Here is a 144,179-nt window from a genome sequence, read left to right on the forward strand (position 1 = left end):
GCACCAGAGGATTGAGGTCCCGGCTCAGCAGGGACACAAGGGCACCTCTACTGCAGAGGTGGCTCTCAGTCACGTCCAAGAGCCATGGTGTCTCAGGGCCATGGTGTGGGCTGTCAAGGGGTCTCCCTTCTTTGCCTTAGACCAGAATGGCATGGTGATTAGAAGCACAGAGTGAGTGAGAATCCAGGTCACCTCCTGCCCAGCTGTGAGTGACCTCAGACTAGTCTCCCTTCTCTCTGAGCCTCAATTTTCTCATCAGCAAAATGGGGCTATGACACCTACCTTGCAAGGTTTTAGTGAGAAATGAGGTGAAGTATGTAGAACACCTAGTAGGAGCTGAATACGTTTCATTACCTTCCCCTTGACCTTGCCCTTCCAGCTCTCACTGCTCAGTGCAGCGGACAGATCCACACCTTTCAGTCAGCCACAGGCATTCCTCCACTTATCTCCTCTTTCCAGGAGCTCGGAGAATTATGGAGAAGATAGAGGTCCAAACTGATAATAATTGTCTAGCAGGAAGTGGTGGGAAGGAGGGGACACAGGGCGCTCTGGGAGCTGGGAGGAAGAAGCGGCAGTGCAGGCTGCCCAGAGGGGGCGATGCTGGGGCTGCCTTGCAGGATGGTGCTACAGGGCCACATTACAATGGAGAGCAGCAGGCCTCCTGGTGCCCCTCATAATCATTTCCTCGACCACCCCCACCGTTGCTGCTTAGTTAGCACCTATATGTGCTATGCACTTCACGTACGTATCCCTGTTCAATGAATCAATGCTCGCAACAATACAGCCCAGAAGCTGTTATTACCTCATCTTCCAGAAAAGGAAACCAAGAGAAGGGATGGGACCTTCTCAAGGTCACAGAGATCTGGGCCAAGCCTGACTCCAAACCCTGAGCTCTTCCTCTACGTTCCGCTCTCAGCTGCTGTCGCAAAGGGACCCCCGTGACCTGACTGTCTTCCTCCCCAAGTTCACGGGAAGCCACAAGGCATCCTCCCGACCTGACATCTCTTCAAACACTCAGTGCGTATGGAAGGATGGCCATGGGGTCGGTGCCCCCTCGTTCCCCAGCCCTGCTCCTCTGGCCCCTCTTGGCCCTCGGCCTCAGTGGCCCTGCTTGCCCACCTGCGATTGCCAGATAGCTCTGCAGTTGCCCCAGCGTGGCTCTGGCCTTCTGCGGATTGAGGCAGCCTTTCCGAGCCCGGGCATCTGCTAGCGCTGCCTCTCTTAGACTCTCTCACTGTACGTCTGACTTGTGACAACCATTTCACAGAGGAGGAAACTGAGGAAAGTAAGACCAGAGGCCCCAGAAATGAGGGCCAGAGGCCATGGGGAAACAGTGGGTCTGAAGGTCTAATGACCCTTCTCCTTATTGCATTCAGGGAATCAGGAGTCATAGCTCCAAACAGCAAACAGCCCACAGGCTGAGCTATGACTGAACCGGGCTTCCCAGAGAATGGGCTGCTGAGAGAGGCGAGCTGCCAGCCCAGCAGGGTCAGCCAGCCAGCGACCGGGGAGGTCAATGCGCTGGGCAGATAACATCACTGTCTGGCAGGCAGTCTCTGAGTCAGTCGGGCAGGGGCAGTTGGTCAGACGACAACAAGCCAGCCCTGGCTCACACCCTCCTCCAAGTCTCCATCTCTGCCTTTCCTGGGGGCTTTGGGAGGAGGCGCCAAGCTCAGATGTACATATCTCGATGACAGCCTGACCTTCCTCGGCTCCTGATGGGGCCCTAGGGTATCAGCCCGCTAAGCCCTGAGCTGTGAACAGTGGCCCCCAGGAGCACACACTGTGTTCTCTCTCTCTGTCCTGCCCCCCCCCCCACACACACACGTGCTTACTGTGTAATGTCACACGCATGCACTGATAGAGTCATGCCCACCTACACAAGCACACACCCAGGCACACACATGCGAGCACGCACACACAGGCATGTACACACACATCCTCACCACAGCACACATGCCACCTCCTACCTGTTCATATTTTTGTAATGAAGGCACTCAGGTTTCCCTGCCTAAATCTGTCACCTAAAGAACTGAAGAAGCCTTTTAGGAGAAGAAGGAGGTCACTCCTCACCAGCAAGGGGTTAATGAGAGATCAAGAGAGCAAGACAGGGGTGGCTGCCTCTGCAGGGCCCAGCAATAACCCTTCAAAATTATAGGGGGCCTCTGGGCAAACCAGCCATGAGAGGGTTTGCAGGAGACACAGAGCAACAGAGGGCTCCACCCCGCCCTCTTTCCCTGAGATCTCTGTTCACTGCTCCTCACACAAGCGCTCGGTCAGTTTTACTGCGACCTCCCCTGCGGTCGTCTTGCTTGGTGTGGCACAGTCAGCATCGCTCTTGACCTCGGTTTCCTTGTCTCTAGGCCAAGGTTAATGAGCCTTGTTAAAAGGAAGTGTGGGTTTACATGCAGTGCTATCTTGGGAGAGTTTTGCGAGTTTTGGGAGACTGAAAGCGCTGTCCAAATGGCAGTTATTAGTGGCCAGCTGGAGGTCGGGGGCGGGGCAAGGGGCAACGACGTAGCCAATGGGTGTGTCACAATTTTAAATCTTAGTGGGAAGGCGGCAGTGGGGGTGGGGAAGGAGCACCAATAGAAATGGGGGTGCCCGAGATAAATAACAAGGTCCAAGCACAGGCAACTATATTTGAATATCTTGTAATAAACCATAATGGAAAAGAGTATGAAAAAGAATATGTATATATAGAGACTTCCCTGGTGGCGCAGTGGTTAAGAATCCGCCTGGCAATGCAGGGCACATGGGTTCGAGCCCTGGTCCGGGAAGATCCCACTTGCCGTGGAGCAACTAAGCCCGTGCGCCACAACTACTGAGTCTGCGCTCTAGAGCCCACGAGCCGCAACTACTGAGCCCACGTGCCACAACTACTGAAGCCTGCGTGCCTAGAGCCCGTGCTCTGCAACAAGAGAAGCCACTGCAATGAGAAGCCCGTGCACCACGCCGCTACTAGAGAAAGCCCACGTGCAGTGACAGAGACCCAACACAGCCAAAGATAAAAATTAATTAATTAATTAATTTTTAGAAAAGGAATATGTATGTATAACTCAATTACTTTATTGTACACCAGAAACTAACACAACATTGTAAATATACTTCAATTTAGAAAAAAGAGAATAGTGAATTAATAATAACCAAACAAAAAATTCCTGTAATTTTTTTTTTAAAAGTCAGATTATACGGGTACTCAGATAATCCTGGGTCATATAAAAAATGATTTCTTATTCTGAATTTTCTTTAACATGAAATAAAATATCTGCTGTTCAAAAAAAAAAAGAAAGAAATGGGGTGCTCAGAAAGGCAAGAAGCTTCTGTTTTCTTCGTCAGGAAAGTGAGTGTCCATCTCACAGAATTGGTCATTTATTCATTCAACAAACCTTTATTGAGCTGCTGCTATGTACTAGGCACTGGGGTTACGGAGGCCACCAGAGCCAGACAAAGACCTGCCCCAATGGGCTTCTGTCTACTGGAAGAAGACTGTCCACAAGCATGCAGATGAAGGTCCCATTTGACAATAAGTGCTTCTTAAAAAATAAAATAGACAAATTATCACCCATGACTAGGAGGGTAGCTTGTTTGGTAGGAAAAATCAGACAGTCTCTGAGGGGGTGGCCTGAAATTGTCTTGCCAGCTGAATGAGAAGCCACCAGCCATGTGACGAAAAAGGAGAACAGCCCAAGCAGAGAGAACAGCAAATGCAAAGGCCCTGAGGCAGGAATGAACCTGTCATACTTGGAGAGATGGAATGATGCCCCATGAGGCTGAAATAAAGTGAATGAATATAAAAGGGGGAGTAGAAAAGTGCATTTACGGAGGACAGAAGGGACCATCATGTAGGACATTGAGGATGACCAAATGGGGTGTTTGTCAGCTGCAGGTGCTAAGGAGATGAATCTGTGTTTGGGGGCTGGATTATACCCTAAACATTGTTTCAATGCAGGAGCCCCTGGGGAAAGATCGAAGAGACTGGCACAGACACAGAGACAAGGTTTGGTGAGCTTCCAGACACCCCTCTGCCTAGAACATCCCCTAAAATGATCAGTTCTTAGAGAGGGAAACCCCAGGCGAACCTGACCTGTGACTCCCGGAGGCCTTGCCAGCGCCCATGACTGGGTGTGGCTGCGGATTCCACGGCCAGTGGCTCACTCTCCTGAACGTTTTCTCATTTTAACTTGTTGACCACCCTATGCAAGAGGCAATAGCAGATCCCTTTTCTGGACCATAAATCTTAAGAGGCCAAACATTTCTCAACACCTTCACTGTCTGTCTCTCCCAGGGAAGAGCAACAGCCTTCTAACCCACCTCCTCGCTTTCAGGTCCCTACCCTGAACTGTTCTCCACACAGCAGCCAGAGAATTCTCCTTAAAAGGCAATCAAACCTGTCCCTCCCCTGCGTATAACCCTACAGGGATCCACTACTCTCACACTAAAATCCATAGTCCTCTCTGGGACCCTTCTGGCCTTGCATGGCCAGGCCCTTGCTGGCTTCTCATGGCTTGTTTGCCCGACTCTCCCCCTGCTCCCCCAGCTCCAGCCACACTGGCCTTCTGTCTACTGCTCCAAAGCACCAAGCTCATTCCTGCCCCAGGGCCTTTGCACCTGCCTTTTCCTCCCCTTGGCAGATTATCCCATCGTGCAAATGTCACCTCCTCAAGGAGGGCTGATCTCTCTAGAATAACCCTTCTCACGGCCCCTCCCCACACCCTTGTGTTAACTTTCTTCAGAGCGTATATCACTGTCTGAAATAACCTTGACTTTTGTGTATTTAGGCATTGTCTGTTGCCCCTGCTAGACTGAGAGCCTCCTAAGGGCGAGGCTCTCATTGGTAGGGCCTGACACACTGCCTGGCACAGAATGAGAGCTCAGGAAATATTTGTGGGATGAATGGATAGACGTATGTCCAAGGTCACATGGTTGTATGACCATGTGACCATACATGGTTGTCAAGTGACAGAGGCATGACTTGCACCGACAGAGGGGTGACTTTGACCCTCTGAGGCCAGAGATCTTCTCAGGGCCCCAGGACAGGGAGGGAACTCGGGATGGGTGGTCCTAGTCGCAGGTTAAGGGAGCCACTTGAGACGTCATCCTCTTCAGTCTGAGTGATACAATGGCCCGTCTCCTCGCCCACCCCTCCCCCTCCTAAAATCACTGGGACCAGACCTTAATCATGGACAGCTATCCTCCTGCCACGTGGTTCCCGTGGCTCCCTCCTCCCTTTGCTTTGAGGCTTGCCTTGCAGCTACTCACTGCTGACCACGCCCCACGCACACCTCAGCCTGGTGCCAGGCCAGTCCTCCCCAGGGGTGGGTACAGGGCCCAGCACCGGCCATTGTGTGCCCCCAGAATCCCAGTCTGCGACTCTACAGGACAAGCAGGACACACCAATTCTCCACCCCTTGGGTTCCCAGGGGCTCAAGGGAGCATCGGTCAGCCCTGCGATGGTGTAACCAGGCCACAGGGTTGAGAGAGGAGCCCGAGGACCCAAGCTCCAGGCTTCTCTGCCCCCCTCTAACTGTGTGACCTTGGGCAGGGCATTCCCTCCTCCGAAGCTCAACTCCCTCATCTGCAAAAGGAAAACAGGGTGGATTTAATGATCTCTGAGGGATCTTCCAGCTCCCAAGAGATAGAAAGGGCAAAGCAAACCAGTCCACCTCTCTGAGCCCCATCTTCCTTGTATACAACATGGGAGGGTACTTCTTATCTTGGGGGACATTGAGGTGAATCTAGGAGGCAGTGATGCCAAGGACACAAAAGGAGACTCCAGACAGGACCCTGAGTACAGAAACAGAGAGACGCGGGGCTGGAGGGGGCTTTGGGTACCAGCGGAGGAGATGGGCTCATCCCAGGCAATGTGGGACCACCGCAGGAAGCTTCTGAGCAGGGGAGTGATATGATGTGAGTATTTTAGGAAGATTCTTCTGGCAACACAGCACAGGTTGGATTGGAAGAGCTGTGTGGAGGAGGGTGAGTCGCATTTGTGCCTGGAAAACGCATATAAATGAGGCCCCCCTCTCTCGCAGTCCTCCAGCATCCGAGGCAGTTCGAGAAGCACGGCTAGGGCAGGGGGCTTCCTCTTCCCTCACCCAGATTGCATGTAAGGCCCCAGGGCCGAGGGTATGCTCCAGGGAAGCTCCAACTGGCTCCACTTCTGAGCTGCATTAGCCCCTTGGCAATGATAAAGCACTTTCTTGCACATCACCTTTGGCCATGTCGGTCCAGCTCAGCGCTGCCGTTGAAGCTGGAGAGCTGGGATTTGGACGCAGGGCTATAGGACACCGAGTCCAGTGCCCCTCCACGCAGAGTCACAGAGACTCCGGGGGAAAACGGGCTAGTCCCTGGAAACCTGTCTGAGCCTCAGATAGGCATTCCTCACCTCAGTCCAGGGCAGGATTAGACAGAGTGGGAAGCCTTCCTCACCCTGAGGCCCTCCACCCCAGGAGGGGCACAAGCCAGCAGATACAACAGTTGCCCAGACCCAGACGGGCCCCATTACTTGGTACCAACCATGACGGAGTTAGCCCTGGCTTCCCCAGGTCCCACTCATCATCAGGGGAAAGAGAAGGGCACAGGCAACCACCGTGGAGGAGAGGGTGCTGCTGGCCCTGCCTGGGACCCCCCCATCCCCGTGGATGGCGGTGCCCTGTGAGGCTGAGGTCTTCTTGCTGTCAGTGAGTTTTCTGGCCAGGGGTGCTGGCAGCTGCCTCACAGGGCCGATGATCTAATGATCACTGCTGATTCATTCAACAAACTGTCTTCAGTGCTTGCTTTAGTGCCAGGTCCTGGGTACGGTCCTGGAGACCAAGGGACATTTAGACAGATCCCTGCCCTCAAACCACCCATAGGCTGGTGGTGGATGTTGGAAGTTGCAGGATAGTAAGTGTGCAATTGGAGGCACACAGCTGGCTGCAAGAGACAGGGGTGCCTCATCCAGCCGGCGAACTCAGGAAGGCTCCCCAGAGCCCACCCAGCCTGCTCGGACAGCTGGGGGCCACGGGAGCCAGGTACAGAGATGGGCAAGGAAGAGGGAGGAGTGTCAGGGCCCAAAGACAGAATGGACAGATTGCCGTTGATGGGCTCATATGCCCGTCGGTCAGGAAGTGTGCCCCGATGAAGCGGCGCTGAGCTGAGTCGGCCAGGGATATAAGAGCCAGGTGACAAACAAAGGCGTCCCAGGCAAAGGGAGAGGCAGGTGCCCAGACACAGAGACAAGAACGAATGGGGTGTTTTCAGGAAATTGTAGTAGTTCAGTGTAACTAAAGGAGAGGTGGTGGGGTGTGGAGTAAGATCCTAGAGGGTCACAGGGACTAGACGGCAGAGATCCTTGTTCACCGTGTGGAAGAGGTAGGATTTTATGTGGAAAGTAGGGAGGAGCTCCTGCGAGCTTCTGTGCAGTGGGGTGCCACTGATCAGATCTGGGGCTGGGGGTGAGGGTACTAGAGGGACCAAAGTCCAGCTAGGCAGCTGGGACAACAGTCCAGTCTGGTGCAGAGGGTCTGGTCACTTAGTAGTGGTCTGGTGACAAGGTGGACGGTGGGTAAAAGAGGCTGTGACTCAAGGGGGCCTCAGGCAGCAGGGTAAGGACACAGGCTTCAAACTCCCCAGACCACCAGCTTCTACCTCATGCTGTCCAGGCCCCTCAGCTAATGGGACCCGTGACCCCTACCCAGGGCTACCTGGGTGCTTTGTGTACAGGTTACTTAACCTCCTCATGCCTCAGTTTCCTCATCTGTAAAGTGGGGATGTCATGTGCCAGTAAATGGCAGGGCTGGGATTTGCACCCTGGCTGTCAGCCCCAGCGTCCACATTCTAAACCGCCCTCCTGTCTCCTGATTGTCCTCGTGTCGCCAGTGGGTGACACAGGCGGCAGGACACAGCAGCGAACAGAACAGATGAGGTTCCTGCCCTCGTGGAGATTTTATTCTAGCTGGAGAGGCAAGCAATAACCACATAAACAAATGTACTTAAACAAATAAAGATAAAATCATTTCAGACAGTGGCAGATGCCATGAAGACCATTTAACAGAGATAGGAAGTGGCATTTGAATAGAATTTAGATAGAGTAAAAGAGGGGCGGTCTCTTTAAGGAGGGGATGTTTGAGACAAATCTGAATACCTAGGAGGAGGCAGCCAGGTAAGATTGTGGGGGAAAGGTGTCCTAGGCAGAAGGAACAGCAAGTGCAAAAGTCCTGGGGCAGCAACAAGCTTGGCAGCCCAAGGAAGACAAAGAGTGTGTATGACTGCAGTGGAGCTAGCAAGGGGAGAGTGGTGGGCTAGAAGGCAGGGGGAAGAGGGCCCACTCACGTTGGGCCTTGGGGAGCCAGGAGACGACTTCGAATTTCATTCTAAGTGTGGTGGTTTTGTTCCAAGCTAATGGAGGGTTTTAAACAGAGGCAGGCAGTGATCTAATTTGCATTTTCTCAGGATTCCTCCGCATACCAGGAAGACTGTGTTGGTGTGTTTTAACGCCAACCAGCGTTGCTGTGCATGCGGCAACCACATCCACGTTTCAGCAGGTACCAACAGAGAATACCAGTTAGCCAGTCTGCTCCTTTGGGTAGGGCTCACCTGTCCGATGTCACTAGCCACCTCCAGTTGGCTGTACGCAGCTCGAGGTGACGTTCTTAGTCATCGGGCAGGCCAGCCACCATTGAGCCAGAGGAGAGGGATGGACTTGCTGATTCCACAGGAACGCATGATGGTGAGTTTCAGAGCACTGGACCTCAGCCTACATCTTCCTAGGACTATTCCCACAAAAGCCCAGAATCTTCCTTAGGCCTGGACATATCTATCCCTCACCTCATGCACACGACCTCATGCAATGCAGACTAACCCCATTCTAGAGGTTGGAGGTGCAAAGACAAATAAGACTTGAACTTGAGGGGCTCCCCGCCCGGTGTGGGAGATAACACATGAGCAGAGGCTCTGGCTGAGTGAGGGGAGCCTGGTCCGTGAGATGAGGGAAGGCTCCTGGAGGAGGAGTCCTGTGACGTGGGTCCTGATTGGAGACCTTATAGGAGAAGCCGGGCTTTGGTGCTGCCCTGGGCCAGTTCACGTCTCTTTCCGACTGTGTACCTCCTGCAGGTCCCTCAACCGCTCCACGGCTCCGCTCCTCCTGGGAGCTCCCTCCTGGCACCATTCTGGTCATGAGGTGACGTGACATGTGTAAAGCACCAACTACAGTGCCCTGTAGTGCCCTCTCAGTAAACGTGAGCCCCTCCTGGACTCTTAATAAAATCATCCCTTTAGGGGGAATGGACCTGTGACTCTCAGCATCAGAAGCGTGGTTTTGCACGCCTTCCGTTTGCCACATGAACCAGGGGTTCCCAGTGCCCCACATACACGCATGCTACCCTTGGGGGCTGTGCTGTCTACGCAGCGGCCACAACCACTGCAGCAAGATACGTCAGATACGCGTCGTGAGAGAACTGCACTGATGCTGAAGAAAAAACTCAAGTTTACATATTTTTTTAAGCAAAAATTAGAGGAGATCCAAAGATTTCCCTATAATAACGTCACACCCAGAAGGATAAGGGCAGAAAGATTTGCTGCCACGGGGCCAGAGGTGGGCGAGAGGTCTCCCGTGCTGCACCGCTCGGGAAGACTCCGGCAGGGCTGACATTTGGGCTGGGCCTTGAAGCAAAGGCGGGTCTGGATGGATGGAAAGAGTGAGCCGGCAGGTGCATGAGTGGGTGGCAGACAGAGGCAAGAAAGCCACAGCAGGCACAGGGAGCATCTGGACGTTCTCTTCGGCTGGGATTTTCTGGATGTTAGTGGACGAGGCCAGAGCAGAGGTTAGAAAGGTAGGCTTGGGCTGTGCTGCGGAAGGACCCTGACCACCAAGGCAGAGCACTTAGGCTCCAGCCAACACAGCCGCATTTCCCAAAGCACGTGCCGCAAAACCCCCCTTGCCTTGATGTTCCACACGGAGAAGGTCCGTGACCAAATAAGCTCTAGAAATGTCACACACTAGGCCACCTCTGTGAGGATCATAATCCAAATAGCACCTCAGAGGCCCCGAAACTCCCTGCAGGGAAATATCTGTTTGACTTCATTTAGCCCAGCGGTCCCCACCCACTTGCCCAAGGGCTGCCTTACTCACAGAACCCCTGTTCACACCTGCACAATCCACTTGAAAAATGCCAGTGGAGAAAGGAGTGAGCTGCCCACTGTTTCGAGCAGGGTCAGCGCTGCGTGGTCAGAGCTGAGCTCACAGAGGAGCTATGAGTCAGCCTCACGAAAGGGATGTGAACGAAAGTGATGCTGAGGGAGCCAGGCAGAGGTGGGGAAACACGTTAGGAGGCTGGGCCGTGGTGCAGGGGGAGCTAATAAGTCCTGAGGAATCCACAGGGAAGGATGGAGGGAGGGAGGGAAGGAGGGGGAGAGGGAGGGAGGAAGGGAGGGAGGCAAGAGATGGCATGGGGTGAGTAGTCCGGACTCGGACCTGGACGTTCACGCTGACCAAGGCTTTGGACTTGAGGAACCAGGGAGATGGCAGGGCTGCCACCTATGACAGTTCTGATGGGAGATGAAGGAGTCCAGTTTGAGGCACCTTGCGTGGGAAGAGCCTGTGGGCTGGTGGCTGTACCACTCTAAAGCCATGAGCCTGTTTTCTTGTCTCCCTGAAGCTACCCTCAGGTTAGGGAGTCGGAAGGAGGTCCTACATCCTCTCTTCCATAACTGAGCACTCAGTCAACTCCCTGTGGTTTAAGTGGGGAGCCCCTGGATGAAACACTCCAATGCCATTCATTCCCTCAGTAAACATTTGTCAGGCCCATCCTGGGCAGGCCAGGCTCAGCCCAGTTCCGCAGAGGTGACTCTGCCCTCTCTGAGATGAGTGGCTGTGCAGAGTCACCAGACAGGCAAATAAGAGCTACCTGGCAGCCTGCACAAAGTCCCGATGGGGCAGGGACCAACTCTGCCCAGAGAAGGAGGCATGTGTCCTGGGTCGTGAACAATCATGAGAGGAGGAAGGGCACCCTTGGCAGAGACAACGGCAGTTCAAGGTGCAGAGGAAGGCTTGGAGAAGGGGAAACACAGAGCTGCAGTGAGATCTCATCCCAAGAAGACGCTTCATGGCCTAGACCTCAGGTTTCCCACCTGTGAAATGGGTGTAACAACCCCCATTTTAGCTTCCTCTGCGAGGTCCACAGAGGAAAGCCTGTTGACACTCCTTCATCCACTTCCCAGGCCCTGTACAAGCCACGGGGGTCACTGAGATGAATAAACCTCGAGACCCAGGTGGGTTCCTTCACGCCACTGACAGATATCTATTTTTTACCTCTGGTGCTGCGGAGGTGGTTATTGTTGGGAACAAAGCAAGGCCTGTCCTCAGCTCCCAGGGGCCCGGTTCCAGATGTGCCCATCTGGCAGCCGCGCTTGGGTCCTGGCAGAAGTCTGAGGATCCATGGGCCGCTCGGGAAGAGGCAGATGTATTTTGACAAGACTGCCGCAGCTTCTACCGTATCCTGAGTCAAAATAAGCCCTTCTCATGGGCAGCCCCTGGGACGGGCTATTTCTGCACCACATTCCTTTTTCCCACATGGGGGGATGTGGGTGGGGACTCAGCAGCAGCGGTTCCAGCTAAAAACAGGAGCTGCCTCAGCTGGAGCTCATGACATTCCCCTCAACAGAGGCATCAGCTCGCTGCCTGTCCTGAGCTCAGGAAGTCTTTTGTGTGGGATCAGACTCAGATAATTCCCCCCGAGGGTATGGGCAGTCTAACCTCAGGAACACTCCAGCAACCCTCCCATCCCAGGGGGGTCCCAAATCACAAAAATAAGTCTTTCCACGTGTACAGAACTTTGCCAGTGACAGTGTTCTCTTGCCCATACAGCAACTTGGTGAGGTGGCTGCTCTTGTTCCCATTTTAAAGATGAGCAAACTGAGGCTCAGAGAGGTGACCTGACCCTGGAGGGGATGAAGGAGAGAAGATCTGAGTCCAAGGCTGTCAGAGTCTCTGGTGAAAAGAAAGAGCCTGGGAGAGAGGACATGGAATTGAGGCAAAGGTGGCTGCAGAGTTTCTAAATTTCACTGGATCAGGATCAAAGGGCAGGAAGGCATGTCACCTGAGTCCCTGTTCACTGTGATGGGTACCATGCAAAGTCACTCCAACAGAGAGCAGCTCATTTTAATCACCCAAACAGTCCTGGAAATAGGATTTGTTATCCCCATTTTCTGGATGGGGAAACTGAAGATCAGAGAGACAAAGTGCCTTCCTGCTTGGCTATAAGGAAAGCGGTTTCAACCTGGGGTCTTGCATCCGGCAACCAGGCTGCAAGGTCTTTGCTTCCTTGGTGCTGCAGGAGCTGAGGCCAAGGAGGGCTCAGGATGGAGGGGAAGTGAGGGTGTTTCAGAGGAAGCAGGGTGGGTGGTTAAGGTGTCTGCCGGCGTTTTCCGTGGCACAGAAGCCTGGGTCCCTCAGTGACTGCAGGTACTTCGGTAGGTACCAGTTTAAAGAGCAAGTCCTTCACTGAGCTTATTTCTCCTTTGCAGTTCTCTTTCAATGTTTCCATTAAGCCTGTGAGACAGTCTCGGGCTGAGTCCTTACAACTCTCCAATATCAGCCCCTCCCTTTCATTGACCTGAGACTCAGGCAGCTCCAGGCCCCCAGAGCACAGACCTGGACAGCTGGATGCCCACACGTGGTTCCTTTTCATTGCGTGTATGTGTACTATTACCCCTCTGCAAGTGGCACTGGTTTTCCGGTGTGAAGAGGCAAGATGAGGTTTCCTTTTTAAATAAATGTAATGAAGGGTTTTATTTTTGCAAGTGAGTGGAATTAGAGAGTGATGTTAAGTAAATAGCAGAGGTGGTATGTAGATGTGACTAACCCGTGAAGGTTCTACTCCAGGGAGAGAGGCTGGCACAGGCAGGCTCCTCACCTCTGGGCCGGGCCTGGCACCAGCTCCACGTGGCGTCGCCAGAACTCACTGGTGGGACCCCTGAGAAACCGGCTCCAGCACCCCTCCTCCCGCTGAGCATGAGGTCTTCTTGGTCCTGGGCCCCAGCGCCAGCACAGGCCAGCGCAGCTTTGCTGACAGATGTCTGTCTGCTGCCCCCTGAGATGCACTGGGGAGAAGGGAAATTGGCCCTCAAGGGAAGAACCATGAAAAGAGAAACTTGGAACCTCAAAGAGGCAAAAGTACAGAGCAAGCAACTGTCCACCTGACCCTTTCTCCCACCAAGATCCAAGTTCAACCTTCTTGAAGAGAGCAGAGTGGTAAAGGGAGGTTCTGGAAACACACAGCCCGAGCTCAGGTCCAGCTGCCTCGCCTGTGCTGGGTGACCCTGAGCAAGTGGCTGCACTGCCAGCCAAGCCCCTCCTCTGCAGACTGGGATCGTCACAGGGCCCACTTCCTAGGGTTCTTGGGAGGGCCACCTGAATTCAGCCAGGTGAAGAATTTATAGAAGCCCTGGCACATGGCTTGCACCCCATACGTGGTGCCTGTTATTCTGTGTTAGGCACTGGCTAGGCAATTTCCAGATGTTATGTCAAGGCTGGCATCAGCCCTGCAATGTGGGCTCAGAGAGGTGCAGTGTCTTGCCCCAGGTCACACAGCCAGGAAGTGCTGGGGCCAGGGGAGGAATCCAGGTTCTCCAGCTTAGCCTGGTGCCCTTACTACGGCACACCTGAGCTTTCCCCCAACCCTCACTTCCCTGCCCTCAGAGTCCCCCCCCCCCCATCACCTTACTGCTCATCCCTCCCTTGACCTTCACAGTTAAGATGCTTTTCCTTTCAAGAGGGCACAACCAGGCCTCCATCTGCTGGGTCGACCTTTTAGTTCCACTTCAGCCTTTCTGCTACTCCTGCTGCTTTCCAACCCCGCCCGCATTCCCCCATTAAAGTCACTAGGAGAGCAAGTGCTCTTTTCATTGCATGAGACCGAACCTCAACTCAAACTAGGGAAGCAAAAGAGGCCATATAACTTCTCTGAGCCTTAGTTTGCCCTTAAGTATAGCGGGGTCATAATAGTATACATATACAGTTGATGTAAGGATTAAATGAGACAACGCATGTTAAAGCCTCAGAGCTGTGCCTAGTAGATAGTAAGTGCTCATTATTAGTATTATTCCTTGTATTGTTGTTGTTATTATCATTACTACTCCTCGAGGGATGATGGTCAGAGACACTGCCCCAGTTTTCACAGAACGCACTGTCTAGTATGGACACAAAGATAAGGAAGCATCCCAAATCACAGGTACCCTATAATAGAGCAGAGTGAGGGAATTTTGCAGTGTCAGAATGATACATCACTGCGGTCAAACAAGTGCACAATGGTCCGCGGCCACAGCGGGAGTAAAAAAAACTGCACAATTCATTTATTCAGCAAACATTTACCAGGCGCCCACCACGGGCCAGGCACTGTGCCAGGCATCGGCGCGGCAGCAGTGGCCAAACAGACATCATCTCTGCCCCCGTGAGACCCCCACCCAGTAGGAGAGATAAACCTGGAACAAATCATTACTGAAGTTCAGTGGAGCTAAGAGGAAAAAGTACATTGTGCCATAAACATTTCTACCAGGAAACAGAGCTTAGTCTGAGGGTGTAGATGGGGAAGGCTTCTTTCCCAGAGGAAGTGGGGATTAAAGGGGATCAGAGGAGAAGTGGGGAGGGCAGTTGGATGAGATCTGGAGAGTAGAGATTACAAGAGATATTCAGGGGGTAAAACCAGCCTTCTACCATAAGGCAAAGTGATCAGGGTGCAGTTTAGAGTCGAAATGCCTGGGGCCTAATCCCAGGTCTGCTGTGACACCTAAGCCAATATAAGAAATCTCTCTGAGCCTCAGTTCCTTCATCTGCATAATGGGCACCAGGCCAACTACATCGTTGGGTTAAATGTAATAATATACATGGCGTAGTTAGCACAATGCCAATCGGTCCAATTTTAGAGATAGAAAATGATAGAAAAGTTAAAGTTGTGTAAGGGCAAAAAAGGACTGTATTAGTTTGTGTAACTGAACAATTCAAGGGCAGTTTTCAGATTTCAGGAAGGGCTTGATCCAGGAGTCATGCAATATCATGAGAGCCCTCTCTCTCTCTCTCTCTCTTGATCAGTTCTGTTTCTCTCTGGTTTGGCTTCCCCCTTAGGCAGGCTCTTTCCTCACCATAATCCTGAAGCTCCAGGCTTATATTTTCTCAGCTCAGTAACTCCAACAGAGGAGAATTTTTCTAATATTTCCAAAACAAGCTTCAGGACTGAGTGTCCCTGGACCATCTTAAGTCACATATCCATCCCTAAATCCTATGCTTGGGTTATGTACCAATCCCTAGAGCTTGAGGGAAAGAGGACTTGAGGACTCCATTCAAACCACATGGCCAGAGAACAAGAGAAGGGTGGATCCTCAAAGGAATACTAAGAGGCTGAATGGACTCAAAGCTACAGGACAAGCTAAGATAGCCCATGTCTACCGTAGCAAATACACAGAGACACAGGGTGGCCATGCTGCAGCAGTCGGTGACACACTGACAGTGCTCAATAACCACTCAGTGTCTCCTCAGCCTGAACCAGCCATAGAATGAGCCCCATCTCCCAGGCGGACATCCCGATCCCAGAAGAGCAGAGGGGAGTGCAGACTCCAGGACCAGATAGGTTGGATGCAGATCCCGAATGGCACCTTCCATCTGCATGACCTTGTTTCGTGTCCTCTCTCTGCCTCTTTCCTCATCTATGAAATGGGCATAACAGTAATACCTCGTGAGGTTGTTGTGCAGCGTAAACAAGGTAGTATGTATAAAGCACGTGGAACGGCAGCTACAGCACACCGCAGCTCGGTCAGGTGAGCTCCTATTATTACCATCATTCCACAGGGGCTCAACCTCAGGGGTCTTGTTGACTTATACCTCTCCACAGGTAAAAGCCCTTCTCACCTCTTCCGGAACATCCACCAAAAGACAGTGCAAGGCCACATTCAACTTCTCCCTTCCACTTGGTGAAATTAGATGGAAATACGAAACTTTGGGGCAGCAGGAAATCTGAGTAGATCCTGCAATCTGGTGGGGTCTGCGGCCAGCCCTGAGTTAGAGGGAGCTCTTAGGAGGAGGCATCAGAGACCCCTGGACCACCCATGTCCTCCCAGTGACCAGCCTCCCCCCAGGTTACAATCTCTGTGGAGGTCTGCTCAGGAAGCCAGCTTCTTCCCAGCCCATTTCCAAGGCGTTTAGCAGCATCCTCCGTCTGTCACCTGCTTGACCCTGCAGGTGACCCAGTGTAAGGACCCTGCCATCCCCTCCCTGAAACATCTAGGAGGAAAAACTGATGAGAGTAGGAATAAAAGAGGAAACTCACTTTCACGAAGCACGCTGAGTATGTCCCACACTCAGCTGGACCCTTGTTTACAGGTCCTAAATTAACCTTCATCACGACATTAGTTACCATCCCCCGCCCCAAGCTTCAGGTGAGGAAACTGAGGCTCAGAGAGGTGAAGTGACCTGGCCAAGGTCACACAGCTAGTGAAGGAAGAACCCGGGGGCCCCGCTCCAGGCCTTTAGATGCAACGTCGCAGCTCCCGCCAAGCTCAGCACTGAACCGTGCCGGGAATCTAACAACCGGCAGCCCAAATCCAAAGAGAGAGCAGGTTTCCAAGGAGAAGGAGGAGAGGTGTTGGGAACATGCAGTTATTTACAGGATGCAGTGTGGGTTGCTGCAGGAGAGAGGGAGGTTGACTGAGGTTGACTTGCCCAAAGTCCACAGTCGGGATAGGAACCCAGTTCTTTCCATGCTGCCCTGCCCTGGGAGAGACGATGTGGAAGGCAGTACACCCTAAGAGGTGTGGGAACTCACTTACCAGGATCCCAGAATGCTCCATGCCAAGGCCTGGGAGCTGTGTGCCTGAGGCGGAGGTGGCCAGAGCACACCCGCACCCTGCTTACCTCTCTCCCCGAGCAGAGGTAGCACCACACTTCCCAGTTCCCTGAAGTCAGTGAGTCCAAGGTACTAGGTTCGGCCAACCAGTGGTGAGCAGAAGTGTCGATATCAGTGAGAACACTGGCCAGAAACATGGAACACTTCACGTGGGCCATTTGAGCAGAGCTTCATGAAGGTGCAGGCAGGACAGGAAGGTCCCACAGGGACAGTGCGACTCCCCGGGGCCAGCTTTGGTGGGGAGCCATCGCCACCTCTAAGCCTGAAGGGCAAGGAGGGAGTCGTTGCCAAGCCTGGAGAGGGTACATATGTGGAAAGGACCGCTTAACAGAAGCAGTGGCCTTCAGCCAAGGGACACTCTCATTTTGCTCTTTTCTCGCCTCTAATCCCTGCCAGTAACTCCCATTGATAAAACCCAACCAGAAGCCCAAGGGCAAAGGGAGCCTGTTGATGGGTCCATAGCAATGAGCCTCCTGGACCCAGAGCTGGGTGGGGAGGGGAAGAATGGATCTGAAGGAGCAACCAGGAGCCAGCCTGGGGCAACCACTTCCCCGCTGGGGCTGTGGGGACCTCTGTGATACTCCAGCTCTCCCCTCCTGCCACAGTGGCCCTGGAAGCCGCACATTGAGTTGGTGGCATCATCAGATGGTAGAGCCCTCCATGCGCCTCATCCACCTTGCACAGAATCTTCCTCTTCCAGCCACAGCCCAGTGTGGTCTGACCATTACAGTCAAAAACAAAACAAAATAAAACAACAAGCTAAAGAGAGATGTCCTAGAGGCATTGCAAGGAAAAAGGCATCTTTTGGAAAACCTTTAAAAACCGATGACTTAGAATCAGGAAGCTTACCCAGGTCAGTGAGGCCTTGAAACGATGCATTCCAAAGACACCCCAAAAGTCACCTTGAGAAGGACTGTGGGAACAAGAATCAGAGGTCTTTCAAATCCATCAAATGGAAAGAGGTCAGATAAAAGACCGACAAGATGCTCAATGATCACAGTTCTGGGAGAGAGCTCAGAGATGAAAAGGAGAAATCCGGAACATCTGAGAGAGCCTCGGCCTCAGCCTTGACTAGGGAGAACCTCAGGGAAATTCTTGCTCCCAAATTGCTTTTTGGAAGTAGAGGTGCCAAAGGCACGGCTCTGTCGGACAAATGTTCCAACCCCAGTTGACAAACGAGACGCAGACAAATCACCACAAAGGGATGGCAGCCGTCCAAGAATGCCGATGCCACTCAAGGGTGAAATTGCAGAGCTCTTGGCCAAAAATATGTGCATTTTTGAGGGGATGTGGATATATGAACTGGGATCTGTGGATCTGAAGTTTGAGCTTTGGCAAAGCTTTGAGCAAGGACCCACATGTGAGTTCCTTCTCTCACTTAAGTCAACATTACCGTGGGGACCTTGTTGCACAGGTGAGGAGGTGTCATAGAGACAGAAAACTGGGACCAGGATGATCAGCTCCTTCTTGGGATGTGAGAACATTAAACAGAGGGTCCTTTCAGGGTCAGAGCCTGCTTGATTAGAAGTTTTCTTTTTTTTTTTTTTTAACATCTTTATTGGGGTATAATTGCTTTACAATGGTGTGTTAGTTTCTGCTTTATAACAAAGTGAATCAGTCATACATTAGAAGTTTTCTGAAGGAGGGGGCATACAGCTCCAACGTTACAGATTCCAGCAGGTGACAAAGGTAGAAACCTCATTCAAAGCAACTTAAGTAGAAAGATGGTATTTACTGGTCACATAATGGAAAAGTACATGAGCAGATGATGCATAAAGGCACACTGGGATCTGGACACTTAAACACTGTCATCAGGAATTTGTCTCCTTCCCTTCTCTTGGCTCTGTTCTACTCTGTGTTGGCATCACCCTCAGGCAGCCTCTCTCTGGGTGGTGACAAAAAGGTCCAGCTGCTCAGGCCCACTTTCTGCCAGCCTTACAAACCCCATAGAAATAGAAAGCCTATGTCTCATTGGTTTTCAGCTAAAGTCCTAGGGCTGACTCTCATTGGCTTAACTTGTGTCATGTGCCAACCCTGAGCCAATCACAGTGTCCAGGGCTAATAGTCATCCAATTGGCCAGCTGTGGGTCTAATGCTCGCTCACCCGTGGGAGTGGGATGTGGAGTCAGCCCCACCCAGACCACAAAGCCTAAAAGCGGAGGAGAAAGAGATGCCGAAGAGATACTAAACAGGCCAAAATGTGTGTCGGCACAGCAGACAACACCAAAAACATCCCAATGCCAAAATACCATAGTGATGGGGCCAAAGCATGGAAGGAAATCTTGGGGTTATGTGTATGGACAAAGAAATGCAAAAAAAAGGGGACGCAAGTACAAGATTTAAAGGAGGAGGCCAGCACTATAATTGGGGTCTGCGGCCCAGCAAGGAGCCTAGGTCTCCAAGTTCCCCGACCTGAGATGGGGACCTTAAGGCCCACAACCATTTCAACCCCCAGAAGGTAGGGCTATGCAATGCACAAGTTTTGCCTCTGGAAATAGTCATCGAGCATTCACAGTGAGGAAGTTCACTGTCTGATGTTGGAGATTCAGGGATGAGCAAGACACAGTCCTCGCCCTCAAGCAGCTTACACTCCAGTAGGCGGAGACAACCAAGGATGTACAAATTAATAGAGGAACAAAATGAACATCAGAGGCGTGGAGTGCACAGAACAGGGAGCGATCTGTAGGAGAGGAATCATGGTAAACAGGCTGGCAGAGGAGGTAGAAGGCAGGCCAAGGGAGGCCCCCACGGGTCTGGACTTGCTGTAGGCAATAGTGAGTCATTGAAGGTTTCTGAGAACAGGAGTGACACAGCAGGAAGAAGTTTCATCATCTTAATGGAGCCAGACAAAGCCCAGAGGAGAGTCACAGAGATGATCAAAGGGCTGGGGACAGGCCTGTGGAGGGAGACGACAGAGTGAGGACTGGAAAGATGAAGGCCAAGCAGAGCCTTGATCTAAGTCAGGCAGAGGAGCACACCGCTTCCTGACGCTAGACCAAGACACGGATGGAGCCGCACCATGAAGTCACTGAGAATGTTGCTTTGTTTAACTCCCATTGAGAAAGTGAGTGTCACACATACAAAAAATGTCATTTATATAACTGTGATCCCCACCCCCCGGAGGGGGTGTAGGCTGGAAATGGGGAATAAATCACTAATAAAGAGGTTCTGGTAGAGTTCTGAGCGGTCATCGTAAAGGAAGACTGAGGGGCACCAGGGCGTCTCGGGATGTTCCGTATGCATTCACGAGAAGACCACTTCCTGAGGGCCGGCTTTGAGCCTGGCCCTCCTCTAGGCTCTGAGGCCAGAGACAGGAGCAGGCTTCCCCTTGTCTTATTACATCGTAGCCCTACCACCTTGTGAAACAAGCCAGCTCCCTGCGTGTTTACTGGGGCAGCATCTGCTTCCCCCATCACACAAGACAGAAATTTGCAGGGTTTTTTCTCTCCATTGTATCCCCAGGACCTAGAGGAGTCCCTGACCTGTAGTGGAAGCTTAGAACATATTTGCTGAGTGAATGAATTCCTCACGTTCGGTGAGTCCCCGTCCTCAAAGGGTTCAAACTCTAGGGAAAAAGCCAGACAACAAAGCCAACGTCAAGTGTAAAATTTCATTTCAATGGTGCTACAATGAGAGGCCCATGTGGGAGCATATAGGACACCCCTGACTCAGCCCTGCTTCCCAGAAGGGATTCCTTTATACTTTAGCTGAGCCATGATGGTCAAAGTAAAACAGAGCAGGTAAAGCTCTTCTGGGAGCAACCAGTATGGGCAAAGGTGCAGAAACACCAGGTGGCAGCAGGTACAGGAGTGATGGAGCATAGGTGGCTCTTAATGGAATTGGAGAGAGCGGTTCTGATCCTGGAGGGCCTTAAGGGCCAATTTAAAGGATTTGCACTTTCTTTTTGTGCCAGTTAAGATCCTTTTGCTTGTGAGAAAAGATAAAACTAAAGCCACTTAAAGCAGCTTTAAGGACAACAAAATGGAAGGGGTGGTTATCGGCTCATAAAAATGACAAGACCTAGGAGAGCTGTGGGCACAGCTTGATCCAAGGTGGAGACAATGTCACCAGGCTAGGGTTTCTCCCTCTCCTTTTCTCGGCTTTACTTGCTCTCCGCATTCTGAGGCTCCATATGGTAGCTCCTGGGAAGCCCAATTCATAGCCCAGTGAAGCTGAAATGAGAGTCCATTTCCCTCAGCTCAAGCAGAAGTCCCGGAATGGAGTCTCTCTGGCCCTGACTGGTCTGATTTGGGTCATGTGACCACCCCTGAAATGATCTGGGGAGCCATGGAGACCTAAGTGCTGATTGGCTTAGCCCAGGTCATGTGATCCATCCGCGGCTCCAAACGAAATACGCCGGTTGGCTCCTCCCGAGCTGATGCCACACGAGGGAGTGGGTGCTAGGTGGCAAAAGAAGCTGTGACCACCATGTGTTTCAAGGAGGAGAGTGATGCAACTGGACCCGTGTTTTAGAAAGCTATGATTCTCCTACGGATTTAGAAACCAGTTAGAAAGTCAGTCTGAAGACAAGAGCAGAGGCAGGAGCCATGGTTAGATGGCTGGTGTTAAGAGTCAGGTTGACGCGAACTGAGCGGAAGGGAGCAAAGGACTGTGACAGAGAGGGCTTTTTTTTTCATTTAAATCCTTAGGACAGAGTTCCAGGGCCCTGACCTACAGCCACCATCACTTTTGATCACCTCAGACTTGGAACGCCCAGCCCCATTAAGGACCAGCTTGTGGCAAGGTCCCCATATAGGTGCCCTAGCAGGGTCACCTACACTCTGGGACCAGTTGCCCCAAAGCTGCAGATCCCGGTTTGGCTGCCGGCAACCCACCTAATCCCCCTCTAAATATGTGACCACCTGTAGAGACGTACCGAGCTCCAATACTGCTAATGCTGCCACTTCTCAGCTGTGTTACCCTGAACGAGGCCCTTAACCTCTCTGAGCGTGAATATCACTATCTGAATATAAAGTGGAGATGATGACATTTAGGGTAAGGGACGCGTTGGTGTAGGGATTAAATCAGTTAAAGATATGAATCACCTACCACAGTGAGAGGCTCAGTAGATGAAAATTCCTTCCTCTTCAAACCTTTCAGCTTTTCCCTGGTTTCATCTTCCCGACACCTCTCCAACCCCCTGTTTGTTTGCCACATAAAAGGTGGTTTTGTTTTATTTTGTTTTTTCTGGCAGAAAGAAACAACTGGAGGTTGAGTGGCATAGACCAGCCATTTTTAGATTTGTGGGTAGAAAAAAGTCCTCTTGTTCTCAGGCCGGAATCTAAGCTCCTCTGGACTTCCTTCAGGCGATTCCCATTTGGGGACATGATACTCCACTCCCTTGTGTGGTGAGAGGAAGGAAGGAAGCCCAAAGAGGGGGTAAAGAAGTAGAAGAGGGCTTCCCTGGTGGCGCAGTGGTTGAGAGGCCGCCTGCCGATACAGGGGACATGGGTTCGTGCCCCGTTCCGGGAAGATCCCACATGCCGCGGAGCGGCTGGGCCCGTGAGCCGTGGCCGCTGAGCCTGCGCGTCTGGAGCCTGCGCTCCGCAACGGGAGAGGCCACAGCAGTGAGAGGCCCGCGTACCACAAAAAAATTTAAAAAATAAAAATAAATTAAAAGAAGTAGAAGAAACATCGCCCACCCCTAGTTTCCTCTAAACTTCAAATTCTTCTTTCTCACTCCAACTTAAATGAACTCAGGGGACTCAGGAGGCAGAGTTCTCTGGCAAAGAAGATCATAAAAGTAGGCTTTGTCTAATGATTGCACAGCCCCAAACTCCAGAATCCCCGCCTTGCTCAGGTGTTGGAGGGAAAGAGGATTAACACTTGCTGAGATTGTGCTGCGATTCCCTAAACATTGTTTTATCTGAGCCTCACAATCACCCTGGTAGGTTGGGATCATTGACCCATTTCACTGAGGAGGAAGCTGAGTCTCAGAGAAAAACCACACTATCTGGAAGGGGCAGAGAGCTGCTGAGATTTCACCCATGTCTCTATATGAGCAGAGCTCATTGCTGTCTCCTCCACAGTGCCTCTGAGATGACTCCGGCATCCCCAGAGCCAACCTCCCTGTCCCTTCCCTGCTTTGGACTTCCAATCCCATCTGGCTTACAAGCTGTGTGTTTTTGATTCTCCTCCTCAGAGCTGCCTCTTCACTAGGATAGCACTTAGTGTGTTGTATTATCATTGACTGTTGGTGGGCATCTCTCCCCGCTCACTCCTGAGTGCTTCAAATCACAGGCTCTGATCTGAAAGGATCTTGAGCGTGTGAATTGGTCCATGTGTTATCTCTCTGTGGCGTATTCGCCTCTCTTACTGTGGAATAAAGAGGGGGAAGAGAAACTCCGAAAGTTCTTATACATCTTTGTCTGCCTAGGACAGTGCCTGGTGTGTCATAGGCCCGCCACACAGGTTTGATAAATGAAGATTTGAGTGAAAGGAGACCTACCACATAGGGTTGTCATGAGCTGAAAGGGCTGAGATCTATAGCATCCTTGGAACAGTGCTTGGCATACTGGATGTGTTTTAAGAATGTAATGCTGAGTTACAACTGGGAAGGAATACTTACCCAGGAATTAGGAGTTTCATTAACTTGCTGTGCGGCATTGAGAAAGTCCCTTCCCATTTCTGGGCTTCTGTTTGTTCATCTGTAAGTTGAAGACACCGGATTAGATGACCAGAAATATACCTTTTCAGTGCTGACTTCTTATGCATGTTTCATCTCCTCCCTTCACTTCAACTCCTCCCAAAACATACACACACACACACACACGCACGCACGCACGCACGCACGCACCCCACGTGCATGCCTGTCAATCTGAAGACAGAATTCTGCTGCCTCTCTGCCCTTTCTGTCTTTCATTTCCTTTGACCAGAAGCTCCATGAGCTTATTAAACTTTGTTGTCCATGTTCCTCAGCTATGCCTGCTTTAGTAAAACAGCAATAATGTCCCCTGAGATTCATCTTATTAAAGAGCAAAATCTGCTCTGTGGGCCAGAGTGTGCTGGTCCTAAATGGAAAGTAGAAGTCATTTCCAGCTCTCTTGCTCCATAAATGCAGGGGTTCTGCTAGCTGCCTTTGCACTGAGATGGAAAGAACATTTATCTTCACAAATGTAGGCAACACCATGGAGGCAGCCCTGCAAGGGACAAGGGAAAAAGCCTTCCATTCCAAAAGGTGCAGCGAGACCAAAAAAGGAAAGTTCTTCCTAGAATAGGAACAAGATTACACGGCAGGTTCTCTTCTAACTCCACAATTCTAGACATTAAGATTCACAGGATTTAAGATTCTAAAGTTGTGAGGGAATGTGTGGAATTAGTTGCATCTAAGCTTCTATTAGTCCTAAAATATTATATGATTCCATGATTAAGTATTTTTTCCTACAAGACCAGGGTCCTATGTTTCTCAGATTCTATTGACCCAAGACAAGGGTTTTTCAACTAGTGGGTGTATCCAAAACACCTGGGGTCTTGGTAACCAATGCAAATTTCTGGGCTCCCATCTCCAAGATTTTGGTCTATCCACGCGGGATGAGCCCCAAGAGTCTGCAATGTTTTTAACATGTCCCCCCAAACCGCAGTGGATCTGAGTAGGAGGGGGCCATTCTTGAACATACAGTGTTTAGAGAGCCTGTCATTCTAGATTCTGTGATTCTAAATGTGATTCTAAAATGGCCTTTTGCTTATGAGTCTAGCATTCTGGGACTCTTATTCTGTTTCCACATGCCTAAGGACAAGATTCCAAGGTGTAGAGACTATCTTTCTGAGCAAGGGTTTCACATGGGGGAGGGGAAAAGAGACCAAGTGTCATGAGGTTGGAGGGACATTCTAGAAGGGGGACTTCCTGAAGGCACAGAGCAAACGTTGATGCTGCACCGATTTGCCTGAGCAAGTCCAGTGCTAGGACTCAAATGAAGAGGCTTGGTGAGGTGCATTGGCTGGCTCTGGGGTGACATGAGCATCTGGGGTCATCAGGAGGAATTCCGGATGGACAGGGAGATCCAACCATGTCCTGGAGAGTTGGAAGGGCTGAGGTTGGAGGAGGGGAGGCAGAAATCACAGCAGAGAGCTCAAAAAAGAACCAGTGGCAAGGGAGGAAGGAGTTATCCCCAAAACATCCTCCCCGTGCCTGTGTTGGATGGTAGGGGAAATGCAGACTGGTTTGGCAGACATGAAAATATAAGGTTTCAGGAAAACTCAGGCTGAGAGGGAGTTAACTGTGTGGGGATGTCCCTGGGTACAGTGTGTGGGCTGAAAGAAGACTGCCTTGACATGCTAATGAGTGCTTGGATGTTGGAGGGTAGGGATGAGATGAAGGGTAGCAGAGGACCTCTAAGGAGCTTGTAGGCAGATGCTGGGCTGGGGAGGGGCTCTGAGTTGGGGACAGGGTCTGGAATAGAGAGGGTTTCCTCAGGAGGTTCCCACACCCACTCCATGTACCACCAATGAGTCAGGATTCAGATGAGGAACGTGGGACCCTCTTTCTGAAAACAAAAGTGGAGAATGGAGAATCCAAAGTTCTCCAGCTTCCCAGATGGGGCAGGTTGGGTTACCAAGCAGTTCTCTGGCGGTGGGAGCGGGGGGAGAATGGAAAAGAAAGGATCAGTAACTCTTGGCGATACATTTAGCCTGTATGTCTGCACAGTGGTGATGACACATTCCTGGCTGCACATACAAACCCCTTCTGCCCCACACAATGACAGTGACACATGTGCCAGCCCATTGTGGTACATTTACACCTGCACCCTTACCACCAATGATGGCAGCATTTCAAATTGATGCTAACACACTATGCGTCATCTCTCATGGACAGCAACACTTAGGACATGCACCATTGCACAGAAATGGTGATATGTCCCCAGAACTTTTGCATCTGACACAGTCTAAGTAAATGGCACCCTCTGTGGCTGTACAACCTGCAGAGCTGCGTCTAGTACCCATGCCTTACACCCCAACCAGCACGCAATGCCATTAACATATTCCACTGTAACTGCAACCTACTTAGCTCTACACCCAATAACACTCTCACACCAGAGTCACTTCATATCGGGAGGGATACACCACCGCACACTGAGAGTCACATGGTGTCAAACCCACGCTTGCCCTACTAGAACCTGTATCCCTCCACATGGATGCTGCCCGCTCCCACCTGCACGGCCCCCAGAGGTGGGCACACACACACAAAGTCACCTTTGCACACCAGTGGTTTGCCTTCACGCCGTGTCACCGCATGTTGAAGGAGACAGACTGGGACCCTGACCTCACAACCTGACAGTGATGGTACCATAGCCTTGTTAGTGACAAGAGGGGAGGCACTCGTCAGATGAGCAAGGTGACCTAGAGCCCTTCCCTCTGCACCACCCCCATAGTTCTCTTTCTGCCTCTGGCACACGGCCACCCCCACAAACCAAGACCAGCTCTGCCCCTGCAGGCTCAAGCTAGAATGACAGGATGTGGAGTCAGCATCTGGAGCATTCAGATGTCTCTATGCACTGACCGGCTCAACTCCTAGTTGAGGTCAGGGCCAGCCAGCGAGCTCTTCCTCATCTCCCACATGGCAGCCAGCGTGCCCTTTGGACGGAGGCGGCTGCGGGGAAGAAATGGGTTGACCTTTGGACAAGAGCCATGCTCACTGATCACATTTATAGTCTGTGACAGCTGTCATTCCTCACACACCCTTCCTCAATCCTCACACAAAGTACTGACATTAGCTCTCTTGATTGGCTTGTTAGTGAACCTTCAAGGCATGTGTGTATCATTTTAAAAATCTGGCCCCCGGCCCCAGCCCACAGGGCTCATCAATAAAGGTGGAAATTCAGCGCCAGCCAGGGTAAGACACCGTAAGCAGAGCCGCATTCAGATCTTACCAGGTGTCTCTTAGAAGCTGTCTACAAAGCAGGGTCTGCAAGGGCCAGGGCTCAGCGTGGAGTGTGGCGACTTGCAGCAGGCTGGATTAGAGATGCAGGAGACGAAGGAAATACTGACAACCCACATGACATGAAGACCCCAATCTGAGTGTGAATTCATGGCAGGTTTTTTTTTAAGTGAGAAACTAGAGAACAGGGAAGATGATAAATGTCAATGTAAAAAAAAAAATATCGGCAGAGCAAAAATTACATTTCCATAGGCTGTGGGATGTGTCAGAAGAGAAGCAGCCCAGCCTGGTGGAAGGACCCCAGAGCTCAGTGTCATGCAGGCATGGGCTGGAATCTTGGATCTGCCAAAGACTCACTGTATCTCCCTGGGCCTTGTCTTCCCCATCTTGAAAACAGGGGTTTATGTGAACTAAAGGAGAGAATGTAATTTATGCAAAGCACCAAAGTGAGCACCTGAGACACAATGGGGGCCTGAGAGTTGTATGATTCGTCATATTATAATCAGTAAGAAATGTTTATAATATTTAGCAACATTTCTGTAGTTATAAAACAGTATTTGGGAACCATGTCCAGGCTGGTAACACTGAACAGGAACAAGTATTTATCTTTTCACTACCTTTTTTTGACAGGAAGCATCAGTGGCTCATGTCATCCCCTAATTGTTCAAAGGATAAAGCCACCAAAACATGACTGAGCTGTCCTTTTGTTCACCAGGAAGATTTTCTGCAGCTAGACATGACTCATGTCAGCTCATGCAGTTCTTAATAGGCTCATAGAAACTGGGGTTCAAAGGGTGCTTTAGCTGTCACTTACTGCCCAACTGCCATCTTCCAGGGGTAGGGAACTCAGCACCTCACATGAGGCAGTCCGTGCTATGGTTGGACAGCTCCAGCCGGTAGAAGGTTCTTCCTCTCAGAGCTTCTGTCTGCCTTCCTTTACCTTTCTTCCATTGCCCCAATTCTGTCTTCAACACTAGTAAAAACAGTAGTCCTTTTCTTTCCTGGCAATGGTCATTTATTCATTCCACAAGCATTCTTTAGCTCCTGCTTTATCAGGCACCAGGCTAAGTGCTGGAATTACAAACTGAACAAGACTTGTCAGTCCTTCAAGGGCTAATCCCCCTTCAGCATTCTCTACTCCAGGTAAAACAGCCTTAAATCCTTCCACCATCCCTCATTGAACCTGATTTCCAGACACCCACCACCCAACCACTTCCTTCTTTTCTAACCGTACTTGAGCCTACTAAAGTCCATCTTACAGTGTTGTGTCCAGAACTGAGCTTAGTATTTTTCTGAAGGCTAAGTTGGATTTTTAGCCCAGCTTAGTCAACATCCATGTCAAAGGCAATGCCCATTGTGGAAAAACCCCAATTGTAACTAGAGTGCTGCCAGCCAGGTCCCACTCACTGAGCTTCTGTTCTAGGAGAACAGGGAAGAGGAGGGAGGAGGAAAGAGGCGGACTATGGCTCTTGAAATGACGGGATGTCAGATCTCCCTTCCCAGAACTCCCCTCAGGCATTAGTGGCAATTCTAAGTCACTCTAATCAAACAGCCTCCCCTCTGCCCCTTCCATTAGTGTCTGCCTCTGGAAAGGGAAGAAAAATTAAAAATGAGCTGACAGGCCAACACAACACAGAAGAGAAAACTCAGCCATAAAGGGAGGGACTCCCCTACACCCAGCCCCACAGCCTGTAAGGGGAAAACAGAGATGAGCTTCAGAAGGTGACTCTCTAGATGAGGAAGGTCGGTCCACCAATGACTTCTGATTTGTGGGGAGTCCCCCATTTTGAGGCCTCTGCTGTGAAAATGTATAAAGGAATAGTCCCCCCTTGTTGGAATAAAATCATGCCTCCTTCCTTTCCCAGATCCTGTCCTTCTGCAGCTCTTGCCGCTCCCTTCTTGGAAGGAAGCCATTGCCTTACAGAAGCAGGAGTCATCTCCACTCTGACATAACCCCTGATTGATGCATAAACTCCTGCAAATCTTTCAAAGGCCTGGTGCAAGGCTCCTCCTCTCTGAAGCCATTTTCCTACACATTGGGCTGGATTAAAGGAAGCATTTTAGAGCCAAGAAGATGGCAATCAGAATGGAAAGGCTCATTAGGAGAGAGTCATAAAATGAAAAATGAGTGTAAACAGAGGAGGAAAGGCCGGGGTGAGGGACAGATGTTGCCCTGCCTCTTGGTGGTCCCCTTTCTTCCCAGGGCAAAGGAGAGAAAAAATGGCCTTCTAGAATAGGTTTTGCCAAAGAATTCCTTATTCTTCACAGGATATCAGATCTAGAAGGGCCTAGCAAGTGACTTGCCCAAGGTCTACAGCAATTTTGCAGCAGTCTCCTCCCTCTGGGTCCACGTGGAATGTTCCTGAACCCCTATGGAGGCCTTGCCCACATGACGCATCAATGTTTTCTGAGTGCTCATGCGGAAGGACAGGATACTGAGGGGCTGCAAAGATGATCTGACGGTGGTCTTGTCATCCTGTAGGAGCTCACAGGCAAGACGCATGCAAACAGAGGAAAAGGGGACCCTGAAACAGGGGTGTGCCTGGGGGTGGCAGGACCTCTGAGGATAGTGTGACCAGTTCTGCCTGGAGGAATCAAAGTGGGCTTTCCTGAGCAGGCTATCTTGTATTTCTGCTTTAAAAAAAAAAAAAAACCTTCCCTCCATCCCCTGACCCGCACTGCCCCTCAGAACATTGAAGCAGCAAGCTTGTGGTCCTAAGAGCTGTGGCCAGGATACGCAGCTGCAGGGGGGATTGCTGTGGATGTCTGGAGGAGAAGATACAAGAAAAGGTGGAGGAGGAAAGGGAGTGGAGATTTTTTTTTTTTTTAAGAGAGGGGAAAGGAGAGAGAAAGGGAAAGGGAAACGGAGGGGGGAGGCGGAAGAGGGAGAGAGGGAAACAGGGAGGGAGGGAGAGACGGAGAAAGGGAGGGGGGAGGGAGGAGAGAGAGGGGGAGAAAGGAGGAGGAAGAGGAGAGGGGGGAGGGAGGGGGAGGGAGGGAGAGACAGAGAGAGAGAGAGACAGAGAGAGAGAGAGAGAGATTTGAATTTCCCATCTGGAAAGGGAGAGGTAGCACGTCAGGGTCTGGCTGACGGGCGCGATTGGAGGGCGCCTCCGGCAGCCGCCCGAAGCAATAGCCGCGGCCCCAGCTCACCGGGCGGAGTTGCACGAGGCGGCAGCGGGAGCTGGAATAGCAGAAGGAACCGCCTCGTTGAGTTCGGCCGGAGCCCTGCAGTGGCTCAGACGGTTGCGAGGACCTCCAGGTCGGTGCTGGCCACGGGCCGGGAGGGCGGAGCCGGGCTGTGGGCAACAGGGTCTGGGCTCTCGCCTCCAGGCCGCAGCGCAGCCCGGGAAGCTGCAGGGTATGGTTTTCGGGGGCACAGCTCCCCAAGACTGCCCGGGCGCGAGAAAGGGAGGCTGCGCGGCGGCAGCAGGGACGCTCCAGGGCGCGCTCGCCGTGGTGCTGAAAGGACAGCTCCCCGCAAGGGGGAAGCGAGCAGGCGGAGGGAAGGGAGTGAAGCGGGAGCCAACTGGGAAGGAGGGGTGGGGCCCCGAGATGGAGACCCTCGGGCAGAAGCCCGAAGCTGCCCGGCTCCCGGGGAGCCAGGACCGCCCCGAGGGCGGCGGGAGACTCAAGTCTGAACCTAGAGAACAACTTCGAGCTCTTGGGGTAGGGATGGGGGGACGTCGATCTAAGCTACTTCAGGTTGTGGTTAATCTGGAGCCCGCCAGGGCCCTCTTCGCCTAGGGAGAGGAAGCCGCCCCTGAGGGGTACAGTTCGGGTACCGGAGTGAGTCAGAGGGCGGCGGGAGTGGGGCGGACAAACCGAAGGTGCAGGGGAGGAGAACCTAAACGTTGACTGCGGGTGGGGGACGAAGAGGACTCTATTTGTCATGGAAGGAGGAGGAGCGGAGGTTTGGGCTGCACCTGTCAGCTGCCTGGGGTCATTAGGAACGATCAGTTCTTCGCCCTCGCCGGCCCCACTCTGCCCCCTCCCTCAGCAAAGTTTGAGACCAGGCCAGGTCTTGAGGTTGGAGCTCTAAGTGTTGGGGGGGAGGGGTGCTCTCAGTGGCCAAACGTGAGCTCGAGGCAGAACTGCCGGCTACGTTGATCTCGGTGGGGGACCGATAGAGGGACACCAGGATTCCTGTCCCCCTCTTCTGCCGGGAGAATACGAACCCCCCGCCGCTTCCGCTTTTCTGCAGGAGCCAGTCCCTTACCCACTCCCATCCTCCACTGCTCCTTTCCCTCCCCAAGTGCTTCTCCCTTCTAGAGGCATGGGGCGGGGGAGTAGAGGGACATCCCCTGTCACTGCACCGCCATTAGCGTAGGGTCCCCCTCAAAAGGCAAATGAGTGTTGAACTGACTTGCAGTGAATATGGCCTGGACATGAGCTATTTAAAAAAAAGACAACAGATAAACAGCCACAAGGACAAACCCTGCAGGTGCCCGAGTCTGCTTGTCAGATGGTGGAGTCCAGTCCTGAAAACCTCCTGGGGCTCTGATGGCCAAGCCTGAGGAGGTGCCTCAGCTGCCTTCGGGTTAGGATGGGTTAGGAGGGAGCCTGAGAGGGGAAGCTGGAGGAGCATCCCGGGCACGCTGAAGGCAAGGAAACCTGGTGCTGCAGCAGCATCCCTCCCCCACCCCTCCGTGTGTCCCCTCCCCCAGCCTAACGTCCCCACTACCACCACCACCACCACCACCCTTCCCGTGCTGGGATAGACCAAGTCTTCCCGCAGACCCGCTGAGGAGCGCCTCCTGGCGGTCCGGCCAAAATCCTCAACTGCACGCAACCTGCTGGATCTCAGCACTCCTACAGGCATATGGCAAAATATCTACACACACGCCTGCACACACGCTTACGCAGAATCACAACGTTGCCTAAGTTCAGAGTTAGACACGCAGGAGCATACCTTGAACGCGTACACTCTCACATACTCGCTGACACACGTTAAATTCAACCCAGCAAATACGTCCTGAGGCTCTACCATGAGCTAAGAAATGTAGATGCTGGGACAGGAGAAAAGCACACGATACAAGCCCTGCCCTGGGAAGAGTTCAGAGTGACTGGGAAGGGAAAGACACAGAGCTGGACAGAGTGCATGAGCTGGAGGCAGGCAGGGCTGTCCTAGAAAGCGCCATGGGTCTCAGAAGAGGAAGACTCCATCACATCTCACCGAGGAGAGCTTTCATGGGAGGAGTGATGTATGAAGTGGACCTTTGAAAACTAATGCTGCTGCTGCCGCTGATGATGACGGTGGTGATGACGATGACAGCGAATATGTACTGAGCACCTACTATGTGCCAAATGCTGGGCTGATCACATTTGCATTATTTCATTTAATGCTTACAACATGCATTGGGTATAGACGTTATTGTCTCCATCTTGCAGATGAGAAAAGATTAAGTCATTTGCTCAAGGTCACTTAGGAAGTAGTGGGGCCAGGAACTGAACTGGCAGAGATGAGGTTAAGAGGTTCCAAGGATGTAGAAATAGCAGATGAACAGATGCCCAGGAGTTTTTGGAAGGAATATGTGTGGAGGTATAGCTGATAAAGAGCCACATACAAAGGATAGGAAATGAATGGTGAGGCAGGCAGATGTTAGACTCTGCAGGACTTGAAGGTCAGCACAAGGACTCTAGCTGGTTTAACCAGGCCATGGGGAGCCACTGCAGGATGTGTTTGCATGAGCAGATCTGCCCTTTAGGAAGATTAATCGGACAGCCTTGCGGAGGATAGATGTAAGGTAGGGGAGGGACAGAGTTAGAGATTATGCAAAAATTCAGAACCTCAAGGCCCTGACCAAGGCATTAGCAGCCATAGGAGAGGGGATGTGTGGATGCAGGAAACACTGTGGAGCTATAATCTCTGGACCTTCTTCCTCAGCACCCCGTCCCAATTATAACTTGCCAATTCCGTGTGTGGTTTTTGCCCAGCGTCTACCTCCCCAACTGACTGAATGCTGTGAGAACAAATGCTATGACCCCCTTGTTCCCTGCCACAGCCCCAGCACTCAGAACAATGCCTGGCAGAGAGTAGATGCCCAAAGCATATTTGTAGTGTGAGTGAATGAATGAATGAAGAATTCCCTGACTGTGGAGTTTTCCACTGAGGCAATTGGAAGAAGGAATGCTGGAGGAAAAGGTGGCTGGCGGGGAGGGGAGACAAGGATGAGGTTGATCTTTGGATAGAATGAATTTAAGAATATCCAGCAAAGAGTTAAATGTGCAGGTTTGGGGAGAGGGAGAGGGAGAGGTCTGTGACTGAAGAAGTGCATAAACCAATAAGGGTAGGTGAGATTTCCCAGGTAGACAGTGGGAGAGGGAGGGGCAGTGGGAGGGGGAATCAGCAAAAAAGAAGACCATTGGAGAAGTAAGATGATGACCACAAGAGTGCTGTGTCATATGGCATTCAGGAAATTCAAGAAGAAGGCTGAAAAAAGGCAGGGTGGGTGAGAGGGAGGTAAGGGGTCTTCATCGGCATCTGATACTACAGAGGGATGGAGAAGGAGAAGGAGGGCTGTGAAAACATTCCTGGGTCTGGTGATTAGGAGGACTCTGGCAACTCTGAGTAAGGCAGCTTCAGCAGCAGTGCAGGGGCTGCAACTCTCCGATCTCACAGAGCCAGAGGGTTTGACTGGGAGGTGAGGAAGTGATGACACCAAGTGGAAACTACTGGATCATGAAGCTAGAGGGCAGAGATTAAGAGAAAGATAGAGTTCGGAGCAGGAGCTGGAGAAGGAAGGGGATAAAAGAGGCGTATGGAGAAGAGATTGAAGGTGTGAGGAAGAGGGAGTAAAAAATGGATCAAGGAGAAGGTGTAAAGAGGGAAAATCTGGAGCTCAGGCAGATGGATTGGCTTCAGGGGGAAGGAGGGAGACTTCTTCCTTGGGAGTTAGGAGGGGAGTTAATTGTTTTGGTAATGATAACAAGAACCATTTACTGAGCCCGCATCATATGCAAAATACATTTCATAGATTAATTCTAAGCCTTCAAAATGGTATTATAATCCTCGCTCTATAAAGAAGAATGAGACTCAGAGAGGTTAAGTCAATTACTCACTATCACACAGCTAAAAAGCAGCAGATTCAGGATCTGAGTCAGGTGTGCCTGACACCAGAGCTCACAAGCCTTCCGCTGTACCACACTACATAAAGTGACACGGAAATCACCTGCTGAGAGGGATGGGGTAGGAGTAGGTTGGGCCTTAAGAAATTGGTTAGTGGAATCTCTCGACGGGGTGAAGAAATTGCTTAACAGCTAAAAGGCCCGTGCTGGGAGTCAGCAGCAGGACCTTGAGGTGGACCCAAGAAGTTTGGCTAAGTAATCCCAGGAGGCTGGGAGTAAGAGGCACCTGGAGTGACAGGATGTAAACATGGAGAAGACTCATCCCTTGAGTAGATTACTTTGCATGCGGGGGCTTGGGGTTGGTAATCAAAGTTTTCTGAATGAATACAGGAAGGAGAGGAGTCTGGAGAAGGAGGTGGTTTGGTGACAGAGAGGTGGCATGTTGAGTTTTTTTTTTTTTAACATCTTTATTGGAGTATAACTGCTTTACAGTGGGGTGTAGTTTCTGCTTTATAACAAAGTGAATCAGTTATACATATACATATGTTCCCATATCTCTTCCCTCTTGCGCCTCCCTCCCTCCCACCCTCCCTATCCCACCCCTCTAGGTGGTCACAAAGCACCGAGCTGATCTCCCTATGTCATGCGGCTGCTTCCCACTAGCAATCTATTTTATTGCAGCTCTATTTACAATAGCCAGGAGATGGAAGCAACCTAAGCGTCCATCATTGGATGAATGGATAAAGAAGATGTGGCACATATATACAATGGAATATTACTCAGCTGTAAAAAGAAACGAAGTTGAGTTATTTGTAGTGAGGTGGATGGACCTAGAGTCTGTCATACAGAGTTAAGTCAGTCAGAAAGGGAAAAACAGATACCGTGTGTTAACACGTATATATGGAATCTAAGAAAAAAAAAGGTCATGAAGAACCTAGGGGTAAGATGGGAATAAAGACACATACCTACTAGAGAATGGAGATGAGGATATGGGGAGGGGGAAGGGTAAGCTGTGACAAAGTGAGAGAGTGTCATGGACATATATACACTACCAAACGTAAAATAGATTTCTAGCGGCATGTTGAGTTTGAGTGGTGCTGTGGGACATCCAGGGCAAGGCAGGCAAGAGGGAGGCAAGTGTATTTCTTGACTTATTTATTGCCTGTTTCACACACACACACTCACAGTACACACACTCCCAGAATGTAATCTGCACGAGCACAGGACTTTGTCTGTCATGTTCACTGTTATATCCCCACTGTCACTGCCTGACACATGACAGGTGCTCAACTAATACTTACTGGATGAATGAATATAGGGGTCTGGTGCTCAGATAAGACATCTAGCTGTCATCAGTGTTAGCAGTCATAAAGCCCCTGGAAAGGGTGGTTCTCCCAGGGAAATATTAGAGATGAAAAGGAGATAAGGACTGAGGTCAGAGTCCTGGAGAACACACTTCTGAAGAGGCAAGAGGAAGAAAAGCAGCAGCAAAGGAAGGGAGGGGAGAAGGAGCAGTAGGAGAGGAGGGAGAGGAAAGAACTGAGTCGCAGAAGCAAGAAAGGAGAGAGGTTGGAGGATACAGTGGGGTGGCTAGCAGTTCAAATGCTGCAGAACTGCTTCAGAAGAAGAGCTGGGAAAAGGGCCCAGAAGATCATCTGGTTCAGGAGAGATGCTTGCCAGAGCAGCAAGTTAGGTGCCCTGTGGACCAATTTGAAACATCTCAAATTAGAGTCCTGCGTCCTCCACAACCACCTGGCAATTCCTTGAGCTAAATGTAAACACAGAGGGGGAACCCAAGAGTTCCTGAAATCATTTGGTTATTATTCTTTTCCTGTTCTTAGAAATGCCGTCTCTTTACAATGTTTTTAGTCAAATGAAAATATCTTGATTGACTGAGCTGAGCCACCTTCAAACTCAGAATTCTAGATCAGGGTGGGTCCTTCTGCATTTCCTGGAAATCCTGTTCCTTTCTGGCATGTCCTCATAAACATGCAATCAGCAATAGCTGACATTAACTAGCACCTGCTACACACCAGGCACCTGACCAGTGTCTTCTCTTCCCCTTCATACATCAGCACAGGGTAGACTTAATACTCCCTCATTTTGCAGGGAGCAAACTGAAGCTTTCCCAGGGAGCCACAGACAGTGAGGGTTGGGGGCCAAGATTTCAAACCAGGTGTGACTGATACCAAAGTCCCTGTGGATGGTTTTCTACTCCATCATGACTTTCCTGAAAACAACCTATCAGGTGATCTGATCACGTGGAAGTTCTCAAACTCTCAGGCCCCATGGTATGAAAAGATCTCAGTCTGCCAATATGTTTTCTCATTTTGAAAGAAATGAGGAAAATCCATCATCAATAAACAGCCAGTGACCTTGAACTCAACTTGGTTGCAATATCCAGCCTGACTCCTCTGCCACCATTTCCCAGGACCCCTTTATCCTCCTAGCAAATCAAAAAGGCCCCAAGTCTATGTAGAATGAAAGTCCTGGGGGAGTAGGCCTGGCCCAATTTGACCATCAAGGTACATGACACTTTGGCTGTTAGATCCCCATCCCCATGGATATCCCCCTCCATGCTTGAAAAAGGATTTGCGGTAGTTTTGCCTATGAAAGCACCAGTGAAACTGAATGGTTAAAATAAAAAGGAAGTCTCTAAGAGTTAGAGCATCTGGGTTCAAATTCTCAGGGATGCTAGAAGAACGGAGTAAGAAAGAGGCCAAGTATAGAGGGAGGCTCCAGGCCCGCTACCCTTCCCCTCCCACTATGGTTGGAACAGTTCCATTTTTATGTATTTTGCATATTGAGATTCCCATTAAGATTTTATTTGGAGAAAATCTTCTGAGGCAAAAAAATAATAATAAAAACTGAAAGTCGGTGATTTAGGGAGAGGGAAATGAGGACAAACATAAGCTGAGTGGTTATGAGGCCCAGTGCTTGGTAATTTAAAGGCCCTTAGCCCCAAGAAGATTATTGTGTCTCCAACCCCCTCTGTGTAATTCAAAATAAAAATCAATATTAAGCTATAAAACTTACATGTTTTATGCAATGAAAATAACTTATTTCTCCATTTGTCTAATTTCAGAAGTCTGGATATGTTCATGTAAGCTGGCTGTTCTCAATTTTTCACCTACCTCTTATTTGCTGGGGCCCCGAGCGCAAGCTCACTCCTTCTAGGGCTTGATGCAGTGGTCCAGGCTGGAATTCTCTCCAGTCTCCACAGTATCCCTGAGAAAGGAGGCACAGCCATCTCTATCTCATAGAGGAGGAAATGGGGGCTCAAGGAGATTGGATAACTTGCGTGGAATTCCCATGGCAAATAAGGAGTTAGGGTGGCATTAGAACCCAGCTCTGCCTCTGTCCAAATTCTGGACTTTTTCCAACATGCCTGGCTTCGATCAAATTAAAGCAACATGGTCAAGATGAAAATTTTAAAATAGGGATCAGAAGCCATTTGGCAGCACACATGTGCCTGGCACATAGCAAGTGCTCAGGAAACAGCCCTTTTCCATCCCTTTCCATGCGATACCAGGCACTGGGTCTTGGCCTCTGGCTGATGGTACCTGATGCCTGAACCAGGGTGACCGGTCGTTTGTCCAACTCCACTGCCCTGCCTGTGCAGAAGCTTCTCCCGTCTAACCCCCAACTCTTCTTTTGACAGGTTGCCACATCTCCCCAAGCCAGGCCTGCCTGAAGTGCTGCATGCAAATTTGGCTGCTGGCTAGGGCACATTAAACAGAGTTGTAGGCATGGACTTCGTCATGAAGCAGGCCCTTGGAGGTGAGGCCCTAGCCCTGCACCCCATGCCCGCTACCCAATCCAGACCCAGGCGGGAGGGGCCTCAGCACACCAGGCCCCCCCCATGCCCAGGCTTGCCTCTATGACCCTGTCCTCTCCCTCCCCAACCCATCCCCCACAGGGGCCACCAAGGACATGGGGAAGATGCTGGGCGGAGAGGAGGAGAAGGACCCTGATGCACAGAAGAAGGAGGAGGAGCGGCAGGAGGCACTTCGGCAGCAAGAAGAGGAGCGCAAGGCCAAGCACGCACGCATGGAGGCCGAGCGTGAGAAGGTCCGGCAGCAGATACGAGACAAGGTCAGCACCACCCTCTTGCCCATCCTGGAATGCAAGGGGTTAAAAGGGTCTCCCAAAACCTCGGGCTCCCTTGAATCCCAGCTCTCACCTTAGACCTAGTTCTCTCTGAGTCTCACTCTTTTCATCAGAAAAATGCGTGTCAAGGAACACCTCCCTCAAGAACCGTTCTGGGGATTAAAAAAGGTAGTGGATATAGTAAGTGCTCCCTAACGTTTGCTGCTACAGGTCCACAACCTTGTACCCAAAATCCTGGAGACCAAAAAAGTTTGGAGCCCAGAATTTGGGGATTTTGGGAAAGTACTATAGCGCCCTGAGCACTGTTATGTGTCACTCCCAGTGAGTTTGCAGCTGCCACCCTATGCCAAACAGCTCAATACTTGTCTGCTCATACTGCGATAAATCCAGGGTATGAGTAGGCTTCCATCAATTCCAGTCAAGTTTTGTCACCAAAATTGGGCCCAAAGCCTGTGGGAGAACATTCAGTTTTCAGATCTTGGAGGATTTCAAAAGAGCAAAGAAATTATGTGGGCAGGTATTAATTTTAAAGGAAACCCCAGGCACCATCTCTCTTTTATTAAATACCAACTGAAGGCAAGCACAATCCCACAAGGAATGTGCCCTTATCCCCATTTTATAGATGAGAGGACCCATGGGCTCACAGGGAGTTCTCATGAGCTGCCTCAGCCACATGTGCATGACCTTGAGATCCAGCTCTCTCCTTGCCCTGTTCATGCTCCTCTCCACCCTTCCCCTCCCCAGTATGGGCTGAAGAAGAAGGAGGAGAAGGAGGCTGAGGAGAAGGCAGCCCTGGAGCAGCCCTGCGAAGGGAGCCTGACCCGGCCCAAGAAGGCCATCCCGGCAGGCTGCGGGGACGAGGAGGAGGAGGAGGAGGAGAGCATCCTGGACACGGTGCTCAAATACCTGCCCGGGCCACTGCAGGACATGTTCAAGAAGTAACCGGCCCTCCCACCACATCCCCACTCCACTTGTTACTTTTTTTTTTTTTTGGTTCTTTCTTTTCTTTTTATTCATTTAAGTCTCAGTTCTGAAGGGGAAAACCTCAGTTGGCCTCTGTCCCCCTTCGCTGGCCAGGGGCTCCTCCCCCTCAGCACTCTTCACACTCCCTTCATCCCAGGGTATCCAGCCTCCACCTCACTCCCAAGTTGCTTGACAAGAAGAAGACAGCTTTTCTCCAGCAGTGGGTATTGAACCCAGTACAGGAAGCACTGGGGGGCCCCCTCCAGAAGCCTAAGGTCTGTGCTGGTGTGGTAATCCCCATACATTCCTTCATGCACCCCACTGCCAGGAGGACCACTGTCCCCAGCCAGCCAAAGTAATGACACATTCCAGCCCTGCCCAGCATGCTGACCTTTGGCCTCTAAACCCCAGTGGGCCTCCAGGTCAGGGCAGGGGCATTGAGTGGCCTGGCTCTGAGGAAGGGAGTCAGGGTAAGTCTGTCCTGTTAGGGCCTAGCCTGAGGCTGGCCTGTTCTGTTCTGGCCAGGCCTGGGTCTGGGCAGGAGGCTGGGGCTCTCCTTCTTTCCTCCCTCTGATGACACCCAGTCTAGGAGCATTCCTCTCCCAACCCCCACCTGAAGAGGCCTAGCCCCTGCCAAGCCAGTCCCTCCAAATGGATCCTCTGTGGACTTTAACTCATCTATGGAGGGGCCCCAGGGTAAGGCAGCCCCGTGTTTCTTCCCCCCACTCCACTTAGGTCCTGGAGCCCCACTGCCAGGCTGGGCCCGGCTTGCCCAGCCAAGGGGCTGCCCAGGCCCCCCAGAAAATACTTGGAGCCATTGGGCAGCGATGGCCCATGCCATGGGACTCCCCCATTGGTGCAGCCAGGCTGCCCCCCTTCTTATCCACCCCTCTTCCTCACCTCATCCTGTTCATGTGCTTCCAGGGCCCCACGGTCCACAGGAGGACCCTTCCTGGCCAAAGCCCCAAACTTTTTGGGAAAAGCCAGTCCCCAGTTGACAGAGGGCATCTGTTCTTTCATCTTATTGGCCAAGAACAAACTCTCCTCTGGGATGTGTGAGACTGGCATTTGTTCCCCCCACCCCGAATTGTCAAGGCCTCCTTCTCAGTAAGCTGTGTGAGAACTGGGAAGCCATGGAGCAAATGAGAGAGGGAAGTGTTTGTCCAGGCATGCGTGAATGTACATGGCAGAGACTGCATCAGCAATTGTATGCCCAGAGATTATACATATAAGCCTATGATTAGAGTGTCTTGAGATTGTGTGTGTGTGTGTTAGTCAACATCCCTGTGTGATGTATGTTAGGCAGCCTTGTGTATGTATGCTTGTTTGAGGTGGTATGTGTGAGTTGAGATTGTGTCATATGTGTGTACTAACCATCTCATATGTGTGTTAGAGCTTGCATGTGTTAGCTAGTATCTGCATTTGTTTTCAAAACTAGCGTGTATGTCAGGAGTGATGAGAATGTGTTAGATGTTGTAGAAGTATGTGTTTGAGAGAGTTGCCAGATATGCTGAGACTGTTGTGTGCATGTGTTTGGCTCTGAAAAGGCAGTTGTGTGCAGGACGTGTGCCTGGGGAGAAGGAACATAGGTAAGATGACCCCTCTTGGCCCCCAAACCACTAGTCACAGATGGCCACATCCAAGAGGAGACCTTGTCCTTGGCCTAGAGTCCTCCTGCCCTTGGAGGGTTCCTGCCTGAAGTCCTCAGAAGTCCACTGGGACAGACCCAGGCAGTGCCCCAAGAAGCCATGCTGGGCCCCCACCAGGGCCTACCCCAAAAGCAGGGGATAGGGAGGGGGCGACTTGCCTGTCCCGAAGCCCCTGCCCCATTGGCCCCAGTTTGCATTCTGCAGGTTTTCCATTTTAGTGAATTTATGCTTTTATTTCAGAGAGAGACATGGGTCTTCTCTGTCTGTTTCCAATAGTTAAAGCCATATCAGTTAGACTGCAATACTTTAAAGATGAGACAAAACAATCCATATGTTTAGGGAACTAGAAAAGTCCCCTGGTCTGTCCCTTCTCTGGGGAGCAGGGCCTCAGCAGCTCCAGCTCCCTGGACTTGCCCTTCTCCCCCGCCCACACCCCCTCCCCTGTGCCCCTGTGTCCCGTCCCCCCAGGGGGCCTGTGTCTGTGTCTGTACCTGTTTCTGTGATGGGGAGCCACCTTGCACCCCTGTTGTCTGCTTGTCTGTTTGTATCTGTTATCCCGGGCAGGATGGTCATTCTCAGGAGCCCCGGGGTCCTGGGACAGAAACAGGCAGAGCCCAGTCCTGGGCCCCAGGCCTCCCCAGACCCTGTGTGTAGGTCCTACCTGGACACAGGGGTGAATCCCAAGTGTTCAGAAAGCTCTCCCTCTTGACAGGGGCCCGCAGACCTCAAAGGTGGTACCAGGGCACAGAGAGTGCCAGATGGACAGTGAAGACCGAGGCCCAGGGAGCTTCAGATGAGCAGGCCCGAGGAACCCCAGATCCCCAAGAGACATCCCTCACAGTCTTCACAGCCCCTCTGCACCCCCAGAGCAGGCTCAGGGCTTTTCCCATATGAGAGTGCCTTCCAGGCTGGCTGGCTTAGTCTGGTGCACATCCTGAACTCCTTTAGACTCCTCCAGCCTGCTTCTGAGCAGGACGACTGGAGGTTTTCCTGGAGGCAGGGACAGGGGGAGAATTTCTGCCTGGGGCATTCCACCATAACTCTTGGGTCCAGGGGAACACGATGACCATCATTCCTGACACAGACCTTACTGTGGAGAGAGGCTAATATGTGGCCCAGAGAGGATGTCATGTGCAAACACACTTGTGGGAGCACAAAATATTTGTGAGGTGTTTGAGCAGGGAAGGGATGGTCACATGAAGTACCTGGGGTGGGAGGTGTATAACGTGGGAGGGGGAAGAATGTGTCACACACAAATGGGGCAGTGTGCATGTGACACACTTAGGAGATGGGGCAGGGAGGGAGTGGCCCCAGAATTCAGCATGCGCACACACAACATACAAGGGAGACATCCCCCAGCTAGGAGAACAGGAAGAAGCAATCATTGCATGTGGGTGAAGACAGAACAAAATGCCCGCTTGCCAGGGACGGCCACTGCTGTGCTGTGTGCCTGGGAGCGGACCAGCAGAGAGAAGGGAAGTGCTTCTCTGGATCTCCTGTGCTGGGCACTGGCAATGTCCAGAATTTCCACACAGGTACATCCTCTGCTCCAGGTCCAGAAAGTGTCCTTAACTACAAAGGTGTCTCCTCCAAAGGCAAGCAGGAGGTCCAGAGACCCTCCCAGCTGTGAGAGAGGGAGAGAGCCAGAGAGAGAGAAAGGGAAATAGAAACAGAAGTTCTTCAGCCCAGGTCCCTCTCAGGTGGGACAGCTGGTGGACAAAGCAACCTCCCCGAAGGCTCAGAGCTAGAGTAAAATGGGGTGAGCCAACAGCCCCGGGAGCCCCTGGTACCCAGCCAGCAGGGTTGCCCATCACCACCACTGAACTGCTCCATCCTTCTAGGTTCCTCAAACCCTTGACTGCACAGGGGGCTGGGGGTCAGACTGGCTCAGATGACGGGACATCTCTCAGGCCTGAGGACATGACTCCCCCCACATGTCCCCTGCTCTCCTCCCCACTCCTGTGCCCCACCCTCTTCACTGGAAAGAGAATGAGAGGTGCTCCTGCTGGCCCTCGGGTGGGGATGGGGGTCCTACTGAGACCCAGGTGAGGACGACCATCCTGCTTGCGTGGGGGAATCCATTTCCCACTGTGCTGTGTCCTTGTTGCTCTGCTTCCTTTAAATGTGTCAGTGCCTGGGGGGAGGGGAGGGGCAACCCCCATGCCCCCCTGAACCTGACCAAAAGCCATGGCTGTTGCTCCCCCTTTGTACGACGCAGATGCTAAGATGTACCAAACAACCATGACAACAAACAAAAGACCTTGTACAGCAGCTCTCGGTCTGTCTGTCCTCTTCTGTCCGCCGGCACTGCCAGAGCTCCATGGGATGCCAGCTGAGAGGAGGGGGGCCAACCCACAGAGCTCAAGAGGTCCCAGAAAACCTTCAGTTTTACCCTTGCTTCTGGCCAGGACACTCTGGCAATGACCCCAGAAACCAGCCAAGGCTAGAGTTAGGACTGGCCCCAGAGATTCAGGGCCACTCACATCCTGCCCTTCAAAACCAACTGACAATCCCAGGAACTGGTAGTCCAACTAACACCCCACACCCTGTCTCTGGCCACCCTTCCCCCCAAGCCCCGTGAGTGTGGCATCCTGACACGGAATCAAGTCACACGGGTAGGCAAAGGTCTGTCATTGGTTGTCCCTCCAACATTGATGGAGTTCCTACCTCTGCTAGTCTGTGTACAGGAGGCTGGGGACACAGAGAGAGGATGCATTGCTCCTGGACACAGACACATCCCAGACCTTGTTGAGGAGTCAAGAATAGACCACACTCGGCTGCCCCCCACCATCACCGTGCCTTAAGCTAGGCCTCTTCTCTCTGCTTGCATAGGCACCTCTCATTCCCCACACACTGCTCTCCTAGCCTGTATCTCTTCCCTTCCACCCATCCTCTCCCCACCACCCCACCCCACCTAAAAGACTTATCTAAAATTCAGACGTAACCATGTCACTTCCCTGCCCAACACCCTTCAATGGCTTATAGGACAACGTCAAAATTGTCAAAATGGGCCTGTGTGATGTGACCCCAGCTGGCTAGTTCCAAGCCCACCTAACTGCTCCAAGCTCCCCCAGTCCCCACACATACCATGTTGTTTTGTGTTTGCCTATTCTGTCCTCTCTGCCTGAAATGAAAGGTACCCTTCCCCTTTCTGGTGTATTCCCAACTTCTCAAGATCCAGCTCCAATGTCACCTGCTGTGTGAAGCCCACCCTGACATAGCCCTGTCCCCCCGTCCACAGCAGAGTTTGTTGCTGTGTTCGCACAACACAGAGCATCGTGGCTGAATGCTCAGACAGTGCTGGGTTTGCTGGTGGGTTCTGTCACCTAGAAGAGTGATCTTGAAGAAGCCACTTAACCCCTGTGAGTGTTTTCTTGTAAGTGAGATGGGATAAGAATTGCTCTGACCTCCACTGTGGTTGTGAGGCATGAATGGGGTGCTGCCCGCATCCTCTTAGCACCATGTGCCAAGCATTCAATGGATGGAGGCACTGTGCAAATGATGCTCTAACTGGGGTCCCTGCACATCTCTCTCACCAACTTGAGAACTCTATAAGGGCAGAGCTGGCTGGCACCCCAATGCCTCCCAGCATCTACCACAGAATCTAGCCTACACTGGGTGCTCAGGAACCCCAGTGCTGACTCAGCCACATGATCAAGCCCCATCTCCTTTACTTGGTGGCCACAGCCACTTTTCCCTTAGCTCTCTGCACTTACTGGATAGTGCAAGAGAGGAAAACCGGACCCCTCCCTCTTCTATGCGCGGACATCACCTCTCCTGCCTGTTCTACCAGATCTTCCCAGGAGCCTGGGCTGGTCCACTATGGGTAGCACGTCCCCTGGACTCTTGGAGTGTGCAATGGGAGGCTGTATTAGTTATCTACTGCTGCATAACAAATGACCACAAACTTAATGGCTTAAAACAACACATGTTTATTACCTCACAGTTTCTGTGGACCAGGTGTCCAGGAACAGTTGGGCTGGGTCCTCTGCTTCAAGAGATCTCACCAGGCTGCAGTCAAGGTACAGGCCAGGGCTGAGGTCTCATCTGAAGGTTCAGCTGAGCAAGAACCACTTCCAAGCTCACGTGTTTGCTGGTGAGATTTAGTTCCTGTTGGATTGAGGGCCTCATCTCCTGGCTGGCTGTTTTCCAGAGGCTGTCCTCCATTCCTTGTCATGTGTGCCCCTCCATTAGGGCAGCTCACAACATGGCACCTTGTTTCCTCGAAGCGTGTAAACCAAAAAGGCAATAGAGAGCATTGGCTAGTAAGATAGAAGTGTTATATAACCTGATCCTGGAAGTGAAAGACCATCACCGTTGCCATATTCTACTGGTTAAAAGTCACAGGCCCCAACTACAGTTACAGGGAGAGGATTACAGAAGGGTGCAAATACTGGGACAGGGATCGCTGGGGCCGTCTTAGAGTCGGCCCTCAGAGAGGCTGAGGCAACTCCTTCCCTACAAAGGAATAGGAGTTGAGCAGGGCCTCAGTGGAGCCAGACCTCAAACGTCTTCAGGCCCAGATGGTGGCGGAAGTGTCTCTGAGCTGGGCAGGGGCCAATGGCAGGCTCCCCTAGGGCTTCTGCAAGACTGGGGCCATTCCCAGAGCTGGAGGTTGGGCTCCAAGGGCCTTCCTAGGCTGGGAATTGGAGAAAAAGGGCTGATGAGGGCTTCAGGCTTCCCTGGGGGTCCATCTGTGTGCTCCACCAGCATGCCAACCACTGTCTCCCCAAGGTCCAGGTCCCTCCTCAGTAAACAACCGAGCCCCAGGCACTCAGATGATTCCTTGCTGCCCCCGTCTCCCCTCATTTACACTCAGTAGCACCCCGAAGTGCCCTGGTGGGAAATGCCAGCATCCTCTCACTTTGGGTCCTGAATGTCTTCTCCTAAAAGTCAGTTAAATCGAACTTACTGAGTTCCTACCACTTGCTAGGCACTGTACTAGGCACCAAGAACACCACTCAACAGCCCCTTCCATCCAGGAATCTACCCAGGCAAGTAAACAGACCAGTTACCCATCTCACCATGTGCAGTGATACAGGCAAACTCGGGGCACTTGAGGAAGGCTCCCTGGAGGAGGTGGCATCTGAGATGAGTCTTAAATGAAGAGGAGTCAACCTGGTGGAGAAGGGGGGCACTCAAGGCAGAGAGTCTGGCATAGTCTGACATGGGTGGTGGGAGTAGGGGAGGAAGAGGTGGGGGATGCCTGCAGGAACTTGAGTTCTTGGTGAAAAGCTGAGAGCCTGGGGATGTCCATAGGGGCGGGGGGGGGGGGGGGACATCACATAGTGGAGCTTGGGCTCTTCCTGCAGGTCTTGGAGCAAAGTGTGACATGATCAGATGTGCAGGTCGAGGAAGGTCATTAGGGCTGTGAGGAGGATGAACTGGGAGCCCAGGGAGGAGTTGGTGCCATGTCAAGGTCAGAGATGGTGAGGACTGACCTCAGGCAGTGGCAAAGGATGGGGGAGAAGTGGGCAGATCAGAAGGCCATATAGGAGGGCAAATTATCAGGACTTGAGGATTGAATGGGAGGGTTATGGAGGAAGGAGGGGTGTAAGCCAATGCCTGTGTCTCCATATTGTGTGGTTCCATTCTCCAAGATCTAGAACATTGGTAGGAGATAGATTTGGAGGAAGATAATGACTCTGGTTTAGGGCTTCTGGGTTTGAGGCGCCTATGGAGAGTCCAGTAGGGAGTCTGGAGGGCAGGAGAAGCAGACCATGTGCTCAGTGGGATAGCCCTCAAATGGGGCGACATCTTGACCATTTACTTCACCACAGGGATCAAAGCTACACGAAATCAAGAAACCTGGAATGGGAAGAGGATTTAAAGTCAAATCCATCCTCCCATGGAACTCAGGAGTCCCTCCTGTGCCATCTGTGGTAGAGGGCACTCTACTTGCATTCCCGGTAGTGTGGGAGAGCTCCTTACAGAGGGACAGGTCCCTTCTTTCTCCAAAACTGAGAGCTGCCAGGAGGCAGGGAGTTAATGAAACCCCCTCGGCATCCCATTAATTGACTGCAAAACCCTGCTTCTAGACCACTCACTTAGCACTTGTAATTAATTGGGGCTTCTTGCCTGATCTGAGAGGTGATTCGATACCCCCCTAGGGCAATGTTTTCTTAGCTGGTATCCTCCAGCTGGAGCTGTCTCTACACATTGGCCTCTCCATAGTGCCCTGGCTATGAATGCAGACTCCTGCCCTTCCTTCCTCTCTGTGTGAGCTCGGGCACAGCTGGAGCTGAGTAGTACAGGCACATGGTACTCCACTCCACTCCACTCCACTCCAAGCACAGAGCTGAGTAGTACAGGCACATGGTACAGGCTGAGTGGCTGGGGCTAGGGCTAACATTACCACCTCCTTGGACACCAGGTCCAGGGGATCCATCCTGTCCTGGGACAGGCCCAGTGGTCTCCAGCCACATTAACTCCCCGCTGCTCTCATAGTAAGAGGCATTTGGCATGACCTTGTCTACAGGAGGGTCAAGGCAGCCTACCTTAAAGTACGAGGGGGCGTGGGGAGGGAGCTTCCACTTACTAGGCCCCTGCTACATGCCATCCACAGGGCTGATTGCTTTAAAGGCACCACCTCTGCTCATCCTGACAGGAATCTCTGAGGTCAGGATTATGCCCATTTTACTCATGAGAACTCTGAGGCTCAGAAGTAGAGGCTTATAATGGGAATAGGCATAGGCTTTGGTTTTCAGACAAACATGGCTTTGAATCCTGATTCTTTCTGTCTGGTCTTGGGCAGATGGCTCAATTTGTCTGAACTTCGGTTTCCTTATCTTTAAAAATATATATATATATTGAGTATAATAATGCTTAACCCCACTACCACAACCAGGTGGTAATTCTGAGGGAATTAAATAAAATAATGTCTGTAGGTCCCCTGGCACAGTGCCTGGCATGTAGCAGGTACCTAAAAAGTGACAGCCATTACTACAAAATGCTACTACTACTATGGGCAGACTGATGAAGACAAATAAGAAGAGGAGGAGAGGAAAGGAGGGAGAAGACACGGAAAGGAGAAGGAGAAGAATTAATTCCATAAAAATCCTCAAGTCATCCAAAGAGTAAATTGGGAAGCCTGGATTTAAAACCGAATCTGTCTCATGTCTTTTCACTGTAACACAAGACAATCTAAGAGGCAAGGGTCACAAGTGAGGAGGGAGGCAGAAGGGAGTAACTGCCTTTTCCAGGAAGCTCTCTTCAGCTCAAAAGACACTTAGCAACATGGGTAATTTGCATAACAAATTACCCCAAACTTAATGGCTGAAAGCAATGAACATTTCTTTTCTCTCACAGTTTCTGTGGGTCAGTAATTCTGGAGTGGCTTGACTGGGTAGTTCTGGATTGAGGGCTCCAGTGAGACTGCAGCCAAGATGTCAGCTGGGGCTGCAGTCTCATTTGAAGTCTTGACTGGGGCTGGAAGGGCCACCTCCAAGACGGCTCAGTCACATTGCTGGCAAGCTGGTGCTGGCTGCTGGCAGGAGGCTCCCTTTCCAGGCGGACCTCTCCTGAGGGCTTCTTGAGTGTCTTCACCATATGGCAGCTAGCCTCCCCCAGAGTGAGTAATCCACGAGAGCAAGGTGGAAGCTGCGACATCTTTCATGACCTAGCCTCAGAAGTCACCCACCGTCACTTCTTCAACATTCTGTTGGTCACACAAACTAGCTCTGATTCAATGTGGGAGGACACTACACAGGACATGGGTACCAGGAGGAAAGATCATTGGAGGTTGGGGTTGGGGGGGGGTCGGTGTGTGCATCTTGAAGGGTGCCTACTTCACAATGCACACCTCAGCCCACCTTCAGCCGCCAGTCAACTAACACTCCTTCATTTACCCATCCACTCAGCAAACTCTTCCCAAGGGCCTCCCCATGGTCAAACACTGGGCTAGGCACTGCTTTTCCAACCTGAATCTGTCATGGTCACTGGAGCTCAGAGTCCAGACACACACCAACACACAGCAAAGCCCTGTGAACAAACATTTGGATTTTCCCCTTCAGTCCTGGTTTCAAGCCTGGCTTGTAATGTTGAAGTCATTTGACCTTGAGCACCTTATTTTACCCCTCAGGGCTTCCATACAAAAAGATAATAATATCTGCACTGCCCAGCAATTGCAACAAATGTATTAAAATACCCAGCACATAACAAATTCTCAATAAATGATGACTCATACTTCCAATATTATTACTTTAAATAAATGGAGATTGCACTCCCAGATCTGGACAGCAGCCCCATCTAGGCTTCCCCTGCCCTCCCCCCACAAGAGAAGACTGGGCTCTTGGATCCCAAGGCTGCCCCCTGAGTCCCGCCTGTCACCTCCTCCCAAAGGCCTAGCTGAGACCTGCTGTGGCTCTGACAGCCAGAGGCTCCCTGGTGCCAGCCCTAATCAGAGGCTCCAGCCGAGACCTCAAATTGATTTGCCATCATTTAGCTGGGAAGCGAGAGCTCTTCTTGACTCGCAGCCAAAATCCATTCTGTGATAGCAAAGTAATCACCCACATGGCGGTGTCGGGAGACTGTGATAGAGATCTAGGACAAAAAGTCTCCATCCTACCCCCCAGAACTCGAGCCTCACTGCAGCTCGTCTCCGGTCCCCCTCCCTCCTCCTGCCTGTGTGCGGGCTGCTGTGTGTGTCCTCACAAGGAGGCATGTGCCCCCCGCCCCACCCCCTCACACACACACACCCGCGCTGCATGTGGTCTAATGCAAATTTTGCAGAAAGTGCAACTACCTGGGGATCCTTAAAAAAATGCCGGTGCCTGGCTCAGTCCTCCAGACATTCTGATCCAATCGGTAAGGGGTGCACCCTGGGCACTGGGGTCCTTATAAGTTCTCCTGGTGGTTCTAATGGACAGCAGAGTTGGGGGAACTGCTAGTCTCATGCACACAGCAGTGGCTTCACCTAGATGCACGTCCCTCCACATTCATTCCGTCACTCGCCAGTTGTTTATTGAGCACCTACAATGTGCCAGGCACGGTTCTAGCAGCTGGAGACACCACGAGGGACAAAGTTACGGCCCTCATGGAGTTGACATTCTGGTCAAAGAGGCAGATAAGAAACAAAAGAATAAGGAAAATACATAATATGCTAGATGAGAATAAAAATGCTTGAAAGGTGACATGTGGCCAACGTCACCTTTGTATGACACCTGGGTCACCCACACACAAGCTTATAGCAGCTACCCTGTCTACTGCTGACCAGCTTCTCACCCTCAGCCAAACCCAGACTGAGTCTCCACCTCAGCTATAAATGACCCCAACGCTCACAACGACCCCAACCCTGGCCACACACTAAGCCCTGACACCAGACACAGGGTGAGGTTTAACCCCAGTGGCAGACAAGCCCTAAATCTTAGTAGTCCCTGGCCATTTGCTCAGGCTCCAAATTCTCCCATGAACCCAGTACTTCATGTGGAAAATTAAGCCTCTCTAGCCCAAACTTAGCCCTACTCTCCGAAACTTTCCCTACGCCCCACCGGGTTTTCTAAGGATTCTTACTACTAGAATCTAGAGGCACAAGAAAACAGATGGACTAAACAGATGGGAAAGGCCCCTGAGTGGTAAGCTTGTTGATGCTGGAAGGTCCCTTAGAGAGCATCCCACCTCACCCCCTCATTTTACAGTCAGGCCCAGAGAAGTTAATAAGTAACTCGCTCAAGGTCACACAGTGAGTCCACAGCAGAACCAGAATGGGAACCCAGGCCTCCTCTCAATCCAGTGCTCTCTCTGTCCTCCCTCCCTCAGAGAGAGTAGGGAGCATCACTCATCTGGTAAAACAGCTCCCAGAATTTCCTTTGGGAACCCACTTTTCCCCTGTTCTCTACCCAGGGTTTTGGTCAAATCCAACCCACGCAGTACCAAGTATTCCCATGGCCCTGTGGTCAGTTGTGGGCTAGACTCAGGAGCCAGACGAGGCAAGGCTGAGACCCGGCAGCTTCTCTGGTACACTTGAACCTGGGGACTATGGGGCGGGAGTGGCTGCTGCCATGTGGTCATCTCACGTGGGCTGAGGACTAAGCCAACCTGGGACGGAGAGGAGATTTGACAGATGAAGAGAAATGGAGCTGCAGGGACATCCTCTGACCCCCTACCAAGCCATACCTAGAGGAATTCCTACCTATGCTTCTTTTTTAGCTTCATGAGTCAATAAATCCCCCTTGTGCTTAAAAGCAGTTTGGGTCGGGGTTCTGTTACTTGCAAGCCTGACCACTACAGACAGGAATCCCTTTCTGGCTCTCCCAGCAACTCTCTTACCTGCATCAAAGCACCTGCTTTCTGACCCCACCTGCCCTTTGCTCTTGGTGTCCCCAACTCTTAGAGCTTCACAGAGCATGGTCCCTAAATGCACATGGTACTGCTTCTCCCTTCCTCCATATTGTGAGGGGCAGAACAGTGTCCCCCCAACAAAGATGTCCACATCCTAATCTCTGGAACCTGTGAATATGTTGTTACTTTAGACAGCAAAGAGGAATTAATCCTGCAGATGAAATTAAGCTTGCTAATCACCTGACTTGAAAATGGGAGATAATCCTGGATTATCCAGTTGGGCTCAATGTAATCACCAGGGTCCTTAAAGAAGAGGGAGGCAGAAGGGAGAACCAGAGACATAGCAGCATGAGAAAGACAGCCTAACATTACTGGCTTTGAAGGTGAAGAAAGCGACCACAAGCCAACGAAAGCGGAGAAGGTCCCAGATGCTGGGAAAGGTGAAGAAATGGATTCTCCCCTAGGGCCACCAGAAGGAGCCTAGCCCTGTCCACATTTTGATGTTGGCCCAGCAAGACTGAGCCCCATTGGATTTCTGATCTCCAGAATTGTAGGAGAATAAATGTGTGTTGGTCAAGCCGCTAAGTTTGGGGTGATAGGAAACTAATACACACATCAAAGGACCCTGATGTTGCATTAGAGAGATTGGTCAACATTCCATGTCTTCCTGTAGTCCTGGTTGAGCATTTACCATATGCCTGACTCTAAGCTGGATGCTGGGAACAGCAAGACCAACCAGACACTTGACCCCAGCCTTCCAGGCCCCCGCAGCCAGCATGGGGACGGGGGACAGATCTGTAGTCAACTCTGATGGGCAGTGCTAAATGCCATGATGAAGAAGTGTGTGGGATGCTACGAGACCCCACAGTAGAGGCACCTAAACCTGCCGAAGATGGAGAGAAGGGACATGCTCAGGGAGTGTTTCCTGGAGGAGTCAAAAGCTTAGCAGGAAAAGGCATTCCTGGCAGAGGGAACAGCAGAATCAAAGGCTCAGAGTGTGAGGAAACATGGCACATTGTGGGACCTGGAGCATTTAAAGGGTTGGAGGGGTATGGAAGCAGAGGCTGCACTAGGGGCTGGGCAATATAGAGCCCAGAATGCCAGGATGAATATAGACTTCATCCACAAGTGTGGGGAGCCACTGAGAATTTTAAGCAGGAGAGAGATATGGACAGGTGGCATGGAGGGTCAACCAGAGAGGCTCAGAGACCAACATGGACACTCCAGGAAAGAAGGAAGGGTGTGTGAACTAGGGCATGGCCATGGGGAAGGGAGCAGAGAAGGAGACACTGGAGAGCTAATGAAGAATGGAACAGGCCATGTGTGGCTTGCTGATGGCAGGTCCAGGAAGGAATGGAGTTGAGAATGACTCTGCATTTCCTTTTCTGCTCTAGTGGGAGCCCTTCTCCAAGATGGGGTGCCACAGAGGCAGAGCAGACTTGAAAGGGTTGATGAGAAGAGGTAGAGTCAGTGGAACCTGGAAGTAGCCCCAGGAGATGTCCAGGAGGCAGCTGCTCAGCAGAGTCTGAGGTGGCAGGGGGAGGGGGGGAGGGGGACATTTGGGTCCGCACAGATGAACTTCAAGGCCCTACAAGCCAACAGCCCAAGGGCGCGGTGGGAAGGGAGAAGAGCAGAGGCCTGGGCAACTCAGTCACTTAACAGATTTCTCTACAATACGGGAGCAGGAAGACGTCTCAAGACTACAAAGAGAATTGGCAGGATACTCAGAGACAGGTGGGACAGGGACTGAGAGTGCAGAGGACACTACAGCCCCCAGCCCAGCCATCATGGCAGCCCAGGAGCCCCCAGGATGGCAGTGCACCTTGGAGGGTCCTAGGGTCCAGATCTGGGGTCAATCCACCTCCCGGCCCACATCCAAAGATGCTTAGGACACCATCCCTGCTGCCAAGGAAGTGCTGGTACCATGGTGACAGGTTTAGAGCCTGGAGAACCCCCAACCTCAGCCTTCCCCTCATATAATGAGCAGAAGGGGTTCCCTGGTCTGGACAGAGGCAGAGGCAACCTCATCCCACCTCCCGCATCTCCCATGGATGCTTTCTTCCCGCCTCCGCCGAGCTTGCCATCTTAGCCAGCATTTGATAACAGGCTGCCAAGTCCCCTGGGGACAGACTAATGACGCTGCTTCCTGCCTCCTCCCTGGCCTGAGGCTCTGAGGCCCAGCCTACTCCCACCCCTCCTGTCAAACCTCCCACTTCCCCATTGAAGCACTCAGGCCTAGGGGTCTCCATCTGGCCCCCAAATTGCCAGGCCTTTGATGACAAAGGGAGCTCCAGGCTCCGGGAGAGGCCTCAAAATGAGGAAACTGTCTGGGGCAGGGGATCCTGGAGCCAGAAACTCCCTGCCTCATGCTTGAGTGTCCTCAGAATATTTGCTGCGTGGCTGCAGGAAACAGGCAGCAGAACCCACCTGCCACGTTTCTGGGGGCATTGGGCTATAAATGGGTCTTTGGCCCCCAGCACCTAAGGAGTCCCAGCCTGGAAGAGCCAGGGCTTGGACATTAAATGGATGTCTCTGCCTCCCAGTGTGTGACCTTGGGAGATGCTTCCTAACTTCTTGGAGCCTTGGATCTCTCGTACGTAACATGGGGACAATGATACCCCTCTACGCAGGACGGATGGAAGGAGGTCATATATGTAAAATACTTGACACAGGGCCTGGGGCACAGAATGTTTGCAATAAATTAGATGCCAGAATGTTTCAAATTGCACTCTGTATCAAGGACAGGTGTCCAATCAGGATGTGGCTGTTGCCCTGGAAACATAGGTTTCTCTGTACAAAGGGTCAGTGGAGGCTGCGGGACTGGACTCCCCTCTCTGGCTCTCCCTAGGCTGGTTCCCCTCCCTCTAGAGGTTGGTACTAATTCGGAAAACCCTTTTCCTCCTCTTGCTTAATCACTGCAAATCCCTGGAGGGCTTCATCAGGCGGAGTCGATGGTTGAGTCCATAGGTCATAGAAGCTCAGATCCTTCCATTCAGCCTCCTTACTCCAAACTATAATCCGGACAGTGTGGGGAGGAAATAGAATGCTACCCACCCCATCCACGGGGCTGACTGTGACCTTGCCATTACACTAGCAAGGAATATGGTACCCCCAGGTGTGCTGCCGCGACCCTGATTACCTTCCCTAAAGGACTTCAAGGGCTTTCCTGACCACCCAACTTCCCTCAGTCTGGGTCATATGAGACCCATGGACAGGTCTGTCTCCACAAACCAGTCTGTGAGCTCCCCTGGGGTTCTGTGAGGAATTCCCACTAAGTTTGCCTGCAAGTCATCTCCCCTTCCTCTGGGTGCAGGACCCCAGTGTTACTTTGGAGAACCACTCCTCCTGCTCTCTCAGCTCCCGTAGTTCTGGATGCCCAGGTCTGATCTGCGAGAGGGCCACACCCTCTGGCCATTTGATTGGTTCAGCGGTGGTCCTGTGATCCGGGTCTGACCAGTGAAAGGACCCCATTCCCCTAGGCACAGGGATGGACTTGGCAATGGCCTGTGACCCAGGTCTGACCAGTGAGAACCCTACCTGGGGCTTTACCTGGAACCACCAGGAAAGAGGCTCCATCTCTGCCGTGCTGTGGCTGAGCTGGCCCAGTAAGAGCCTTGAGCTGCCAGCAGCCACTTACCACCTATTGAGGAAAACCCACCTGGGAGGGCAGCTCACAGAGGAGCTCAGAGCTGAGCTATGGTGAGAGACACTGGTTCGAGCCCTTAAGGCAGTCTCCTTTCCTTCAGAGAGCAAGGCCGCCCCACATCCCACAGCAACCAAACTTATAAACTCTGAGCTGCAACGTGAATGAGTCTTGGGAGTGACAGCACTCACATTTTGAAATGAGCATTGACCATCAGGCTCAGAGTCAGACAGAACTGGGTGTGGGACCCAGCTCTGCATTCCTGCGTGCTTAACCTCGGGTAGGCCACATCTTCTGTATGAGAGGCAGTTGTATTCTTTTTGAAATGGAGTTAATACCTGAAGGCAAGCCAGGAGACCCCATACTATTTCTTTGGTTAGAATGTACTATGTCCACCTTGTGAACTCCTACTTAGCCTTCAAAACCCCACTTATTGTCACCTCCAAGCAATCTTATCATTCCCTCCACTCTGCCCGCACAGAGATAATACGTATTGAGTGCTTACTATATGCCATGCATTGTGCTGTTGCATGTAACCTGCACGATAATCCTAAAAGATGGGGACTAAAATATCCCTATTTTGCAAATAAGACATCAGAAACTCAGAGTTTAATTAACTTACCCATGATCATACCCTCCATTCTGGTTGTAGCATTGTCCAGTTTGCTTCATTCTATTCTCCTCTCCCCACCCCCAACAAGACTCTGAACTCCTGGACCTTGTACATCCCTGCATCCCTATCCACTCACCCCAGAGCCTCTACACCAGACGGAAACATCCATGCCCATGCTGACCACCAAGAAAAACTCCTATTTATCTAGCCATTTTTCTCCCAACCTGCTTGGCCCTGACATTCACTGAGTGTTCCCAGGACAGACTGAGGAGAGTGAACTCTAATGTCCCAGGGGCCCACTGGGTATGTAAAGAAGAAAGCTGGTGGCAGGGAGACTTCAGTTAGTGGAGAACCGGCCCCTCTGGTGGCCAGCGTCTCTCTACAGATTTGGAAATATCTGCTGGATACATCATTAAGTGATCTAAAGCAAAGGCAGGACCTATTATAAATGAGAGTCGAAAGAATATCTGATTCTTATTGTATGTATTCCTTTAACAAAACTGGAAGGATACCCGAGAATCTAATACGAGGGTTTATTTGTCGTGAGGGGTTGAGAACAGAGTGGGTGGTGACAGGTGTGGGAGTTTAGACTTTTCATTCTATTCTGTTTTGTACTGTTTTGATTTCGGAACTCTAAGAATGTATTGTCTATTTAAAATAAACAAATAAAAAATGTTAAATATCAAAAGAGGATAGCCCCACTCATCTCCAGCTGACTGTTGCCACGCAAAGATGTAGGCCCTGCATTACTGGAGTTTGCAATTATTCAGAAGAAAACAGAATACAGGAGTTTAATGTGAAATAGCCCCATTTTTAAATGTTGGTGATTACTGTATTTCATCAATACAGCACATATTTTCACGTGGTAAAATCGCTGAAGTTGGGGTTCATCTTGCAATTGCTGGTGTGTCAGCGTTCTTGAGCTTTTCGTCCTTAATGGCACATAAAACAGAAGCACACCTTGCAATCAGTATTATAGTACGTTGGATGAAATAATACAGTAATGGTAACGTAAATACATGTTTTAAAATATTTACCAGCCAAAGAGAGCATACCCGAGGGCCAGATAGGCTCGGGGCTACTGGACCTGACGCCCCTCAGCCATCCAGTTCTGTGCTACCTTGTCCCGCGAACACAGTGGGGCTGGCTCCTCGGCCGCCCCTGGCCTCTCACTGGAGAGGGGCCATCAGCCACCCCCACCGGGGCTCAGCACTGGGGCTAGGAAAAGCAGATGCTAAAAAATGTGTCCTGAATAGGATGCCAGAGTGTCAGAAAGAAGGATTTAGAGACAAATTGGAGTTGGAGGTGGGCTCTCAATCCACCCGCATTCAACCTCGGTCCCTGGATCCAGCCTGACATTTCCCAGAATCGTGGCGGGTGGGCCAGGCAGCCACACACGTTTCCCATGTGAGACACATTCTTGGACTCAGCACATGTCCCCACATAAGCAAGACCAGTCTGATGCCCTTCATCCTCTAGATAGAATGAAAAAGATCTTCCCAGGTGGAGAGGGCATGGATACCTGTTTGTGTTTGTGTTTTTGTTTTTAACTAGCATCTCCCTTTTATTTTGCTCACAGTTTCTCAGTTTTCCTTTGGGAAACCTCCTCTCCCCAACTTCCCACTGAGAGGGGCTGGCCTCATCCCCCTAGCTCTAGGGATGGGCACATGACCCAGGCCTGGCCAATGAGTGTCAGCTCTGGGATTTACCCTAGAACTATTCATCAGTGGGTGGGATGGGGGTGTGTGTTTGACTGCCAATGTTGCTGAACTGGCAGGATGTGGGCCTGGAGCTGTTGGGGGCCATCTGTAGCTCCACACAAGGCCAGACTGCCTCAGACTGAAGCCAATGCAGAGGAAATCAGGACTTTGAGATGGAGAGACAGGTATGTGAGTGTGGAGAGAGAGATTAAGACCCAGCCTGATAACATCCTTTGAGCTCCTGGATCCATCCATTCCTGAAGTCTATGCCATCTCCCTAATTATGTGAACAGTGCATTTCTTTTATTACTTAAACTATTCTGAGTTGAAGTTTTATCATTTGTAGATATCCTCAAATATCCACCTGTAAGGTATGGGATATTTTACGGAGTCCTTATCAATTAGCCAAACACCAGCTAAGGACTTTTTCATCTTTATTTTACAAATAAGTGAACTCCTTGGGGTGGATACTGTCATACACCACTCAGGTAGCCCTTTAAGAATAAAGGACCTATTACCCCAGCTGCAGAAAGTGCTGCCATCAGATAACCTTCAGCTATCAGCACCTTCAGGGATTGCCTCAGGAGAAGAGGATCTTCTCACCTAAGGTGGCACCCTGTTCCCAGGGCTTCCCACATCCAGTGACTGACCAACATGGGGATGTAAAAGCCAGGCCGTTTTGCCCCAACTCAAGACAGCTCTAAAGGTCTTCAGCACATACCACCTACAGAACTCACCCCAGGCTCAGCTGAGGCCTCGATTGGCAGAGTAGGGGAACCCGACTTCCCTCTCTGCCCAATCCTGCTTCTGTCCCTTCCCTTCCGCAGGTGTTGATTCTAAGAATAATTCTAATTAAATATCCTACATACTGAATTCTGTCACAGAATCTGCTTTTGGAGAGCCCAACTTGTTACACACAGTTGGTACCAGAAGTGGGTCAGGAAAGCAGACACTGGGATGAGAGTTCAGAGCTGAATCACCTGCTACCCAGCTGGCAGTGCCAACCCGCCTCACAGATAGCCCCCGGCCTGGGTGATAAATTAAGATGGCAGCCTGGGAAAGAGAACTCATTAACTGGTGTGATACATTTGAGAAATATGGTGGAAACAGTAATTATCAGGACAATTGAAATGGGTGGCTGTTAAACCCAATTGATCTGGAAAAAGATAACAAAGAGCAGAGTGTGGTTAATCAGCAATTAAAAGCTAAATGGGAGTGTATATATGTCCATGCCACTCTCTCACTTTGTCACAGCTTACCCTTCCCCCTCCCCATATCCTCAAGTCCATTCTCTAGTAGGTCTGTGTCTTTATTCCCGTCTTACCCCTAGGTTCTTCATCTTTTTTTTTTTCTTAGATTCCATATATACACTACCAAATGTAAAATAGATAGCTAGTGAGAAGCAGCCGCATAGCACAGGGAGATCAGCTTGGTGCTTTGTGACCACCTAGAGGGGTGGGATAGGGAGGGTGGGAGGGAGGGAGATGGAAGAGGGAGGGGATATGGGGATATATGTATACGTATAGCTGATGCACTTTGTTATAAAGCAGAAACTAACACACCATTGTAAAGCAATTATACTCCAATAAAGACGTTAAAAAAAAAAAAAAGCTAAATGGGAAAGCCAGAGGCCCTTCCACTGGCATTTAGAAAGACTGTCATCTTCCTCCACAACAGAACAGAGAAAGTGATAACTTATTCCAGGTTCCGAAGAATGTTTGACTTCAGCCAAGGTAGGTCTGCTATGCCAAGGTCAGAGCCCCAGTTAGGAAAGAGTGGAGCCGTGACACATGGGATGGGGACATCTGAACTGATTCTTCAGATTCCCCTGAACCCTCTAAGCCTGCAGAGGGCTTGCCCCTCCCACCCATTCCCATCCAGCACCCCACTGGGGGCTAGCACTTCCTCCTTGCTCAAAGACTGCAGAGGCCACGTCCGCACTCAGGATCCGCCCCACTTCTCCTGCTGCCATTGGGCCAGTAATTAAGGTTAAGTCGCAACAGAAACTAGCCCTGGGCATGTTGGGCCTGAGATGGAAAGATGGGCATTATACCCCAAAGGGGGAGCAGCATGGGACTGGATTTGGACAGAGGGTGTTTGATCAAGAGGGTCAGATCATAAGGTTGGATAAAGGGAGTGTTTATCAATTTGAGAGCCCTCTGCCAGGATGCAGGATTTAATACCCTCACAAGTACCCCAGGAGATGATACACACTCACTACTGCGTTGGCTCCTAGAAGTAGTGGCCCACATGAAATGAGAAGTACCACGGCAGATGGGGGAAGAAGGCATTGAAAGGCTCAGAGAAGTGGGCACGCCAGAGGAGATGTACTATGTAAGACTGGAAACCCTGCCCCACCTCCAGAGGCTGGTGTTACACGGGGCACCCAGAGGACACACTGCTCAGCCGGGCTGAGGAGCGTGCTGGTGAGAGGCCCCCGGCATCCCTTGGAAGTTCAATGATGGCTCTTCCGTGTAGGCTGGGGCTGGTGATAGGAGATGCTGTTACATGACTGGGCTTGCTCACAGTGATGGGGATGCTAGGAACCTGCAGAAACAGAAGCTATCCAAAAGCAGGAAGAGGCAGTTTTGTGAGGAGTGGTACGGTAGAGAGGCAGACAGGGGAGCCTGGCCTGCAGAGAGTCATGGCGTCCCTAGAACACGGCATCCCTAGGGCAACACAGATGGGCAGCCAGCAAGGGTACATCTGCAACTTCAACAATATCAGGGCTGGGTGGTCAGGAGGCTGACAAGAGTCACCCCAATAAAAAATAATAATCCATTCCCCAGTTTCACACCTGAGCAGATTTTTGGACCTGGAACTCATTAGCTGAAAGAAAGCCCATGTCCCCAGGAGGAAGGACCCCAGTCCTTCCCCAAAGTTACTCAGATAACTGAATGCTGGGGGAAAGGTTTACCCAAGCATTTCTAGGACAGTTGGACACAGAACTGAAATTCACACTGATACCTGGGAAACTAAGCATCATCGTGCTCCCTACTAAGGTGGCCAGGTGATAAACGAGTTCTAGCCCAGGACCAGCTCACAGCGGTTCCAACGGCATCCCCCCACTGTGGTCTCCAAATGCAAAATTAGAACAGACATATTTAGTAATCGGCACACACCCCCTTCTTACCCTATGAGGTAAGAGCTGTCATGATGGGAAGGATGAGTGGGGGCTCTGAAACTGCCCCTTCTGGCTAAAATAGTAAATCAAAAATAGCATCTCATCCCCAGGGGATGACAAAGATTAGTGCCATTCAAAAAGATCTAAAGGATGCAGGGTGGTAATTCTTATCTTCATTCCACGTAACTCACCAGTCTGGCCCCCATGGAAACTGTAGAGTACCAGAAATGCAAGAAGTGGCGTTCCCAATTGCAGGTGCCTTGCCAGGTGTGACGCGGCTGCTAGAGCAGATTCATATGAACTCGGGTACGTGTTATGAAGCCATTCATTTGCTAAATGCATTCTCTCTACCCCAGTCAAGAAAAAGAGTCAGAAAGAGTACACGTTTACAAGGAACAGATGACAATATACATTCACTACTTTCACCAGGGCTCTGTCCTGGTGGTCCAAGGAGGTCAGGACCATTCAGCCACGCTGCAGAATGTCACATTGATCCATTACTCAGACCGCATCACGCAGATCGGGCTGATGGACAAGAAGTGCCGGCATACTGGAGGCCAGAGGGTGAGAACGAAAACTAATACAGGTCCAGGGGCCCACCACATCAGTAAAATTTCTGGGAATCTAGGGACCTGGTAAATACTGGGGTATACCTCCACGATAAAGACAAATGATTTCACCTTTCGTCTCCCATCATAAAGAAGAAAATACAACACCTGATGGATGGGTCTGGAGGCAACAGCATATTCCATTAGCTGGGACTACTGCTGCCATCCTATATGCCAGTGACATGGCCCACTGTGAGAAAGTACTTCACAAAAGGTTCCAGCTGCTGGTATCCTCAGCCTTATTGCTTGGGCTATCCAACTTAGCATATAGGAAAGGCTGTCCCACGAAGTATGGCAACCTCCAAGGAGAGAACCACAGTGGAGACCCTGGGGACTTTTAAGCAAGTGTATAATTTACAGCAAAGAATTATACACCTTTTGAAAAAAAAGGTCATGGTATGCTCCCGAAAAACAGGGCACCCAATCACGAGACACCAAGCGATCATGTGGCCAGAGCTGCCCCTCATGAGCTGGGTCTGTCAGACCCACCAACTCAGAAAGTGGGCACATAATGAACTGAACGTGAGCAGGATTTGAGTTCACAGCACGCTACACAGCAGGTGGAAAGACCCCTGTCGCCCACCACGATTGCACCAGCACCCTCCGCTCGTATAAACCGCCACATCAGGGATCTTGTGCCACCAGCTGAAGAGGAGGACAGAACCCGAGATTGGTTTAGGTCAGTATGTGGCAAATGACTACATTGGGCCCCTCCACCATGGAAAGACCAGGAATAGAGATACGTTTCAGGCATAGACTTGTCTTTCCCGCCCACGGCTCTCTACCCAAGGGCTTATGAAATATTTGATCCAGTGGCACGTGAACCCACGTAACATTACATCAGACCAAACAACCCACCTGAAGAGCGATGACCTGGGAGTTGTGGGAGTGGGCCGGCCCACGACCGCGGGATCCACAGATAACATCACACACACCACCACCCACGAGCTGCGGCCAGATGGAGCGGTGTAACAGGGTGGAGCTGAGAAGCAGTGGAAAAGCCAACTCAGAGACAATACTTCATGAGGCTTTGGCACCATCCTCCGAGATGCAGTGATCACTTTAAATCAAATCCCTTGTATAATACTGCGTCCCCTGTGGGTAGGACACATGGGTCTAAGAACCAAGGGGTGGAGGCCAAAGAGGCCCTGCTTCCCATCACTCCCAGTGACCCACTTAGGGAATCTGTGCTCTCCATCCCTTAGCTCTGGATTCTGTGGGTTTAGACACCCTCCTTTCCAAAGGGAGGACACTTCTGCCAGTGGACACAGCGAGAGTCCCTTAAACTGTAAGCTACAGCTGCTTCTTTGGCGCTTCAGGCTCCTTGTGTCAGGGGACCAGCAAGCAGGAAGAGGAGTCTCCAACCTGGCCAGAGCGACTGACCTTGGTCATCAGAAGGCCGTCACATTTGGGGACAAGGAAGAATATGTTGACACCTAGGTGGTCCCCTTGGTGCTTCCTTGTTCATTTGGACAGTAGATTGACAGGTGCAGCCACCCCAGCCTGCAAAGAGCAGGGTGACCAGGGTCTCAGTCCCTGCAGAGATGAGACCTGACAGTGAGGGTTAGTGCGGGGGGGGGGGGGCTGCTGAGGAGTGTCGGTTGCAGCCCTGAGACCACAAAAGCTTCAACGAGGGAGCTGTAGTTCATCTACTAGCCTCTCCCTTCAAATTCCCCCCCCCGAGGAGCATCTCCCAGAAGTGGTCCAGGACTGGCCTGCAGCGGGCTCTTTCAGGTACCTCCGAGGTCTCCCCGCAGGGACAGAGGACTTATCACCCGGCAGCGGGCGGCCACTGGCAGATGGTTGTCAGCCCTTCCCACTTCATTCCCGGGGTGGGGGGGACCTACACGCAATGACCGATCGACACACAGGTGCAAAGGCCCAGCACTTTTGCCTCAACTCAGGACCCCTGAAATCCTGTCCTCAGAACTCCCTGCATGGCCCTCTGAGCTTCCATTGAGATGGTATCATAGGTCGGCATCCCCTTTTGCCCACTCCTGTGTCTGTCCTCCCTTCCAAAGACATTGATCTCAAGAGCGTTGCCTAACAACCCCCCTGCGTGCTGCATCACAGAGACCAACCCAAGGTCATTCCCTGAGCTCGAGCGGCAGAGACACACGGCAGGACTGCTGTCCTGGCCCAAAGCCGGTGCCCCTTCCTCTAGAGCATCGGGTCTCTTTTACCCAGAGACCCAAAAAGTCCACATGTGCAGCAGCCAGAAGGGGAGACACCGAGCAGGCCTCTTCATGGAATTCACAGCATCCAGATTTGGGCTAGGAATGTCAGTCTGATTACCTAAGCTGCTGCATGGTGACTGGTGGTATTGCTGAGCCCCACTCAGGGGGTGGGGGCGGGCAGACGTTCAGGCTCAGTTTCCTCAACTCCAGTAAGGATACACCATCAATATTGTGGAGCTTCCAGGTTTGCATGGCTCCTGAGGAACTAATTAGCCTTGCTGCTGATGCAACAGGAATTCATAGCGGGCAACTGGCCTGCGGAGGGGAGGAGAGGCTAGAACATCTCGTTTTGACAAATGGCTTTTGTTTACCCAGGACTGGCAAACAAACGCTTCAAGACGTGGTTAATCACCTAAAAATAACAGTACACATGTTCCCTCTGAGGAGTGTGCCTTGCTAACAAGCACAGGGGCCATGGGGTGCTGGGGAGGGGGGAGGTTCTGTGCTCCCCTTCCTGCCCCCCACAGCCCTGTGAGAGCACCCCAAGGCTCTGGACACACATCTTCCTACGCCCCACGTCCAGCCTGCCACCCCGCCCCTTCAGTCCCAACAAGCCAGCCCTCCCTTCTGCAGCCCCGGCCCTGGCCCCCAGCTGCTCTCCTGGGTCAGGCCTCACCACTTCTTGCCAGGACTGGCACCCCAGTCTCCTCACTGCCCTCGGCCCCACTCTGTCCAGCTCTGTCCTGCCCCGAAGGGGCCCCCCGCTGTAACACACAGGTCTGACCACAGTGATCTCCTGATTAGAACCCTCCCTGGCTTCCGGTCCTCGAGACCATGCCAACCTCATTTTCCCCAGCTTGGCCCAGCCATCAGTGCTCAACCCCTCCCGGTGCCCCGAGCACACCCCAGACTCTCAAGCCTCCAGGCCTTTGCAGATGCCTGTTGTAGGGTCGCTTCTGTCTACAGTACGCCTCAGTGATTTCAGTCAAGGGCATGGCCTTGAATGACACCTATGCTGGTGACAAATGAATGGCATCTTCTCCTGCATGCCACGCCCATGAGTCCAACCTCTTAACTCCATGTCTCATCTTGGTTGTCAAGTAGGCATCTCAACAATGTGTCCAAACATGCTCACACACACACTCACACATATGCACACAAGTGCACACTCATGCATGCACACACATGCACACACATGCACCCACCTTCCTCCTGCTATTATCTCAATGTTTCCAGTTGCTCAGGCCAAGAGCCCTGGGGTCCCCCTTGACTCCTCTCCTCCTCTCCCATCCCCCAACCAACCCATCAGCAAATGGGCCAGCTCCATCTTCCAAACCCATCCGGACTCACCCTCAGCAGCTCCACACTGCCGTCCCATCTCACCTTCGACAGGTCCCCTGGCTTCTACACCTGTCCACCTCAGTCTGGTCACAACATAACCCCCAGGATATCCTTTTAAAACTGGCCACGTCCTGTCTCTCCTCTGTTCTAAACGTTCCCGCAGGTTCCATCTCAGAGTCAAGCTAAAGTCTTACAGTGGCCCACAGTAAGGGTGGCCAAACTTAGCAAAAAAAACATACAGGGGCTTCCCTGGTGGTGCAGTGGTTGAGAGTCCGCCTGCTGACGCAGGGGACACGGGTTCGTGCCCCGGTCCGGGAAGATCCCACATGCCGCAGAGCAGCTGGGAACATGAGCCATGGCCGCTGAGCCTGCGCGTCCGGAGCCTGTGCTCCGCAACGGGAGAGGCCACAGCAGTGAGAGGCCCGTGTACCGCAAAAAAAAAAAACATACAGGACACGCAGTTAAATATGAATTTCAGAGAAAGGCAAAATTTTCCTGGGACATACTTACATTAAAAAAATTATTGGGACTGCCCTGGTGGTGCAGTTGATAAGAATCTGCCTGCCAATGCAGGGGACACAGGTTCGATCCCTAGTTCTGGAAGATCCCACATGCCGCGGAGCAACTAAGCCCACGTGCCACAGCTACTGAGCCTGCGCTCTAGAGCCCGTGCTCCGCAACAAGAGAAGCCACCACAATGAGAGGCCCACGCACCGCAATAAAGAGTAGCCCCCGCTTGCTGCAACTAGAGAAAGCCCACACGCAGCAACAAAGACCCAAGGCAGCCAAAAAAAACTTTTGTAATTATTTATTGTTTATCTGAAATTCAAATTTAACTGGGTGTCCTGTATTTTTCCAGCAGCCAGACATAAAGGCCCGGGATGATCTGAGCCCACCTCCACGCCCCTCTGCCACCCTCCCCCTTCCCCCCCTGCATCACCCCCACCCTCCCCTGCAGCTCTGGCTGGCTTTCCCCAGGGCCCCTCATGCATTTCTTCTGCCTCAGGGACGGTACCCTCCGCCTACAGGGTTTTCCCCTAAATCATCTTTTGGCCCGCCTCCCTGCCTCCTCTGGTCTCTGCTCAGATGGAACCTGTCACCAAGGCCTGCCCTGACCACCCGATACCAAATAGTGAGCACCATCGGTGCTCTGTCCTATCTTCCTCCACAGCCCATGTCCCCTCCCACCAGAAAGCCATCTCCTCAAACGCAAAGATTTGTCTGTTTTGTTCACGACTATATCCCCACACTTAGCACTGTGCCTGGTACATCGTAGGTCCTCAGTAACTATTTTTGGAATGAATGATGTCCTTGCTGTCCCGCCCCCAGGCGGCCTGGCGACTCCTCCTCAAACTGCAGGGACACCTGCTGGGCCTCTCCTCTGCCAGGCTCTCCTGACCACACGTGGAGGCTCCAGGCAGGGAGCGTCACCCCTCGCCTGCGCTCCCAGCGGCCGGGGCTGCCCGTTGTCACAGCACAATCCAGCCCGTCCTGGTTGATACATTCCCACAGCTCCAAAGAACGGCAGGTATGTTGGCCACATTTCCTAAATTAAAAAAAAATGTGCCAAGGATGAGCCACATGGTAATGAGGACCATGAGACAGTAGATTTGAAATATCTGGAGAAAATCCAGGCTGCAGAGTCCCTGAAATCAACAGCTCTCCTTACCCTATATTAGAGCCATTATCTCTCCCCTTATAGGCATCCCCACTAGTCGAGGGAACCCACCAAGGTGAGAATCGTGTCCCATCCCCCTTTTTATCCCCAGTGCCTGGTCGATGCGAGCACATGGGAGGTGCTCAGTAAATGTGAATGAATAAATGAAGTGCATATGTGAGTGAGTAAAGGATTAAATAGCTGGGCTTCCCTGGTGGCCCAGTGGTTGACAGTCCGCCTGCCGATGCAGGGGACACGGGTTCGTGCCCCGGTCCGGGAAGATCCCACATGCCGCGGAGCGGCTGGGCCCGTGAGCCATGGCCGCTGAGCCTGCGTGTCTGGAGCCTGTGCTCCGCAATGGGAGAGGCCACAACAGTGAGAGGCCCACGTACCACAAAAAAAAAAAAAAAAAAAAAAAAAAGAATTAAATAGCTTAGGAAACAAAGAGAATTCTAGTCTAAGGCTCTCTGTAGGGGCTGGTTTGAGCCCTATCCTCCCTAAAGGTAAAGCGTCCTGCTGTTTAGCGCTGCTGAGGAAAGAAGGAGGCAGGGGGAAGAGGTGAATATGCCGTTCCTCTCTCTGGTTCACATCCCACAAAGCACATCCATGGCGCCATCCTCTCAGCAGCCCTGAGAGGCAGGTATTATGACCTCCTGGTCCAGATGGGGAGACTGAGCCCCAAAGAGATGGATCCGTTTGCAGAAGGTCACACCGTGAGGGGTGAGAGGAGACGGGGCTGGGGTGCACGGCGCTGCCTCGCCAACTGGCCCCAGGTTACGATGACCATTGGGGAAGGGGCGTTCTGTTCCCTGGATGCTTTTTTTGCACGATCCACGGAGGCCCCCTGAGCAGGAAGGGAGGACAAGTCAGAGTGCACGAGAGAACAGACCCTGTGGCTTTTCTCCGGTCTTCCCGCCGAGCGTCCAGGGCACCTGGCCTGGCTTTCCACATCTACATTGTTCCCTTCTGCTTCTTACCATGGTTCCTTGGGCCGCACCAGCTTCAGAGCCAGGCCAACGCAGGCGCCTGCCCTGAATCACCACATTTGTCTCAACATTCTTTTGATATTAATATCATTCTATGCTAATGAATCCGGCCCACTTTGTCCCAGCAGGAGCCTCGGATGTCTGCTGATTAATTTGTGCAGAGCTCTTGGAGGGAGGGGAGGGGAGGGGAGGGGGAAAGGGAAGAAAGGAGAGGGGAATGGAGAGAAGTGTGGTTTCCAGAGTAGAAACAGATTTCCTCTGCTCACCAGAGACAGGTTCTTAAGCCTGCAGCCAGTTATGGGGCATAAACTAGAAGGCTACGCCCTCCCTGGGTGCTTAACGTCCCCAGTTCAGGAGGAATGAGACGTGCGGGCCCTGCCCCAGGATGCAAAGGAGCCCACGGAAGGGACCGGAAGACTGGGCTTCTGCCTCATTCCAGCCCTGGCCGGTGTTGCCTGGGGGCAAGCGTTGGCCTCCCTGAGTCTCATTTTCCTCGTCTGCGAAATGGGAGCAAAGATCCCAGGAGAGCACAGTTCGTTTAAAGCTCTCAGGTTTGACAACTTGGCTTCCAATTCCAATTCCCCCATGTAGGGGCCAGGTGGCCTCGGGCGAGCCACTTAACCTCTGCATAATGGGAGAGTTAACAGCAGCTACCTGAGTTGCAAGGAGTGAATGAGCTCCTGAAGGTGCAGTGCTCAGCCTGGCACCCAGCAGGACCCAGTGCTCAATGACCTGCAGCTACTGTCCCCACGCACAGCAGTAGTCAACTGATGAGGCAAAGCCCTGTGACTCCACTCTGGAATATTACACGGCTACCAGAAAGGATGCACAGAAGACAGCGTGGCCCACGGAATGCCCATGTTCAAATGCCTCTGCACTATACCTATTTGAGGTAATCTTGTCTCCCTTTCACAGAAGGGGTAGCCAAGCCTCAAAGAAGGGACTTGATTCGTCCCAGGTCACAGAGTTAAGTACACAGCCGAGCTGGGAATCAAAGGCAAGGAAGACGAGCCTCGAAATGAAGACTCTTTCCTCTTTGCCACGATTCCTGCACATCAAATTTTAAAAATTGATTTATCTAAGTCATGAGCCTGCGGGCATTTCACTCTGGTTTCTGTCCATGTGATTGTGATATTTTTGTGCCGTAGATAATCATTTTTTGAGGCAGATAATAATCCCTGCCCAGTACTCCCCACCTGGCTGATGTGCAGATCAAAGGAGCTAATGGCTAACGGCTGCGTGAGGGCTTTGGAAACAGGAAACGGCTAGGTGCAGGGAAGCAACGGTCAGCATCATTACAGGACCTGGGTGGCCTGGCTTAATATTACACATTCATTCATTCATTCATTCATTCAACAAGCATTCGTAATGCCTAAAGGTACATGTTCTAGTCTTAGAAGATACAGGAGTGAACAAAAGAGATGACACTCCTGCCTTCTTGGAGCTGACATCCTTGTGGAGGAGACAGACAATAGATAAACAGATATAAGTGTTACAGAGGAGAACAAAGCAGGATAAGGGCAGTGGGGAGTGAGACTCTTTTGTCTATAGTGTCACAGAATGCTTCTCTGGTAAGGTGACTTGGAGGCTGACTTTTAAACAAAGTATGAACGTAAATCATGATATCGAAAGGAAATGCATTCCAGACCTAGGAAACAGTAAGTGCAAAGGCCCTGGCCAGCAATATATGTTTGGTGTTCAAGAAATAGCAAGGCCAGTGTGGCTAGAGTGAGTGAGGGGAGAATGATAAGAAAGGGGGTACAGTGGGGATGCAGAGGATATAGGGCCTTGTTGGCCATCATAAGAGCTTCAGAATTAATACTGCTCAACTTGAAAAATACAGTTTATCATTTCCTCATTTGTTGTATTATTTACATTGCCTTTTCCTTCCAACAATTTCCCATTTCTCACTAGATAAAATGCGTTGGCATGGCATTCAAGGCCTTTCAGAGTCCCCCAGGTAACTTTCCAGCCTCCAGTCTCTTTGCTCCCCATGCCCCCCTTGCAACCCTTCCATCCCACCTCTATGCCTTTGCCCGTGCAGTTCTCTCTGCCTGGCTTCACTCAGGCTCACACTTAACAAATATTTGCTGAGCACCTACTAGGTGTCAGACCCAATGGAAGGTGCTGGGGAAATGGGAACATTTCTCCCCACCCCTGTTCTTCTGGCATCTAGCAGAGACGACAAACATTAACCAGGAATGTGTGGGAAATGAGTATGTGATTTCCACGAGCTGCGGGGCCATGGCAACGGCTAACATAACCACTACTAACAGGGCCACCACTCCGGGGTGGGAGGTGGCCAGGAAGACCCAAGAATGAGCAGGAGTCAGCCGGGGGCAGAGGTGAGTGAGAAGGACCCACCCCTAGAGAACAGCCAGAGGGGAGGGGAGAGGAAGAGTCCAGCCTCATACAACCCGGGGGACCAGTTCAGGAGTCAGGCTTTTATACTGAGGCCCGTGCAGGGCTCGGTGGCCAGAAGGCTCCCCTAACTCCCTGCCTGGCACATCCTCTGCTGCCCAGCTTCCTCCCGGGCACCTGAACCGGGCCAGGAAGGGAGCTCAGCAAACAGGCAGTGCCCGCCCGGCTTAGCGCTGGGTAAACAGGACTCTGCCCCACACCTGCCGCCTCGGCCCAGCCTGCAGCTGCACAGGGATAAATATTTGCCTACAGCCCCATCTCTCCTAATGAGTATTTGGGCATCTTCCAGGCAGACCTGGCCCCAAGGGAGCTGGCAGGAAAGGGGCCAGCATCAGGCGACCCCAGTGTCTCACTATCTGGGGTGCTGGGGTGCAGGACTCAGACCCGGAAGACCCACAACTAGGGCATCCCTGAAGGACTTCGCCTGTGCTTCAGTGGGGTCTCAGGAAGCCTGATGCCTGGAAGCCGAGGACAGAGACTGCAGGAAGGGCAGCCCACTGCTACGTCTGGCCATAGAGTAGCAGCCAATGCCCTCCACCCTCCTCACTCATTTCCACTCCCTCTCCTCCTTCTGAATACAGTGCTAGGGATACATTAATTCTACATCAGGTAGGGGAGAGGGAAACCAGAAAATTGTACCCCTCCTCTTTGTGCCTTTTGAATGCTTCTACCTCATGCATTATTAGGTATGCAAATGAGTAAACTGTAAGGAAATATATGTTCATTTTTTTGGGTTATTTATTTATTTGTTTGTTTATTTTACACTAGGTCCTTGTTGTTTACCTTTTTTTTTTTTTTTTTTTTTTTTTTTTTTTTTATCGCGGTGCACGGGCCTCTTACTGTCGCAGCCTCTCCCGTTGCGGAGCACAGGCTCCGGACGCGCGGGCTCAGCAGCCATGGCTCACGGGCCCAGCCGCTCCGCGGCATGTGGGAATCTTCCCGGACCGGGGCACGAACCCGTGTCCCCCGCATCGGCAGGCAGACTCTCAACCACTGCACCACCAGGGAAGCCCCTGTTTACCTATTTTAAATATAGCAGTGTATATATGTCAATCCCAAACTCCCAATCTATCCATAAATTCATTTTCTGAGTCTGTTTCTGTTATGTAAATAAGTTCATTTGTATCATTTTTTTAGATGATCATAATTTTTAAAAAACCAAATTGTAAAGAAGAGTGAATCCGTTGAAAATAAAAGTCCCCCGACCCTCCGATCCTGCTTTCCAACTGAACCTCATCTTAACTTGGGTAAGATTTCATTTTTGTTTCGGCGTAAATAGCATCGTGTGGCACATCCTGCTCACCTCTACCTACATGTATGCCCAGGACACCTTTCCACACCCACACACCCAGGGCCACCTTGTGCTTCTCAGCTGCTGAAATTTATTCTGTAGTTTGGATATACTGTGATTCATTACACAGTCCCCTTTGGATGGGTATTTGTTTCCAGTTTGTTGCTATTACAAATAATACTGTACTGAATGTCCTTTTACCTGCATCTTTGCATACTTGCTGGAGTTGATTTGTAGAATAAATTTCAAGCAGGAGACCAAGTGGCTGGTGCATGCTCACATTTAACAGAATTGCTAAATTACCCTCCAAAAAGGCTGTGCTGTCCTACCCAACCGCCACCATCACCAGCTCAGGAAAGCACCTATTCCCCCATCCCCAGGTATGAACCTTTAGCTCTTTGACAAACTCATGGGTGAAATAGTGGTACCTCATTATTATTTCTATTTCTTAATTATTAGTGAGGTTAGACATCTTTCAGGCGTGTGCTTGTCATTTGTGTTTTTTCTGTGAACCGCCTCTTCATACACTTTGTAGACGTTTTTGGTGGGGGGTGTTCTCTCTTTGTTTCAGTTCAACAGTGTTTTGACACCTACTCTGTGGTGGATATTGTGTTCAACAACCTCTTGTGAAGCAGGATAAAGTATATCCATGCCCAGGCAGGGGCTGGAAGCAGCAGAGTGCCTGTGTGTGGCATTCCCAAGACAAAAGGGAGCAAACAAGCTTTGAATCTTATGAGACGTGAAGCACCTGATTACAAATGGACTGGGTCTCCATTTTCATATCAGTAAAATAGAAAAATACAGTGTAATTCCTGTTCGTTAGTGAAGAAAGCACAAAACAGTTTGTATAAGTCATAGTAATTTCAGGAGCAATTGACAGAAAATCAATCAAAACTGGCATAAACACAAAAAGGAAATTTATTGGTTCATGAATAAAAGCTTGGGCTTCAGACATGGCTGGATTCAGGTGCTCAAACAACATCATCAAACCTCATCTCTCTCTCTTCATTTTTCAGTTCTGCTTTCCCCTGTGTTACCTTCATTCTCAACCTAGATGTACTAAGATGGCCCTCAGCAGCTCAAGACATACCCTGTTGGTTCCACAACCCATAAAGAGTGCCTATTTTCCAGCAGCTCCAGCAAAAATCCAGGAATTGGTTTTGATTGGTCCAGACTGGGTCATATGTCCATCATCAAGTTAATCATTGGGGCCTGAGTGATAGATTACATAAGATGAGGGATGGGATGAGTCCTGTATGAAGCATATGGCCAGAGTATGAGAGTGGGAAAATTTGACTGCCATTACTAAAAGAAAGGGCAGGCTAAAATTACAGATGTCACTACACTGGATTCTAGCCTTGCCTCGTCTGTGTAACCCTGGACAAGTCACTGCTTCTCTCTGTCCCTTTAGTTCCTCACCTGTAAAATTTAGGTATTAAACTCAATCACTGATTTGGATCTTTTATAGATCAAAAATCTGCCTCTTGGCATATTTCCATATCCCTGAGCCAGTGACTCACATCCCTCCCCACCACCATCTTACAATTCCACCATGCTAAAGCCCTGGCCTCTGTGGAAGGGGAAGAAAGAGTGTATACCACTTCCGCCCACATCCCGGTGGTCCTCAGCGTCCAGTCACCTGCCTCAATTCAGATGCAAGGAACTCTGGGAAATGCAATCTTCCTTTACCAAGAAAAGGAAAATGATAAAACGTTTGGTACCTCTGCCACAAACTGTAACATTTACTTATTATAATGTCAATCGCTGAGAACAATGACGTTGTTTTAATGGATCAAAAAGGATAGGAAATTAGATATTTGATATGGATGATAGATGCAGTCATGTTTCGCCCTCAGCACTGACTTTTTAAAGTCCTATCCTTTTTTAAAATTGTAAATATCAAGACAATCCCAGGTTGCAAGGAATACGAGGTGGAAATGCTAGTGACATTTAAAAGTTTGCTTTGCAATTCCAGTATTCTCTGTAATTACACAAACAGAGACAGAAGGAGAAATTTCAGTGTCAAGCTTGCACATGACCCAAGTAACTGAGAGCATAAGAAACTATGCTGGTTGTCTCTGAAATATTAATATTTAGCATGCAACATATCTGAGGAGTTTTGTTGCGTTGATTACAATGTTTAAATAATTAAACATATTTAAAATGTGAAGTTCAAGTATTATATTTGTGGAGGCCTCTGCTTTGGAGAGCACAGTGCCAGGTGACCTGTGAGCTTTATAATGCATGCACCTAAGTGGAGCCCTGCTGGGTGTCCTCTGGCAAGATGCTTCACTTCATTAGGCTTTGGTTTTCTCATCCATCATGGGATGCCTTGGCTAATCAAGGCACTTGGCCAGAGAAATAAAAATTTAAAAAAAAAAAGTGAAAAGACAGACCAAGATGTGTCACTGTACCATGAAGACATCTGTGACTCAGTTGTCTATAATTTAACAACCTGAAAAGAGCATTAAGTTGAAACATATGAAACTCCTGTTTTAACAGATCAAAAATAGCCGAATGAAATCAATTTTGCATGCAATACAGTTGACCCTTGAACAACATGGGTTTGAACTGCAGAGGTCCACTTACACGTAGGCTTTTTTTAGTAGTAAATACTATAGTACTACACGATCCACACTGGGTGAATCCACGGATGGGAAACTGCAGATACAGAGGAACTGTAGAAACATAGGGTTGACTCTAAGTTATAAGCTGATTTTCAACTGTGCAGAGCGTCCCAATATATGAAAACTGGAAGTCTGTGGTCCTTTCCTAGCCCATAGACATATTTTATTATTTTTTTTTTAAATAAATGTATTCATTTTATGTATTTATTTTTGGCTGCATTGGGTCTTCGCGCGCAGGCCCTTTCCAGTCGCGGTGAGCGGGGGCCACTCCTCGCCGCAGTGAGTGGGCCTCTCACCACAGTGGCCTCTCCCATTGCGGAGCACAGGCTCCAGGAACGCAGGCCTCAGCAGTTGCGGCACATGGGCTCAGTAGTTGTGGCTCATTGGCTCCAGAGTGCAGGCTCAGCAGCTGTGGCTCACGCGCCCAGCTGCTCCATGGCATGTGGGATCCTCCCAGACCAGGGCCCGAACCCGTGTCCCCTGCATTGGCAGGCAGACTCCCAACCACTGCCCCACCAGGGAAGCCCAACATATTTTATTTTAAAAACACTTACAAATTGAGATATTTCATACAAAAAACAGATTTCTAGTCTCTCTTTAGAAGAAAAAATTCCTACAAGAAAACATATGAGAAAATCTTTGTGATCATGGGTTGGGCAAAGATGTCTTAGCTACAACACTAAAAGATTGACCAATACAAGAAAAAGTTGATAAACTGGACACCATCAAAATTAAGAATTTCTGCTCTTCAAAGATACTGTTAAGAGAATTAAAAGACTGCATACTTGAGAGAACATGTTTGCAAATCAAATATTTGACTTAGAACAATTTGTATCTTGACCATGTAAAGAACCCTGAAATCTTTAAGGCCACAGATTATATGATTCCATTTATATGGAATGTCCAGAACAGGCAAATCCACACAGATAGAAAGTAGGTTAGGGATTGCTTAGGGCAGGGAGGGAGAATTGGTGATGGGAGGTAGGGAGTGATAGATAAAGATATGAGGTTTCTTTTTGAGGTGATGAAAATGTCTTAAAGTTGACTGTGTCGATGGTTACACAGTTCTTTGAATATACTAAAAATCATTGAATTGTATACTTTAAATGAGTGAATTTATGTTGTGCAAATTATATTTCACAATAAAACAGTTATTCAAAGAAGCAACTCTTAAAACAGAGCAATGAGAAAAAATTTTTAATGGACAAAATATTTGAGTAGACACTTCACCAAAGAAGATATACAGATGGTTAATAAGCACCTGAAAAGATGCTGAACATAATTAGTCATTACAAAATGCAAATTAAAACCACAGTGAGGGCTTCCCTGGTGGCGCAGTGGTTGAGAGTCCGCCTGATGCGGGGGACACGGGTTCGTACCCTGGTCCGGGAGGATCCCACATGCCACGGAGCGGCTGGGCCTGTGGGCCATGGCCGCTGAGCCTGCGTGTCCGGAGCCTGTGCTCCGTGGCGGGAGGGGCCGCAACAGTGAGAGGCCCGCGTACCGCAAAAAAAAAAAACACAGTGAAATACCACTACACACCTATTCGAATGTTTTTTGTTTTTTGTTTTTTTAATACTGACAATATCAGGTGCTGACAAAGATACCAAGTAACTGGAAGACTCAGGCATTGCTGGTGGTGGGAATGCAAAATGAGACAAACAGCCACTTTGGAAAACAATTTGGAAGTTTCTTATATTAAACATACACTTATCATGTAAACCAGCAATCTCACTTCTACATATTTACCCAAGTGAAATGAAAACCCATATTCAAACGTAAAAACTTGCACACAAATATTTATAGTGCCTTTTTTGTAATGACCAAAAACTGGAAAATAGTCCTAATGTCCCTCAACTTGGGAATGGATAAACAAACTGTGGTACATCCATTCAATGAGATACTACTCAGAAATAAAAGAAATGAGTAATACACAGAGAGAGAATTTTTTGGGTTACATAACACTTTATATATAAAAATACACATGCATAATCATTGTTTACCCTAGTACAGCAAGGCAAAACAGATTTTTCCTTTAATCCACAGCTATTAGCCATAGGCTAAATTCATGAATCTCTTTGCTACTGCAATAATTAAAATATTTTTACATTAGTTTTTAGCCGAGATAGTCTTATTTGCTCACTAAATGGACTCAGTTTTTTTTAGACATTAGCATTTATTTTAGCTTTTAGAAATAATGATTTATCAACTTTTTATTGCAGTATAGTTGATTTAAAATATTTTACTAGTTTCAGGTGTACAACATAGTGATTCAATATTTTTATAGATTATATTCCATTTAAAGTTATAAAATATTGGCTGTATTCCCTAACCTGAACAATATATCCTTGTATATTATTTATTTCATATATAGTAGTTTGTACCTCTTAATCCCCAACCCCTATCTTACCCCTATCCCCAACCCTCTCCCCACTGGCAACCACTAGTTTGCTCTCTATATGTGTGAGTCTGTTTCCATTTTCTTACAGTTGTTCATTTGTTTTATTTTTTAGATTCCAGATGTAAGTGTTAACACACAGTATTTATCTTTCTCTGTCTAACTTATTTCACTAAGCATAATACCCTCCAGGTTCATCCACATTGTTTAAATGGCAAAATTTATTATTTTTTATGACTGAGTAATATTCCGTTGTGTATGTATACCACATCTCCTTTATCCATTCATCTGTTGATGGAAGCTTAGTTTATTTCCATATCTTGCCTATTGTAAATAATGCTGCTATGAACATTGGGGTGCAGATATCTTTCCAAATTAGTTTTTTTATTTTCTTTGGATATATATCCAGGTGTGGAATTGCTGGATCATATGGTAGTTCTATTTTTAGTTTTTTGAGTAACCTCCATACTGTTTTCCATAGTGGCTGCATCAATTTACATTCCCACCAACAGTGTCCTGTAAGGGTTCCCTTCTCCCCACATTCTCTCTAACATTTGTTATTTGTGGTCTTTTTGACCACAGCCCACAGATCGCTCTGACAGGTGTGAGGTAATAGCTCATTGTAATTTTGATTTGAATTTCCCTCATGACTAGCAATGTTGAGCATCTTTTCGTGTGCCCGTTAGCTATCTGTATGTCACCTTCTTTGGAAAAATGTCTATTCAGATCTTCTGCCCATTCTTAATTAGGTTGGTTTTTTTTTTGATATTGAGTTATATAAGTGGTTTATATATTTTGGATATTAACTCCTTATCAGTCATATAATTTGCAAATATTTTCTCCTTCAGTAGGTTGTCTTTTTGTTTTGTTGATGGTTTCCTTTGCTATGTAAAAGATTTTAAGTTTAATAAAGTCCCATTTGTTTATTTTGCTTTTGTATTCTTTGCCTGAGTAGACAGATCCAAAAAATATTGCTACAATTTATGTCAAAGAGTGTTCTGCCTACATTTTCTTCTAAGAGTTTTATGGTTTAGGTCTTCAATTCATTTGGGTCTTTAATCCATTTGGAGTTTCATTTTGTATATGGTGTGAGAAAATGCTCTAATTTCATTCTTTTACATGTAGCTGCCCAGTTTTCCCAGCATCACGTATTGAAGAGATTGTCTTTTCCCCATTGTATATTTTTGCTTTTATCATAGATTAATTGATCATACTTGTGTGGGTTTATTTCTGGGCTCTCTATTCTGTTCCACTGACCTATGTGTCTGTGTTGTGCCAGTACCATGCTGTTTTGATTACTGTAGCTTTTTAGTATAGTCTAAAGTCTGCTGATACCTCCAGCTTTGTTCTTTTTTCTCAATATTGCTTTGGCTGTTCAGAGTCTTTTATGGTTCCATATAAATTTTCGAATTATTTGTTCTAGTTATGTGAAAAATGTCATGTGTATTTTGATAGGGATTGCATTAAAACTGCAGACTCCTTTGGGTAGTATAGACATTTAAACAATATTAATTCTTCCAATCCATGAACACATGATATGTTTCTATTTCTTTGTATCATCTTCAATTTCCTTCATCAGTTTTTTAATATTTTTTCAGAGTATATGTCTTTCACCTCCTTGGTTAAGTTTATTTCTAGGTACTTTATTCTTTTTGATGTAAATTTAAATGGGATTTTTTTCTTGCTTTCTCTTTCTGATAGTTCATTATTAGTGTAGAGAAAAGCAACATATTTTTGCTTAATCTTATTTCCTGAAATTTACTGAATTTATTTATTAGTTCCAATAGTTCTTTGGTGGAGACTCTAAGGTTTTCTACATATATATTATCATCTGCAAATAGTGACAGTTTTACTTCCTCCTTCCAATTTGGATGCCTCTATTTCTTTTTCTTACCTGATTGTTGTGGATAGAGCTTCGAGTACTATGCTAAATAGAAATGGTGAGAGTGGACATCCTTGTCTCATTCCTGATTTTAAAGAGAATGCTTTCAGCATTTCACCATTGAGTATGATGTTAGCTGTGGGTTTGTCATAAATGGCCTTTACTATGTTGAGATATGCTCCCTCTATACCAAATTTGATGAAAGTTTTTATCATGAATGATGTTGAATTTTGTCAAATGCTTTTTCTGCATCTATTGAGATGATCATGTGATTTTTATCCTTCATTTTATTAATGTGGTGTTTCACATTGATTGATTTGTGGATATTGAACCATCCTTGCATCCCTGGAATAAATCCCACTTGATCATGGTGCATTGGTGTAGGATGCTTTTTATATATTGTTGAGTTCGATTTGCTAATATTTTGTTCAGGATGTTTGCATCTATAGTCATCAGAAATATTGGCCTATAATTTTCTTTTTCTTGTGGTGTCTTTGTCTGGTTTTGGTATCAGGGTAATAGTGGCCTCCTAGAAAGAATTTGGGAGTGCTCCTTCCTCTTCAATTTTTTGGAATAGTTTGAGAAGGATAGGTATTAACTCTTCTTTATATGTTTGGTAGAATTCCACTGTGAAGCCATCTGTTCCTGCATTTTTATTTGCTGAGAGTATTTTTGGTTACTGATTCAATTTCACTACTAGTGTTCAGTCTGTTCAGATAATCTATTTCTTCCTGATTCAGTGTTGGAAGATTGTATGTTTCTAGGAATTTCTCCATTTCTTCTACATTGTCCAATTTTTTGGTATATAACTGTTCATAGTATTCTCTTATGGTTGTTCGTATCTCTGTGATATCAGTTGTAATTTCTCCTCTTTCATTTCTCATTTTATTTATTTGAGTCCTCTCTCTTTTTTCCTTAATGAGTCTGGCTAAAGACATCAATTTTGTTTATCTCTCTAAAAGAAATAGTTCTTGGTTTCACTGATCTTTTCTATTTTTTGGTCTCTATTTTATTTTTTTCCACACTGATAATTATTATTTCCTTCCTCCTGCTGACTTTGAGCTTTTTTGTTCTTGTTCTAATTCCTTTAGATGAAAGGTTTGTCATTTGAGATTTTTCTGGTTTCTTGAGGTAGGCCTATATCACTATAAACCACCCTCTTAGAACTTCTTTTGCTGTGTTCCATAGATTTTGGATCATTGTGTTTTTGCTTTCTTTTGTCTCCAGATATTTTTGGATTTCCTCTTTGAATTCTTCATTGACCTGTTGGTTTTTCAGTAGCATGTTGTTTAGTCTCCACATGTTTGTGTTTTTCCCATTTTTCTTCCTGTAATTAATTTCTAGTTTCATTGATATGATTTTTATCCTCTTAACTTTGTTCAAACTTGCTTTGTGGCCTAGCATGTGACCTCTCCTGGAGAATATACCATGTGCACTTGGAAAGAATGTGTATTCTGCTGTTTTGGAATGGAAAGTTCTGTAGATATCTATTAAGTTCAACTGATCTAACGTGTCATTTAAGGCCACTGTTCCCTTGTTTATTTTCTGTCTGGATATCTGTCCATTGATGTAAGTGGGGTGTTAAAGTTCCCTACTATTGTATTATTGTCAATTTCTCTCTTTATGTCTGTTAGTATCTGCTTTATATATTGAGGTGCTCCTATATTAGATGCATATATGTTAATAAATGTTATATCCTCTTCTTGGAATGATCTATCTATCATTATACAATGCCCTTCTTAGTCTTTTGTTATAGACTTTGTTTTAAAGTCTACTTTGTCTGATATGAGTATTGCTACACCTGCTTTCTTGTCATTATCATTTGCATGGAATATCTTTTTCCATTCCCTCCCTTTCAGTCTCTCTGTGTCTTTAGCTCTGAAGAAAGTCTCTTGTAAGCATCATATAGATGAATCTTGTTTTTTTATCTAATCAACCACCCTATGTCTTTTAATTGGAACATTATTCCACTGACATTTAAAGTGATTATTGATTGGTATATATCTATTGCCATTTTATTACTTGTTTTTTGATTGTCTTTGTAGTTCTTCTCTGTTCTTTTCTTCCTTTAGTCTCCTCCCTTGTGGTTTGATGATTTCTTTAGTGTTATGCTTGTGTTCCTTTCTCTCTAGGTTTTGTGTATCTATTTCAGGTTTTGATTTGTGATTACCATGGGGTTCATGTATGTTGACCTATAACTATATCTACTTATTTTAAACTGGTAGTCATTTAAGTTCAAATGCATTCTAAAAGGTCTACATTTTTTACTCCCCTCACCTATATTTTGTGTTTTTGATGTCATATTTTACATCTTCATGGCTATCCCTAAACTGTTTATTGTAGTTATAGTTGATTTTACAATTCTTGTCTTTTAATCTTTGTACTAGCTTATTTAAGTGGTTGATCCATAGCCTTTACTATATATTTTCCTTGACTAGTGGAATTTTCCTTTCCTATAAATTCTTACTTCTTGTTGTACCTTTTCTTTTCCACTTAAAGAATACCCTTTAATAATTCTTGTAAGGTCAGTTTAGTATTGATGAACTCTTTTAGTTTTTGCTTCTCTGAGAAGTTCTCTTATCTCTTCTTTAATTCTAAATGATAACTTTGCTGGGTACAGTATCCTAGGTTGTAGGCTTTTCCCTTTCACACTTTCAATATATCATGCCACTCCCTTCTGGTCTGCAAAGTTCCTGAAGAAAAATCAACTGGTAGCCTTATGGGGGGGGGGTTCCCTTGTATATGACTCTTCATTTTTCTCTTGCTGTCCTTAAAATTCACTCTTTAACTTTTGCCATTTTAATTATGATATGTCTTGGTGCAAGTCTCTCTGGGTTCATCTTGTCTGGGACTCTGATTCCTCTACCTGGAAATCTGTTTCTTTCTCCAACTTCAGGAAGTTTTCAGCCATAATTTCATCAAATACTTTTTCTATCACTTTCTCTCTCTCCTCTCCTTCTGGGACCCATATAATGCTGTTAGCATGCTTGATGTTGTCTCAGAGGTACTTTAAACTATCCTCATTTTTTAAAATTTGTTTTTCTTTTTCCTGTTCTGATTGAATGATTTCCATTATTCTATCTTCTAGGTCACTTATGTGTTCTTCTGTATCACCTAGTCTACTGTTAATTCCTTCTTGTGTATTTTTCATCTCAGTTATTGTATGATTCAGCTTTGGTTCTTCTTTATATTTTCTAGTTCCTTGTTAAAATTCTCACTGTGTTCATCTATTCTTTCCCCAAGTTCAGTTAGCTTTCTTATTACTATTGCTTTGAACTCTTTATTTACTAAGTTATTTATCTCTGTTTCATTAGGGATTTTTTTCAGGGTTTTTTTTATTGATCTTTCATTTGAAAATATATTCCTCTGTTTGCTCATTTGACTTTCTCCCTGCTCTATGAAATTAGGGTGAAACAATTACCTATCCTTGTCTTGGGGTGTCTTTGTGTGGGAGCATCCCTATGCAGTCTGTGTGTGCCCAGTGGCTTTGGTGGGAGAGCTGTATCTGAAGTAAGCATGGGTCACATCTTCTCCTGGAATATGCTGGAGAGTATGCTGCAGGTGTAAGTATGATACACCTTAGTGGGAGGGGCTAGAACCATAGCCAAGTGTGAGCCAGAGCTTCTCCTTTGCTCAATGGCAGTCACCTCCCTATCAGAGGGGGGTTCAGGGCCCAAGGCTTTGGAGCAGAAGTCCTGTGGGTCAGGTCTGAGCTGCTTCTGTTTCCTCTAAGTGTGCACACTCTCTTTGGCAATGGTAGCCTCCACCACAGTGGAGATCAGTGCCAGAGCAAGAGGGACTGGAATGAGTGCCTGATGCAGGCTGATGTATGCACTGGGACAGTCCCAGCAAGCCAGTCAGAGCCCCAGGCAGTTCTCAATCTGTTGTTTCCATGAACATGCTGGTAATGGCTGCCTTTGCCCTGTTCAGAAGCTGGGTCAGGTCCCAGGTGGCTCCATTCTCTTTATTTATTTTTTTATTTTTATTGGAGTATAGTTGCTTCACAATGTTGAGTTAGTTTCTGTTGTAAAAGTGAATCAGCTATACATATACATATATCCCCTCTTTTTTATATGTCCTTCCCATTTAGGTCACCACAGAGCATTGAGTAGAGTCCCCTGTGCAATACAGTAGGTTCTCATTAGTTATCTATTTATACATAGTAGTGTATATATGTCAATCCCAATCTCCCAATTCATCCCCCCTCCCCGGTATTCATACATCCGTTCTCTATGTCTGTGTCTCTATTTCTGCTTTGCACATAAGTTCATCTGTATCATTTTTCTAGATTCCACATATAAGTGATATTATATGATATTTGTTTTTCTCTTTCTGACTTACTTCATTACGTGTGACAGTCTCTAGGTCCATCTACATCTCTGCAAGTTGCACAATTTTATTCCTTTTTATGGCTGAGTAATAGTCCATTGTATATATGTACCACATCTTCTTTATCCATTCCTCTGTTGATGGACATTTAGGTTGCTTCCATGACTTGGCTATTGTGAATAGTGCTGCAATGAACATTGGGATGCATGTACCTTTTGGAAGTATGGTTTTCTCTGGGTATATGCCCAGGAGTGCGATTGCTGGGTCACATGGTATTTTTATTTTTAATTTTTAAAGGAACCTCCATACTGTTCTCTATAGTGGCTGTATCAATTTACATTCCCACCAACAATGCGTGAGGGTTCCCTTTGCTCCACACCCTCTCCAGCATTTATTGTTTGTAGATATTTTTTGATGGTGGCCATTCTGACTGGTGTGAGGTGATACCTCATTGTAGTTTTGATTTGCATTTCTCTAATAATTAGTGATGTTGAGCATCTTTTCATGTGTTTGTTGGCCATCTGTATGTCTTCTTTGGAGAAATGTCTATTTAGGTCTTCTGCCCATTTGTTTATTGGATTGTTTGGTTTTTTTGATATTGAGCTGCCTGAGTTGTTTGCATATTTTCGAGATTAATCCTTTGTCAGTTGCTTCATTTGCAAATATTTTCTCCCATTCTGAGGGTTGTCTTTTCATTTTGTTTATGGTTTCCTTTGCTGTGCAAAAGCTTTTAAGTTTCATTAGGTCCCATTTGATTATTTTTGTTTTTATTTCCATTTCTCTAGGAGGTGGGTCAAAAAGGATCTTTCTGTGATTTATGTCATAGAGTGTTGTGCCTATGCTTTCCTCTAAGAATTTTATATCCATTCTCTTTAAGTGTGTGCACTCTCCTTGACAACAGCATCTCCGCCCCAGTGGAGAGCAGCATCAGAGCAAGAGAGGTAGGAGCAGACGCCTGGTGCAGGCTGGGGTGAACGCTGGGGTGGTTGCAGGAAACCAGCCAGAGCCTCAGGCAGTTTTCAATCTGCTTCCTCCGCACTGTTCCCTGGAGTAAGCAAGCATGTGCATGAGCTCTTCACAAGCAGAGTATAGCCCTCCAGTAAGTCCCACTGATTTCAAACCAGCTAATGGGACTCATCTTCCTGGTGTCAGACTCCAGGGCTGGGGTACCCAATATGTGGTTTGAACTCCTCACTCTCCAGGGAGGATCCCCAAGCCCATGATATCCCCCTCCTCTTCTGGGTTTCCTGCTAGGGGTGCGGGTCCTAATCCTATCACTTCTCCTCCCTTCCTACCCAACTCTTTGTGGATCCTTCTTTATAGCTTTGGTTGTTGAAGGGCCTTTCTGCCAGTCTCTAAGTTGTTTTCAGTGAGAGTTTCTCCACGTACAGATGTATTTTTGATGTGTTCATAGGGGGATATGAGCTCAATATCCTCCTACTCCACCATCTTGATCTCCCTCTCCATACAGATGTAATTTAAATACACTATGCTAAATGAAAGAAGCCGGGCTCAAAAGGCTAAATGTTAGGATTATATTTATATGACATTCTCACAAAGGCAAAATTTTAGGGACAGGAAACAGATCAGTAGTTTCTTGGCGCTAAGGGTGGGGAGAAGGGTTGATTACAAAAGGCATGGAGAACATCTGAGGGGTGACAGAACTGTTCTATATTTTGATTGTGGTGGTGGTGGATACATAACTGTATAATTTTTGTCAAAACTCACTGAATTATACGCTAAAAAGGATGAATTTTACTGTATGTAAATTATGCTTCGATTGAAAACAAAGAAAAAGTAATTTCTATCAACATTGAACCCACACTCCTGAAAAACCACAATCAATAACCCCCTTTAGGTAGTGTATTTTTTGTCCAGATATCCCTAGTTCCTACCAAGTTAGCTTGACCCATTCACCTGTCTGAACCCTGCAGATAGGTTTTTGTTACCTCTGCACTGAAGTCTTATACAGACCTCCCCTCTCTATTGGTCAGAGCCTGTTACCCCTTCTCCTGTGCTCCTTCAGCCCCTGGGTGGCCCTGCCTCATGGCATTTAAGGAATTAGCCATGTCCCCATTGTCCTCCCTCACCAGACAGGGAGCTCCTTTGCGGCCGTAGTGGCCTGATGCAGAGTGGGTATTAATGAATGTATGCTTAATGAATTGGCTAATAAGAAAAAAGCTCAGGCAAACCCATGAGGGATGAGGAAGGAAACCCAGAGGAGGATCAGAAAATTATCTGCGACCAGATTGAGGAAAGCTTTGAATGCCAATTTAAGGATCTCAGCCTTTATCCTGTGGGCCACAGAGACTTCTTCATCTTCCCCCACATGTGGCAAATCATTCTTTCCCCCTTTGCATGGAAGGCTCTCCCCTCGATAGCCACGTGACACTCCCTTCATTCAGGTCTCTGCTTAGACGGTCATCAGAGGAGCTTCCCTGACCACTACTCAGCCCTACTCCACAGCACACCTGACCCCCTTACCCCACTTCGTTTTTCTCCATAGCACTTAGCACCACCTCACATATACCTATTTGTTTGCTGTTTTCATCCCCTCACTACAATATAAGATCAATGACAGCAGGGACATTGTTCACTGCTATGTTCTCAGAAGCTTGATAAAATATTTGTGGAATAAATGAATCCCGGTTTTACAGATAAGGAAATGAGGTCTTGTAGCTAGTAAGTGGTAGAGCTGGGACTCAGACCCAGAGCTTATATCAGTTGGACTTTTTTTTTTTTAATTTTTAAAAAAAATTTTTGGCTGTGTTGGGTCTTTGTTGCTGCGCGTGGGCTTTCTCCAGTTGTGAAGAGTGAGGGCTACTCTTTGTTGTGGTGCACAGGCTTCCCACTGCAATGGCTTCTCTTGTTGCAGAGCTCGGGCTCTAAGCACGCGGGCCTCAGGAGTTGTGGCACGTGGGCTTTGGTAGTTGTGGCTTGCAGGCCCTAGAGCACAGCTCAGTAGTTGTGGTGCACGGGCTTAGTTGCTCCATGGTATGTGGGATCTTCCCGGACCAGGGATCGAACCCATGTCCCCTGCATTGGCAGGCAGATTCTTATCCGCTGCGCCACCAGGGAAGTCCCTCAGTTGGACTCTAAAGAATATTCTTTTAACCAGTATCTTGTGGAGGGATCTCAGGGTACAGGCCTTGGAGTCAGAAAGACCTTGGCTTAAATTAGTGGCTCTTCATCATTTTGGAATCATTGACCCCTTCAAATATCTATTGAAGGTTTTAGCCCTTTTCCCTAAGAAACAGACAAAAGTGCAAACATGAAATATTTTGCAGATGACTTCAAGGAGCTCATGGACACTCTCGTACCTTTCCTGAGCATCCTGGCTTGTGTCTCTGGATGAGTCACCTCAGTCCTCTGAGCCTCAGTCACTGCTCTAAAGTGGGGATAATGAGGCTGATCTCACAGGGTTGAGGGAAGATCCAATCAACTCAGTACAAACACCCAGTGTTCAAATCTTGTCAGTTCCTTTCCCCAGTCTCTACCTGAGCCACTGTGTGGCCTGGGTGCCAGGCCAGTTCATGAGACTCTCAGACCCTTATTTCTTATAAACCTTGGTTGCCCCAGCAGGAAAGTTGTATTATCACTCATTTAACAGAATGGATCAAGTGAGATAGTGAAAGCCTCAGGAGACACTAAAGCCCTGGACACTTTTCCCAAGACATCCCCTCCCAGTGCTGCAAATTGCTATACTGTTTCAATTTCAGCTACAAAGAGCTTTCTGCAGACCTAGGGCTAAGGAGTTCAAAGATAATGTGGGTCAAATCCCATTACATCAAATCCTATTATAGTGCCACCTTCCCATGCAGAAGGCTGCTCTCATGACTGGTTTACAGCCTCCCTGGGGGTGGTCAGGCTGACTTGCCTAGTCTCCTGCTAGCCCAGCACAGAGCCTGGCACATTGTAGGAGCTCCATGACCAAAATCTCCTCTCGCTTGAAGTCAAGAACTTGTTGTTTGGTTCACAGGGTTTCTTTTTTAATAAGACGCCAACATTTGAAAGTCAAGAGAGTTCATAAACAAATTGAGGTTTTTGGCGTCTCTTGGAAAATAGATGATTTATGCCCTGAGGTCTAGTTCCAGCATGTGGAGACAGTCAGCTGGGGATGAATTGCAGCTGCCCCTTGTCTCTTTCAATGGTACCTGTCATGTGTCCTCCAGTCCCTGCAGTCTCCACAGTTCCTATTCTTACACTGCATACATGTCCACCTCCAGCCTCAAATCAACAGGCATGTGAGCCAAGTCCCCTATTTTACAACCTCGGAGCACTATAGAAAGCCCATTCACAAGTACCATCTTCTTTAGCCCATAAGAAAGCTCTGTGAGTTAGGTATTATCATTCCCGTATCATAGATGCAAAAAGTCTCCAAACAACAAAGAAACCCACCCAAGACCACAAAGCTTAGATAAGAGATAAGAGACAGTAAGATAGATAATAAGAGCAGACTTGAGACTCAACCAAAAATTCCTGTTAACCGAAGATAGATTAAAACCTCTAACAATGGCTCCCACTTACTGAAAGCAAGAGTCACTGCAACTACACTCTGGTACAAAGGCTCTGAGCCAACCAGAGCTGGTTGCAAATCTGGACTCTGCTGTGTGCAACCACATGACTTCACCTCTTCTCCGCGTCTCCGCATCTCTAAACTGGAGCCTGCCTAGAAGACCTTCCTCACGGGCTTTTCACTAAGCCTTCATAGATCTTGGTCAATGAATCCAGAAAATGCCACCCTGACTCAAGAATGGAATGGGAGTCGACGTAAGGTTTTGGTTTGCTTTGGTTCTGTAGAGTGTCTCTGAGAAGCCATAGAACTAAAGGCAGTTCTCTAAAAAACTGGGAGCTAGGTAGTCATATTTGAAAATATGGGCTTGAAGAATTATTCAGAGTAGGCTGTCTGATTGGAATAATATGATGAGGGAAGGATCATTATTTATGACTTATACTTGTGGCAAAAACTTGTTGGTTTTCCCCAAGGCTTGTCTTCTTCCTCCTGGTCCCACAGCTAGGCTACATGTCCCAGGCAGCTCCATGCGGCCCAGTGACTGAGTTCTGGCCAGAGGAATGTGAGCAGAAGTGATGCATGTCACCTCCAGCACCACCTATAATACCCTTCCCTGCAACCTCCTCCATTCTTCCTCCTCTGTGGCCCGATGCAGACGAGCATATTGGAGGTCAAGCTTTAAAGATGGTGGAGTCAGAGAATGGCAGGAATCTGAGTCCCTGCATCATCAACTGAAGGAGAAATGCACACCCATCAGAAATATCTATTTTGAACAAAAATGAACTTTGATTTCATGTGACCCACTATATATTTGGGGGATGTTTGTTACAGAAGATAGCACTGACCTGGACTAACACCGCACCAATATTTCTGTTATGAAAGGAGGAAGCTAAGAAATTAACAACTGCCCCTCTGTGTTAGACCACAGACTGTGTGGCTTAAACAACAGAAATTTATTTCCTAGAAGTTCAAGATCAAGAGCCATCAGGTTTGGTTTCCTCTGAACCTTTCTCCTTGGCTTGCAGATGGCAACCCTCAGTGAGGTCTTCCCCCTGCGTGCACATGTTGTCTGGTGTTTCTTATTGTCTGTGTTCTCATTTTCTTTTCTTAAAAGGATACCGGTCATATTGGATTAGGTCCACTCATACGACCTTTTTTTTACCTTAATTACCTCTTTAAAGGCCCTGTCTCCAGTCTGAGGTACTAGGAGTTAGGGCTTCATTACATGGATTTGGGGAGGCCACAATTCAGCCCATAACAACCTCCCAGATTGAATTTTTGGGTACTAAGACACTTCACTATGATTCTCCATGGCTCACTTACTGCATCATTCTAGGAAAGGGGAGGCCTCAGATGCAGACAGGAGCCTTCCAGTCAGTGTAAAGGACTATCTACCTCCCACCCCTACTGGACAAAATAGATCGACTTCTGATTTTTGTCAGACTTTTGTATAAATGTTTAGCTACCAGGATTCAGTTCCCCCAAATTTTATTAACTTTTTATTTACTAAAATGTCTAATTGCTAGAAGCAGTAGGACTGGGTGTGGGGTATGTAGAAGGGCCTGGGGAAGAACAATGGCTGTGGAATCAGACAACTATGAGATCCAATCCTGACATCACCCCAACCACTAACTGTGTGACTTTGAGCATATGAAATACCCACTCTGGGCCTCAGACCCTCCATCTGCAAAGGGAAATAATAATTTTATTGGTTAGAACTCTAGTTAAAGTGACAAAACCCTAAGCTGACAAGCTTGAGAAAAGATGAACTTCTGGTCTGACATAGTACATTGATAAAGAAGGCTTTAAAGAGCATTCACTCACAATGACTAAGAGAACAGGAAAGGAAATAACAGCAATAAAATTATGGATACTGGAAAGAAAGTGGACTGATGATAACTGTCTGAGCAGACCAGAGGAAACAGCTTCCCCTCAGTTGTGGAAGAAGGTGGCCAGTTAGAACCGCAAATCTCCAGAAAGGCTCATGAATTGAAGGCACCAAGTACCTCTGACAGGGATGCAAAGGTGGCAATTACAACAGGTGGATTGGTTGAAAGTCAGTTTAAGACAAAGTTGGAATCAAACGATCAAACTTAGTACCACTAATAGTAGGACTTCCTGGCATTATTATAATAACAGGACTTTCGAAAGAAGTGCACAGCTTAAACCATCAAGTCTTCTTTCTAGACTATTCAATGTGAATCTAATAAGCCTTTAGACTGAGCTTCCAGTCTGTAGGGAATACAGGAGAGATAGGAGCAAGTCAAATAAGAAAACAATCAGCAAACCTAGATTGTGGGATATTCTGGAAGACAGATAACTAGCCTGGCCTCTTCAGAAAGTTGATGTTCTATATTTAAAAAACTGAAGATATATGACAACCAAGTGCAATGGATCCTGGTTTTTAAAAAATAGGCTAGGGCCTTCCTGGTGGTGCAGTGGTTAAGAATCCGCCTGCCAATGCAGGGGACACGGGTTCGAACCCTGGTCCAGGAAGATCCCACATGCCACAGAGCAACTAAGCCCATGCACCACAACTACTGAGCCTGCGCTCTAGAGCCTGCAAGCCACAACTACTGAGCCCACATGCCACAATTACTGAAGCCTGTGCACCTATAGCCTGTGCCCTGCAACAAGAGAAGCCACCAAAATGAGAAGCCCGTGCACCGCAAAAAGAGTAGCCCCCACATGTCGCAACTAGAGAAAGCCTGTGCACAGCAACAAAGACCCAATGCAGGCAAAAATAAATAAACAAATAAGATAAGATATATGGAGAAGTTTGAATACAGATTAGATATTAGATGATAAGGTAGCCAGCCTCCAAGATGGATCAGAGTGACCCCTGCCTCCATACCCTAATTAGGGAAACCTAATGAAGTCCCCTTCTACATTATGCTAGGGTTGGTCTGGTCTCTAATACCATACTGTAGGAGTGATGGTATGTCACTGCCACAATTAGGTTATAAAAGATTACAGCTTCCATCCTGGGCACTCTCTTGCACCCTCTCACTCTAAGATCCCTTATTTTGGGCAAAGCTAATTACCATGCCATGAGAACATTCAGGTAGCCTATGCATAGAGCAATGAAGCAAGGACCTGAAGCATCCAGACCGTGGAATGAGCTTGAAAGTGGATCCTTCAGCTTTATTCAAGTCTTGATATGACTGCAGCTTCAACCAACAGATTTACTGCAACCTCATGAGAAACCCTGAACCAGAACCATCCAGCTAATCTGCTCTCAAATTTCTAACATTCAGAAACTGTGAGATAAATGTTTGTTTTTCTAAGTTGCTATGATTTGGAGTAATGTGTTATACAGCAGTGCATAACTAATACAGATGATAATAGAAAATGATTTAATATTCTTAGGTGTGATAATGGTGCTGTGATTATGCAGGAATATCTCTTTATTTTTAAGAGTTGCATTCTAATGTATTTAGGAGCGATGTGTCATGATGTCTCTACAATTTGGTTTCAAATTGTTCAGAAAATATACATACATGGCATATATACACATAAATATACACATACAACAAAAAGACTGACAGTTATTGAATCTAGATGGCAGGTATATAAATAATCATTGTATAATTCTTTCAACTATTCTATACCTTTGACATTTTTCACAATAAAAACTTCAAGAATTTCTGCTCCTGTACAAGATGGATTAATAGGACCCAGCCTGGCCTCCCAACAAAAACAACCCCAAAAAACATTAAAAATACGTGAAACATTTTCCTCTAAGATCAGGAACAAGATAAGCATGCCCACTTTTGCCACTTCTAACATAGTACTAGAAATCCTAGCCAAAGCAATTAATTAGGCAAGAAAAAGTAACCAACGGCATCGAAATTGGAAAGGAAGAAGTAAAATCATCTCTGTTCACAGACAACATGATCTTATATGTAGAAAAGCCGAAAGATTCCACAAGAAAACCAGTAAACAAAACAAGTAAATGAACTCAACAAAGGTGCAGGAAACAAAATCAACACACAAAAATCAGTTGCATTTCAATAAATTAACAATCACATTCTGAAAAGGAAATTTTAAAAACAATTCCATTTATAATTGCATTAAGAAGAGTAAAATAGATAATAAACTTAACCAAGGAGGCAAAAGACTGGTACACTGAAAACTATTAAATATTGCTCAAAGAAACAAAAGAAGGCGTTAAAAAATGTAAAGATATCCCATGCACATGGATTAGAAGATTTAACATTGTTAAGAATACTACCAATGGTGATTTGTAGATTCAATGCTTCTCTATCAAAATCCCAAAGACTTTTTTATAGAAACAGAAAAATCCACCCTAAAATCCATATAGAATCTCAAGGAGCTTGAAATAGTCAAAACAATCTTGAAAAGGAAGAACAAGGTGGAGAATACACAATTCCTGATTTCAAAACTTACTACAAATATAAATTAATCAAAACAGTGTGGTACTGACATAAAGACAGACATATAGACCAATGGAATAGAGAGTCCAGAAACAAATCCTCATATATAAGGTCAAATAATCTTTGACAAGTGTGCCAAGATCATTCAGTGGGGAAAAAAACAGTCTTTTCAACAAAAAAAAGGTAAAATTGGATAGCCACATTAAAAAAAAAAGGAAGAAACTCTTAGAAGAAAACATAGAGGGAAAGCTTAATAATATTGGATTTGGCAATGATTTCTTGGATATAATACCAAAAGCACAGGCAACAAAAGTAAAAATAGGTAAACTGAATGACACCAAAAGTTTAAAATTCTGTGCATCAAAGGACACAATCAGCAGACTGAAAGGCAACCTACAGAATGGGAGGAAGTGTTTGTAAATCATATATATTACAAGACATTAATATCCGGAATATATATAAAGAACTCCTACACGTCAACAACAAAAAATAAAACAACCCATTTTAGTGTTTGTTTCGGCAGCACGTATACTAAAATTGGAACGATACAGAGAAGACTAGCATGGCCCCTGTGCAAGGCTGCATGCAAATTTGCGAAGCTTTCCATATTTTTGGCAGAACACTCTTTGACATAAATCACAGCAAGATCTTTTTTGACCGACTTCCTAGAGGAATGGGAATAAAAACAAAAATAAAAAAATAGGACCTAATTAAACTTAAAAGCTATTCCACAGCAAAGGAAACCATAAATAAGATGAAAAGACAACCCTCAGAATGGGAGAAAGTATTTGCAAATGAAACAACTGACAAAGGATTAATCTCCAAAATATACAAACAGCTCATGCAGCTCAATATCAAAAAACTAAACAACCCAATCAACAAATGGTCAGAAGACCTAAATAGACACTTCTCCAAAGAAGACATACAGATGACCAACATGAAAAGATGCTCAACATCACTAATTAATAGAGAAATGCAAATCAAAACTACAATGAGGTATCACCTCACACCAGTCAGAATGGCCACCATCAAAAAATCTACAAACAATAAATGCTGGAGAGGGTGTGGAGAAAAGGGAACCCTCATGCATTGTTGGTGAGAATGTAAATTGATACAGCCACTATGAAGAACAGTATGGAGGTTCCTTAAAAAAACTAAAAATAGAACTACCATATGACCCAGCAATCCCACTACTGGTCATATACCCAGAGAAAGCCATAATTCAAAAAGACACATGCATCCCAATGTTCATTGCAGCACTATTTATGATAGCCAGGACATGGAAGCAAACTAAATGTCCATCAACAAAGGAATGGATAAAGAAGATATGGTACATATATACAATGGGACATTACTCAGCCATGAAAAGGAAAGAAATTGGGTCATTTGGAGAGACATGATGGACGTAGAGACTGTCATACAGAGTGATGTAAGTCAGAAAGAGAAAAACAAATATCATATATTAACACATATCTGCGGAAACTGAAAAAATTGATATAGAAGATCTTATTTACAAAGCAGACATAGAGAACAAACGTATGGATACCAAGAGGGAAGGGGGGGTGGGATGAATTGGGAGATTGGGACTGATATATATACACTATTGATACTATGTATAAAATAGATAACTATTAAGAACCTACTATATAGCACAGGGAACTCTACTCAGTGCTCTGTAGTGACCTACATGAGAAGGAAATCCAAAAAAGAAGGGATATATGTATACGTATAGCTGATTCACTTTGTTGTGCAGGATAAACTAGCACAATATTGTAAAGCAGCTGTACTCCAGTTTAAAAAAAAAACCCATTTTAAAAACGAACAAAAAACTTTGTTTTGGACTGAATGGTGTCCTCTCAAAATTCATATGTGAAGCCCTAAACTCCAATGTGATTATATTCGAAAATGGAAATAATTCAGGTTAAATGAGGTCATAAGGTGGAGCGTTGATCCAATACAACTGGTATCATAAGAAAAGGACACACAGAGGAAAAGCCATGTGAGGACACAGTGAGAAGGTGACTGTATACAAGTCAAGAAGAGAGTCCTCACCAGAAACTAAATTTTCCAGCACCTTGATCTTAGACTTCCAGTCTCCAGAACTGTGAGAAAATAAATTTCTGTTGTTTAAGCCACCCAGTCTGTGGTATCTTGTTATCGTGGTCTGAGCATACTAAAATAGTTGACATTTGAACAACACAGGCTTGAAGTGTATAGGTCCACTTATACAGATTTTTTTTTCAATAGTAAATACTACAGTACTACATGATCCACAGTTGGTTGAATCTGAGGACAGGAGGAACTGTATCCTTAAATAGACATTTCTCCAAAGAAGATATACAAATGGCAATGAGCACATGAAAAGATGTTCAATATCACTAATCAGTAGGGAAATGAAAATTAAAACCACAATGAGATACCACCTCATACCTCTTAGGATGACTACTATAAAAAAATATAGAAAGTTACGAATGTTGGTGAGAATATGGAGAATTGTGTACTGTTGGTGGGAGTATAAAGTGGTATAGTTGCTATGGAAAGCAGCATTGTGGTTTCTTAAAAATTAAAAATAGAACTACCATATGATCCAGCAATTTCACTTCTGGGTATATACCCAAAAGAATTGAAAGCAGTGTCTCGAGGAGATATTTGTATACTCATGTTCACAGTAACATCATGTGTAAGAGCCAAAAGGTGGAAGCAACCCAAGTGTCCATTGACAGATGAATGGATAAAGAAAATGTACTGTAGACATAAAATGGAATATTATTTTGCCTTAAATAGGAGAGAAATTCTGACACTTGCTACAACATGATGAACCTAGAGGACATTATGCTAAATGAAATAAGCCAGTCACAAAAGGACAAATACTGTATGATTCTACTTATATGGGGAGCTTAGAGTAGTCAAATTCATAGAGATGGGAAGTAGAACAATGGTTACCAGGGGGTGGGAGAAGGGGAGAACAAAGGGTTATTTTTTAACAAATATCGAGTTTATGTTTGGCAACATATAAATAGTTCTGGAGATCTGTTGCACAACGATGTGAATGTCCTTAACATTACTGTATTATACACTTAAAAATAGTTCAGATGGCAAATTTTATGTTATATATTTTACTACAATTAAAAATTTTAACTTAAATACAAATTTTGAAAAAAAATATGTAAAACAACAGTTTTTAAGACACTGGGTATCAGGTGACAAAGGACAGTGATTTCTGAGAGACTGGAAATACACAAGATGAGCCCAATGAGTGTCCCAGCTTATTTTGAATCGAGATTTTGAATCGAGAGCGACTCCAGGCCATGGCACAGGGAGGGGTAACTAAAGCCAACCCCAGCTGAGTCTCTGAGTTGAGGAGATAGAACTATCAGTCCAGGGGGACCAAGGCAGCTAGAGCTGCTAGACTAAAGTATCAGAGAAGAGAGAGCTTCCCAGAGAAAGAACACCACAAATATGCAGAGGATCCCCCTCAAGTACACAACAGAGTAATGATCAGCTCATACATACAAGGAAAATACCTGCTCCTGTGGAAAGAACCATTTAAAATGATGGAAATGAACAGGGCCTGGCAATCATGAAAGGCTGGGAACAATGCCTCTTGCCTAAATAGTCACATGGAGCATTAGGTAGACCAATCATAATGGTCTTCCCTCAGTTATCGAGAACAACTCATCCTAGATTAAGCATTGCTGTAGACCTTCCTAATAAATGACAAAAGCAAGAACCAAAAAGGTCAAGCTGTTTCTGAGTAAGTTAACTGCATTCCATATCAAAGATTAAGAAGATTTATAGGTATACAAAAATATCCAGCACCCAACATGCAAAGAGGCAGGAAAACACAAACCATAATGAGGAGAACAGTTAATATATCAAAACTAACCAAGAACTGACACTAACGCAAAGAAATACATTAAAAGTTATATAAAAGAAATACATAAAAGTATTAGCAAAGAAATACAATAAAAGTTATTACAACTGTACTTCACATTTCAAAAAGTAGAGATACAGAAGATATAAAAAAAAACTAAGTCAAACTTCTAGAAATAAAAATTACAGTGTTTGAGATTTTAAATACACACAAGATAGGATTAACAGCAAATAAAATATTTCAGAAGAAAAGAGTAGTAAACTTGAAGACATTGCAATAGAAACTATTCAAAAGAAAACATAGAAAGAAAAGGGAGAAAAGATTAAGAGTATCAGCAAATCTGTGCCCACAAATCTGATAACCCAGGTGAAATGCACCAATTCCTTGAAAGACACAATCAACCTTAACTCACTCAAACAGAAGTAGATAAACTGAATAGGTCCAGAGGGCTAGTATGCATATAATTTAAGTCACCAAAGGACTGGAGAGTGAGAGGAAACAGAAAAAAATTTTTTGAAGAAACAACAATCAATTTTTTCCAAACATGATAAAAACTATAAAACCACAGATTCACAAGGCTCAAAGAGCTCAAACACACACACACACACACACACACACACACACACACACACTCACACACACACTCACCACCTCTGAAGAAAACTGCACCAATGCACATTATAATAAAATTTATCAAAACCAGTAAACAAGAGAACTATTTAAAGCAACTAGAGAAAAAAAGCCATGTCATGTTGAGAGGAACACAGATAAGATGACACAGATTTCTAATCAAAATTAAGGCAATTAGGAAGACAGCACAGCAACATCATTAAAGCACTCACAGAAAACCCTGTCTACACCCAGTGAAAATATTTTTCAAAAGCTAAGATGAGTTAAAGACAAAGGCTGAAGAAATTCATCCCAGAAGGCCTACACTACAAGAAAAGTTAAAGGAAGACTTTTAGGCAGGGAGAAATAATACCAGATGGAAATCTGAATCTACACAAAGGAAAGAAGATCAACAGAAATGATAACTATATGGGTAAGTACAAAAGATTTTTTTCTTATTTTTTGAAAATGCTTAATAGATATTTTACTATTTAAACAATAATAATAATATATTCTGGAGTTTAAAACATAAGCAAAAGTAAGATGCATGATACTAATAACATAAAGAATAGGAGAGAAAAAATGGTAGAATATTATTGTGAACTTTTTATACTACACATGAAGTGAAGTGGTGTAATAGTACTTGAAGATAGACTGTGATAAGTTAAAGATGTGTATTATACACCATAAAACAACCACTAAAGTAACAAAACAAAATGCATAGCTAATATCCAACTAATGTGAATGATATAATTCATTCATTCACATTAGTGAATTATTTAAAAAATTATCCAAAAGAAGTAAGGAAAAAAAATGAAAAAGGGAAAAAGGAACAGGTGAAAAACAGAGCACAAATAGCAAGATGATGAACTCACATGTAACTATATTAATAATCACATTAAATGTAAGTGGTCTAAAATTAAAATTCAGGGATTGTCAGATAGCATTTTGTAAAAAGGCAGACTAGACTGTATATACTATCTACAAAAAACACATTTTAAACATGAAGACAAGGCCACCATCACCCTGATACCAAAACCAGACAAAGATGTCACAAAGAAAGAAAACTACAGGCCAATATCACTGATGAATATAGATGCAAAAATCCTCAACAAAATACTAGCAAACAGAATCCAACAGCACATGAAAAGGATCATACACCATGATCAAGTGGGGTTTATCCCAGGAATGCAAGGATTCTTCAATATACGCAAATCAATCAATGTGATACACCATATTAACAAATTGAAGGAGAAAAACCATATGATCATCTCAATAGACGCAGAGAAAGCTTTCGACAAAATTCAACACCAATTTATGATAAAAACCCTCCAGAAAGTAGGCATAGAGGGAACTTTCCTCAACATAATAAAGGCCGTATATGACAAACCCACAGCCAACATTGTCCTCAATGGTGAAAAACTGAAACCATTTCCACTAAGATCAGGAAAAGACAAGTTTGCCCACTCTCACCACTCTTATTCAACATAGTTTTGGAAGTTTTAGCCACAGCAATCAGAGAAGATAAGGAAATAAGAGGAATCCAAATTGGAAAAGAAGAAGTAAAGCTGTCACTGTTTGCAGATGACATGATACTATACATACAGAATCCTAAAGATGCTACCACAAAACTACTACAGCTGATCAATGAATTCGGTAAAGTAGCAGGATACAAAATTAATGCACAGAAATCTTTTGTATTCCTATACACTAATGATGAAAAATCTGAAAGTGAAATTAAGGAAACACTCCCATTTACCACTGAAACAAAAAGAATAAAATATCTAGGAATAAACCTACCTAAGGAGACAAAAGACCTGTATGCAGAAAATTATAAGACACTGATGAAAGAAATTAAAGATGATACAAATAGATGGAGAAATATACCATGTTCTTGGATTGGAAGAATCAACATTGTGAAAATGACTCTACTACCCAAAGCAATCTACAGATTCAATGCAATCCCTGTCAAACTACCAATGGCATTTTTCACAGAACTAGAACAAAAAATTTCACAATTTGTATGGAAACACAAAAGACCCTGAATAGCCAAAGCAATCTTGAGAAAGAAAAATGGAGGTGGAGGAATCAGGCTCCCTGACGTCAGACTATACTACAAAGCTACAGTAATCAAGACAGTATGGTACTGGCACAAAAACAGAAATGTAGATCAATGGAACCAGATAGAAAGCCCAGAGTTAAACCCACGCACCTATGGTCAACTAATCTATGACAAAGGAGGCAAAGATATACAATGGAGAAAAGACAGTCTCTTCAATAAGTGGTCCTGGGAAAACTGGACAGCTACATGTAAAAGAATGAAATTAGAACACTCCCTAACACCATACACAAAAATAAACTCAAAATGGATTTGAGACCTAAATGTAAGACCGGACACTATAAAACTCTTAGAGGAAAACATAGGAAGAACACTCTTTGATATAAATCACAGCAAGATCTTTTTTGATCCACCTCCTAGAGTAATAGAAATAAAAACAAACATAAACAAATGGGACCTAATGAAACCTCAAAGCTTTTGCACAGCAAAGGAATCCATAAACAAGAAAAAAAGACAACCCTCAGAATGGGAGAAAATATTCGCAAATGAATCAACGGACAAAGGATTAATCTCCAAAATATATAAACAGCTCATACAGCTCAATATTAAAGAAACTAACAACTCAATCCAAAAATGGGCAGAAGACCTAAAAAGACATTTCTCCAAAGAAGATATACAGATGGCCAAGAAGCACATGAAAAGCTGCTCAACATCATTAATTATTAGAGAAATGCAAATCAAAACTACAATGAGGTATCACCTCACACCAGTTAGAATGGGCATCATCAGAAAATCTACAAACAACAAATGCTGGAGAGGGTGTGGAGAAAAGGGAACCCTTTTGCACTGTTGGTGGGAATATAAATTGATACAGCCATTATGGAGAACAGTATGGAGGTTCCATGAAAAACTAAAAATAGAATTACCATATGATGCAGCAATCCCACTACTGGGCATATACCCAGAGAAAACCATAATTCAAAAAGACACATGCACACCAATGTTCATTGCAGCACTATTTACAATAGCCAGGTCATGGAAGCAACCTAAATGCTCATCGACAGACGAATGGATAAAGAAGTTGTGGTACATATATATGATGGAATATTACTCAGTCATAAAAAGGAACGAAAATGGGTCATTTGTTGAGACGTGGATGGATCTAGAGCCTGTCATACAGAGTGAAGTAAGTCAGAAAGAGAAAAACAAATATCGTATATTAACGCATGTATGTGGAACCTAGAAAAATGGTACAGATGAACCAGTTTGCAGGGCAGAAGTTTAGACACAGATGTAGAGAACAAATGTATGGACACCAAGGGGGGAAAACTGCGGTCAGGTGGGGATGGTGGTGTGCTGAATTGGGCAATTGGGATTGACATGTATACACTGATGTGTATAAAATTGATGACTAATAAGATCCTGCAGTATAAAAAAACAAACAAACAAAACAACTGATGCTAAACTTTCTTTGGGTTATTTGTATGGAAATATGTTAATATAAATGTTTCAGGAATTACTTGAAATTTCTAAAAATCTTATATGTCTGGTATAATGTTATAAGTTATAATTCTAGTTATTATTTTAAAATGTATATATCAGAAATGACTAAATTTCCTTGTCAATTGCATTACTATGAAGTTTCATCAAATCTTTAACCGTGGTCATTTTTAAGTCTTTTGTCATTTACAGACAGTTCTGAGTGTACTCTGATGCTTTCACAAAAATGTTCCTATAAAAGGGTTTCATCTTCAAGGAATTCATGGAAAAGATTTACAAGTACAGGTTTCTGGTAACTGACTATACTGCTGAACTGAATGAATAAGCATTTTCAAAACTCTAATGGAAAACTGATGAATTCGTAAAAGTTCTAACAAAAGATCAAGATGAAAACAAAATTAATTACATGGGACTGAGTGAACTGATGAGGATGATTATAATTTTTGTGACTTTCTGTTTGAATAAAAAAATAAAATCCTACAAGGACTCAGAGGCAAAAAATATACAAATCAATTTTCACTGCAAAGGAAAGGAGCTGTTACAGTGGAGGATTACTGGACTGAATATCAATATTATAACATATTATGAGTGTGTTTCATGTTTGGTAATTGCAATCATTGTTGCTTTTTTTGTGGTCATCCCTTTACAGTGCTTGGTGTCAGTTTATTTATCTCTTGTAAAAATAAAATACAGTGTGTGTGTGTGAGTTGTGAAAAAAAATGCAAAATGCAAAAAAAAAAAAAAAAAGACAGTATGGTACTGGCACAAAAACAGAAATATAGATCAATGGAACAGGATAGAAAGCCCAGAGATAAACCCACGCACATATGGTCACCTTATCTTTGATAAAGGAGGCAAGAATATACAGTGGAGAAAAGACAGCCCCTTCAATAAGTGGTACTGGGAAAACTGGACAGCTACATGTAAAAGAATGAAATTAGAGCACTCCCTAACACCATACACAAAAACAAACTCAAAATGGATTAGAGACCTAAATGTAAGGCCAGACATTATAAAACTCTTAGAGGAAAGCATAAGCAGAACACTCTGACATAAATTGCAACAAGATCCTTTTTGACCCACCTCCTAGAGTAATGGAAATAAAAACAAAAATAAACAAATGGGACCTAATGAAACTTAAAAGCTTTTGCACAGTAAAGGAAACCATAAACAAGCAAAAAGACAACCCTCAGAATGGGAGAAAATATTTGCAAACAAAGCAACTGACAAAGGATTAATCTCCAAAATATACAAACAACTCATGCAGCTCAATATCATAAAAACAAAAAACCCAATCGAAAAATGGGCGGAAGACCTAAAGAGACACTTCTCCAAAGAAGACATACAGATGGCCAAGAGGCACATGAAAAGATGATCATCATCACTAATTGTTAGAGAAAGGCAAATCAAAACTACAGTGAGATATCACCTCACACTGGTCAGAATGGCCATCATCAAAAAGTCTACAAACAATAAATGCTGGAGAGGGTGTGGAGAAAAGGGAACCCTCTTGTGCTGTTGGTGGGAATGTAAATTGATACAGCCACTATGGAGAACAGTATGGAGGTTCCTTAAAAAACTAAAAATAGAACTACCATACGACCCAGCAACCCCACTACTGGGCATATACCCTGAGAAAACCATAATTCAAAAAGAGTCATGTACCAAAATGTTCATTGCAGCTCTATTTACAAAAGCTAGGACATAGAAGCAACCTAAGTGTCCATCAACAGATGAATGGATAAAGAAGATGTGGCACATATATACAATGGAATATTTCTCAGCCATAAAAAGAAATGAAATTGAGTTATTAGTAGTGAGGTGGATGGTCCTAGAGTCCGTCATACAGAGTGAAGTAAGTCAGAAAGAGAAAAACAAATACCGTATGCTAACACATATATATGTAATCTAAACAAAAAAAAAATGGTCTTGAAGAACCTACAGGCAAGACGGGAATAAAGACGCAGACCTACTAGAGAATGGACTTGAGCATACGGGGAGGGGGAAGGGTAAGCTGGGACAAAGTGAGAGAGTGGCGTGGACACATATACACTACCAAACGTAAAATAGATAGCTACTGGGAAGCAGCTGCATGGCACAGGGAGACCAGCTCGGTGCTTTGTGACCACCTAGAGGGGTGAGATAGGGAGGGTGGTAGGGAGGGAGACACAAGAGAGAAGAGATATGGGGACATATGTATATGTATAACTGATTCACTTTGTTATAAAGCAGAAGCTGACACACCATTGTAAAGCAATTATACTCCAATAAAGATGTTTAAAAAAATAAATAAATGAATAAATATGAAGACACCAATAAATTAAGAGTAAAAAGATAGGAAAAGATATAGCATGCTAACACATGGTCAAAAGATAGCTGAAGTGGCTATATTAATATTAGACTATATTTAATATTAGACAAAGTGGATTTCATAGCAAAGAATATTACGAGAGCAAAATACCATTTCATAATAAAGGAGCCAATTAATCAAAAGAACATAACCACCTCAAACAGTTATGCACCTAATATCAGAGTTTTAAAATACATAAAATGAAAACTGATAGCACTGCAAGGAGAAATAAACAAATGTACAGTCTTAGTCAGAAATTGTAAAGGCCTCAATAATTAATGGAACAGCTAGATTGAAAATCAGCAAGAATGTAGAAGACTTGAACAGCACTAACAACTTGACCTGACTGACATTTACAGAACATTCCATCCCAAAACAGGAGAATACACATTCTTCTTAAGTGCACATGGAACGTTTTCCAAGAGACACCACATTCTGGGCCATAAAACAAGTCTCAATAAATTTAAAATGAATCAAGCTATAAAAAGTTTGTCTTGTCACCAAAATAGAATTAAATTAAAAATCAGTTATAAAAAGAGCTCTGGAAAACCCCCAAATATTTGGAAACTAATTATCCCACTTCTAAGTAACCCATGGATCAAAGAAGAAATTGAAAAGACTTTAGAAAGTATTTTGAACTGAATGAAAATGAAAATACAACATATCAAAATCTGTGCAAGTCTGCTAAAGCAATATTTAAGCAATATTTGGTGGGAAATTTATAGCACTAAATGACTATGTTAGGAAATAAAAAAGGCTTTAAATCAGTGAGTTCAACTTCCCCTAGTATAAAATTAGGATAAGAAGAGAAATTAAACCTAAAATAAGCAGAAGAAATGAAATAATAAAGAGTGGAAATCAATGAACTACAAAATGGAAAAAGAATAGAGAAAAATGACAAAAGAAAAAACTAGTTGTTTGAGATCAACAAAATTAATAACTTCTAGCCAGATGTATTAGGGAAAAAATAAATTTAAAAACTTACCAAAGTCAAAAAAGAGAAAGGTGAGATTATTATAGATTCTATAAATATTGAAATGATAGACTATTATGAACAATTTATGGCAATAAATCTGAAAACTTAAATGAAATAGACAAATTCATTGAAGTACACAACCAAAAAAACTCAAGAAAACAGTTAACAGACTACCTCCCAATATAGTTTAGAAATTGAAACTGTAGTTAAAAACTTCCCACAAAGAAAACCCTAGGCCCACAGGGTTTCACTTGTGAATGTTATCAAACATTTAAGGGAAAAAAAGTACAGTTCTATACAAACTTTCCCAAAAAATTGAAGAAGATCAATATTTTCCAATTCATTCTGTGAAGCAAGCATTACCAGACATGAAGACCAGAAAAAGACATTATGAGAAAAGAAACTATAGACTGATAATGTTCATAAAGAGAGGTTTTTTAAATTGCTAAACAAATTTTAGCAATTTTACTCTAACAATATACTAAATGGATAATATCTTATGACCAAATGGATTTTATGCCAGGAATTCAAGGTTGGTTTAATGCTTGAAAAAACAATCAATGTAATTCACAATATTAACAAACTAAAAAACGGAAACCATAGGTCATTTACATAGATACAAAAAGCATTTGAAAATATTCAATACCCATTTCTTATTTTTAAAAAACTCTCAGAAAAGTAGGAATGTAAAGAAATTTACTCAATCTAATAAAAAGCATCTGAAAAAAACTACAACTAACATCAAACTTAATTGTGAAAAACTGAATGCTTTCCTCCTAAGATCAGGAATAAAAGAAGGGTATCTGCTCTCACTACATCTATTAAACACTGTTGTGGAGCTTGTAGCCAGTGCAATAAAGCAAGAAAAATACATAAAGAACATCCAGATTGGAGAGGGAGAAGTAAAACTGTCTTTATTTATCTATGTGGAAAATTCAAGGAAATCTGCAAAAAATGTACTAGAACTAATGAATGATTTAGGCAAAGTTGCAGGACACTAGATTAATATACTAAAGCAATTGTATTTCTATATACCAGAAACAATCAAAAATTTTAAATACCATTTAAAATAGCTTATGGGGAGTTATTATTTAATGAATAAATAATTCCTATCTGGGATAATGAATAAGTTCTTGAAATCAATAGTGGTAATGGTTACACAACAGTGTGAATGTACTTAATCCCATTTGAAATGTTTAAAATGGTAGATTCTATAATACCATGTGTATGTTACCACCATGAAAAAATCAAATCTAAGAAAATAAAAAATAAAATAGCATAAAAATGTGAGATACTTAGGGTAAATTCTGACCAAAGTTGTACAAGACCTGTACACCAAAAACTGAAACATTGCTGAAGAACCTCTAAAAGACCAAAGTAAACAGAATGGTACACCTTGTTATTGAGTCAGAACACTCAATATTTTAACATGCCAATTCTCCCCAGTTTGATCCACATATTCAACACAATCCAAGTAAAAACATCAGGAAGGTTTTTTGTACAAATTTGGTTAAGGTAATTCTAAAAGTCATATGGAAATGTAAAGGAGCTAGAATTCACATACACACACACACACACACACACACACACCTGAAAAGGAAGAACAAAGTTGGAGAGCTAAGACCACCTGATTTCAAGGATTGTTATAAAGCTACATTAATCAAGACTGTGGGGTATCAGCATGAAGGTAGCCACAAAGATCAATAAAACAGAGGATAGAGTTGAGAAATTGATGCACACATATATGGATTTTTGACAAAGATGCAAAGAATGCAGTGGAGAAAAGACAGTCTTCTCAACAAATGGTGCTGGAGCAACTGGATATCCATATGCAAAAAAACAAACTTGTATCTATGTTTGTCACCATCTACAAAAATTAACTCAGGCCTCTCACCTCTGAGATGGCCCACACTCCGTCTGTGGAGTGTGTTTCTCCCTTGGCCGCTCTCACTTTCCCAGATAAGCCCAGGCCCTGAGGCCACTCTTGCCTTTTGAGATGGACTGCATTCTTCTATGGAATGTGTATCTCTCTAAATAAATCCACTTCTTACCTATCAAAAAAATTAACTCAAAAATGGATCATAAATCTAAATGTAAACCCTAAAACTGCAAAACGTCTAGAAGAAAACATAGGAAAACATCCTTGTGGCCTTGAGTTACACAAAAACTTCTTAGATCTGACATCAAAAGCATGATCTATACAATAACAAATTGGTAAATTGAACTGCATCAAAAGTAAACATTTCTGCTCTTTGGAAGACACTTTTAAGAAAATGAAACAACAAGCCATACATACATAGGGAGAAAATATTTATAAAGATATATTTGATAAAGGACCCTCAAAACTCAACAATAAGAAAACAGCTCAATTTTTAAAAACATGGGCAAGACATTTGAACAGACTCTTCACCAAAGAAGATACACAGATGACAAGCAAGCACATGAAGAGATGCTCTACATCATAAGTCATTAGAGAAATGCTAATTAAAACCACAATGAGACACACTTTAGAATGGCTTAAACTAAAAAGACTGACTATAACAAGTGTTGATGGAGATGTGGAGGAACTGGAACACTCAAGCTGGTGAAGTTAAACATACACTTACCATATGATCCAACCATTCCACTCAAAGAGAAAATGTTTCCACTCAAGAGAAAATGAAATATATATATATCTCCACACAAAGGCATATACACAAATGTTCACAGCAACTTTGTTTGTCATAGCCAAAAACTGGAAACAATGCAAATGGCCATTAACAAGACATCCACATATATGATATACCCATGTAATGGCACACTAGTCAACAATAAAAGGAAATGAACCTTCTACATAAGCAACAACATATATGAATCTCAAAATAATTATGTTGTGTGAAAGAAGCCAGACAAAAGAGTACATACTATATGATTCTACCTATCTAAAGCTCTAGGATGTACAAGCTAAATTATCGAGACATAAATCAGAATGGTATTGCTTGGGAGAGGGAGACATCTAAGAGGGAGTGATTACAAAGGGTCAAGAGGACATATATATGTCCCCATATATCCTTTGGGGACAAGGGATATATGTTCACTATCTTGATTGTGGTAATAGTTTCAAGGGTAAATAATGTGGTTACATTTTTTAGAGTCTCTTAGAGACTCATACTGAAATACTTATGGGTAAAATCACATGATGTCTGAGATTTGCTTCAAAATATTACAGGAGGGAAATAATTGAAACAAGATTAGCCATGAATTGACAACTATCAAAGCCAAATAACGGTTCATTAAGCCTGTGTTTCTCAACCTAGTTTTTCATTATCATCCCCCTAAAAGCCTTTTTAGACATTATTTTCTAATCACTCCTCCACCCCTGAAATTTCAGTATCAAGGATATACTGTGTATCTGTTTATGTGCATGGCCCTTTGGAGACCACACATTGCAATAGTTCAGATTTATTCATCCCCTCCCTAAGAACCAATTTTTGCCACCTTTTGACCCTCCTCTTCATCCTGGTTGAGAATGCATGCATTATACTATTCTACTTTTGTATATGTTTTTAAGTTTCTATTAAAAATGTTTCTAAATAATTTAATTTTTTAAGAAAGAAGCAAAATAAGAAGTATAATCGTTCATCTAAGAAGACAGTGGCCAGGGAAGAATCCATGGAACCAGCTTCTGAGTTGACTGGAACCAGGATTCAAGTAGCACCAAGAGTAACTTGTCAGTCGAGAATTCTGTGTTGACACCTTAAACCACTGAGGAGACTTATGGCTCCCCAATCTATAGGGAGGGTCAGCTTCAGGGAGGAACTGATCCACTAACTAGATCCAGGGACTTTGCTCATACCTCCTCCATAATTGGCAACCTCGTCCCAGGACGGGCTTACTTGCTGAGCCCAAGATGGACACTCACTAGGAAGCTATATGCTTCCTACCTCTTATCCAATAGGAAAGAGAAACTGTGCCCCAGCATTTAGTTAAGGTCCTTAATTCATTCTGATGGAGCCAACTTTGGTACTGCCCATCTCTGGCAATTTCTATAGTGGGGGAATGGAATGTGCTGAGTGGCCTAACCCAGGCCGAGTGGCCCCCTCTGGAGTCATGGGGTGGGGGCACTCAGTGTTTCCAGAGCCACATAGCTCTCTAAATGAAAATCGGGGCTTTGGGAACAGAGAAAGGGAGAAATGTCATCAGGACCTCCTATTTTCCTTTGTTTCTATCTGCATGTCTGTCTAATTCTTTCAGTTCTCAGGGTGAAGAATGTGTCTTTCAGATGATAGTTACACTACGCTAAGGGGGTAAACAGGGCTGTGAGCTCCAGTTTTTCTTTTAATCCCGGGAAAAGAAGTGATCGCCCTGGTTTTGGTCACATGCTCATGCCTGGCACAATCACTGTGGCCAGAGAGATGGGATACGTGCCTGGCAACAGACACCCACCCCAGCCAGGGAGGGTGCTAGATTTACAGCACCTGCTTGGGTAGACAAGATAACAGGAGTCCTCTCGACGGTAGTTACAAGGCAGGGTTGTTGTGACAACGTACGTGAGGTTTCCTTTCCTCTTCGGCAGTGTGTCTGTAATAGCTTATTTCTTTCCCAGCCCCCACGCTTATCCTGCTCCAAATCTACCAAACTGAAGAGCAGATCTCAGAAAAAAATAAAACAAAAACCCTTGGGTGAGTTCCGTCTAAGCAGGTTCTGGCTCCCCATGTACATCTCTCTCATTTAGAATAAATAGATCAGAGCAGAAGGTGTTTTGGGTGTGCCACCACATCCCTGAGACTCAGATTCCTCACCTGTCAGCTGGGGTTAGTAATAGTCCCTATCTCAGAAAGTAATTGTCTATGATATGAACCGAGTTGATGCATGTAAAACAGTTCTGAGCATACAATAGGCACTTAATAAATGGTAACTATTACAATCCATTCCATACTTTTTAAAAAAACAGTCAAAAGGGAATCTCACTAAAAATAAATTGTCCAAGAATGTTCCAAAGCCTCCCCCATGGCCAGGAAAAGACCATATCACTTTTTTTCCCAGGAAGCACCTGTCCCTGGGGTGTCACCCTCTAGTGTCCCCACCTACAACTCTGCACACCCAGGCTGAGCCCCCTCCACCCAGTTTCTCAGAGCTCGGATCTGCACATTTGCCTCCCACCACCTCCCTCCCCACCCTCCAGTCATCTGTGCTGCCCACCCTGGCAAGCTGTCTCCCTAACACCTCACCTACTCATGGCTTCATTATTTTATTCCCCACCTTTACTTCTCACTCAGTTAGGAAGGTGGGAGCAGGGATAATCACACAAGGCAGGAGACCTTAGGAACTGGCTGGAACTAGCCCCTGCCCCCTGGTGCCCTGTCCTCTACCCACAGCTCCCATAAACCCACCCTCTGGCCCTCTGGTGCCCCCCTCTTTCTCCCCACCCCTCTCCCATCACCTTCACACCGATTAACAAGTACTCTCCAGTCCCCACCTCTTTCCCCTCCCCCTCCACTTCCCAAGGTTTCTCATAAAGTCGGGCTAAATTCCAGACCCTCAACTCCAGCAAAAAGCCCAATTCTGTCTGGCAGGATGCATTAGCTGGAAGACACATTCCCATTCTCTGAAGTGGGTTGGGGGAGGGTGCAGTAGGAAAACCACACACTGAAACACGTGACCCTCTCTTGCTCCAGCCTCTTTAGTCCTGTGACCTTGAGCCTACCTATTTATTCCCTCTTCCCCCCAAATACTTTTAAAAATCTAACAACACCAAGCCTTACTTCATGTGTCTCTTTCCCGTCCTGGGAACTACAAGGGCAGCGCAGCGTAGTGGGGGTGTGGCTTAATCCTTTATAGACTGTGTGACTTTGGACAAGTTTCTTCACCTCTCTGAGGCGCAGTTCCCTTATCTGTGAAATGGGGATGATCTGACACCCACCTCACAGCCTTGCTTTGAGGAGCAAAGCAATCATAGGATGATGGGAACACACTTTGTCAAGCTGTTGGTTGTTACAAAGGAAGGTTGCTTCAAAGGAGGGTTTTGAAAGAAACAGAATAAAAAGGTAAAGGACACTTCTGCTTAATATAGCCAGCAACCAACAGGTAAGCTTCACAGTGTTTGACATCTAACAAGAGGTTAATAGGCATGAAAAGAGGTAGGAATATATGACCCAAAATAAGGAGAAAAATCAATTAAAACCAACCTAGAATTGACACAGCTGTTAGAATTAGCAAAGACATTAAAACAATTAATATATTTTAATATATTATATTATAATAACTTCATTATAATATATTTTAATATAATACTACATTATAATATATTATATTATATATTTAAAACATTCCATATTCCAAAAAGTTAACTGGAGCCATGGAAGATATATTTTTTTTAAAAGACCCCACATTTTAGGGAATTTTTAGAGATGAAAATTACAATGTCTGAGATGAAAAATATACTGGGTGGGCTTAACAGCAAATTAGTTATCGCAGAAGCAAATATGCCTAAAATTAAACACACAGAGAAAAAAAATAAATTTCAATAATTAAAAAAGTACTAGTAAACTGTGGAACAACTGAAAAGGCCCTAATATATATGCAGTTGGAGTTTGTGAAGAAGGGGGTGGACAGAAAAATAGTTAAAGAAATGACATCCAAAATGTTCTAAATTTGATGAGAATATAAGCCCACAGATTCAAGAAGCTCAACAAACGCCAAGAACTAGAAACAGCAAGAAAACTACACCAGGACACATCATAATAAAATTGCTCAAAACCAGTAAACAAGAGAAAATCTGCATCTAGAAGAACAAAGATAAAAATAACACAGACTTATCAGCAACCATGCAGGCAAGAAGACAGACTATGGGGCAACATATTTAAAGTCCTAAAGGGAAAAATAGTAAACCTAGACGTGTACCTTGTTGTTGGGTCAGAGTACTCAATATTATTAACATGTCAGTTCTTCCCAAATTGATCCATATATTCAACACAATGCACATCGAAAATATCCGAAAGCTTTTTGTAGAGACAGGCTAGCTGGTTCTGAAATTCATATGGGAAATGCAAAGGAGCTAGAATCCGCACACACAACTCTGAAAAAGAGCAAAGTTGGAGGGCTAAGACCACCTGATCTCAAGGATTATTATAAACCTATACTAATCAGGACAGTGTAGTATCAGCATCAAAGTAGCCACATAGATCAGAGGAACCGAAGAGAGTGCTGAGAAGTTGGCCCACGCATATATGGGTTTTTGACAAAGGTGCAAAGGAAATGCAGTGGAGAAGAGATAGCCTTCTCAACAAGTGGTGCTGTAACAACTGGATATCCATATGCAAAAAACGAAACAAAACTGCAGTGGTTTCCAAATGCCCAAAGGGTGACATTCTGGCTCCAGGTATGGTATTCAAGGTCCTTTTAAAAGAAGCTTTGACATCCTGTCTTGACTATTAGCCAGCCAGTTCACTCCTAGAAGGAGTCATCAAATAAAATGGAATTCCTCTCCCTCCTAAACCCTCCAGGCATCCCCATGCCTTTGCCACTGCTGTTCCCTGGGCCCAGAAGCTTCTTTCCTGTCTTCCCTACTGGAGACTCCTATCCAAAGTGCAGCTCTGTTTTCACCCTCAGAATGATGCCTTCTCAGAAATAAGAGGCAGGACAGAAAGTCTCCTTTTGTGTACAAACAGAGCCCTTTATACATACTTTAGAGGTAGCTTTCTATGTGTCTTCCTCCACAATAGGTGAAAGCCTCAAGAGCAGAATTTTTACTTATTTTGGTCCCTAGCACCAGCCCAGGACCTGGGGCTTTATAGAGGCATTGATGGCTAAATGAATGGATAGAGAAATAAGAAGATGTATTCATGGACGGATGGAGAGAGAAGTAGACTGATGGAAAGATGAATAGAGGATGGATGGATGGATGGATGGATGGATGGATGGATGAAGAGATCATAAGCAGTTCAAGGGCAGAGATTGTTTCTTATTCAACTCGTTTTCACAGTGTCCAGAATATAGGGTCTGGAATATAGTAATAGATACTCAATATATGTTACTGAAGGAGAGAATGAATGATTGAAGGACAAGGTTATTGTGGTAAAAGTTTTGGACTAAGAGTCAGAAGACCTGATTTCCATCTCTATTCATATCTTGAAGTTATCTGTGTGAAGATGATCAACTTAACATCTTCAATTTGCTCTCCTGTAAAATGGGTAGACTGGATTAAATGATTTCTAAGGTCTTTTCCAAACACTCTTGTGTTCCCTGATTTGAAGCTGCGCAAATATAAGATACGGCTATGGAATGAGAGGAGGGGCCACATTAGAGCAAATGTGTGTTTACTTACAACTCGTCCTAATGCAGAGCTGATCCCAGATCTCTGCCAGCAACGAGGGAGAAGAGTTAACACACTCCAGATGAGATTCTGTTCAAACTGTCTGGCTGAAAGCCTGTGGTGGAAATGAAGGACAGGCTGAGAGGAGAGCCTGAGGGGTAATTAAAAGAGAAACATGAACCTCCCTGAGGCTGTACCCAGCCCAAGTTGAAAGGAAGGTGGGAACTGTCAGGCTGCACAAAGCCTCCCAGTGCCCCTGGCTGCTGGCCAAATGCACACTTTATCCAGAAGGATGCTTATTTGTTCACAGAGCATGTGGTCTGTCCTGCCAGAGTCTCTCCTGGACTCCTGGTGTGCTCTGGGGTAATAATTGTACTGAGAATGCATCTATCATTTGTTATAGAACAATATGTGCCAGGCACTGTCTATATATCACCTCATCACTTCTCCCAGTAACACTGGGAGGCAGGAACGCTAATCTTTACTTCACGGAGGAGAATAACGTAGTTAGTAAGTGGCAGATTGAGGACTTGAACCCAGGGCAGTCTGGCTGCCTGTCTCTGGACAGGTGCCCTGGAACTGGTCAGGTAACAATCCAGAGAATTCAGATTTCATTTCCTTTTTTAATGAAGGTATAATTGACATATAACATTGTATTGATTTCAGGTGTAAAACATAATGATTCAATATGTGTATACATTGCAAATTGATCTTTACAATAAGTCTAGTTAACATCTGCCACCATACATAGTTACAGTTTTTTTCTTGTGATGAACTTTTGAGATCCACTCTCTTAGAAACCTTCAAATGTGCAAGACACTGTTGCTAACTATAGTCACCATGCTGTACATTACATTCCAGGACTCACTTATTTTATAACTGAAAGTGTGTACATTTTGACCTTCAGCCATCTCTCCCACTCCCCCACCCCCTACCTCTGGCAACCACCAATCTGTTCTCTGTATCTATAAGCTTGGTTTCAGGTTTATTTTTTAGGTTCCACATATAAGTGAGATCATACAGTGTTTGTCTTCCTCTATTTGACTTATTTCATTTAGCGTAATGCCCTCAAAGTCCATCCATGTTGTGGAAAATGACAATATTTCATTCTTTTCTATGGCTGAATTATATTGTATATATGGTGTATATATACACCACATTTCTTTATCTATTCATCCATCAGTGAACACTTAGGTTGTTTCCATATCTTGGCTATTGTAAAAAATACTGCAACGAACATTGGGGTACAGGTGCCTTTTTGAGTTAGCATTTTCATTTCCTTATATTAAATACCCAGAAGTTGATTTGCTGGATCCCAGACTTCAGACTTCATGCCACACCCAGTTGCAGTGACACGTGCTGGTGCCTGCCTGGTGCCTTTGCAGTGTGCTTTCCCACTGGTTCAAGCCCACAATGCTGGACCATCACTCCCATTTTGTAGATGGGGACGTTGAGACTCAGACTGACAGGTGAAGTGACCCAGTCATGGCCACACAACTTGTAAATGGTGGAAATGGGATTCCATCCCTGGGAACTGGAGTGTCAAGCCAGGACTGTTAACTGGTGGATTATTCTGTTCCCAAGCGGTAGCTGTACTGGACATCTGTGCATTTTGCATAAACATCGATTCTTCCTCCCTCTGTTGACTTCATCTGAATTTTCTTTGGGGAATCACACCCACCACAGCCCACCATCACCACCTCAGTCCACATGATTTGGGCAGCACTGATATGCCCTGTACTCTCCCCACCCCATGCAGGGTGGACAGATGATCCCCCCTGGCCACAGTGAATACATATGACCAAAGATGTCCAATGAGAATTTCTTTTCTACTTAAAGCAGTCAGAGCCAAGTGTCTTTCACTCACGCCTAAGAGCCTCCAATACAAGTCCGTCATCAGACTAAATTTTCATCACTTGTTTCCTTGGCTGTTCACCCATTTAGACCCAGGTCACTTGAGGGCAGAGACTGTCTGAAAGCCATCACTGTATCTCAGTGCCCAATTCCAACCATGCCTGATGAATACTTGTTGGATGAATAAAACTCCAACTTGATTCAATGGTCCTTTGTTGAAGTTGGAGGCATATTGGGCCCAAGAAGCCCGAATTCTCCAGCCCACCCCACCCTTCCATCCTTCTCCTCCACCATCTTTCAAGGCCTAATTCAAAGCCTGACTCCTCTGAAACTGGCCCCCAGCCTCCTCCCCACTCCAAAGATGCTCTCAGGTCCATCAGGACCTCCATGGAATATATCTGCCTCGTGCAGTAAATTAACACCTTGACCTCTCCTATTCCACTGAGAAGTCCTGAGGACAGGGTTCAAAATGGAGTCATTTATGTATCAAGCCAGGACCTGGCACCCTCCAGGGCTCAGAAAATATTTTTCTCAATCCAAGGGCTCATTTCATTCAATAAACATTTGCCGACCCCTAGTATATGCCAGACACTGAGAATACAGAGGTGACTACAGCATGGTGGTTAATAATGATGATGATAATAAGAGCCAACACTTACTGAGCTATTACTTTGTGCCAGGCAATGATCTAAGCACTTACATGTATTAATTCATTTAACCCTCAGAGCAAACTAGTATGGTAGCTCTTATTATTATACCCATTTTACAAATGAGGAAACTAAGACTCAGATGTCAAAGAACTTGCCCAGTCAAGGTCACAGAGATGATATGTGACAGAGCCAGGATCTGAACTCAGGCAATCTGGTCCCAAATCCATGCTCTTAACTGGTCCACTATGCTGTGGGGTCATGAGTACTTAAAAGGCCATTTTATCATAAGCCTGGCCTTCTCCTTCCTAAGGTCTATATACCCCACTTCTGGAAAGAGCTGGGTTAAAAGTAGAATTGACAATGCCCAATACTGCTGACAGAAAGAGCTTGGATTTTGGAGTTAGACACACTGGTTTCAATGACCACCAGCACCAATCTTTGGCCCCATGTACCCTATTGTAAGCTCGCCAAGTCTCAGTTTCTTCAGAATGAATAACACCTCATGGGTGGTTATTAGGGTTGAAAGAGCTAATATGTGAAAATCAGTTGGCACAGGGCCTGGCTCACAGTCAGTAAGTGCAAGCTGCTGTCACTTGTACCTTTTGTGATCCTCATGGAATAAAGCAATTCATCAATGGACAGGGCTTGGCACAAGGTACACATTCAAATATTATAAACGTGCTTCCAGTATTTTTCCTTCCCTCACTACATTCTATGACCTTGGAAAGAGCACCCACACTTCTCTGAAATGATTCAACCAGTGCTGTTTGCCAGCCTTCAAAATGGATTAAAGATTTGGAATTCCCTTTATTTCTCCACCCACAGGATCAAAGGGTGCAGGCAAGGGCTGGGGAGGGGGGAGGAAAGCAAGATGGAACAGGCCCCAAGTTTTGAACTGGCAGAAGAGCAACAGCGGTTCAGACTAGGCTCTGCTGAGCTGCAGGGCGCAGCCCTTCACGTTCTGCTCTGCCTGTGCCCTTGAGAAATAAACACATCTGCCAGAATGTGGGATGCTTCAGCCATGGCTAATCCCAGGCCACAAGACGAGCAGCCACTGAGAGGTGCCCTGCGATGCAAAGTGTTTTCCAAAAACGTCAGCAAGTACACAGAGCAAGGAGGCAGGAGACAGTGCAGTGTAAATACACAGTTAGGCTTCAGGATAGGAATAAAGGCTGCACGCACAGATCCGCGCCACCCTTCTGCCTTCCTGGCGCAGCCTTGGCTCCACTGCCCTCTAGTGGCCAGACAGGGACCAGCAGTCAGGTTTTAACCTAGAGCCAAGTCCTAGAGCACAGGGCTTGGAGCCTCTGAAAGAGCTCCTCCTTTCTACCCCTCAGCCACTACTGGCCTGGTCCAGCCCCTCCTTCAGCTCTCCCTTGTGCTTCTGCAACAGCCTCCTCACTGGTATTAATCAAAAATAAGAAAACAACCTACTGAACGTTGACTGAAGGCACTGTGCTAAGTACTTGCCTACATTGTCTCACTGAATTCTTACAACCACCTTTGGAATTGGGTAGTATCCCATTTACAGATGAGGAAACTGAGGCTCACACGGGTTAGAGAACTTGGGCAAGGCCATATGGCCAACTACATGTGGAAGATCTAAAGTTTAAACTCAGCAGCGCCCTGGGCCAGGCCCTACATATATATTATATATAATGGCTTCCATAGCAGCAGCAGCTTCCCCTAGGAATGTTAGAAACTCAGATTCTCAGAACCCTGACCCCTCACAGGGAACTAAAAACTCTGGAGATGGGAGCTAGGAATGTGTGTTTTAACAGGCTATATGTACCCTCAGCGCCAAGCCCAGGCGTGGCACAGGGGTGGGTGTTGAGTGTCTCAGTGAATGAATTTCCTTGTCCTTCATGTGTTACTCCCTTCAGTTCATTAAGCCAAACCTTGTCTTCTCTGGTTTCTGTCCATCTCAGCATCGTGACAACTATGAGACGAAGCTCCAGACGGATCCCAATGTTGATAACAATCTTCAAAGAATCCCAAACCTTTATATTTGTGTGGTTGTGAAGGTACATCTAGACTGGGCTGAACCTAAACACTTGGGATTCTGGACCCGTACGCAGGGTAGAACACAGTGGAAGAATATGGGCTTCAAATTAATATACTGACCGAGTGACCCTGGGCAAGTTCCCTAAACTCCCTGAACCTCAGTTTTCATCTGTAAAAATGGGTCCAAGGTACAGTTGTCTGATTTCTCCTACTCCCTTGTACAAGGCCCAGCACTCAGAGGAAGCTCAGATATTTGGTCAATCCAACCAAGATTCCTTTCTACAAAGTGAACAAGAGGACCTCCCCTCCACTACATGTTGAACACAGCACCTCAGCCGCCATTTTGGAGACACAGTCTATCATAAACGTCCAGTAAATCATCGTAGGCCTGGTCATCTTCAACCCGAACACCATGGTGATATCTCATTTCAGGAGAGAAACTCTTCTCCAAGTTGACTTTAATCCCACTCTGGGTACAGTTGATGACCAGGTACAAATTGGCCTGTGCCCTACCCCGTCTCCTTTGGTCCTCAAAGACATCCTGAGATATTTTGACAGATTCTTCGCTGCATCTGTGCCATTGCCTGACCTGTACTGCGGTAACTTTACCAAGAAGGAAAAGGGAAACAAGATGAGTTTAGCAACTTGTTCCTGGCAAAATCCACGGCGACCCCAAGTGATGTCCGACTGCATTCCAGTCAGGGCAACTTCTACCCAGTGACTTTGTGGCTATGACAGTGCTGGTCAGATGAGCATGCTTTCACGCTCTGCCTGCTTCTCCCTAAAGGATGAAAGACAAAAATGCTGGATTCCTTGAAGTTCAACAGCTTGTGGTTCCATGTCAGCAACAATTTCAAACATGTGAACTGCTAGTAAATTTACAAATTACAAAATTACAAAATTTACAAATTTACTGAATTTGTAAATTCAGTAAAACTGCTGAATACTTCTCAGTTTAGTGTCCCTAAACATTAACAAAGGGCCTTAGTTCCAAAATGGGTTTGTTTTTTTTTTGGTTGTGGGTCTTAGTTGTGGCAGGCGGGCTCCTCAGTTGCGGCTCACGAGCTCCTTAGTTGTGGAATGCAAACTCTTAGTTGTGGCATGCATGTGGGATCTAGTTCCCATACCAGGGATCAAACTCAGGCCCCCTGCATTGGGAGCACGGAGTCTTAACCACTGCACCACCAGGAAAGTCCCCCCAAATGGGTATTTTTTAATGTGTTAAATATTCATTTTCTCCAAATTCCAGTCCATCCAACCTCCACTTTTTTGCACAAAATGTGACGAGCTTAGGAGACAAGGAAAGCTTTGTTAGGTACGAGGGTTTATACAGCACACAGATGTGGTATTAACACCTACATAACAACAGTAGCTACTTACTGAACATCCACCATGTGCCAGGCATTTGGTACATGCTAATTCATTTACCCTTCATAAGCTGTACTGCCATTATGGACATTACAAAGATAAGCAAACCAAAGCTATGGAGGCGAAGCAATTTGACCAAAGTCTCCCAGTTAGTGGTGGCAGAACAAGGATTTCCACCCAGGTCTATCAGACTCTGCCCTACACACCAAGACCACACTACCAACTGGTCCAAACTGAAATTATCCAGACACCCTCCCTTCCTTTTCTCCCCAAGCCCACCTCACATTCCACCTGACCTTCTCCACATCCCAGGACCCTGCTGCCACCTTGGCTTTGCTCCAATCCGCAGCACGCCTTCTCCCACGCCCTCTGCCCGATATTCACACCCTCCGTATTCAAGACTTGCGCTGCGTCCACCTCCTCTCCATCCAGTCCCTTCCCAGAAACCTCAGCTAACAAGAGCTTTACCCGCCTCCTGCTCTTCCTTCCCCCGTTCGTACACACAGTCCTGGCTTCTGCTCCACTTGTTCACAGGCGCACATATCCATCATGGGCCCCAACAGATGCCACAGATAGCAGATCTAACATTTCTCCTCTGGACCTCCCACCACGCCCAGGGTGTGATGGATAAGTCTCCTCCCTGCACAGCACCTACTCCTGGAATGATGAACTGGCTAGCTCAGCTGTGGCATTTAAAGCTGAGAAAGCTGGTGGACTCCATGGCCTGTCTCTACAGGCAGCCCATGTTTTCATTAGAAGCTACTCCTCCTAACAGGGCAGGGGTGTATGAAGCATCTCCTTGTGCCAGGTGCTGTGCTAGACACTTCACAAACCCTTTTTCTCTTTTAATTCTCCTAAAGACCCAAGGAGTAGAGGATTAATCATCCCCACTTTATCAATAAGGAAAGTGAGTTCAGTTCAATCACTGCTGGAGCCGGGATTCAAATCCCGTTCTGCTCAAGTGTGAAGCAGCCTTATTTCCAGTGCAGCACAGTTGTCAGAGGGAGGAAAGAAAGTGCAACGTCACCTACATATGGGATTCCTGAGGGTGCACTGCACTTCATGTGTACACCCTCTACTCCTTCTAAAGATAGGGTTTTCTTCTTAATTCCATCTGTGGGCTTTTCTCCTTCCAACGAAGGTAGACCTCCTGGGCAGCACAGAAACATGGGGAAGAAACACCAGTCTGATCTCAAAACCTCATGCGTGTTCTAGATCTTTGTCATGGGTGTATTTGTAGACTCTGTAGAGGGGTCACACAGCACATGACACGGCAAAACACGTGGAACCTACGTCACCCAGCCTTCTCTCCCGTACACCAAGTCTTCAGTAGCTGCTCCAGGACCTCCCCCTCCCCCATCTTTAAAAACTCCAGGTACTTCTTTTTTTTTTTTTTTTTTTTTTGCGGTACGCGGGCCTCTCACTGTTGTGGCCTCTCCCGTTGCGGAGCACAGGCTCCGGACGCGCAGGCTCAGCGGCCATGGCTCACGGGCCCAGCCGCTTGGCGGCATGTGGGATCTTCCCGGACCGGGGCACGAACCTGTATCCCCTGCATCGGCAGGCGGACTCTCAACCACTGCGCCACCAGGGAAGCCCATCCAGGTACTTCTTTTCTTCCATCTCCTGTTTGCCTGGTTGGCTGCCTGCCTGCCTCTCTCATCCACTACTTCCTCTTTCATCTCTTCTCATGAAGACAAATCTGGCCATTTGAGGACTCTTTATCTCTCTTACTGTCTCCCAAATCAGTTCCATAAAGGATCTGGGTGGTAAAAAAAAAAAAAAAAGACTCCCCTTCAGGCATGGGTATGAGGGAGAAAGGTTGTCAATAGCTCCATAGGTTTTGTTCCTGACATATAATATCCATACGTACCTCTCCCTGGCCCCTCCTCCACACTTTTGAAATGCGACCACGCTGTCCCTAATGTCTTCTAACTCAGCGGCCCACCACCTGTTCGGCAGAAGGGACCGGTTTCGTGGAAGACAGTGGTTCCACGCGGGAGGGGGCGGGGGGCTCAGGCGGTCATGCAAGCGATGGGGAGCAGCAGATGAAGCTTCGCTGGCCTGCCCGCCGCTCACCCCGGCTCCCAGCAGGCTGTGGAGCCCTGTTCTAACTGGCATTGTGTCACCTCACGATGCATCGCACAGATCTCCAGTGGTACTTCCAAGCCGATGTCATTGTTTTTAACAGCTGCCTGTGTTCCACCCTGTCAGTGTGTCATAAGGCAACCCCTTCTGTACTAGGAGACGTGTGTTTCTCCCTTTTCACTCTTGCAAATAATCTGCATTGAAAATCCTCCTACACTTTTCCTTGGCGCTTAAAAGTTTAATTTGCTGGGTCAAACAGGATGATGTGCATTTTGACAGCACATGATGGGAAGGTTGATTGTGAGCACGGCATGGGCTCTGTCCCTGGTATTTTTCTTCCTGTCTAACCTCCGCTAGATTCACCTTCACATACAGTTTTCATTTACAGCTTGAGGGCTGTAAGTAACAACTGTAAGAGTTGTTTTTCTAAAATACCCTGGGTAAGATATCGTGTATGGCACCAGTGTGACTGCTTTGGGAACGGTAGCTCCCAAGAGGAATGAGATGTTTTCCGCACTCCATATGAACCATCCCGCAGTTTGGCCTGCGGAGGCCTCGGGGCGCTGGAAGGCGCAGGAGAGGGAGATGTGTGGACCCAGCGCCACCCAGTGGCCGCTGAGAGGACGACGGCCTTGTTTGCAGGCTCAGGCACCAAATCCCTGGGAACTCCTAGGAATGCTTGAGGGGCATTTTACTGGAGGCTGAAGTCCTGCATGAACAGCAGGGAGATGGGAGCTGGTGACATCTGGGCTACTGTTAAAGTGACTCCATGTGTAGCCATAGGCTGGCGCCTGGGGCAACTCAGGTGACTGTTGCTTTGGAGTGAATTTGCGTTTTATGGCTCACGTGGTATCTACAGATATTAGAACGAGACAGCGGCAATATGCCAGGAGCAAGTCGTTTCTGGGCAGTGCTTATCTGACTTCAGGGACCTGTGCCATAACTCTGTGGTCCATAAGTTGGGAACCACTGAGATGGGATATTGGAAAGCTGAGTGCAAATGAAGTCATTAACTCAATGTCAAGGGGAGCGTGCTCTTTAAAGGAATCCTGGGGTGAGTTCTCACCATACGGAAGGAACACCCGGTTGCTCCTATTCAGGATGCTAAAATGACTCCCTCAAGTCACAAATCAACTTCTCTGGGCAGCTTGTTACCCCTTCCTAACGAGTCCCCACCCTATAATGAGCCCTGTTTCCTGTGGCTCTGATCAGGGCAGGTGCTGTCACTGCTATCGTCAAAGAGAAGGCTTCTAAGTCATTGCTTCTGCTTTTTGTACCTGCGTGAAACGCCGCCTCCGCCCCTTTAGTAATCTAAAACCTACCATCTTTCCTGCCCTTCTTAACACCCACTGTTCCAAGTCCTCTCAGCAACTTGGGCTTTTAGCGACTTTGGATTTTGTGAACTCCTGAAGCTTTTACACCTGGTGTCAGACATTTGCTGTGGTCTCCGTGTCGGTTCTGTCACATGTCTTCTCAGCTAGACTGTCACTTCTGACATCAGTGATGTCTTCTCAGCTAGACTGGGACTTCTGACATCAGTGAGCCTTCATGTTTCCATAGCTCCTTGAAGGGAGATGCTGGACACAAAATAGTGTAATATTTCAATGATTTGCTGCGTGATAAAAAAAATGAAAGCATTTTTGTAAACGGAGATCTTCGTATATTAGATCTGCTTTATGTAGAAATTTTTTAAAATCTTTCATTCATCCAGTCACGCATACGCACGCATGCACACACGCACGTACACACGCTCACACAGGGCTGGTCACAGGCGTAGGCGCATAGCCTTCCGCTTAGAACAGAGACGTGTTCCTGCAAAAAGCATGCCCACCAATGCGGACAGTCAAGCTGATGGCTCATAAAAACGGAGCCAATCTGCCTGGATCGAGACTGGGCGTCCAGACCACGTGGATCACGTGTCCACTTTCCCAGGCCTGGCGTGCTGCTCGGAAAACACCTGTTGGGTGAGTCGTGGTCCTATATCTATTGGATTCAGCTCTGCTTCCTCTTGCCCTGCTTTCTGCTGACTTTATGTGAACAGCAGATTGCTGGCCTCTGGGTTAAGAGGAGTTATTTAATGCACACAGGCCAATGGACAACCGCTAACGCTTGCGAGTTCAGGGGATCTAATCTCTTGGGAGGATTTATACCAATGACTTAACTGCCTGAATACCAACCTTCCTATTATCTTTATGATAAGATGAGCTTGGGTCTCACATTTATCCCGAGAAGACAGCCTTATCCAAATCATCTATATTTTAGCAGGCAGTACCAAACTTCAGGCCTCAGAAACACATTTTAAGTAATTCTTGCCATGCCATATATTTTAAGTAGCGTTAAAAAGCCACTTTCTTACTTTTAAAAATATGTGTGCAGTAGATTTTGTGAAGCCTATAACAAGTCTATGAAAAATTGATTATTTTCCCACAGGTATAGGTTCCGATTTTTACTCTGCTTGCCAAATGAAAAATCTAGTGTGCGTGGGCCCTTTATCTTATTTATGCCCTCTGAATAGAATCACCATGTACCCAAGCAAAGAGAAATGGGTCACTCGGCTTGAGTAACCTTCCTGATCCCTTCCTGTGGTGGGCAAAGGAGTTTGTGCAGCTCTAAGCTAGGAAGCATGGATTTCCCTTGCAAATGCTTCGTTTTCTTACTCTTTGCCTTTCAGTCAGCTCCGTGTAAACTGCGTCAGAATATAACAGGGTGCTGAGGTGAGTTTCGGCTGCTGGTGGAATGTGCATGTGATGGAAATAGGTCGCTTTAGACCCAAGGATGATGCAGAGAGGTTTACAGTCAAAGATAATAATCGTTCTGTCCTTTAGTTAGCATTCCTGTTTTTTTTTTTTTTTTTTTAACTGAACGTATGCGCCAATGGCCCCCACGTACTTTCGTCTCAGTTCTCTGGCCCTCATTGCTACAAGCTGGTTATGGCGTTGGCTGCCTTCCCAGCATTCATTCTCTCCCTGATCGTGAACCATGGCTCAGCACCCTGGTTGAGGGATAGGGAAGGATGGGGTATCATCATGCTCCCCTGCGCCTAAGTCTCTTCTGAATTACTCCCTCTCCACCCTTCCATCTGAGAGTCCTGGATACTTGTTAAGCCCCCAGAACAGACAAGGTGGGGGAATTGGGCACCTTGTGCAGGTGACAGTGGCATAAATAATAGCGCCTCACCCATAACTAAGGGGGGAGTAGAAACAGCCTTCTGAGCTGGGGTGGCGGGTGCGCACACAGCTCTCACTTCACAAACAAGGATGAAATAGGCAACACACAGAGGCTCGAGAGACCGTCGTGATGAGTAACTCTGAGCACAGGGCGCCACAGCGGTGCTCTGTAAGCTTGGACGCTACACTGGGGCTACATTGTGGACGATCTCAAGGACGGTGGTGGTGAGTGTGAACTGATTCGGCCTTGAGGGGCCAGGAGGGTTTTTCAGCTGGAGACTTTTGAGAGTGTGATTTGACCCGAGGCTTTTGACATTGTCTTAAAGAGAATTGAGAAGTTGTCCTGTTTAGTGGTTTTAAACCTTTGCTTTGATGCTCTCCCCGAGGGGCTGCTCTGGTGGGAGGATCTGGGGAAAGAAGCCTAGAGGCTGGGACCCTGGGCTCCTTTGCCCACTGATTCAGCAGTTCTGCCTCTGTTTTACTCCTTGAGCTGCCAGGTAAGAGTCCTTTCATCCGTCCTTTCCTCCTTTCCTCCCTTCCTGTAGTTAAACACATAAGTTGGAAAGTTTTGTTAACTGTTTCTAAGTGTACAGCTCAGTAGTGTTAAGTATACTCATTGTTAAATAGATCTCCAGACTTTTTCCTCTGGCAAACTGCAACTCTAGTCTCTTTAAATAACAATTCCCCCTTTTCACCTCCCTCCAGCCCTTGGTAACCACCATCCTACATTGTTTCTATGAATTTGACTAGCCAATAAGATTTCTTTTCAAAAAGCAATCAAGCAGCTGAGAAGGTTTGACAGCCTCCTGATGTATCCATCATTCCTCACCCCCCAGACAGTGAGGAAACTGAAATCCCAGAGCTTCTGGGAGGCCAAGGTGGCCACTCAATGCAGATGTTAATCACACGGGTACTTAAGCCAGAGTGCCAGGTTCAGATTTTGGTTCTGATGCTCTGTATGGGACACTGGGTTGGTGATTTAACTCAGTGCCTCAGTTTGCTCATCGGTTAAAGGGACACGATGGTAACAGAATCTGCTTTATAGCCTTGTTGTGAAGATGAAGTGAGGTCATCTATATAAAGCCCTTGGAATAGGGCCTGACACTTATATACTGTGGGACTCGAGGGACATTGTTCCAGCTAATGATTAAGAACTCTCCAGACAATAGGGGCTTCTTAGACAATGGGTGAATTTCCAGGATGTCCGGCCCCCTTCCGAGAAGGAGGGAGATAACAAAATGTAAAAAAGGTGTCTGTCAAAGACCAATCAGGCAGCTGGGGAGAAGGAGGGAGATAAACAAAATAGGTGTCTGTCAAAGACCAATCAGACAGCTGGGGATAAGTTCCCTCTCTGGTCCGAGCCTAAGCCAGGACCAATCAGCAGGAGAACACAACCAAATCTATAATTTACATACGGGGAAGTGGGAACCTATAAAACTGACATATTCGCGCCCAAAAGGGGTTCCTTCTTCGACCTCCTGCGTGAGGACCAAGGAACCCCGGTGCACCGGCCTTCAATAAACCTCTTGCGTTTTGCATTGACTTCCGACTCTTGTTGTTTCCTGGGCGAGTCGAAACTCCTAGGAGACCGCGCAGGTCTAACAATACGTGTCTGCTATGATTGTTAAGTGACTTCCTAGCATGACACAGTTCCTTTTAAGGAGAGCTGTAACTTTGGGCCTGCAACTAGCTTCCGTGGTGCATGTCTTTTGAGTTTCCACTTAAGACTGAATAGATAGATAGCTTTGGCTGGCAAGATTTCCTCCTACACATCACTATCTCTCATCTAGGGCATGCCATGGATCTTGAAGTGTGCTCCATCAATATCTTAATCCTCAGGGAGAAAGCCATGCAGTTCATATCATACAGCACAAGAAGGACAGTTATCCAATGGCATTAATTCAACAAATATTTATTGAATGCTTTGATGTAAGGACACCTGGGGTAGATGCTGGGGACACTGAGCAAACCAGCCCCAAATCTCTGCTCTCGAGGAGCTTGTGTTCTCTTGGGGAAACCTTTGTAATGCAGCCCTTTTAATAAATGAAATGTTTTTCCTGAACTCATCTAGCTAAGGAAGATGAAAAGTTTGCTTAAAAATATTCAGGTTCGGAAATGAACGCTCTAGACCTGTTGCTGATGGTGCTTTTGAAAACTGGTTCATAGAAATCGATACTAAAAATGGTGCAGAAATACTGGTGATTTCAGATTTGAGGCGATTTTTCAGATACAAAGTTTGCAAGTTGGTTTACCTCCAGTGCTTATTCTGGGGTTGCAGGACAGTCCCTTATACTTAGAACTCGGTGAGGACAGCATAAGGCTCACTTTACCTGTGCTTCAATCAGATGTCAGGAGGAATGTGGGATTCCTCCTGCCTACGCCTCTCCTGGGCTTCCTCCTTTCCTCCTCAGTGTGGGCAGATGACATTCAGACTCAGAGGAAGCAGAAGCAGGGGTAATGCGGTTGGGACTGATCTTCTAGAGGGAAGAAAACAGGAATTGACATCACAGACTGCTGGGGCTTTCCAGCCACAAGGAAAGATCTGCGGTCCAGATACCATGCTGCTTGCTCCCTCCTTGGCTCTTTGGGTCATTGCCGGTGCTGTACAGTACAGCTCTTCTTTCCTGGGGTCCTACAAGTACTTCATTGGTAGGTGCTTCCCAACACAGCGTTTCCAGGGTGCCACTGCTAGTCAGTCAAGGTTGTCGGGTGATAGGCATCCCATGTACTGTTAGAAACTGCTGGGACTGGTGTGGTGGCCTTAAAGCTAACAGACACAATCACCAGCAGCTGTGGCCCATTGTTCATTGCCCGCTATCCCCACTTCTTTCCCATTAAGAGACTGCTCTTTTGTTCAGGTAGGGTGGAGAACCCTTGATCTTAGGGAACAGGGGCCCCTCTTTTAACCCTAAGGGATGAAGCATGGAGGTCTGGGCCAGTTGTAATATACCCATTCCCAAACCCAAACCCAAACCCATCCTCCTTTACAACTCTCAGTGTCAATGTGACACTGGCCAACGAGTCTGGTGGTTTCTAGGAAATATTTTTTTTAACTTTCCCATATAGGACTTCCCTGGTGGCACAGTGGTTGAGAATCCTCCTGCCAATGCAGGGGACACAGGTTCGAGCCCTGGTCCAGGAGGATCCCACATGCCGTGGAGCAACTAAGCCGGTGCACCACAACAACTACTGAGCCCGTGTGCCACAACTACTGAGCCCGTGTACCTAGAGCCTGTGCTCCGCAGCAAGAGAAGCCACCACAATAATAAGTCTGCACACCGCAGTGAAGAGTAACCCCTGCTTGCCGCAACTAGAGAAAGCCCGCACGTAGCAATGAAGACCCAACGCAGCCAAAAAAAAAAAAAAATTCCCATATAAAGGCAGAACGTAATGAAATAGCCTTATGCCCCTCCTTCTTCCCAAGGTGGAATGCTATTGTGATGTTACAATATCTGGAGCAGTAGCAGCCAATTTACAACCCTAAGTTTAAAAAATATATGAAAATCAGAGAAACCAGGTGAAGCCTGACTGGCAGGCTGTCACCACAACTGGACTGCCTGCTCCCAGGTTTCCTGTTCCATGAGACGGTTAGATGTCTTTATCACATGTGTTAATCTGGTTCTGTTACAGGAGACTGGAAGGATTCTAAGTGATGTAGCATTTTAATACTCGTCTTTGAGATTAGATGCCCACATCACAGATGGGTTTCCATTATTGTGACTATTATGTAACCAAGAGAACACATGGCCTAAATGTACTCAGTTGTCTGACTTTTGACACAGGATCATTGGACTCCAGTGCTGGGGGAGCAACTTTAGAGAACTTCGAATTCTGGGTTTCCTACCTTAGATTCCATGAAACTTGTAGGCCTGTGAGTCCCTTCCACCTAGAAGGGTTCCATGCCCAAGTAAGTTTGGGAATCCCTCCTATGACAACCCCCTCTCAGAGGAACAGGTTGTGTGTCTATATTTCCATTCCATCTGTCACAGCTTTTGTTCAGGACCCCTTTTCTTGCTTGTTTGGACCTCTGCAGTAGCCTTATTTCTGGTATCCCCACATCCCCTTATTCCCCACCGTCTTTGATTCATCTTACATGTTACCTCCGTTCACTCATGGCTGAGCACATGCTGGATGCTGGCACTGTTCTAGTTGCTGGGGATACAACAGTATCCTGCCCTCATGGAGCTTATATTCTAGTCAAGGGAGCAATGTAGTAGCAAACAAAAAAATACAGAGAGAAATATGCAGTATAATAGAGAGTAAAAGCTTTGGATAAAAACCAATCAAGGAAGGGAGAAGACATACAGCTTTGAATAGAGTTTCAGGGCGGGCGTTTCTGCAAACATAACACTGAGGTGGAGGCCCAAGGAAAAGCTCTCCAGGGAGAGGGAACAGCATGTATAAAGGTTCTGAAGTGGGAGAAGATTTGTGAAAGAATGAGAAGGAGAGAATCATGGAGTGGAGGGAGGAGAGGAAGTAGTGGGGCCTGTGGTCAGCTGAGGAGTGGAGACCAGTCATGTGATGCCTGCTGGACCCCTGCAGGGACGTGGCTGTGCTGACGGAGGTGGGACGTGTCACGGAGGTTCTGAGCAGGGGAGTGACGTTAACGGGCATATATTTTAGAATGATGCTTGCTGCGGTGAGAGTCGATTACGGAGGTGGTGCCGGAAGGGAAGTAGAGGAGACCCAGTCGCAGGTCACTGCAGTAATCCAGGCAAGAGATGATGGCTTGGACCCCGGGTGGTTGCAGGGGGAGAAGTGAGAATTGACTGGATTCCAGATGTAGTGTTTAAAAATAGTTATTTATTTTTTGGCTGCATTGGGTCTTAGTTGTGGCATGCGGGATCTTTTGTTGCGGCATGTGGGCTCTTGGTTGCAGTGCGCGGGCTTCTCTTTAGTTGTGGCCCGCAGTCTCATTAGTTGTGGCACGCGGGCTTAGCTGCCCCACAGCATGTGGGATCTTAGTTCCCCGACCAGGGATCAAACTGACGTCCTCTGCATTGCAAGACGGATTCTTAACCACTGGACCACCAGGGAAGTCCCTCCAGATGTATTTTGAAAGTAGTGACAGGATATCATGACAAATTGGACATAGTTATGTGAAAATGTAGGATCAAGGGTGATTGTAAGCTTTTTTTAAACTATGCAGCTAGAAGGATGGACTTGCCTTTTATATGATGGGGAAGATTCTGGGAAGAGCAGGTTGGGGGGTGCAGACAGGAGCTCAGTCTTGGACAAGCTTGAGATGCTTGTTAGACATGTAAGTGGAGATGTTTAGTAGTCACATATAACCCCTCGTAATGCACATCTGGAGTTCTCGGTCGACCTACAGGCTGAAGAGGCAGTCAGCAAATCCATCGTACTAAGTGCAGTGAGAGTGGCTGAGAACACCTAGTCTAGACAAGTCCTGGAAGGAGTTTTGCTGTAAAAGGGAAGACAAATGGGGAGGTAAGGGAAGGGGAAAGTGGGTCCAAGAGAGTATTTTGTCACAGCAAAAATTATACTGAGCAAAATTAAATGGGCAAGGAAGATTTTATTCAAGCTATTGCAATAGGGAAGAGAGGCCAGATCTCAGTCTGAGCCCAACTCAGCTGAAGCAGAGGGTGGTAGGGTTCTAAGGGCTGTAGTGACAGGGAGCTGTAGGCTATCCACGTTTGCTGATTGGTTTTACCCCAAGGAAAAGTAAACTTCTCATATCTCAGTGATAGGAGGGAGTTTTACAACTTGGAGCAAGGTGCCCACTGAGGTTAGGCTCCTACCCTTTCCCCTTTCATAGAAACCGGGTGATGAAGGTGCTGTCCCCTTGAATTGTATTTCAAGAGAAGTTTCCCAGGACGTGGAAAAAACAGTCCTGGGCTGAAAACCAAGAGGCTCTTAAAAAGATGTATGTGCTTTTTAAAGGGGGCAGAGAGAATTTACACATTTCCTAAAGAAAATGCTTTAAGAAAAGGGAAGTCAGGGAGAATCCTGTCTCAAGTTTAGTCAGCTTGAGGGGATTAAGGCCATCTTGGCCAGTTTCTGAAACAGATACATCATCTTCCTATTAAATTTCTGACATCTTCAGGATAATCAAGACTCTTTCCTAGTCTGCTACAGCCTCATCTGTATCCACCCTGCCTCTTCCTGAGGCCTACTGATACCCCCAGCACTCTTGGCTGTGTCTGGACCACTCTAGAAAGTGTTGTGCAGCCTTCCCTCTTCCGATCTGTTCCTCTTCTCTGGGTACCTTTCAGGGCCCTCCCTGTGCAGGGCACAGCTCTTTTCTCATCTTCTCTGTGGGATTCTCCCTGACACTAGAGCCTTTTATTTCTAATACTTGGCAGGCTATGCAACTCATGTTTATTTTGAGTACAGGTCTTACAGCAGTTTCTACTGCCTAAGAAGTATGTGTGATACCAAGGAAGTAATTGCCTATGTTTCTGCTTAATGGCAAGAATTTGATTCTGAGTCTGTAAGTCCTCCTAGGACTATGTTTAATAATTTGGCTACTATGAAATATGCTGGTTGAGATCTCACGACTTTGAGGCTTCACCACCATATGGATTCTGAGTGAAGAAGTTCACAAATGATTCCTATTTTAGATTGTATGATGATACACAGCCGTGCCAGAGCCAGTTTCTATTCCCCAGCCGTGTAAGTTGAGTGTGTGTAACTCCACGAATACAGACTGACAAGTCGGTTTAATATCACCTCGAGAGAGGGCTTCGGCTACAGAGTTGTTGGACTGTTGATGTAATACAGCTTTGCAGGCTGTAATAGGTTTGGCAGGAGGTTTCATGGGGTATGGGGCTTTAGGGTTCAACTTTGGAGCCCCTGAGAAGGGCTGATGCTTTTACCTTTAACTGTGCTCAGGGCTTCCTATGATTAGAGCCTCAGACCTTTGAATGGGGCTAGAGAGGGAAAACAAGGCTTTAGAGTTAGCAGGAGAAAACGAACATGAAGGAAAAAAAAACCAGTAAGTGGTCACGGAGCTGGCAAGAGTGAAGGAAATAACGAGACAGAATTAGTTCTTACTGACAACTTGAAATTGCCTGGAACATTATAAAAATCCATCAGCCTGTGAAAAGCAGACTCACAGTGACCACTGGATGGTGTGTATTTGCAATTTGTCTGGACACAAATTTAGAGAAGCCAGCGGAGATTTAGCCTAATAAACAGCTTTTGGCTGGTGCAAAGGTTTTGAAAAGAGGACTCAAAATTAGCTTCCACCAGGGTTCTCTTTCTCCAGCAATCTTGAAATCAGTAGAACTGAAATTGGTCGATTACCCATTTTTCCCTTCAAACATCTGTTGCTGTTTTGCTGTTCTTACAATGAATTATAAAAAGTCGTAGTGTCTTGTCCTATTGAATGTTCCTTTGTGGATTGCTTCTCTGCTTTGCATCCTCTCTAGTGGCATTTAACAGTGTTGGCGTGGCCCTCAAATTTTTGATGAACTACAGGAAACTCTTATCCTACTAAAGTTACTCTTCTAACAGTTGCAGTGGTTGCTGAGCATATAAGAACTCCTCAGGTAGTTTCAGTCTCTAGGAAGAGGCAGATGATCAGCCCTCAACTGCAATAGGTTCAGAGAGGTGTTTGATTGTATTTGGTGGCTAAGTCTTGGCAGAGCAGGGATCGTGTAGTGTTCCTAACTTTATCCCCCGAATGTCAGTAGATGGAGCTTTGCTTAATGGTTTAAAAAAAAAAAAAAAAAAAAAGACTCCCAAGAAGATGGATGTGTTGAGAAAGGGAATTTCAGACACAGGGGAAAGCAAGTACAGAGTCGCAAGAGTATGAACAGATCTCCAGGTTTACTTGATGGCCAGGTGGTGGAGGGCTGCGGGTCGAAGTGCCAGTGGAGGTGGCTCAGGTCGGGAAGGGCGCCCTCTGCAGGCCACGTGGAGCAGCGCAAGTTCGTGCACACAGCAGGTGTTCACAAGTGTTTACCACGTGGCTGAAGGAAGGAAAGGAAGGACTTCAAAGCAGGGAGGCCCCTGATTAGATTCGTTTTAAATTTCTCCTGCCTGCCACTGTGAGGAATGGTCTGGAAGTGTTGAGTCCGGAACAGAATCCTCACGGGGTGGGGGGATAGTGTCCCCCAAGGGACACTGGGTAACGTATGGAAGTGCTGTGGGTTGTTATAACTTGGGGCTTGTTACTGGCATCTAGGTACACATCTTAGAATGAAGAGGACAGCTCCTACCCCGACCCCCCCAAATTATCCAATCCCAAGTGCAGATAGTGCTGAGGTTGAGAAAGCCAGGTCTAGAATGAGAATATCCTTAGCACACAGGTTGTAAATTTACTGAAACTACTACTGAAATGTATAGAGAAAATGTTTCTTAAATTTGCTTAGAGCTGGTCTGATATTCCTCAAGAGCCCCACTTACCAGGTTGAAGGAAAAAAAATTAATGCTATTAAGTCTAATGTGGTTTAGAACTTGGTAGGATCCAGTAATTGTAAAGTCTCGTTAGAGTGTGATCAGTCTTTGGGAGATAATTGCACAGTCTCTTCTATTGCCATACCCCCTCCTTCATTTTTCCTGATCTTCTCTAATTTAGTATCAGAGTTCATGAGGGGGGCTCACGAGATCCCATGGTGCCTGGAAAATTCTTTGCGAAGCTCGGGGACCACTGCTGGGTAGAACTGCCATCCTATGATTTTCAACATAGACTGGCCCAGCAATATCTTTTTTTGTTTACGTATTTGGGTTCCATGTATGATTTTGAGAAAAGGGCTGTTCTGCTAAAAAAACCAAAAAACAAAATGCTGATCCAATACACCTTTGAGACCATCTGCACTAGAATGTGAATTAAAGGCTTAGATTGGTGTCCTGTGACACATCAAGGCATTTTTTGGGTACCATGACATTTGTTTCTAGGTTTTGTTCCTGAGAATTGGGCTGCCCAAACCTTTTAGTCATGTACAATTTTGTCATCATCATGCAGATGTGGATAAAATCTTTTCATCATGGTCAATATGTTCTTTACAAATGTAGCAATTTCTCATTGAAAACTGCCCTCCTGAGGGAACATAATAGATTTCATGGTTCCCCAATGAAGAGGGAAGGTGCTAACTCGCCGCTGTGTGGCTCCAAGTACATCATTATAGTAACTGCTTCCCTTTAAGGAATTAAGAGCTGGTATCACAGCCTTAAAATTCCCTTTTCATATCAATAAAAAGACATTTTCACACTTTCTCTGTGAATAAAGTTTCTTCAGTAACTCCTTCTGCATGGCCGAGTCTCTTCTGTTTCACCTGCGAGATTAGAGGGCAGTTAGATGAGAAAAGTCTTTTGGAACAGGGCTGCAAAGGGTTTATGAGGAGGCATTAATAAGTGTCAATTACCGTGAATAAAATAGCAGTCCCTATTTGTTGCTTGCTTACTATGATCTCAGCATTGCTCTGAGCACGTCTCATTTGTTACCTCGAATCCTCACCGCAGCCCTACAAGTAGGTGCTGAGACGGGGAACCCAGACGTGAGGAGGTCAAGGTCACGCTTGACCGGACTCTGATTCAAACCCCCGTGGCCTGGTTCCAAGGTCCAAGGGCTGGGTTTTCTGTGGGTACTGATTTTTCTCTCTGCTTTAATGCTTCCTGAGTCAGGATCATCCATCTGTCTACACTAGAAAAGCAACATCATGTCATCAGTGTCCTTAAGCAAAGATTAGGAACACTTACATCTCCCTGCCTTGCACTTTAAATATCTATTAGGGGGGTTTGGTGAAAATTATTCTTCTAGATATCAAGCTGTAAGTGCCAGAACTCTTCCTATTTTCTGTAAGCGCCAGAACTCTTCCCATTTTATGACTGTCCCGTTGTCATGGGTCATCTACCCTGGATTTGTGTGGCTCAGGGACGGGGGTCTAGCAGGGCATTGATGATCCGTTCATCCGTGCATTTAGCAAATACTTCAAGTCCATGATGGACACAGCACGTGCCAGCATTGTGGGGGTTACAGAGAGATATGCCTACTTCTTCCAGAAGGGTTTGATGTCAATATATTTGGTAAAGAAAGAAGACACACATTTATTAAGCGCCAACTGTGTACCAAGTACTGTGCTAGGCATCTTACGTTTGTTCTTCTTGGATTCCTCGAGCAACCTTGAGAGGTAGGTACTATCTCCATCTGATGGATGGAAAACAATCTCAGAGACTGAGGCAATTGTTTAAGGTCACACAAGCAAAATAAGGGCAAAGCTAGGAATCAAACCCTGGAGCAGATTAAAAAAGAAAAAGCTTTCATGAGACCTGTTATGTACAGATCTCCCCGCATCCAAAGAAAAGAAGAACGAGTTAGTTCTGGAGAACAGTGTTTTTTCAAACCACTTTGCATGGAATTCGTTCCAGAAGTTGTTTCTTCCAGGGGTGGTGGAGGGGAACCAAATTGTTTGGTAGTCCAGTGTGAGGAGTGCCATTTTCTTCTCAGTGGTCCACAGTGCTCATTAGCACGGCGAGGCCCCCAGAAGTACTGCAGAAGGAAGTTTTTTGACTTTGTTTAATCCATGCAGTGTTGCCAAACTTCAAGGTGATCAGCAGAAGACCAGCTTGGAAAATTGTGATTTGAAGGAAGGAAGCCTTAGGGGGAGAAGCAAGAATACGGATAGACTACCACTGGATAGTTAAAGCCTCCTTGGGTCACATTAGAGGCTGAGGGAGAGGGGATCCAAACCGCGCAGCACAAACTCTTCTCTGCCAGGAGTAATTTTATCTGTAAGGTCCCATTTGCTGCCTGTTTTATATGTATATGTGTGTGTGTGTGTGTGTGTGTGTATAAATTTTCAGTTTATTTATTGGTTGAGGTACAATTCTGAAAGCATAAAACTCACTTTTTAAAGTATACAAATTTGGTGGTTTCAGGATATTCATAAGGTTGATATAAGGATATTCATAAGTACAACCATCACTCTGATTCCAGAACATTTTCATCACCACCAAAAGCAACACTGTACCCATTATAGTCACTCCCCATCCCCCTCCACCCCACTGCCTGGCAACCGCCAATCTACTTCCTGACTCTGGGTTTGCTTATTCTGGACACATCATATAAATGGAATCACGTGTGGTCTTCTGATGCCCGGCTTCTTTTGATTAGCCAAATGTTCCAAGGTTTATCTTTGTTAAAAAGTATGTATCAGTACTTCATTCCCTTTTATGGCTGAATAATGTTGCACTGTTGGGTATACCATCTTGCATTTGCCGTTTGAGAAGGAAAGATGGTAGCCGGAGAGGACCCTGTTTTCTCTGCGACTGGGGAAGGGTGTGAGGTGGACAGCTATCGTTTTTGCCCCTCTGTTCCTTGCTCAGAAGCCGTATAAAAGCTGATCCTCAGGCCAGGGCAGGGGAACCAGGCCTGGTCCATCAGAAGCTTGGATCCAGTTCAGGTACGTGACCCAAGCCGTATCTGGATTGGTTGGAACAGAGGCCTGGCCCTTGGCTGGGGTCGCTGCGGGACAGTGTGTCAGCACTTGCAGAGAATCTGCCTGAGCGTGGGTGTGACATAAAGGAAAGCAGGGGTCTTGTAACCTTACCTGAAACAAGTGGGTCGTGTGAAACCCTTAGGTGGTGTTTGACTGGTAATGTTAACCAGCAGAATGTTTAAGGTGGGTAGGGCTGACTGCTCTCTAACCTGTTTCCAGATGATAAGGACAACCGGTCTCACACAAATTCTCTCACGTATACAGACAGCTAATAAGTACTTTGAAGTGCGAGCAGGAGCCGCGTGGGTTGATTTACTCTATTAGCTTTATGAATTTAAACATTCTGATTGTTTTAGGTCCGCAGTAAAGAGTCTGACTTCCCTTTTTGATGTTTGCTGAGAACTTGTAAGCCTCTTTCCTTCCTCTTCCCCTCCTGTCCCACGTGTGGGTAAGCAGGTCAGAAAGCCTGGGTGCTCCTTCCTTTGGTGAGGGGGCGGGAGTCAAATCACACACCCCTTTCCTTGTGCAAACTCTCTCCCCATCCCCACCTCCTAATCACAGTAAGAACCCGGGCCAGTCTCCATTTTTTCAGTCTTGACGTCCGAACCCAGTTTTGGGTGGGAGTCCATCCTGTGTCTGCAGAGTGGCCACATCAAGGTCTTTGCGTGGAAGGTTCGCTTGAGGCAGAGATGATGGTATCCCAGAGGCAAGATTCTTTTCCGTGAAGATCAGCATAAATAACTAGAAGTCTTCCAAACCCATGGCTTGGCATATGCCTGGTTAGGGATGAAGCCCTGGGAGGGGATCGCCAGGGGTAAAAGCCATAGGTCTTGCAGAAATGATAAGCAAACATTATTCTTGCAAGGGAAGGGACATCTCAAAGATTTGCCAGTCCACATACCTTGACCATTAAGAACTTAATCCTAAAATTCATCATGTTAATTAATTAGCCGCTATCTTCTTACTCACTGCTAATTGGCAAAGCCTTGGTGTTGACAGAGGTTTGGATAATAGAACTGTGTGTAATTGTCTCTTGTAGGTTCCCTTGTTTTGTATAATGTTTCCCTTTTTTTGTATAATGGCTACAGATTGTCCCTAGAGTTGAAGCTTAACCAACATAGACATGATTTCATATGTCTGTGCTGAAGCATTTGAAAATTACAGATCTTGGGCTTCCCTGGTGGCACAGTGGTTGAGAGTCCGCCTGCCGATGCAGGGGACACGGGTTCGTGCCCTGGTCCGGGAGGATCCCACATGCCACGGAGCGGCTGGGCCCATGAGCCATGGCCGCTGAGCCTGCGTGTCCGGAGCCTGTGCTCCGCAACGGGAGAGGCCACCACGGTGAGAGGCCCGCGTACCGCAAAAAAAAAAAAAAAAAATTACAGGTCTTCTAACACCTGACCTTTGTAGAGATCCCGGGTCCAGTTAAGCCTGATGCTAGATCTTTCTGCGAACTTGACAATTACATGAACCAATCAATTCCTTCATGTTTCAGCTTAAGGTGGTATGAATTGGGTTCCTGTCAGTTACTCCTAAAATACTTCTGAACAAAATAGAGTGCTCGAAATTCAGAGTGGAGGGTGGACAGGCCTATATTTGTCCCTCCTACCCTGTTTCTCAATTTTCTCCAACTAAAGAATTTCTGATATTTGTGTAGATGAATTTTTAAGGAAAATAGTAAAACCTTCAGTGTTCTTACCCAGACCCAGTTCTTAGTGGCAGAAAATACAAATCTCCTCGGCTGCAATGTTAAGTATTGTTCTAAATTTCAAAGCTGTTTTAGTGAGATCATGTTCTAGCTTTATTCCCCTCCAGCCAAGCTTCGTGAGTGGGCTCTTTGTTCAACAGCTTTCCTTAGAAGATTGAAGCACTGGGAGGAAAATGGAAAGCGCTCCTCAGCCTCAGAGTACATGTTAACAGCACAGGAGGTACTAACGTCCTCAGAAATAAAGATCATTAGAAAAGAAGGATACATGTGTGCTTTTCATGCAAGTCAGCATTGCCAGAGGATGCCAACATTTAAAAAACCAACTGAGGTTAAAAAATGACAGAGTGCTCTCCAGATAAAACCCTGCCTCTGCTCCAGGGTGAAAACAGGGTGTCTTCCATGGGGGTCTCTGCCTTTTTGGCTCTTGGAGTCATTCAGTGTTGATAACAGGAAGAAGAGCCCCAGTGGTTCGGGCAGCACTTCTGATGCCTAAATGCAAGGTGCTGTGCTCTGTGCTGATGAGGTGATGGAGCGAGAGACAGACATGCCCTCATGGACCTTGCCCTCCAGTGGGAAGTGGGCAATGAGCAAGGGAGGAGACACGTGGATAGAATGGTTTTCAAAACTGAGTGCAGTAGCAGTGCTACAGAGAAAACGAAGTGTGCTAGACCTGCTGGGAGTGACAGGGCTGAGGGCTTTCGGGGAGCGGGGAGGGAGGACTCAGCTGCCTCTAGAGGTGAGCCAGGGGAGCCTTCACATGAGAAGGGCTAATGATTCATTTGTCTGCGCACCTGAGTTGTTTCTAGTGACAAGCAGCCTTGCTGTGACTGCTTTACCGTGGTGACTGAGGCCTTACCGTGGGCTTATTAGACAGGAGAATTGGTGGGCAGACCTAGTCATTTAACAACTGGTCGGCGGAGGTAGTCACTCAAACCTTGTGTTGGGTACTAAGCACTGGCAATATGACATAGAGGCTGGGTTTGGGTTTGAAGGTCATTTAGCGCCTGGCTACTGGGAGCGTGGTCCACTGACGGGTAGCATCGGCATCCCAGGGAGACTGTTAGAAATGCAGACACTCAGGCCCCACCCCAGACCTGCTGAATCAGTCTGCTTTTTAAGCAGGATCCCTAAGACTCATGGTTTGGAGGATCCTTAACATTGCTTAACACTGGCTTAGGCAACAGTTAGGAATGAGTAGAGCTGGAACCTGCCGGCAACTAGATCTTGGGTTTGTTGATGGAGACAGACAGACATGCGAATAAGTGACTTCCTAGTGTGAAAGCTACAAGCAAGTAACAAGGGGCTGGGAGTGCGGAAGAGGGTGTGAGTTCCGCTCACCTGGCACGGGTGGGGTGGGGAGGGGAGGAGAGGAAGGTCAGGGAAGGCTCCCCAGAGTGATGACACCACAGCTTGACGGGAAGAACTGGTCAGATGCACACACGACTTGTAAATGGGGGAAGGCCACACAGATGGGCATTGGAGGCACTGCTGGGTTTGTGGAAAGACGGAGGGGGGAGGGTGAGGCAGAGCTCAGGGGGCCAGTGTTCCAGATGAGGCAAGAAGGACCTGAATCCTGGTGGTCGGGTTCACCCTGGCTTGGGAGGCCTTGGGAGGAAGCACCGCTTGAAAGTCTAGGAGAAGACAGCACGGAGCAGGCAGGCCTGGAAGGCTTGGAAAGAGCACGGTGTGCCCTCTCGCTGCTTGAGCCGACTGGACTCAGAAAAGCTGGGCGGTTCCCCGGTTCCGGATTTCCCGCCAGCTGGCCGGCTCCCTCCCTCTGCTCAGACCTGCTGCCTTTGCACGTGGAGGTCAGGAGTGCGCTGACCCAGCTCAGAGCCAGTTGGCCTGATACGGGGGCTGGTGGAGACAGTAGGGGAGGGCAGCCTGCTTCAATGATTGGCAGATCATCACTCCTCCTTTCCTCTCTGGGTTTCTTGCTCAGAAACACATGTAGACTTCCTCAAAGTGTTGGAGAGCTTTCGAGGGAAGGAGAAGAAACAGTGCCATTGACTGTGTGCAATTTAGTGATTCTGTATTTAGCAGACAGGGAGAACAGATCTGAGATGGAATGCAGGTTGCCAGGGGCCAAGTCTAAATGTCTCTATGACTTCATTTTACAACAGTGGTTTCCCAAACTCTTTTTAAGACAGAAAAACTTCAAAAAGACCTGTTTCACATACTGAGGTGCTGTGTGAAGCGGTGCCCCTGCAGCTTTTGGGGGTTGGCAAGGGTGGTGATCATGAGACTCCCCCGCAGTGGGCCTCCTACTTACCCAGAAGGACTGTAGAACCCCAGGGTTCTTGATACACCAGGTGGAAATCAACGTTTTGGTATAAAAAGAAGATAGGCCAACTCAACTCCTATATAGAGTTGCATGTATGCATATAAGCCCATATACATATTCCTACAAAGCGGTCAATGTTATCTTCACACCCTAAGAGTAAAACAAAAAAAAACCCCAGGCAAAACAATAGACCGCCACATAAATGCTTAACAACGTGGATTTTAAAAAAGACATAAGCTGTAAATTGAGTGTTAAATCATGAGGAAGCACGGTGAAAGTTCTTGAGAAGACGGTGGCGGCGTGTCTCCCAGCCCATTTAATTAACCCCTGACTGCAGGGAGAGACCCCGGCTTAGTCTCTGCCCGCCTTTTCTCCTGTACGATGAGGTGCTGGCCTGAGCAGGGCAGCCAGGAGAGCCCAGGTAAGCTGGCCAGTGTTCCAGCAAACAGCCTTGCGGGGCTAGGCAGTCTGGCCTCCCAGGCGGCAATCTGGAGGCCGTGAGGGAACATGCTAACACATATATATGGAATCTAAAACAAAAAACAAATGGTTCTGAACAACCTAGCGGCAGGACAGGAATAAAGACGCAGACGTAGAGAATGGACTTGACGCGGGGAGGGGGAAGGGGAAGCTGGGACGAAGTGAGAGAGTGGCATGGACTGATACACACTCCCAAATGTAAAATAGATAGCTAGTGGGAAGCAGCCGCATAGCACAGGGAGATCGGCTCGATGCATTGTGACCACCTAGAGGGGTGGGATAGGGAGGGTGGGAGGGAGACGCAAAAAGGAGGGGATATGGGGATATATGTATACGTATAGCTGATGCACTTTGTTATACAGCAGAAACTAACACACCATTGTAAAGCACTTATACTGCAATAAAGATGTTTAAAAAAAAAAAAGGCTGTTGGCTTCTTCCCTCGCCTAAGCCCCAGCCTCCCTTCAAAGACCGAGAATTCATTAAAGAAACAAATCCGGGAAGTGCCCCAAGGAGCCCTACGGGAGGAAGAAGGAAAACATCCATTGTGAACAGCAGGTTTGTCTTCTGACGGGTTTTGTTTGCAAATGATAACAATTCCAGGTAATTTTTCATTTCAATCGGAGGAGCCGGTATTAAAAAGAGAGGCGGGGCGAGGGAGAACGAGGGCCAGCGGATCTCCAAGTGCCGCGGGCACTCCCGGGTCTACAAGCGAACACGGGCGCGGAGGGCTGGGCGGTGCCTCTCACTCCAACGGGCGAGGTCGAATTGTGGCTCCTCGGCCTGTTGGCAGATGCAGTTTCTACAGAACAGCAGCCCAGAGACAGGGCTGCGTGATTAATGCCTCCAGCTGCCGTGTGCCCCGTTATCTGCGCACGTGCATAACTTAATGGTTCAGGACAGGGGACAGAGGATGCTTAATTGAACGTTTAGCAGGCCCTTGATAGCTGAATAATTGAAGAACTGTCCTACAGCGATTCAGCGAGACGGCTATGATTTCTGCATGTCGTTAAAATTCTTACTTAGGATAATTTTTTTTTTTTTAAGGAAAAAGAAAACAATGCCTTAAAGCAAGCAGGGATTCCCCCCACCCCTCCCCCCGTTCACCGCTTCCTCCCCGAGGCAAACGGAAGTGTTGTTTCTGACAGCAGTTAGATGTCTGAGGACAGCTGGGAGGGCGGGGTCACACTCACCTCCTTCCCTCATTCCTTCATCTCTCCTCTCCTCCCGGGACCCCCAGGAATCTCCCGTCTCCTGCTCTGAGTTTGTCTCCTCTGGTTCTTTTTGTTCGCTCCACCATCTGCCCCTCTGTGCTGTGCTTTATGACCCATTTGCCATCCTTCCCCCGGAGCCCCCGGCCTCTAGCTGAAAGGGGAGGGGGGAGCAGATGGCTTAAAATCAACGAGCAGCCCAAACTGCTTTCACTAGGAAACACTGTCCGTTTCATTAGTTGCTAATGAATATTGTTAAACTAATTTGTTTTCTAATTATGTGTCACCAGGCATCACAGTGGCAGCTGAGGTGACTGCTGGTGAACAGTTTTCCTCCTTGAATCCTGTTTTTTAAAGTAAGAACTGCTAGGAATGATTAGCAATAATCTGAACCTGGTAAGCTTTTCCCCCTTCCCCCAGTCTGTCAGCAATATCTCCCCGATGTTTATAATACTACCAGGATCTTATCACCACCTGCCTCACCAAGCTGCTCCAAACCTGGGACAGCCCTACTTCTGAAGTCTTCAGCTCCACTGAGACCACAGCTTCTCATCACTTCCCGTCATGGTTTTGTGGGTCTGGAATTTGGGCAGGACCCAGCATGTTGCACGGACTGGGTCATTCAGTGCTAAACTGGTTTGGAGGGTCCTGGTGGGTTTTGCTCACATGCCTGGCCCCTTGACGGAAGGGACTAGATGGATGCGGGGCTCAGCTGGCCCCCTGCTCTCTCTGTGTGGTCTCTGCCTCACCACGTGGTCCCTCCAGCAGGGTAGTTGAACTTCTCCTACCGTTGCCCAAGGCTCCAAGAGAGTATTCCACAGACCAGAAGTAGAAGCTGCCAGTGTCTAATGGCCTGACCTAGAAGCTCACATAGCATCATTTCTACCATATTCTGTTGGACAGTGCAGTCAGGGTCTACCCAAACTCAGTCTGCTCCTAACTTGAGCTGTTGAGTGCATCCCAGAAAACTGCACATCCCTACAAAGTGGCCCCTCTGGAAGCAAGTGGGTTCAGATCTCAGTTGGGTCATCAAAGCTGCCTGGTCAACCTTCTCTTGTGTTTGATTTCTCTCCCTTCCTGTGATAGTTATAAGAAACCTTTACCCCCTCCTGGAATGCCCAATCTAGCTCTTCCTCTCGCAGGACCTCATTTGATCTAATTCTTAGCAGGTGGCCTTGCCTTCTGTTTCTCAGAGGTATGAATATTCTCTGTCACTTGAACACGTCATCTTCAAACCCCTGTCTCAGTGATGTCCTGCCCTCCTTTCAGATTGGCCCTACCACTGTTTGCACCCTTCATTTCTACACTTTTCCTCAAGGTCTGACCAGTATTAATCATTCCTTCTCTGGGTCCATTCTCTCAGCCTAAAAACATGCTCAGTCTTGTCATGGAAATACTAGTGCTATCAAATCCTTGGACCTTCCTGACAAAGGTTACCAGGGGCTCCTGATCGCGGTATCCAATGGTGGAACTAATTTTTAGTCCTTACCTTGCTTGGTTTCTCTGCACAGTTCACCACCCCTTTCCTCTCAAACTTCTTTTTTGGCCATGCCGCGCAGCTTGCGGAATCCTTAGGGACCAAAAGCAGATCAGTGGTGGCCTGGGGGTGGAGGGAGGGAAGGACTGCAAAGGAGCACGAGGAAATTTGGGGGGTGGGGTGGGAATATTGTGCGGTTTAACTGTGGTGGTGGTTTTTCCTGAGTGTAAGTATCTGTCAAAACTCATCCCCGTTGTCTGATGGATGCAGTTTACTGTGTATAAATTACACCTCGATAAGGTTGACGCCCCCCCCAAATCAGATGGGGGAGCGGGGCCAACAGGCCTAGACACATTGGTCTGTCACTAGTAGACAAAACTGAGTCATGACCCTGCCTGCCCACCAGACTGTCACTCTGAGCTTGAACCCAAGGCCAGCCCGAGCCCTCCCTCCCAAGCCAAGCTCCCTGGGAAAGAGCAAGAGGGGTGTCCCAGTAATAGGAGTGGGTGGGCAAGGGAGAAAGGGGGAGCGTGCGGGGTGCTGGACTCCAGTCAGTGGCCATGCAGGGGCTTTTTCTTGTGCTCTTATGTAACCTTCCTCAGCGGCCTTTGGGTCAGGCATACCAGACCCATTGTCACCGGAGGGTTAGGTGCAGCATGCGGGATCTTAGTTCCCTGAGCAGGGATCAAACCTGTGCCCCCTGCAGTGGAAGCACTGAGTCCTAACCACTGGGCGGCCAGGGAACTCTCTCCTCTCAAACTTTTGCTGGTTTCAGAATCATTTTATGGTTTTTTTTCTTCCTTGGCTTCTCCCTTCCTCAAATGTTAACATTCCCCTGAAGTCTGTCCTTAGGTCTTTGTCATGCTGTCTGCTTTCCCTCCATGGTGCAATTCGTGGGTGTGTCAATTGCTGTCTAATCTGAAGACCCTCAAGCAGATCTAGCCCAGATCCCTTTCCTCAGCAACAGGCTTATCTATATAGAATTACCCACTAGACATCTTGGCCTGGATGTCCCACAGACAACTCAAACTTACATATCCAAAGTAGGACCTGTCACCTAAGGAAAAGCGCAACCTAAACGACAGACCGATTTCTTAGCCTGCTTCATTTTCCTGTTTCGAGCCTTCAATCTGCAATCCTTGTACTCCTTTTCCTTGCTGTTCACATTCACTTAATCACTAACTTGTACTGATTCCCTCTCCTAAGTATCACTCATCTTGGCTTCATATCGATCCTTATCATCTGGTCAGGATGATGACAAATAGGTAACTGGCTTCCTTTCTCTTCATCTCCTCTACCCTTATTCTGTTATCCACACAGCCACCAAAGACATGCTTCTAATCTCAAATTTGAATAAATCATTGCCCTACTCCTGATCCTTCAATGGCTCCCCATTGTCTAGAAATTAAAGCTCAAACTTGTACTGGCATAGTAAAACACTTTCTGCCGCCCAGCTTCATCCCTCCATTCCCTTCCTTACACCCTACGCTTCAGCCTCATTCCTGCTTTACGTTTTCTTACCTTTGCATTTGATGTTTTGTTCCTGCCTGAAATCCCTCCCTTCCTCTCTCATTAGGCAATTCCTACATACACTCTAATTCTCCACTTAAGTTTCTGTAAGAGATTTTAGAACTTGCTCCCTGAAAACATTTGGCCATGTCTAGAGAAATTCTTCATTGTCACAAGTTGAGCATGATATCAATCAGGGCTGTTGCTAAGTGTTCTATAGTATAAAAGACAGCTCCCCACAACAAATAATTCCCTGGCCTAAAATGTCAGTAGTGCTGAGGCTGAGAAACTGTTTTAGGTCAGTTTTCATTGTGCTACTATTCCTTGATATTTCTAAGTTTTTCCTGCCTGCTGTACTGGCTGTTCTTGAAACTCTTATCAGTCATTTACACTTTAGAGTGAATGAGGCTTGGTTGGTTTCTTCAATAGATTGATTGGTAAAGGAAAGTAGCTTAAGAAAGAGACAGTATGCAAAGGAAGCACTACAGTTCTTGCTCGTCTTGCAAGCTTATCCTCTTCCCTTCTCTAGATTTTCAGATTCTCCCTTTTCTTCTTTATAGTCACAAACACTTCTCAGAACATCTCCAGGCAACCTTTATTTGCCTTAGTTTACTAGGACTTCTAACACTGAAGCTCAAGAGGAGAAGTGCTACTTACTAGTCTCTTGGCTTCAGTCTCCATTTCCACTCTTCCATGCTCTCCTGTGTATCGTGGGAGGCTACAAGGCTACAAGAAAACCACATTTCTAGAATCCCCCTGCCCAATGGCTTCTAGTTACCTTCTACAAATTGGAGGCACTGGTAGGAGATTAGGAGGCATGAGGAAGGAAACGATATTTTATGTGCTTCTGCGGTGCAGCAGAGATGGCAGTGGTGGTAGACAAGTCTAGACTCTAGGCATCCTGCCTAGGCAGTGGGTATTCCAGCAACAAAGCACCTGTAGACTCTGGTTCCAGTAGCAACCATGACTGCTGTGGACAAGTTTGGACTCAACTTTCTGCAAAGAAACCCAGGCTGTTCTCCCAACAACACCAACATGGAATGTTCTGGCAATGGGGTACGGATCGTGGACGTTGAGTAACATTTTCCATTTGTTCCTCCAGTCCTAGGATGGGAACAGCTTCTTGCAATTACTGGCCTGTGGCTAAGTTCACCTGGTCACTTTTCTCTCTGCCGGCTCTTTCCAGATATCTGTCTCCTGTATTAGCTTTCCTGTCTGCAATACCTACAGTGGCTTCCGTTTTCCTGATGAGACATGGAATGGCACAGCACTACTATGGCACAATCCCATTCCCAGGAATTTTTCATTTTTCTGGGTTCTTGAGGTTTAGATTAATCACTTTAAAATTTTACTTCCTGGAGATTAGGGTGTGAATCCTGGTAAATGGGGTGTTTGAACTCCAACATAAAGGGAAAGATGGTCTCTTGCAGAGGTAAGATGTTAAAAACTTTTCTGATTGAGAAGGGCTTCAAAGCAAGATTCCCCTACCTCACTTCCATAATCTTTTTTTTTTAACATCTTTATTGGAGTATAATTGCTTTACAATGGTGTGTTAGGTTCTGCTGTATAACAAAGTGCATCAGCTATACGTATACATATATCCCCATATCCCCTCCCTCTTGCGTCTCCCTCCCACCCTCCCTATCCCACCCCTCTAGGTGGTCACAATGCACCGAGCTGATCTCCCCGTGCCCATAAATCTTTATAGCCTTCTGACATTGAATGAACTGATAGGTTTGATCTCATTTTCTCTTCTCTGAAGTTAAAAGCAAGTCCTGATTTGATTTTATTTTTCTGAGGAAATACATTCCTTGGATACAACAACTCTGAATACCAACCACAGGGGTACCTGCTTTGACAATCTTGCCTGCTGTATTAGCATGAAATAATTATGCAGGAGCCCGAACAGCCTCATTTGCTTCATCCCATAATCATGTACCAAGCAGGCATCTTTTCTGAGAAAATACTGAAAACTTCTGATGCCTTCCTTCCTACCATAACTAGAAAACAATTCAAACTACCCTTGCTGTCCATAGAGAGGTCCTTGGCCCTGCTGTCCCCCACCCCACGCCAAACACATGCTTACCAGGCAGGCTGCTTTTCTGTTGTTCAAATACTAAAAGCTTGTACCTGACTTTGGGTTTTTATATTTGCTTCCCAGAAATCCTCTGCCTCTAGATCTTCTCGTGGTTAGCTCTTTACCGTTCAATTCTCAGAGTTAATACCACTTCTTCAAAGATGATTTCATTAATGTTTCTGTACAGAGTTGTTCCCCGCTCCAAGTTATTCGCCACTCCAAGTTATTCTCCACTCCATAATTCTCTTTAATGTTTCATAGTTCATATTGCTCAATCAGCATCGGAAATTACGTAATTTTTTTACTTGTTGAGTATCTGCCTTCTACCACTAAGATGTAAACTCTCCGAAGGCAGGGAGTTTACCTATTTGCCTTTACGGCTTTATCTCCAGAGTTTAAGGTGTTCTGTAGAAGACAGTAAGTGCCTAACAGACAGTTGCTGAATGACTTGATTACTGTCCTCACTGTGCTTTCTGTTCGGTTCAGCAAGTGTTGATGGCGTCTGCACTCTGTGGATGGTACTGTGGTGAGGAGCAGAGGACACGGTGCCTCTCAGCTAGTGTTCAGTGTGGTGAGAATGGGGTCTGTCAATAACCACGACCCCCTCCCCAACAAAAAGCAGTGTCTACTCAGCACTCACAATATGCCGGGTACTTGGCTAAGTGTCTCCAGACTTCATCTCATTCAGTCCTCTCAACATTTCATGACGTAGGTAT

The 144,179-nt window shown here is 46.6% G+C and overlaps 1 protein-coding gene, 1 long non-coding RNA gene and 1 other non-coding gene across 3 annotated transcripts; 2 read left to right on the top strand and 1 right to left on the bottom strand.

The window, feature by feature from the left end:
* The first annotated feature begins 37,568 nt into the window (after positions 1-37,568).
* Positions 37,569-39,064, top strand: CPLX2 (complexin 2). Its single transcript, XM_004315949.4, has 3 exons — positions 37,569-37,599; positions 37,739-37,914; positions 38,674-39,064. Exons 1-3 carry the CDS (start codon positions 37,569-37,571, stop codon positions 38,869-38,871), a joined length of 405 nt encoding a protein of 134 aa, XP_004315997.1. The 3' UTR covers positions 38,872-39,064.
* A 16,859-nt stretch (positions 39,065-55,923) lies between these two features.
* On the bottom strand, positions 55,924-118,149 carry LOC141278232 (uncharacterized). The gene is made up of 3 exons (XR_012330582.1): positions 117,934-118,149; positions 110,200-110,302; positions 55,924-56,007 (listed from the first exon to the last, which is right to left on the bottom strand). It is a non-coding gene; the product is annotated as an uncharacterized lncRNA (long non-coding RNA).
* LOC117311969 (U6 spliceosomal RNA) lies at positions 91,034-91,139 on the top strand. Its single transcript, XR_004526158.1, has one exon. It is a non-coding gene; the product is annotated as a U6 spliceosomal RNA (small nuclear RNA).
* Positions 118,150-144,179: the final 26,030 nt, after the last annotated feature.

Source organism: Tursiops truncatus, chromosome 3, assembly GCF_011762595.2.
Source record: "Tursiops truncatus isolate mTurTru1 chromosome 3, mTurTru1.mat.Y, whole genome shotgun sequence".
In the NCBI taxonomy this organism is placed as follows: domain Eukaryota; kingdom Metazoa; phylum Chordata; class Mammalia; order Artiodactyla; family Delphinidae; genus Tursiops; species Tursiops truncatus.

Coding starts and splice junctions, on each gene's coding strand:
- CPLX2 (XM_004315949.4), top strand. CDS start 37,569: ATGGACTTCGTCATGAAGCAGGCCCTTGGAG. Junction 37,600..37,738: donor CATGAAGCAGGCCCTTGGAG/GTGAGGCCCTAG, acceptor CATCCCCCACAG/GGGCCACCAAGGACATGGGG. Junction 37,915..38,673: donor GGCAGCAGATACGAGACAAG/GTCAGCACCACC, acceptor TCCCCTCCCCAG/TATGGGCTGAAGAAGAAGGA.